This window comes from Chrysoperla carnea, chromosome X (assembly GCF_905475395.1).
Source record: "Chrysoperla carnea chromosome X, inChrCarn1.1, whole genome shotgun sequence".
Lineage (NCBI taxonomy): Eukaryota > Metazoa > Arthropoda > Insecta > Neuroptera > Chrysopidae > Chrysoperla > Chrysoperla carnea.
The window spans coordinates 16,244,663-16,383,147 of NC_058342.1; the positions used below are offsets into that span (position 1 = coordinate 16,244,663).

The 138,485-nt window shown below is 30.5% G+C and overlaps 2 protein-coding genes and 17 non-coding genes across 25 annotated transcripts; 17 read left to right on the plus strand and 2 right to left on the minus strand.

Moving 5' to 3' along the window:
* Positions 1–7,967: 7,967 nt before the first annotated feature.
* LOC123302357 (ceramide synthase 6) lies at positions 7,968–20,620 on the minus strand. Of its 5 annotated transcripts, none has more exons than XM_044885257.1 (5): positions 20,575–20,620; positions 17,395–17,760; positions 15,459–15,567; positions 12,128–12,420; positions 7,968–8,566 (listed from the first exon to the last, which is right to left on the minus strand). In XM_044885257.1, the coding sequence occupies exons 2-5, from the start codon at positions 17,749–17,751 to the stop codon at positions 8,021–8,023; spliced, it is 1,305 nt and encodes a 434-aa protein (XP_044741192.1). In that variant the 5' UTR covers positions 17,752–17,760; positions 20,575–20,620; the 3' UTR covers positions 7,968–8,020. The 5 variants fall into 5 exon arrangements, with proteins under 5 accessions (XP_044741192.1, XP_044741193.1, XP_044741196.1 ...); XM_044885258.1 differs by lacking the exon at positions 20,575–20,620 and adding an exon at positions 20,129–20,146; XM_044885261.1 differs by lacking the exon at positions 20,575–20,620 and adding an exon at positions 19,866–19,882.
* Positions 20,621–27,230: 6,610 nt separating this feature from the next.
* On the minus strand, positions 27,231–27,303 carry Trnaf-gaa. The gene has a single exon. It is a non-coding gene; the product is annotated as a tRNA-Phe (tRNA).
* Positions 27,304–27,838: 535 nt separating this feature from the next.
* On the plus strand, positions 27,839–27,911 carry Trnaf-gaa. Its single transcript has one exon. It is a non-coding gene; the product is annotated as a tRNA-Phe (tRNA).
* Positions 27,912–28,139: 228 nt separating this feature from the next.
* Trnaf-gaa lies at positions 28,140–28,212 on the plus strand. The gene has a single exon. It is a non-coding gene; the product is annotated as a tRNA-Phe (tRNA).
* An 83-nt stretch (positions 28,213–28,295) lies between these two features.
* Trnaf-gaa lies at positions 28,296–28,368 on the plus strand. Its single transcript has one exon. It is a non-coding gene; the product is annotated as a tRNA-Phe (tRNA).
* An 84-nt stretch (positions 28,369–28,452) lies between these two features.
* Positions 28,453–28,525, plus strand: Trnaf-gaa. Its single transcript has one exon. It is a non-coding gene; the product is annotated as a tRNA-Phe (tRNA).
* An 83-nt stretch (positions 28,526–28,608) lies between these two features.
* Trnaf-gaa lies at positions 28,609–28,681 on the plus strand. The gene has a single exon. It is a non-coding gene; the product is annotated as a tRNA-Phe (tRNA).
* Positions 28,682–28,765: 84 nt separating this feature from the next.
* On the plus strand, positions 28,766–28,838 carry Trnaf-gaa. The gene has a single exon. It is a non-coding gene; the product is annotated as a tRNA-Phe (tRNA).
* An 83-nt stretch (positions 28,839–28,921) lies between these two features.
* On the plus strand, positions 28,922–28,994 carry Trnaf-gaa. The gene has a single exon. It is a non-coding gene; the product is annotated as a tRNA-Phe (tRNA).
* Positions 28,995–29,078: 84 nt separating this feature from the next.
* Trnaf-gaa lies at positions 29,079–29,151 on the plus strand. The gene has a single exon. It is a non-coding gene; the product is annotated as a tRNA-Phe (tRNA).
* Positions 29,152–40,675: 11,524 nt separating this feature from the next.
* On the plus strand, positions 40,676–40,748 carry Trnaf-gaa. The gene has a single exon. It is a non-coding gene; the product is annotated as a tRNA-Phe (tRNA).
* Positions 40,749–40,833: 85 nt separating this feature from the next.
* On the plus strand, positions 40,834–40,906 carry Trnaf-gaa. Its single transcript has one exon. It is a non-coding gene; the product is annotated as a tRNA-Phe (tRNA).
* Positions 40,907–40,990: 84 nt separating this feature from the next.
* Positions 40,991–41,063, plus strand: Trnaf-gaa. Its single transcript has one exon. It is a non-coding gene; the product is annotated as a tRNA-Phe (tRNA).
* An 84-nt stretch (positions 41,064–41,147) lies between these two features.
* Positions 41,148–41,220, plus strand: Trnaf-gaa. Its single transcript has one exon. It is a non-coding gene; the product is annotated as a tRNA-Phe (tRNA).
* Positions 41,221–41,303: 83 nt separating this feature from the next.
* On the plus strand, positions 41,304–41,376 carry Trnaf-gaa. Its single transcript has one exon. It is a non-coding gene; the product is annotated as a tRNA-Phe (tRNA).
* Positions 41,377–41,460: 84 nt separating this feature from the next.
* On the plus strand, positions 41,461–41,533 carry Trnaf-gaa. The gene has a single exon. It is a non-coding gene; the product is annotated as a tRNA-Phe (tRNA).
* Positions 41,534–41,617: 84 nt separating this feature from the next.
* Trnaf-gaa lies at positions 41,618–41,690 on the plus strand. The gene has a single exon. It is a non-coding gene; the product is annotated as a tRNA-Phe (tRNA).
* Positions 41,691–48,148: 6,458 nt separating this feature from the next.
* On the plus strand, positions 48,149–87,749 carry LOC123302334 (rho GTPase-activating protein 27-like). Of its 3 annotated transcripts, none has more exons than XM_044885223.1 (9): positions 48,149–48,457; positions 72,863–73,833; positions 77,422–77,564; positions 79,262–79,460; positions 81,307–81,516; positions 83,790–83,958; positions 84,024–84,193; positions 86,640–86,887; positions 87,318–87,748. In XM_044885223.1, exons 2-9 carry the CDS (start codon positions 72,943–72,945, stop codon positions 87,499–87,501), a joined length of 2,214 nt encoding a protein of 737 aa, XP_044741158.1. In that variant the 5' UTR covers positions 48,149–48,457; positions 72,863–72,942; the 3' UTR covers positions 87,502–87,748. The 3 variants fall into 3 exon arrangements, with proteins under 3 accessions (XP_044741158.1, XP_044741159.1, XP_044741157.1); XM_044885224.1 differs by lacking the exon at positions 48,149–48,457 and adding an exon at positions 57,696–57,980 and having other exon boundaries at positions 83,790–83,946; positions 87,318–87,749; XM_044885222.1 differs by lacking the exon at positions 48,149–48,457 and adding an exon at positions 57,697–57,980.
* A 23,072-nt stretch (positions 87,750–110,821) lies between these two features.
* Positions 110,822–111,011, plus strand: LOC123303152. The gene has a single exon (XR_006535582.1). It is a non-coding gene; the product is annotated as a U2 spliceosomal RNA (small nuclear RNA).
* Positions 111,012–138,485: the final 27,474 nt, after the last annotated feature.

Consider the following 138,485-nt stretch of genomic DNA (forward strand, 5'->3'; position numbering starts at 1 on the left):
CATGGTATATGCATGAAGGAGGTGCACTCAGCCTCTGAAATTGAGAAGCTGATATATGAAATTATCAGCGGTGGTAAAACACATATATGGTATCACTATAGGCTCTATAACCTGCCTAAGTGTGTCCGTCGTGGACAGCCAATATAATATAACCTAACCTAACCTAAATGTTTTCACTTGTCATTGGTCCATAATATATAACATTCTATAATAAAATACCAAATTGGCGGCATATTTAAAAATAACATTGAAATGAAAACCCAAAACATTCTTTATTAAAAAATATTCTGTCAACGCTCCGTTATTTTCTAGCCATGTTTTTAAAGCACTAGACACTCCCTTCAATATCTTAAAACAATTCCAAATTAAAATATTTTCAATTATCAATTCTGTCGGGCATTTTATATTTCTTCCCAAAAAAAAATTACATTCTATTTTGAAATATTTCTCGTTTTGCATTAACCATCATTAACCAAATTTTCCATAATCTAAAAGCCTTCAATTTCGAAGTATGATCTTATATTCGTTCACAATCGAAAAGAGAAATCCAACTTGAAAGCCTCGCGTACTAAGCAGCCGAAAAAATTTGGCTTTATATGTCAACCTTGTGTTTTCGTTTGAAATAGATAAAAATATTTTTCATTCCAAAACTAAATAATTTTTTTGCTGCATTGCTATTTACACGGAGACTTTTAAGAGGATTTTCTCATTTAAAATTTTCAAAAAATCGATTTTGGAACATAAATATGTCCTTTCGTAAAAGTGTATGAAGTAATTCGTGATAGAAAAAAAGATTGCTATTGATAAATGGTAAGTAACCTGGTAGTCTAAATTAGAACTACCCAAAACGGGATAGCTTCCAAGTACAAGTATTGTCATCTGATAATCTAAATTGGAACTACTCAATTCGGGTCAGTTTCCTGTTTTATTTAGTACGAATTATTATCGCCAGTTGGCGGGGTTGCAAGTTCCAGTTATCAATAAAAATCGGCGCAACTGGTACGACGTTTTCCTCGTAGTGTACGCAATCGATCTTTAAAAATCGAAAGGCTAACAATAAATTTGTAAAAAGATAAATTCATCCGCAAAGAATGGTTTTTGAAATTATTATAAATATATTAAAAATTAACTTTTTAAAGATTTATTGTCTACTTTTAAATTCCACGAATTTAAAAAAAAATACAGGAGGCTTGCAAAGTGACGCACCAGCTATTAAGGATATTAATAAATATAATAGTTATTTTTAACCCCCGACGCAAAAAGATGGATGTTATAAGTTTGACCGCTATGTGTGTGTCTGTCTTTCTATGGCATTGTAACTCTTTTACGAATGAACCGATTTTGATTTTTGGTTTGTTTGAAAAGTAATTTAACGGAGAGTGTTCTTCAAGAAAATTGCTTCAGTTTAAAGAGAGCTACAATGGAAAAATTGGCTTTTTGTGTTTTTGGCAATTCTAAATGACAAAGTCTCCTTTTTTAAACAAACGATTTACACAGCAATGGCGTATTTAGAGAGGGGTATAAGAGGATTCGTTCTCTGGCTTGAGCTTCATATAATCCAATAATGGCACTACCACTTCACGACTCTAAAAAATTGTTATACAGTGTGTCGCATTTACTTAAATTTATTACAAGTTTACTGAAATATTTGAATACATAACACTATTAAATTATCAATTTGCCCAGTTTTTACATTCCATAGTACACTGGTTATAAAAGTTGATTTTTAATTGTATAACTAGCGCTATGGAATGTAAAAACTGGACAAATTGATAATTTAATAGGTTATGTATACAAATATTTCAATAAACTTATAATTATTTTGAGTAAAGGCCAAAATAAAAAAAACTAAAGATGCGAATTTTGTTATGAAAATAAGCTATCTTTTTCTAATAGTTTTTTTTTTCAATATCTCTGACGCTAGGCAAAATATTCAGAATCGGCCCTATTTGTCAATTTATAGTAGGCTAAGTTTAAAGTTCTGATTTAGATTAAGAATCTTGAAAAATGTGACCCATCGCCCTATATAACTGTACAAAATTTCAAATCGATATTCCTATAAATAACGAAAATATAAGGATGTCTTTATCTTAAATGCGGCATACTGTATATATTTAAGATTTTAGAAATTTGAATTGATTTAAGGAAAGTAAGGAAGAGCATCTTTTTACCCACACTCTGAACACGATAATGGCTTTAAGCATGAATATTGATTTTTTTTAGAGGAATAAGTGGAAGAATATGCCAAGGAAATTAATAATTTTTCACCCGAACAGAGCTGATATTCCCTTAAATAATATATAATTATTCATTATTTAAATCTAAAAATTTTCAACGGCCTAAAAATAATTTTTGTACTATTATAAACAAAAATTTTCACACAAAAATTTTGAATAAAAATCAAATTTTTCTAAAAATGAAAAAAAATTAATTAAAAAAATAAATTTTGGAAAATACTCTTTATTCGAGATAAGATTTATTTACAGTCAAAATCGGTTATAATGACCTAAAGGTATAAACTGAATTCAAATATAAATACATCCGTTATCAGCAACATTGGAAAAAATAGACATATCGGTTATAGTGACCAAACATTCTCTATCTAAAGAAAATCTAAAAATATATTATTGAGATAGGTTATAAATTTATAGAATTTATGGCGCCTATCTGGGCGAAGTCTAATCATCGGTCGTTGCGTACTGTGTACTGCGCATCAGACATTGAAAACAATTGTGTAATTTTTTTTCTCATATGGAAATTGGAAGCCTTCCTTTTCCTTCATTCTTTCTTTAAAATACTTTTTAAATTTAAGTATAATTAATTAATCTAGAATATATTTATTCTATTTCCTGGCAAAAGATTTTGGAAAAATTCAAAATCACCTTTGAAGATGAATTAATGTTATTTTCTCATGGAGTAAATTTTTGAAGCTTTACAAATCGCTTATAACGATCATTAGATATAACAATCATAATTGCTATCTTATGCTATCATAGAGCGCTTCCAATTTGGAGTGCCTCGACTTTTTGGTGTTTCAGTTTATCTTCTGATGATTGAGCTGTCATTTTTCTTCAGACGAGTATAATTTATCGTAGTTTCTAGTGAAATTTCTCTCTTGAAGATAATTATTTTATTCATAATCAAAATAATATAATTTTGTGGTTATGTTTATAAATTTAAACAACAGCTGGTCATTTAATTTGACAATTAAATTTTAGTCAACTCAGTTTTTATAAATTTTTTTATGAATTTTATTTGTTTTTAATGCGTATTAAATTTGATCAATAAAATATTGTGTTATCTTAATTTATTATAAAATTTTTAGTTATAAAAAATTAACTCAAAAATGATTGCTGATTTGAGTAAACTGTATCCCGTCTCGACATAGCTATACTACCTCAAATAAACATATCGCTTATAGGGACTATCGGATATAACGATTAAAATTGTACGATCCCTTCAATGTCATTACAACCAATTTTGATTGTGTTTCAAAAATTTAAATTTCAGGTAAAATAGTTTTTAAGAATTATTTCTTTTCAGCTTATATACTAATACATTTTTTTTTTTCAGAGGCGTGTATTTAAAAATTTTTCTTAAATTGGAAAATCTGCGTTCACAAAAAAAGAAAAACAAAAATGATTTGGAAACAAGATTTTTATATACTTGTTTTCATAAAGCACTTAGCCAAGCATAATTTTTCATTTATGCTAAAAGAGTTTTTTTTAAATATAATTTTAAGGAAAGCAATTTGTAATAATAGGTTTAGGTTCACGCGTGGTATTTGACAATCATTTTAGAATGGTTGGAAATTTGAGAGACTATTTTCAAAATTGTGTCTAATAACTCTTTCCTGTAAAAAAATATCCATAACCGGAAATTTCTTTATTATTATTACACGGATTGCTGATTTTCAGTAATTTTTCTTCAATCAAATTTAATCTTATCGAATAATTAAAAATTTTGCAAGCTTTATGAAAGAGAAGTCCCCAGTTATGAAAATTCTCTTAAAGGGAAAAGGTTCGTAACCTTGAAATAACTTCTCAAATTTCCAGCCATTCTGAAATTACTATCAAATATAACGCCAGATCCTTGACATATTTGTAATAAAAGTTTTTTTTTTTTTTTTTTTTTATAAATTTTGAAATGCAATAGTTTCATAAAATGAAAATTAATTTTTTTTTTATAAATATAATTTTTTGGTATTTTTTGTTGTTGTTTATTTAGAAAAAGAAAATGAAATAAATGCTTTTTAACATAATCGTACAAAACTTAACACTATTTCAAAGCAATTTTCAATTTTCGTACGAGATTTTGATTAAGAGGAAATTATTCTAAAATTACAGAACTTTTAACTTAAATTAAACAATCAGTGTATGAGTTATCATAAAAATTTCATTATTTCTAGAATAATCTGAAATATTCCGAATCGATTTATAAATTTCTAGAATAATTTTGAAAGTTCTAAAATATGTTAAACTGTTTTAAATGAATTGAAAATGTTATGATTGAATTTGGAATATTCTCGATGGTTTTAGAAATTTAAAAATGATTTGGAAAGCTCGAAATTATATTTGTATGTTTTAAATAAATTGAAAATAATTCGAATCGATCTATGATGTTCTGGATTAGTCTAAAAACTTGAAAAGCGCTACAATTATAAAAATATTTTAAATAAAACGATTTTAATCATTGTAGAATGTTCTGAATTGCTTAAAAAATCTATAGAATGATCTGCAACGCCTTGAAATATATTTGAATGTATTGAAAATGTTTATTATCAGTCTAGAACATTCCGAATTTTAATGCCATAGAAAACAATTTTTAAGTCGAACGAAAATAATTGAGAATGTAATTTATTACCGTAACTTTATACATTACAGTCTGCATCAAATCCGGTAGTTCTGATTTTTCGCTAACTTGATTTTTTGCAGACAGATTTTGTCGATTATAGCCTTAAAGGAGTAGTTTTTGAAGTACCTTTTAAGATGTTTTTAAAGAAGACTAAATTTACTAAAATATGAGACTAGAATCGTCTCTATAGATCCAATAGTTTCCGAGAAAAAGCTATTCAACATTCATCATTTATTCTAAATTCGCAATTTTCAGATATCACTCGAACTAATATTTCAAACTCGAATATTTCAGATATCACTCGAACTACTCTAGCTGGTTGTAGTTCCTCTCTGACGGAATGTGCTAGTGTTGTTCTGGGTCAAATTATTTCAAAACGAGATAATATTGCAAAAAATTGCGAGGTTCGAAAAAATTATAAACTTTGAAAGAACTTTTCGAAAACTATTGGGTTTACAGAGACGATTCTAGTCTAACATTATAACAAATTTAGTCTGATTTAAAGAATCTTGAAAAAGTACTTCAAAACTATCCATTTAGGGTTATAATCACCAAAAACTTAATAAAAACTGTAATTTTTTCGTTTTTTGGCAAAGTTGCGTACATCGTTCAAGGCCACAAACTTGGATTAGTCATTGGGACAACATCATAAACAAATCTGCTTAAAATCAGAACTACCGGATTTGACCTAAGCTCTGATGTATCAAGTTACATCGATAAATTTTGAAAGGCTTTATCTCAGTAAGTATTGGGTCCCATTCTCGTGTCATATTTCAGCAAATTTAATCTACTTTAAAAACGTTCTGAAAAGGTTTCACCAAAAAACTAGTCTTTTAGGGTTATAATCGCCAAAATCCAAGATTTTTCGATTTTTGACAAAATTCGAGGTTACAAATTTGGATTATTCATTAGACCAACATTATAAACAAGTCTGCAAAAAATCGGAACTACCGGATTTGATGCAGATTACACTATACTTTCAAATCAATAATTGTATAATTGAAAAAGAAAAAAATTCGATCGAAGCGTTTGCAGCTAGTATCATATAAATTCCCATATAAAATATCCTCCAAATAAAACTAACAAAATTAAATGATTTCTTATAAACAAGTTGTTAAAAATAAGTTCAAAGTTCTATTATTTTAAAAGGAAAATATTTTATATATATTTTAGATAAATTTTCTAGTCGGGATTTAATTTTTTTTAATTCAAGCCATAATCAGAAAATGCACCTAAAGTGAATCCGGTGTCAAATAACGTATCAAATATCTCGTGTGAAAATACAATTTTTCTTACAAAAACATTTTTTTAAAAGAAAAAATTTCCTTGATTTTTTTTTCTATAACCCGTAAGAAATTAAATTAGTGAATGTGTGACTTAGTTTTTATAACAAATAAAAAAAGAGAAAAATTAAAAACAAAAAAGTAGTGGACGGGTCATTTTACCATGCAAATTTGTAAAATTTAAAAAGGATAAAACATAATAAACAATCACCAGGTTAAAAAAAAAACAAAAGAAATCACACAGTAAAGTATCCTGAAATGATGGGACACATCGACAGACACAAATATTTTTAGTTTGAGAAAGAAATCATTAAGAGTGAGACCTTTTGATTCTTTCGTACGAGTTTAATAGGAATCAAACGAAATATTACAGTGAATCACATTTCACATCAATCACAAGATTCAAATAAATCAACTTCTGAAAAATCAAACAACACACGATAACTCATTTATTATGGTTAGCCGATATGACGCGCATCGACCCGTTTGAAGATATTTTGCTGTCGAAGCCAAGTTGGTCAGTTCGTGCCCTCTTCACTAATTTCAACAATTCAATTTCATCAAGACGTTTCTCAATTCAAATACTTTAAATTACATATTTCGATCGAATTGTATCATGATTAGACCTTCTTGTGTCTCTGATTGTTATGATTACGATTAGAAAGAGAAATTTCGTTTCCTTAATTATCGAGAAGTTAAAAATTTTGATTGGTTCAATTTTAAATGACTATATACCCTCCACATCCTTCATAGAAGTTATTTTTCCAATTTTTTCACCTAGCTGGCATTGTTCAAGGGTCATAGTAAACCTTCAAAACAGGAGTGCAACATTTGGAGCTATTTAAAATCTTTAAATAGCCAAGGAAATGATAGCGCTAAGGCGTTTAACGTCTTAGCACTTGGCTGCTTGGCATTGAGAGACCTTAAGTTTAAATTCCAGTAGTGGCAATTCTTTAGCTTAGGCTGTAGTAAGTAGGCTAACAAGTTCGTATTCTATCACATAGATGGTGCCACTAGTATTAAATCCATATAATTTTTAGTTAACCCTCACTTTCAAAAGACATGTGTATAAATTTGACAGCTGTCGTACTATTAGTTTGTCAGATATATCGTTTTGAGTAACTTGCTGTTTTATCAAGACAATGCATCGTGTCACAACTCAATCAAAACGATGGCAAATTGCATGAATTGGGCTTCGAATTGCTTCCGTATCCACCGAATTCGCCAGATCTGACTCCCGGCGACTTTTTCGTGTTCTCAGACCTTAAGAGAATGCTCGCTGGAAAAAGATTTAGCGCCGAAGAAGAGGTAATCGCCAAAACTGAAGTCAATTTGAGGCCAGACAAATCGTACTATGAAAATGGTATCGAAAAATTGTATGAATTGTATTGAATTTTACCAAAAAAAACCTGTTTTAGTCTATGTTAGCCAACGAACCTTTCAGCCCAACTGTTACATGACTAGTTTCGAAATTTAAGCTTGCTTGATTTACAAACAAAAGTCGAAAGTTCGAATTTATTGAGTTATTGCCGATACATCAGTTTAAAGTTATCCAGACAATTGTTCTCGATTTAATTTACTTAAAAAAAGCTCAAGAAAATCTCAATCTATTACACAACCCTTCAGCTAGCGTAAGTTTCGGTATAATACCATCCTTAGACTACTCAAGGAAATTTCCTAAAATTCGATACTTTACTGTGCAAAGTCTTTAAAAATAATACAAAAGTACAGAAAAATGCATTTTTTTTTTTTTTTTGAAAAACGAAAAATAAATTATTTACAGCGATTTTTTTTTAAATTTTCTTTTTACAAATTTTTATCATTGTGCTAATTAAAAAAAAAAAAAAAAGAGAAAAACATAGGAAAATTTATAATAAAGAGATCTAACCTAGAGTTGTGGGATGAATTTGGGACGAAGATGACGACGATGTCGACTCAATAACATTCACTTCACTATTAGCTAAACTATTTTGAGCGACATTAGCCAAGTCTTTACTAATATCACCATTATTCGATATACTCGCTGTATCATTCTCAAATTTGTCACCAGGAGGCACTGTGGTACTATTTCGCTGTGTACTATTTGTTGATGATGTTAACGTTGAATCACCAACGCCAATTGAATCGTCTGTTGAACTCGATGAACTACGTATATCACCTTCCATTTGTCCGGCTCGTAGTGCATGGTATGCGATGCGTAATATTAGCCAGGTCCAAATTATATGTAAGACTAACAGTAATAGGAGTAAAGTGTTGAATATGTAGTAAGCGGGGAACATTGGTAGAATTTTTGGGGCTTCAATTGATGTGGAACGGATAATCCAGAATGGATAGAAGCCAGTTCTTGTGATGATCCATAATAATGTGAAGATACCGAATACGCAATCGCACATACTTTGCCAGCCCATGTATTTTAACATTTTTGCCAACTAAAAATAGAAAATTTTTTTAAAGAATCAAACATTACATAAACAAATGAAAGCAAACAATTGACTGAGTTAATTGTTGAAATACCATATGAAGACAGTGTTGATTACGCAATCGTTTGTTTTTTACGTCATATAAGTAAAGAAAGATAGTCACTCTTAGTCCCATATAATACATAGTGTATAATAGGATACTTTCGGTAGTGAAAAATAAATTATGAAATTTGAATTTATGTAAAAATATCTTAAATATTCTAATTTCGAGTCATAAAAGCACATTTTTCTTTTATAATATTAAAATTAAAAAACGTAATTTTTAAACTGTATATCACATGACCTAAAACGCGGGCAAGCCTTGATGTGATGCCATATCAATATGAACCATAGACCATCAGTTAGTTCAGTGTAGACAGCTGGGTATAATAAATCCATAGATAAGTATTTATATTTATTATAATCAGATGTCTATGAATATATCTGTCAAACTTATTTGTGCTATTTCGTGTAATGATACCGATATTTCGTCATCAAATTGGATGCCCGCGTTTTTGACAGTTTAAAAAAGGTTTAAAATTTTATTTTAGTTTTTGGCAAGAAAGCGTGTGTATTTTTCCGAAATAAATTTTTGGTGGCTTTTTATTAGCAAAATCAACATTTTGAAGTACTTTTTCAAATATAGTAGAATACCCTGTTTGTGCCCTTGCGGGTAAATAGTGATTGATGTTTACGAAAAAATGTTGTTTATTTTTTTTTATAAGGAACATTGTTTACATTTTAACTATTGTTCTATCTCTAACGGTTTACAAGATGGGTCCCACGGTCCCAATTAACCGACCCTATGTTCATCATTTACGAACAGGATCTCACTTTTCACGCCTTGAGCACATGATACAAACTTCAGCTTGATATCTTTTTTCGTTTTTGAGTTATCGTGTTGACAGACAGACAAATGGACTGAAAACCGAAAATGGACTAATTAAGTGATTTCATGAACACCTATACCAAAATTTTGTTCGTAGCATCAATATTTTTAAGCGTTACAAACTTGGGACGAAATTTAGTATACCTTGATATATTTCATATATGGTATAAATATATGCTAGTAATAATTTTTTCTAGTGTCTGACCGAAGGTTCGGTTTCGGCCAGTTTCGGCGAAAAAATTTAGTTTCGGGACACACCGAAACTCTGCGTTCGTGAATTATCGCGCGTCGTTCGGCTAACTTTGAGTGAGTTCGTGTCTGCTGAGTTTGTCGGCCAGTCCTGTGTAATTTTGTTGTGACTTCATGTGTTGTGTTCTGTATGCGTTCTTGGATTTGGTTTATTAATTTTAACCCAAACATTGAAACAACTGCCTGCTATAGCTATAATTTAATTTTGTGTGATCTTCAGATACTTGTTTGTTGATTTTAGCTGCGAGAAAACACAGTTTGTAAACAATATTCATTTAATTAAACTCAATTATTGTTATATCATGTATATATGAAATATACATACTATATTAAGTTTAGTCCCAAGTTTGTAACGCTTAAAAATAATGATGCTAGGAAAAAAATTTTGTCATAGGTGTTCATAAAATCACCTAATTAATCCATTTCCGGTTGTCCGTCCGTTCGTCTGTGGACACGATAACTCAAAAACGAAAAAAAATATCGAGCTGAAATTTTTACAGCGTACTCAGGACGTAAAAAGTGAGGTCAAGTTCGTAAATGAGCATCATAGGTCAATTGGGTCTTGGGTCCGTAGGACCCATCTTGTAAACCGTTAGAGATAGAACAAAAGTTTAAAAGTAAAAAATGATCCTTATCAAAAATTAAACAACTTTTGTTTGAAACATTTTTTCGTAAACCTCACTGTTTACCCGTGAGGGCGCCAATTAGATGGAAATTTTATAATATGTACTATACTTGATTATCAGTTATGTATGTGTCACATGTTTTTATGTGTAATGTGATAAAGAAATCAACACTGACTATGCATGGTATTTCAACAATTAACTCAGTCAATTGTTTGTTTTCACTTGTTTTTTATTTGATTTAACACGTGTTAAATGTCTGTATAAGTGTAAAAAAAATAAGCCAAATTTCAGTAAACAATCAATTTTTAACATGTCTAAAATAGTTTTGAGTTTCGGTTTAGGCCGAAACTGAGACAGATACCGAAGATTCGGTTTCGGTAGGAATTCCAGTTTCGGTCTGACACTATTTTTTTCATATTTCTGAACTTTGTATGTGGGAAATCTATTGAGTTTTACATTGTTCAAATATAAAATTTACTTCCTAACATAATTTTTGGTTTTTAACAGATGACAATAATAAATAAACTGTTAAGTTGTTGTCAAGCATTTTCATGTCAAATTCCATTACAATTCAGATTTCATTAGTTTAAATATTAATAGGGTATTCTAATATTTTTGAAAAAGTACTTCAAAATGTTGATTTTGCTAATAAAAAGCCACCAAAAATTTATTTCGGAAAAATACACACGCTTTCTTGCCAAAAACTAAAATAAAATTTTAAACCTTTTTTAAACTGTCAAAAACGCGGACATCCAATTTGATGACGTAATATCGGTATCATTGCACGAAATAGCACAAATGAATTTGACAGATATATTCATAGACATCTGATTATAATAAATATAAATACTTAGTATCTATAGATATATTATACCCAGCTGTCTACACTGAACTAACTGATGGTCTATGGTTCATACCGATATGACATCACATCGGGCTTGCCTGCGTTTTAATTCACGTGATACATTTTAAAAATCACGATTTTTAATTTTAATATTATAAAAGAAAAATGCGCTTTTATGACTCGAAATCAGAATATTTAAGTAAGTATTGCTGTTGAATTTTTGTGACAATTATATTAAATAAACTCGAATTTAAACTAAAGTATTTACTTTACAAATATCAAATATTTTAAGAAAATGGCCTCTTCGAAATACCTTAAAAACTGTTCATTACACAACATTGACACTTTAAATCAGAAGTTTTCAAAATTATTTCATCTATCACCCACTTTGAGAACTTTTTTTCAGCGCACCCTATATATAATTTTTACCCGATATTTTCATGTTTTAATGTGTACAAAAAAATAAATCTTAAATTACGAATTAACCTTATCGCCCCCTGTAGATCTCTAGCGCCCAAAAAGAGGTTTTATAACACACTTTGAGAAACATTGCTTTAAATCAACAGGTTAAGAAATACTTTCCACCAAGGAACCTCGCACACATAACATTGATTTTTGATTTCAATTAAAAATTTTTGAAAATTATGTATTAAGGTAGTTTTGATCATGCTAATCGAAAGTTCTTATGGACACAACCCTAAAAAAACCCTTCCCTTCTGACCTACGGCCCTTTTAAAAAATTTTAATCGAAACCAAAAGTCAATGTATTGTGTACGGGGTCCTTTGCAAGGAATTTAACAGAAAACTAGTTCTCATAAAAATTCTGCAGTTTCCGTAGCTAGATACTCTGCCAAGAATTTTTTCGAATATTCATAAATTAAATTGTCTGAACTTAGAATCCATGATAAAAATCAAGAACTTACTTCTAATAAAATATCCGCACAATCGTGTACAACTAAAACTAAAGTACCAATCCGGAATAAATTACAAATCCACGATAACGCCATTAATAAAATCGTGGCAATATGATGTATAAACATTTGCCAAAAATCTTTGCGTTTAACATCCCAAAATTGAGAGAAACACAACGACCAATAAAAACTCATCGATATCATGTAATAATACCAGATGTCATCGGTGTAGCCTTGATGTGGGTATCCATACCAACAATAATTGATATCCCATATCCAAGGTTTGTCCCATAATACATATACACCTGAAACAAACACTATTTTTAGTAAGAAAAATTTTAGGGTAAAAACAAAATTTTTGACTGTTTTAAAGTTGAAACAATAATAATTGCTCAGAATAAAATTCTCTTGGCAGAATTGAAAAAAAAGTAAATGAGTTAAAAGGAAATCGAAAAAAATTACCACAACGTCGTTTTGTTTTCGAGATATTAATTTTGACGTAAATTGGTCAAAATTGGGAACTTAAACATTAGTTATTTCGTGTTCTTATTTTAAACGGTAAATATTTTTGAAATTTAAACTGAAAAAAAAAAATTCGTTAAATTCTGTCGAAAAGTCGGTTTTACCGTAGTTCAAGCATAGAAACTGCAAATACCACGTTGGAAATATCTTAACAAAAAGGATTCTGTCCCACGGACTATTTATGACCGAACTGATCTGAAAACCCTGACCAAATTCAGAGTTTTTGTAAATAAAATTGATGCAGAATATTTACTACACTCCAAGATATCGTTGAAGAATCAGGTCTTCAAAATTTAATTCTAGAGATTCATTATTCTTGTATCATTTTCCCCGACTTACACCGAAATTCCCCGACTATTTTCTGATTTTTCATGAATTGCAAAAAGACCTCGCACAAATTATATGTAATCTGTATTTCGGTCAAACTTTTTCAAATCTTGGGGAATGATAGTTTAAGTCATTCTGAATAAAAGTTTCCATGAAGTCATGAAAATGACAGGATTTCAAGTTATCGCAAGAAAATGTACTCATTTATATAAACAAAATTATTGTAATTTAATTGTCAAAAATCATGTACGTATATATGTAGCTGAAAATATAGATCTTAACAATTCATATTATTGTTCCACTAAACATTTAACACTGCTTCTTATTAGAATTTCGTAACATATTCTTCAAAAAGACAAGAAATAAAAAACACACGTATGCATGTAATAATTATACATATCTGTATATGTATTTGCCTATACACATATAGGCATATATTAAACAAATAAGTAAATTTTCCAACTTTCATTTAGCTATTGGATGTTAACGCTAAGACGTCAGCGTCACGACTAAAAAAATGTAAACCATTTTCGTTACAATCAGCCGATTATTTCAATTATTAAAGAGGCAGGATGTATATGCTTTATTATACATTTTAAGGTGCTGTGCTGTATTTGGCGTTCTGACAATGGTTTTTTTTCTATCGCTAGATAGAGTCTTTCTTAGCATTAAAATCCAATAACATGAAATCCTGTCACTTTCATGACTTGTGACCATTAGTGCAATAAATAAGCCGGAAAATACCATCAAAAGTGGTGGAACAGCTGCGATTTTAAAAATTTTTTGTGTACGTGTTACTTAGACCTCTAGGAACATTCAGCCGCACTAACATTGGCATTACAGAAAAAACTGAGGAAATTAGGGTAGTTTTCTCATCCCCAATGCACTCCAAATAGTAACAGTGAAAACAAATCAATATTTCAACTCTAAAATCGTCTCCCGAGGGTTTTTGAGGTCGCTGATCATGAATTCAAGGTTTAAAAGCAACTGAACACAGTTGCAACCCCATTAAAACTACCTCTGGAAGTGATAGACAAAAACTTTATTATATTCAAAATTTTGCTTCAGAAATCGTCTCTTGTGTAGCTTTTAGGTTCGCTGTTCATTAATTCAAGGTCAAAAAGCAATTGAGGAAGGTTTCAACCCCATTGAAACTATCCCTAGAAGTGTCAATGATAAAAAGCATTGAAAATTCTGAATTTCACCTCAGAAATTGTTTCTCTGCGGTTTCCGGAGTCGTTAATCATCAATATGAGTACAAAAAGCTACTGAATGTAGTTCCCAGCCACCCCTTGAAATAACAAAAAATTAAATTTTTTTAAATGTTTATCATTGTCACTTCTAGGGGTAGTTTTTTTGGGTTTCAACCATCTTAAGCTAATTTTTGACCTTAGATTCGTAATCAGCGCTACCAATTACGATATTCCCCGAAAGACGATATTCGAGGAGAAATTTTAAATTTTTTCTGTCACTTCTAGGGGTAGTTTTAAAGGGGATGGTGTGACATTCGATTGATTTTCAATTTCAAATTCATGATCAGTGACTCTGAAAACCGCAGAGACAATTTCTGAGGTGAAATTCCAATTTTTTTTTATTGTCACTTCTAGAGGTAGTTTTAATGGGGATTCAACCATCCAAGTTACTTTTTGATCTTGGATTCGTGATCAGCGACCCCAAAAACCCCACAAGAGACGATATTCGAGGTAAATTTTTTAAATATTTCTCTGCCACTTCTAGGGGTGGCTTGGAGCTACATTGAGTTACATCTTGCCCTCAAATTCATTATCAACGACTTCAAAAATCGCAGAGAGACAATTTCTGAGGCAAAATTTTGAATTAAATAAATTTTTTGTCTCTGTCACTTTAAGGGTAGTTTTCATGCGGTTGCAACCGTATTCAGTTGATTTTTAACCTTGAATTCTTGATCAACGACCTCAAAAACCCTAGGAAGACGATTTTTGAGGTGAAATATTGATTTGTTTGAACTGTTACTATTTGGAAAGTTTTGGGGATGGGAAAACTACCCTAATTTTCTCAGTTTTTTTTTGTAATGCCAAGGTTAGTGCGGCTGAATTTTCCTAGAGGTCTAAGGAACACGTCCACCACTTTTCGGCTTATTTATTGTACTACATGGGAACTTTCCTTTAGAATAATTTAAATTTTCATTTGCAAAATTTGAATAAGTTTGACCGAAATGCAGATTACATCTAATTTGTGCGAGGTCTTTTCCAGGTTTTCAGGTGTCATCCTGTATTTTGGTAGTACGTGTCATATAGGTTTGGTATCGTAGATCTATAACTATGTGCTAATGAATTTTAGTTAGTCAACTGAAAAAAAATTCAACAGATTGTTGCTGAAATTGAGTAAATTTGTAAAGAAAGAATTTGATCAGGCACCGTTTGATCAACTTCTTTTGTTGAATAATGAAACTTTGGCTTGAAGAAATGATCTCTGAAACTTATAATCTGGAACCACTTTACAGTTGAATACTCACCATATATAAAGGAATACGTGTAGTACAAGCATCTCCATGCATTCTCACAAAATTTCGTTAAGGTTGATGGTTTGTCTTGGCTCTTTCGTAAACGTAGCCAACGTTCGATCTACAAAATAAAACCGAATAAATTTTAAATGAACGCTATTTGATTTTCTAAAGATTGTCATTGAGGTTTAATTTTTTTAGTTTTCACGCCAGAATAACCTTAAAAAAAGGAATAGAAATAAAAATTTTGGTGTTATGTATTAGAATATCATGTATTTTGGCATGTGGTAAGTAAAAACGAAAATGGCGAAATATTTGATATTTGAAAGGATTAGTAATCGAATAATCTCTCGTAAAGCAGACGTTATTTGACCAGGTATGGCGAAACAATAGCATGTGACACAATATTTGGGGCATGCCTCCGATCACAAAGTTCATTATGAAGTGAGTGATCTTACGAACGCAAGCTTGTTTGTTATGATTAAATATGTTGGCCAAAATTATTATAATCATGGCAAGTTACTCGGTTGCAAATGCCATGCTCGGCATAGTAAATCTTTTCAAAAGGGAGAGTTTTCGAAGGAAGCCTGGTTAGCATGCGCACTCTTACTTTTTGATAATTTCGATAATAAAGATAAGGTAATTTAGCGCATCAAAGATATTCCTCTATCTAGAAACACAATAAAAGAAATAATCAACATAAGTTTACATTAACGAAGCTCCCTTTATATCGCTATGTCTTGACGAAAGCACTGGCATTACGATATCCGTACGTCTAGCTGTTTTGGCTCGATATTGCGTAGGAAACGTCATTAAAAAAGAATTGCGAATTGCAATAATCACGAAGTCAAAATTATTTGACGACACGTTTAGAAAAAAATGGTACGTTGATATATACGCCCCCCCCCCCCTCTGGCGTAGATCATGCGATTTAATGCCTGTTGATTTTTTTCTTGGGGGATATTTGAAGGACAAATGTTTACGCAAATGATGTTCAAACCATAGATGATTTGACTAAATATTATTGATTCCATTCAAGAGATAAGGGTGGAAATGTATTTATATTCTATCAAAAACTAGCAGCCGAACCCGGCGTTGCTCGGGTTAAAATACATCGCATGTTTAATGGTATAAATAATATTTAAGGATCAATTTTATAATGCAAATATTATAGATTTCTATCTTATCGCTTTTTTCACTTGTCAAAATCACTTGAATTTGTTTCATTTCTGTTCAGACTGACGGAAAGTCAATGGATTTTGGTTTTATATATCGTCGAATATCGAAATTGCTAATACCAGAACACTCTAGAATATTTACGTGTATATCACTTTCAAAGTTAGAAACATTTTCAAAAATTTAATTTGATTAATATACTTTCCATTTATTCTCGCTTTGGTTTCTTTTTAGATCTGAACTCTGTGGTTTCTCAAGAAAGACTGTCTCAAGTCGCCGTGAGAGCCTTCTTTTATAGCCTGAGGTTGTTCTAGAGGATTCTGATTAAAAGAATGTTCGTTCATTTATTTATTTAAATAATCGAGCAACCCCTCTCCCAAATTTTCAGAATTGATTTGGACTTAGTCGTATGCTTCGTATACAAAAAATTTAAACCTTTTTTCCAAAAATACCCTGGAGCTCGTACATCCTTAAAAGATCGAACCAGTTAAATTAAACTGTGTGCTTTAAAAACGGGCTTTGTTTTTTTTCCAAGCTTGGTTTCTGAAAGTTGATTTTTGATGTTTTCGAGAGAATAAAACACAACAAACCGGAATCTCCCGAAAATATTCAATATAAAGAGCTGCCATATTTTATTTGAAGAAACCTATGCACGCGAATCGTGTATTACAAATTTGAACATCGGTATAAATCGGAAATATGCGTCAACACTCCTTTCTCGAAAACATCAAAATGGCGGTACATTTAAAAATAACATCCAATATAAACATACCTGACGTTCGGTTAAATCTAATTGTTTCGCTAAACCAACAATTTGTCGATGACTCGGATGCTTATTTTGATTATACGCTTTTTCTAATATTACATTCGGTGTAGCCTTCTTACTTCGCGTATACTTAATACCAACTCGCCTGCCCACTGGCGCAAACCAATATCGTTCTAATACGTATCGTAATACTAACATAACCGCAGCCATTGGTATTGGATATACTAAATGTCGGTAATCTGTGTAATTAATACCATTTCTACCGGGTGTTAAATCGTTCCATGTTGTATTTGGTGGTAACCAAACGTCTTCGTTCCAAAATTTTGATGCAAAATTCTTATATATTACGTTTAGTGATTCCATTTTGAAATACTGTTAACAAAAAAAATATTTTGGTATATCTATTTGTTCATTTTTTACATCTATTTCAAATTTTTATTAGGGATTCCTTCACAGAGGAAAAAGCGTAGAAAGTAAGGAGCATAGGGAAAATACTTTCTACGTCATCTTATATACTTCTTCTCTAGCTTGCTTTTCCTGCTGACGCGATATCTTCCTTATTCCTTCAGAAAATTCCATGATTTACCCATCATTTTAAAGCTTATCGTACTGGCTAATGATTCATAGCCTAACAATTTTCTGCTTAGAAAAAACAAGATAGAGAAAAAAATCAAGATTTAATTTTGTTCATTATGCAATTTGTATATTATATCCGTAATAAAACTGCCTATATATAAAACGAAAATAAATTACTATTGCTATTTTGTATCACTTCTGTTTTTAGCGGGTATCCCACGGTAGAGTTCGGTACGGATCGGGAATGAAATATATGCAATTATGGTTACATACAAGGTATAACATTTGCATTACGTGACAGTTTTAAGTTTGTGTAAGTTTTTAGCGTATACCGAGAGACGCAAAGCGAATCGATGAATGCATAAGATTTACATTGGTGTAATACATATTACCTATACTATTTGAGAAATATTCACAACAAGCTTGACCCGTGAAAACAGACTAAAGAAATTATATTTGAACAATAAAAAGAAAAAAAATATTACACAGAAGCTGGGACTGGAACTCGGTTCCTCTAAATATCCGGTCTAGGACGTAACCAATTCCATCACTCCTGCTGTGACACATAGAGCAGGAATAAGTTATAATGAATAGTAATTTTTTTTTTCTTATTATTTATAAGCAATTTTATTACAGATATGATATACAAATAAAATAATGAACAAAATTAAATCTCAATATTATTTCTCTAGCCTATTTTTTCCTAAGGGGTACATTTTTATTGAGAGTTTAAGAGTTTATTTTTCGTAAGTAGTTAACACGAGCTTTAAAATGAGGATTAACTCATGGAATTTGATAAAGGCATAAGGAAGATTTGCGTGAACAGGAAAAAGAAATAATGGTTTAGGAAAAAATAGACCGAAAAAAAATTTCTGCAATAGTGTACCATTTTTGAACGCAACGGCTAAAAACTTCAGAACCCAATCAACTCCTTTATAGTCGACAAACTCAACTCAATCAACTTACAATTAAAACAATACTATGGGTATAATACACAAGATAGAAGAAAACTGACACGACTTCGAAATGCAGTCGACATTAAGATTTGAATAATTGAATGTATCCAGTAGCAATTTAAATTTTTTATTTTATAGCTTAAAGTGAAAGGGCTAAGAAGAGATAAGTTTATGGCATCATAATTATTAATGATAAAAATTTCCATTAAAAAAAATCGGCACGACTAAGTTATTCAGAAAATGTTAAACCCTTATATTCTTCTCTACAGAAAACTTTTTATGGTGAATTAAAAATGGAGCAAAAGGTATTAGTAACACTTTTTTGAGATATCGAAGTCTAAAAGTGATGGTAAAAATCACATTCGAATCAATCATCGAAATTTACCATCCAAAATAATTTTTTTTTTTTCAAATAAATACTTATCGCTTTAAATTTATCATAAACATTTTTCTCTAGAATTATAAAAACAGGAAAGCTTTACCACTTAAAGTAGGGGGAAATTTGAAAATATTATTATTATTTCAGAATGCATATTTTCATTTCATTTAAGAAATTATGAATTCTTCATAATTTCAAATTGACGAAAAACAGTTGAATTTCATCCGTACAAGTCATGTTTCCACAAACCCACTTTTCATACTATTCTCCGTATTTGAAGCGCTTCAAAAATCGTTAAACATCAAAATATAAACTTTTATGGATTTAAGACAAAAGGTAAAAAAAAAATTATTTGATTCATTTCTTAAAAAAAAAATTGTTTACTTCAAATGTTTAGAAAAGTATTAAACGGAGGAAATTTCAAAGTAAAATAACTTATATATATGTAAATTTTCATAAATTTATCACAAAAAACCGCATGAAATCAAAATAAAACCGCATTGGAAACCATAATATAACCTTTCATGAATTAAAATCAACCAAAAACAATTGAATTTAATCCTCACAGGTCATGTTTCCATAAAGACATTTTAAATACTTTTCAGTTTTCCCCTAATCCAATTGTATTTGAAACGCTCCAAAAAACCGTAAAACACTACGTCAAAATTTCTTCACATGTAAGTTAATTTCCATATATTTCCCCCCAAAAAATAGATAAATAACACCGCATTAAAAACAAAAATATAATCTTTATTGAATTCAAATAAGACGAAAAACAGTTGAATTTAATCCGTTTCCACATAGACAATTTCAATTTTAAGATATTTACCTCTTAAATAATAGAACGAAAAACAATTATAAATTTTGTTAATCGCCCTCCAAACACATAGATAAATTAAAAACAATAGAAAAATGAAAATCGTACATAGAATTTGTATAAAATTATAAAATTCAATTTTCAATTGTTTAAAAATCAAAAACTTCATTTTTTTTTTTGCACACAATTGAAAAACATTTTTCAATTCTTCCTCATACCTAACTAACAAAAATCGCACACCACGATTATGTAACGTTTGTGATTGTTTAAATTATATAATTTTTAGATTTGTTTTCATGGTCGAATCTCACTAAATCTTTCAATTAGATTTAATTAAGATATAATTTTTATTTTTTGTAGTAATCGTTGTTTGTCAATAGAAAAAAAAAAATTAAGGTTATGTCGTCGTGTAATAAAATATCATACGATTAGAAAAAAATTTTGATTTCAAATTTTACCTTATTTTTTTTTAAAAACTGACACTATTTTAAAACTATATAAAATTGTCCTCGAAAAGAAAATGAACAAAAAATTATTTTTTTATACACTTAAGTATTTTTTTTTATATTAAAATCACCGATTTATTATAAACATTTTATTTTATATGGTTTTTCACCTAATATTTTAGGAAAATTTTATTTGGAAAATGCTTTTATTTTACACATTTAAAATGCAATGTGTACACAAACACACTCCTCCCAAATAAAAATGAAAACAGACACAATTTTTAAAGCAGTGTTTTTTTCTAATACTCAATGAAGAATATGACATGCCGGCTTTAGACTTTATGAATATGGAGACCATAGAGTAAAATATTATGTGTGTTGTAAAATGATTTTACCTTGGTCGTATGATTCATATTTTAGTCTATGATTCTTATCATCAAAATTATAGGGGAGCTCATAAAATTTGTTCTTAAATTTAAAGAAACAAGTAAATTAATTAATTAAAGGTTTATTGTTTCTAATCGTACATCGATTTTAACAATTTATCTTGAAAAATAAAATGAAACAAGTAAATAAAAACAATCAGCAGAGTTAATTATTTAAGTATCCTAAATATTCTTGGACATCAATGCTTGAAATATGATATACAAGAAATACAGTGTAATTTTTAGAACTGCACAAATTGCCAGAATTTTATGCAGATTTTTAAAGTGAGATAAAATTATTATTTAAGGATGTATGACTATGACAACAATGTTTGATTTAAAAGCTTAAAATTTTTTAATAGTTATCATTTTACTCAAAGAATATGTGGTTAAAACTTCAGCTAAGGCATCCGTGCAAATTTTTATGAAAAAAACATATACATTGCTCTTACGGAGAAAGCTTAAAAACGCCATATTTTGAAAATTTTTGATTATTTTCACATTGAAAATAAGTATAAAAAAATACTTTTCAATAGAAAGTTAACACATTAGCAATGACAGAAAAGAAAAAAACCAAGTGTCTCCATCCATATAAGGGATGTACAAGCAGGATAGATTTAGGATTGAAATTATTTTTATCTTATTTTCAACTTTGATAATGAATTTTATTATAACTTCATGAATGTGGACGAAAAATAAGAATAAAATTTTTCGATATCTGCCTTGGTTTTCGAAATATCGAAAGCTGAATAATTAAAGAAAATTTGCAATTTTCAATATTTTGAAAAGTTTGCCAGATATCGTAAAAACTTATTCTTACTTTTCGTCTTATATCGTCAAGTAATAGAAAAAAAAAAATTTTTTTTAAAATTTGTTTACCTGTAATTACTTGATCATACGCACTCATACATTCTTAAGAGAATAGTAAATTTTAAAATTGAGATAAAATTAATATTAGTAAAAAACGTTTTCCATCCTATTTTCTAGTTTCCACAAATAGAAATGTATGTGCTAGTATTACAGTCATGGTCACATTTAGGCGCGTTGTTTATCAGTTGTTTACTTTTTGTTAATTTTGAGGTTATGTTTTAAAAAACCCCTTTTCTTCTATAGCAGCCGCCAAAATATTAATTCCAAATTATCTTGTTGAAAAGTTTAAAATATAATTCCAGCTTGAGTTTACTTACACTTAAAATTAAGTGGGCCTCCACTAAATGTTGGCCCCAAAGCTTCCGAATTCTGAATGCCGCCCCTGATTACAGTGTTAAAAAACTGTCGTTTTTTTACTATGTACACTGACAGTAATAACAAGTTCTGTATATTATTACAGTTAAAATATCCTTATCAATATCCTTAATTATTTTAGAACTGTTTATAGCTAATTCACACTGATAATGACTACTTGGTAGTCAAAATACGTATTTGTAATACAAAAATTGATCTAGGCAACTGGGGCACTCGAAAAAAAATAGTATAACTTCAAAAATACGCAAGAGGTCGAAAACTATGAAAATTATGCGCACTGAAAAACCCAAGAGAATAAATTTTCTAGAATATTTACGCCAAAATAAAGAAATACAGTATTTAAAGGAAATAACTGTTGGAAGTATTATTTACATGTATTTCATTAAAAATGTCATCCTAATCAAGAATCAAATACGCAAACCTCAAAAAATCGGTCTTTGTGGATAATTTTAATAAGAAACAAAGAAAAAAATCGATCAAAAGCAGCTCATTTTCGTTTATTGTATAAAACGACTACTTCACCAAATGGCGAATTTTGATTAAAATTTACTTTTCGGTTGTAAAGAAAGTTGGTCTTTGACTATAAGTGTAAACAAGGCTTTAGCGATTGGTTTCTAATTGTCAACCCTGTATGTATTGTTCTCTACAGTTTAACACCACAATGACGTCATGCGCTTTAATTGTCGCTCAAATCACGTGACGTAATCCCTGAATTAATTTATTTATTTATAAAATTTAATTAAAATAAATTATATTTAATTAAAATTTATAATCGTAGATATTAATTTTTTATCAATAACTTTTGTATAATTAACTTCACTATTTATCTTTTTTTTATTATTATAACTCCTCTATTTACTGAACTGTTTATTTATTTTAAAAATTATATCCAGATGAATTATTTAAAAATTGGAACAACTTAAATTATTTACCTTTTAAAAGTTCTTTTATAAAGCCTAGTCTACAATAGCACGCATGTTGACTGATTTAATGCGTAACGCATCAACACTATCTCTTAGGCGAAAAAATTTTGGACGGGTATTTAGTTTAATTATACAATTATTATACTAGCTGCTACTTGCTGGCTTCGCAAAAAATTTCAGGACTGTTAAGTCTTTTGAAAAATATTCCTCTTTTTATTTACAGAAATTTATTTTCTTCATCTCGGCAGCGCAAGGGCCATAGGCTAGATTTTTAAAGAAAAAACAATATGGGATCCGTATTATGCGATAAAACTGGTCAAAAAAGAAATTGAGCATAATATTTCGTGTTTGGTATCAAATGAAAGGTCTTGAAGAGTACAGTCCAAAGATATATTATATATTTCAAGAAATAAATGGTGTCTGTGTTGCGTTATAAAGTTATGGATTTAAAATAATTCACGATAAGCTATTTGTTTAGTACAAATTGAAGATATTTTAGAGCAATAGGGTGTACATAAAATTCAATTTATCTTCAATTTAATCCAATACTTTTTTCCACTATTCACACCATATTACCCTAAAGTAACTCTTCTTAAATAGCCCTAAATTACTTCAATTTGATACGAAACAGATTTGTTGATGGCACCATTTTTTGATGAAATATACAGAGTGCCTCGTGGCTCGATGGACACACCTTAAGAGCGTATCCTTTGGACAATTTTAAGTCGAAAGTTCCTTATATACTTTTGTTCCATAAGGATTCAAAACCCTATGGTTAAGGAGCTATGGGCACTATTGAATTTAACCAATAAAGACATTGATTAGTAAAGTAGTTTAATGTTTTATTAATAAAAACCTTTTGCATTAGCTTAAGAAAATTACCTTTTTCTGCCAAATGACAATGTATATTTAAGAACAGTTGTTTATTAGGAACTCTGAGGCTGTTGCATTTGCATCACAATATCCGCAAATAAAGTGAATATCAATATATTCTTAATTTGTAAACGTAGCCATTAAATTAATTTTAAAATTACAACTTAAAACATAATATTCACCAGTGTGTTCCGTAATATTCACCAGTATACTGACCGACACCATACTGATGAATCGTTCCGAAATATACTAGCCAGTGCGTGTATATATATTCTTAATTATATATTGTATTGTATTCGTTAATAACGAGTAAGTCTTTTCAGACGCCATTATTCCTTCTTAATGAACAATAAATAAATAAATTTCTTGCACAAACATTCGATGAACACATGTACACTGTCATGCCCGTTTTACCAGTACAATATGGTGTAGTATACCAGTACAATATGGCGTCGATTTCTGACATCACGAGCACTGGCCAGTATACTGGTGAATAATACGAAACACAGCCCAAATGTCATCATAACAACAATATGGCAAAACAATATTATGACTTACCAGCTTATTATACCATGTATATATGTAATGTATATCAAGGTATAATAAGTTTAGTCCAAGTTTGTAACGCTTAAAAATATTGATGCTACCAACAAAATTTTGACACAGATGTTCATAAAATCACCTAATTAGTCCATTAGCGGTTATCTGTCTGTTCGTCTGCCCGTCTGGCAACACGATAACTCAAAAATGAAAAGAGATATCAAGTTGAAATTTTTACAGCGTGCTTAGGGCGTAAAAAGTGATGTTGAGTTCGTATGTGTTATATGGGAATATCAGCTATTTATATGTAACATGTATGTAATTGTAATGTGACAGTGTAATCAACACTGTCTATACATGGTATTTCAACAACTAATTCAGTCAATTGTTTGTTTTCACTTGTTTTACGATTAAGTTTATTCCCCTTGTCTATTATCTTATGGGACATAATAATGCACATAACTCTTTAACCATTGGGTTTTATGTCCATGGACTCTCGGACTCTCGACATCCTGTATAATGTAAAATACTATTGGAATGTACTCTTCAAGACCTTTCATTTGATACCAAACAAAACTTTTTCAGTATATTTATACATGCACTACTTTAGATATCAAATCAGAAAATGCGTTGAAAAATCAATGATACTCTTTTTTGAATCCAAATTTTCCAGAATTTCATTCTAAAAATAAAAATAAATTTTTTGGATTTTTACACGCATTATGTAGATATTAGACTGATTAGAAAAGCGATTAATCTGCATATATTTAACCTTCGACAAATAAGTGTCTTTTAAAATTTAAATATGAATATTTAGTCCAGCAGAGAGCTCCAAGTATTTATGAAATTCTGGCTGTTAACAATAAAAGAATGCAATATGGCTAAGCTTATATAACATCATTTGAATTTTAATATTGGTTAAGATCCTAATGACCTAAGGGACAAAGCCCAGTTTTTTTTTAGCTTCGCACAGTGTCTCCAAATTGAGCTGGGTTTAAAATGTAGTTGAGTTTTAGTTCTTGGAATCGCCACCTCTTCAGATGTGATAAAAAAATTTCAAAACTCGTGTAGTTTCTCCCGACTTCCGAAATCAACATAAATCCTTTAGTGTTCACTAAGTAAAGAAATATTTTGATTATTGGGTTTCATATATAAATATATTAGACAGTTCTGAGCAGCTTTTATTTTTACTAGCTGACCTGGCGAACTTCGTACCGCCTAACAGTCGATTCTTTTTTTAAAATTGTTTTTGAGTAATGTTATAATAGTTTCATTATTGATAAATATTGACATTAATATTTATACAATACTAACGTCACTCAATTGTTTTGCTTTCCCGGAACCCCTCTACTAACACTTAAACTTTACGGTATGGTATTAAAGTTCAAATTGACTTTTAATTATTATTACGAATCTTCTGTATGGGAATATAGAAAAGTGTTGTTTTTAGAATTTTTCAGGAAGTTTTTTAAATTTTCTTCTCTGTAAGAACCATTCTTGTACTTCAAGGAATATTATAAAAAAAAGAATTAGGGAAATCGGTTCATTCATTTTTATATTATAGATTATTTGAAGGATATTTATATAAACTTTTAATTAGGGAAAAACTGGATATTTAAAACATCAAAAATATCCTTTGGTATTATTATTCGGTGATATAATTTCACTATCTCCTGACTTCCCGAAAATTTCAGGTGGAAGCCCCAGGCATAAGAATGATGTAATCGGTAATTTTTCTTCAGGATGTTCAGAGATTAGATATTTTAGGATTTTGAGTAGCTAAAATATTTAATTTTTTAGCTTTGTTATTCAGAATTTCATAGCTTTTCAAAACAAACAAACACTTTTCTTTGACAGCTGTCAAATAAGAAATAGATTTTAAAAAAATTACACCAGTTTTTCGACTTGAAAACGAAGTTTCTCTTAGCGCCTGTTCTATTAGACAAATGGAATACTTTCAGGGATCTAGGGATTCCCAGTTCAATCAGCAAACTTTCATTCTGGGAAAATTTCATCTCTCTGCTGTGCTAAATGTATAACATAATAAGTATGGAAAAATTTAATATGTATAATATTGTTTGCGTTTTCGTCATAAATAACAAATTTTTCTCAAGTTATTTCAATTATTTCAATAGCCGTGAATATACTAATAATAAAAATAACATATTTTATGCTAACTATAACTTTAATAAATACAATAACTTATCTTTAATAAATACAATAACTTGATATATTAAAATTATCTTTGTAATTGTGTAATTATTAAGGTTCTTCGAGAACTATATCAAATCATACGTCAAGTAAATTAAGCAATTTTTGAATGCCATTATTTATTTCATTTCTCTCACTACCGAAATCTGCATTTGATCTTTTTCTTAAGGTTTGTAGAAGAGATTATTCATGAGCTTTGAATTAGGTCACTTTTTATTCATCCAAAATATAGATTAAACCATCGTTTCGAAGGTGAACGAGGGAGGGGGTAAGGGGTTAAGTTATAAAAATCTTGTATAACCGCCGAAACCAAGGACTTTAAGGTTTTAAGTTAAACTTTCTCCTAACTGTTATTCGGTATTTCGGCTGTTGAGATCTTTATGAACACAACTATTTTATTTTACCATCAATATTTTTTGGCTTATATAAAAAATGTTGAAGATAAAAAAGATGCCGAAACCAGGGATCGAACCAGGGACCTTTAGATCTTCAGTCTAACGCTCTCCCAACTGAGCTATTTCGGCTGTTAAAATATTTATGGTCATAACTTTTTTCATCGTCCTTATTCCAAATAAATGCTGAAGCCAGGTATTGAATAGATACAGAGCTCCAATACTAAAGTCATATTTACCGCCAGCGGCATTTTATTCAACTGGGATTTTTATGTCAGAAACATAAAACGTCTTTCAGCAAAAGTGATGAAAAAAATGATTTTCTGTATAACAAGTGAAATTTATAAAAATTTTAAAAAGCCCCGACAAATTGTTCTCGGGGACTCTTAATTCATATTTGAAACATATCTATGAACACTCTCCATTAAATTGCCTTTTTCCAAACTGAGCCGATTTGGAAGATCATCGCTAATTTTTAGTTTTTTTGGGTACGGAACTCTTAATTCGTACTTGAAACATAGATAAAAATACTCTACATTAAATTACCTTTCAAACAAAACCAAAAAAAAATTAAAATTGGTTCATCTATTTTAACTTCAACATTTTTGGTAAAGCTAAGGAATATCGATGGTAAAATAGATAAGTTATGTTTATAAATCGTTCAACAGCCGAAATAGCTCAGTTGGGAGAGCGTTAGACTGAAGATCTAAAGGTCCCTGGTTCGATCCCTGGTTTCGGCATCTTTTTTAACTTCAACATTTTTTTAAAGCTAAGGAAGATCGATGGTAAAATAGAAAAAGTTGTGTTCATAAACAAATCAAAAGCCGAAATAGCTCAGTTGGGAGAGCGTTAGACTGAAGATCTAAAGGTCCCTGGTTTTGGCATCTATTTTAACTTCAACTTTTTTTGTAAAGCTAAGGAATATCGACGATAAAAAAGAAAAAGTTATGTTTATATAGTTATCAACAGCCGAAATAGCCAAGTTGGGAGAGCGTTAGACTGAAGATCTAAAGGTCCCTGGTTCGATCCCTGGTTTCGGCATCTTTTTTAACTTCAACATTTTTTTAAAGCTAAGGTAGATCGATGGTAAAATAGAAAAAGTTGTGTTCATATAGAAATCAAAAGCCGAAATAGCTCAGTTGGGAGAGCGTTAGACTGAAGATCTAAAGGTCCTTGGTTCGATCCCTGGTTTCGGCATCTTTTTTATCTTCAACATTTTATGTAAAGCTAAGCAATATCGATGGTAAAATAGAAATAGTTATGTTTATAAAGCTTTCAACAGCCGAAATAGCTCAGTTGGGAGAGCGTTAGACTGAAGATCTAAAGGTCCCTGGTTCGATCCCTGGTTCCGGCATCTATTTTAACTTCAACATTTTTTTAAAGCTAAGGAAGATCGATGGTAAAATAGAAAAAGTTGTGTTCGTAAAGAAATCAAAAGCCGAAATAGCTCAGTTGGGAGAGCGTTAGACTGAAGATGTAAAGGTCCCTGGTTCGATCCTTGGTTTCGGCATCTTTTTTATCTTCAACATTTTATGTAAAGCTAAGGAATATCGATGGTAAAATAGAAATAGTTATGTTTATAAAGCTTTCAACAGCCGAAATAGCTCAGTTGGGAGAGCGTTAGACTGAAGATCTAAAGGTCCCTGGTTCGATCCCTGGTTCCGGCATCTATTTTAACTTCAACATTTTTTTAAAGCTAAGGAAGATCGATGGTAAAATAGAAAAAGTTGTGTTCATAAAGAAATCAAAAGCCGAAATAGCTCAGTTGGGAGAGCGTTAGACTGAAGATGTAAAGGTCCCTGGTTCGATCCTTGGTTTCGGCATCTTTTTTATCTTCAACATTTTATGTAAAGCTAAGGAATATCGATGGTAAAATAGAAATAGTTATGTTTATATAGTTATCAACAGCCGAAATAGCTCAGTTGGGAGAGCGTTAGACTGAAGATCTAAAGGTCCCTGGTTCGATCCCTGGTTTCGGCATCTTTTTTATTTTCAACATTTTATGTAAAGCTAAGGAATATCGATTCGGAGAACGTTAGACTAAAGATTGTTCATTCGAGTAAAAAATTTAGTTGTGTTTATAAATATTTCACTTACGAATTTTTTTAACTGTAAAAGATGCCTACTTTACATACGATCACTTATATTCATTATCAATATGGTTAAAGAATTTGAAAATTAATTCAGGAAATACCAATTAGGTGAACTTATTTATAAATAACAGACTGCGTTATTGAATTTCAATTGTTACTATTGAAGTGTTTAGACTAGCGTCACACGGTTAATGTTATTGAAGCAATATTGTTGATTTAATCTATTGCAAAATTTGGGTGCCTTCACACTGGCCAATAATATTGATAAAATAAAATCGTGATTTGAGCAGAGACGGAATTTGCTGGAAAAAGACCGAAATATAAGGCAACCATATAATAAATTAAAAATAAAAAATATGCGCTCCAATTTACTTTAAGGCTCAATTTCAAAAAATTTGAAAAAGAAAAACAGTTCAATAGTTTTTATAAATTTTTATTAAAATTTTTTAATTTTATTATGTTTTTATTTTTTATTTTTTATGGTTGTAATAGTTAAGATTATTCTTATTTTTTGTTTAATTTTCAGTCAACATGTATCGTCCTTTTTGATCTAATAATTTGTGCAATTTGTGTAGTTTATTTTGATTTAGGTCAAATAAAGATATATATATATATATATATATATATATATATATATATATATATCTTATCTCGTTGTCGAAATTTAATGGGTAGGAATTCTTATTCTTTCAAAGATTTTTTGAGCGTTATTTGTTCGCGCTCTAACTGTAAAAAATAACTTTGCAAAAAAAAAAAACTATATACAGTGGAACCTGGTTAAGTGAGACATCAAGGGACTTGCAAATTTGTCTCACTTATAGAGGTATTCCACTTACCCAGTGTCTCAGATATGCAGGTATAACTAAATATCTGTCTTATTTACAGAGGGTTCCATTAGTGGAGTTCAGAATACAGGTTATTTCAGATCTAGTGGTGCAATTATTAAATAAAATAACATGTTAGTACCCAGAAGTATGATAACATGCTGTTTGCTAAGTTTTCCGCCATGACAAGGTTCACCATTTAAGGAGAAAGTTTAATCGGGTAGACGATTATAAACCCGATTCACCTGCGTTAAAAATATCATCAACAGAATGATTGCGCAGAAGAACGACAGGTCTTCAATCCATTTTCTACATTAGTTAACATCAATAGCATCACTTTCTCCACAAATTGCTTTGAAATTATACCGTTTCTTTTTTTAAACCCTTCCAACCAACCACTTCGGCTACAAAATTATGAAATCTAAGCCTTCGCGCGAAATCTTGTGCCTTTTTTTTAATCATCGGTTCACTTACCAGAACGTTTTTGATACGAAGTTGCTTAACTTATGTTCGCAAACACCGTTTAAGTTCAGGATATTGTGATAAACGTTTACGTTTTAGTTTTCCTTGTGCTTCAGAAAATTGTGATTGAATTTTATCTTTATTCTGGATTATTCTACAAAGAGTAGATTTTGGCACATTAAATTCGACACAAACTTCATCGCGTGTCTTCACATTTACATAAACAGACATTAACTTCAGTTTTTCACGTACTGATAACGATTTGAGCATTCGTTTCGGCATTCAAATAAGGTCCGTATGATAGCAAAGCAAAACTAAAACTTGAGACTCAAAATTAGTTAAGTTCGTAATTTGCGGGTAGAATAAGAATAAGGAAATAAACAAACAAAACGATGTTATTTCAGTTACAAAGGTTAATGCATATAAAATTCACTCGCTGTGTCAGTTATAGAGGTAACTATGATGATAAAATCGAAAAAACGAATCCCAGATATAGAGCTTTGCTTCGTCTCACTAACAGAGGTAATTCAGTGCCGATGTGTTGGGACCTCAACATCAGTTTCAGTTATGGAGGTTTTTCACTTATCCAGGTCCCACTTATCCAAGTTCCACTGTATTTCCATCAATATTATTGCTTCAATATACTCCTCCGACGATTAATGTATTGTTCAATATCGATATTGGCTCTATAATATTGACCGTGTGAAACTAGCCTTACATATGTGTTGTTTCAGTTTTATTAAAGCTATTAAAAACTTGTTAGAATCAGACACTAATCACTTGTAAAAAATACAAATCAATTGTTAGCACTTTTTATTGTTGTACTTAATACCAGTTGTAACCCGTGGCGTATTTAAAAATATTTTGCAGGGGAGTTAAGAAGGAACAAATGAGTCATCATAAATGACTCATAAATGGCAATTTGTGTAAGAAATGTGAGGACGAAGAAATACTAGCATCTGATGTGTATTTGGTATTAAAAATCAGTGTTCTAAGGAACAATATCTTCTAAAGAGGCTGGAAGAGACGACAAAAAATGAATATCGATAAAATATAGCTACGCTACAAGCTAGAAATGCATCAAGGCGTAAATTTAGTAGAAGTTAATAAATTTTCTAATATAGGGCAACACTGTTCAGCTTTCTCGAGTTTTTTTTTGTGTGCATATTTTAGTTACGAAATTCAGTCTATTATCATGACTACAAAGTCTTTTTGTCTATGTTAAGGTAGTACTATCGGTAATAGATTTTGCATTCAGAATTTAATGAAACTTGGCATAATTGTCCATTATTATATCATAATTAACCAGCTAAATTTTTAGGAGCCTACAAGATCTGAAAATCTGAACGTCCAATATTGTGAAATAAAATAAAATCTGTGATTTCCCATAAGGATCAATGTTAAAATATCCTTAAAATATCATTTTTCAGTTCTCTGAAGGCCCCTAAAAATTTAACTAGTTAATTATGATACAATAATGGACAACTAAGTATGCCAAGTTTCATTAAATGCTGAATGCAAAGTCTATTACCGATAGTACTACCTTAAGTGGAACAGTCAAAATATTTTATAGTTTTAGATTTTGCCAATGCAAAAAACCGCAAGTCAATACATGCAGCAAACAATATTTTCGAAGGAAAAAGTTTCGTTTACTATACTAATTGTATATGTATAATACTTTTCATAAATAGATATATTTATTTTATCAGTAAGAGGATTAATTTACAAAAATTATTTCAAATATTCCTCATCCAGAATTATAATTTATAAATGAAATTTATTGTATTCATAAATATCAGGGTTGCACAAAGTAACTCAACAATTTACGATGCAGAAAAAAATTTAAACAAAAAATACTTTTAAAAGGATATGCTTTCATTGTACTTCAAAGTACTAAATTATTTCTATGAGGCACTCATACATGACTATTTGTAAAACCTTGACGCTCTTAATTTAAAATATCAAGAATGATTCGGAACTCTCAATCTTTTATCAATAGTCGTATGAGTGGTTCATAGAAATAATTATTTTTTAATTTCTAAAGGACAAGTTTTCGTTGTACTAAAAAGTAGAAAACAATTATTTTTATGAGTCATTCATATTTGACTATTCGTAAAAGACCGTTGGCAGCCCTACTTAAAATGTAAAATATTCAATAATAAAACTAATTTTAACGATTCAATTAATTTTCAATTTACTTTTAAAAAATGAATACAACAAAAATATAAAACAAAAAAAAAATCTTAAGCAACAGAACTCCACCACTAAGATCGTATTTCCTTTCATTTAATGTTTCTTATTGAAATGGAATTTTTGTCTTTTTTCAAGATTTTTTAATACGTAAAAAAAAGGATGGAAGAGGGGGCTGGGGAGTTGACACTACCAATAGGCACTTAAACTCCGGGAAAGTTCATGATTTTTCGACATATAAGCGGGGAAGGGGCTGATTAGTCGACACCTTTAAAAGGCCTTGGCACTAACTCAATTTACATAAAGATTTTTAATATTTTAGGTCAATTTGCTGAGGCTTTAGAGGCGAGCAAAGCCACAAAACCCTTAACAATTCATAATATATAACGATATAAAAAAAAAGCTAAGGGGGGCTTAGAAGTTTACAATGCTTACACAGCCCAATGTTTACATCGACTTTCAACCATTTAACGCAATTGAGAGGGGCCATAGATTTAAAGCCATTGAAGACTAGCAAAGTTTTAAAAAAGTTTTCTTTTTAGATTCCCCCAAATTGCTGAAATAAACCACAACTTTTTTACCAACAAGGCGGCCACCTAGTGACCAGCACCAAAAAAATAGCCTCCACAAAAAAAAAAAACAATTAAGCTTGCTTTATTTTCATCCCCAGATAGATTTACGAGGCCTAAAAAAAAGAAGAAGAGGACAAATAGAAAGAAAGTGGAACAAAGTCCTTCCGTTGGTAAAAAAAAGTAATCGTGGGAAATTTTGGTTAGAAAGTTTCTTTGGAGGGCCTCAGGTTGATTTACAAAGACTACAACAGTTGTAAATGAGGCAACCAACTAGAAACTTAGTTAAGGAAGGAGGACACTGGAATAGGGTATTCCACTATTTTTGAAAAAGTACTTCTTATTTCGGAAAAATACACACGCTTTCTTGCCAAAAACTTAAATTAAATTTTAAACCTTTTTTAAACTGTCAAAAACGCGGGCATCCAATTTGATGACGAAATATCGGTATCATTATACGAAATAACACAGATAAGTTTGACAGATACATTCATAGACAACTAATTATAGTAAATATAAATACTTATTATCTATGTATATATACTCAGTTGTCTACACTGAACTAACTGATGGTCTATGGTTCATACCGCTATGACATCATAGCAGGGCTTACCCGCGGCCGCGTTTTAGATCACGTGATATACAGTTTAAAAATTACGATTTTTAATTTTAATATTATAAAAGAAAAATGTGCTTTTAAGACTCGAAATCAAAATATTTAAGTATATTTTTACATAAATTTTAACTTTTTTCAAATTTCATGATTTATTTTTGACTAACGATAATACCCTATTGTCCATAAGTTCAAATAAGCTAATGATATAAATATTTATGTATATCTACACGCCCACCCCATCCTGTTGACCTTCGATAAAATGCATAAGTCTATATTTTCGAGGCAAAATATGACTAAAAAAAAACAGTTGATATCTTGTTAAGAATGTTTAAAACAAATTATTTATTATAATTTTTGAAACTTTGTAATTTTTGTATTAACATATGCCAATCAATTTCATAATTATGTCGATTTAGCTAATTGACGTCCAACCGACATCGATATAGGGGAGATTTGCCTAACTTTGAATCTATACTAAATTTTATTCATAGGCCTTGAAAAAACTAAATGCATTATTAATAATAAAAACTTATAATATTGCTTAATATAACTTATAATTTAGCAAAATTATTGTTTGAATTTAGCAAATTGCAAAATAATAAAAATTAGACATTGAAGGAACGTACAATTATACGGTTAAAAAAAGTGCTACAGTGAAAATCCGTTATACCGACGTTGAAGGGACCAACAATTATAGTTTTTAAGCGATAAGCAATATAAGCGATATCTGCATTTTTATATTAAAGCATATGAAGACGTACACATGTCGGTCATTATTGACTAAGTCCAATGACAATTGGTGGTTAAAGCCGATATATGTGTTCACAAGGTTCAAAAAAAAGTTATTAACGCTTAAAATAAATTTTATAGGATTCAAAATATCTTTACGGTATTGTTTTGTTTATCTAAAATAATATTTTCAGGTTGTATGTACATGCGTCGGCTGTTAGTTGATATATCCTATAATGAAGATTGGTCACTATAGCCGATATTCTGATGATTGCATAACATTAAATATAATAAATATCATTGCAGTGCCCTAGCATTCATGTTTTTCGTAGCGGGCAAAGAAATTGTAGTAAATTAAACGGCTACTTTTTATACCATGTATATATGAAATATACATAGTATATAAAGTTTAGTACCAAGTTTGTAAAAGTGAGGTCGAGTTCGTAAATGAGCAATATAGGTCAATTGAGTCTTGGGTCCGTAGGACCCACGTTGTAAACCGTTAGAGATAGAACTAAAGTTTAAATGTAAAAAATGTTCCATATAAAAAAATAAACAACTATTTTAAAAAACATATTTTTGTAAACATCACTGTTTACCCACGAGAGCGCTAATTATTTGCAAATTTTATAGTATGTATTAGATGGGAATATCAGTTATGTATGTGTGACATGTATGTATGTGTAATGTGATAAAGTAATAAACACTGTTTTTGCAAGGTATTTCAATAATTTACTCAGTCAATTGTTTGATTTCACTTGTTAAATATTAATTTATCATTAAAATTTTGTTATGATATCAAGTCTACTTTTACATTTTTACGAGCAATGTGGTAAATTCGGTATCAATCCAATTGTTTATAAGTGTTTATTGTTGATAAAATTGATTGGCCTAAGTAACCTTTATAAATAAATTGTCAGGATAATAATATTGAAAACAAAATTATGGAAAAATTTTGCAATAGTATGGAGAAAATAGGATGCATGACCTTTTGTTTAATTATTGCAATCTCATTAAAAATAGAATAATTTTTTTTTTATTCTTGAAAAATAATATTGAAATTAATTTGATAAACTTTGAAAAGATTCTATTCAAAACTTAATTTAAAGCCATTCATAAATTTCGTCATAAAAACGGGAGGAAGAGCGTAGGACTATTACTTACCGTGTTCCTACTGTGTTGATCTTTGTAGGGGGTGTTAGGTTAGGTTAGGTTAGAGTCGCTGTTCTGAGGTGGGGTCTACTTAGACCGTAGTGACCGTTGAGATACCGAAAAATGAACCTCCATGAACCATTTCCAGCTGTTTAAGAACAGTAGGTGTGCTTTGACGTCAACGGACTTCAGGTCAGGGTGATCCTCAAATAAAGGGTGGCTCAAGTAAGTTATCTTATGGCAAGAACTAGACAGTGACTGAGCAGGTGAGTAATTGTCTCCTTCTCCTTACCCCTGTGACAGCTCCTGCAGTAGTCGTGATTCACTGCCAGGCCAGCGGGTCTACCGTTCGTTCAGCGTGCCTACCGTCTAGCCAGTGTCCTCTAATAAGCGCAATGATCTTGCTTATAGAGGCCCTTTGAAGTGGTGCTTATAGAGGCTCTATGATTGTACTCAGACCATATTTCTTGTAGTACTACAACTACGTTCCTCTCCCCATTTAAGATTGGACCTTTTTTTAAGATACCCTAATTAAGCAGCAGCTTGCAAAACGCAAACGGAACTTACAGATGTCTATTGATGCTTGTTTCTACTAGCCTTGTGCCGTTTCTAGTAAGCTATTTCTATGTTCCGGTATCCATATCAGGCTTCCAATCATTTGTTCCGCTGGATCATTTAAGGGTATTCGGCAGTCTTGTGCGACTGTCTTGAGGTTAGGTAGACTGAACTAAAGGATTTTAGCGTTGCTTGACTGTTGGGAAAAGTAACCTGTAAGTCGCTGCACATGATGATATATTTCAGTCTTATATATTCAAATACCTCGTAAATAGTCATCACTTACGCTTGTTACACGCTACTGTGATGGCAGCCGGAATGATGGACATAAATCTAGATTTTTAGAGAAAACCACACAATCTACCTTCCTTTCTAACTTAGATCCATCGGTATAGAATACCTCGCGCTTTGGCTTAAACAAGTTCTCATCCCATTCCTGGGTATCCTTACTGAGGATTTGTTTCCAAAGTAAGAAAGAAGTAGAACGTAGCGTCGTAAAAAAAATAATTAAACAAATTTTTATAAAAAACAATTTTTTAGGGGCTTTTATTGTACTAAAAAGTAGAAAATAATTTTGTTATGAGGCACTTCTATATGACTAGTTGTAAAAGCTGAATGCGCTCAGTTAAAAAATCAAGAATGATTGGAAGTGCCTCAAACTTCTACAAATGTAGAACTCAAAAGAAAAATTAATCTGATGCATTTTTTGTGCAATTGAGTATATATCAAATATGGTGGAAGCGATGGGAAAACCACTTGATACTGACCATAAAAATGCATTGTCATCTGATTTACAACTTGTAAGATTTGATTACAAACAACGGGTAGATTAAAATAAGAAAAAGCTTGTAAAAAAAGCATTTTGTTTTGTCACTATGTAGATTCCTTAAGGAAGTAGAAGCCCTTCTTTACTAAATGTCAATGATAAATTAAAAAAGCCTCGTATAAGGCCGAGCTGAGGCTTATCGCACGTGATTTATAATATAGTACAGGAAATGAATGAATTTAAAAATAGTTATTTTTTTATAATGAACCGATTTTGATCTAACACGGCTCATTTTGTTTGTAATTGCATTAAATAAAAGCTCCTAATTAACTTGTGATCCTTCCCTACTCCCTTTTTCAGGAATTTGACTTTTATGCCCTGAGCTGCCGAAACGTATTAAAAATAATAAATGCGGAAATCTCTATTTCGACCCAAGATAATATACAGTTAAACCTGGGTAAGTGAGAAAACTCTATAAGTGAGAATAATAGCCAGGACACGTCATTTTAAGCTTTCAAAACCTCTATTAGCGAGAAACAGAAACCTCTGTAAGAGAGAGTCGTTTTTCTCTCATGGACCTCCGTAAATGAGACTGCTACTTATCTATACCTCTATAAACGACAGTCGAGCTTTATTTATTTATATTATTTAGGAGAAACTATAATTTACTACATTCGTACTTGCTGTGACTTGTTATTGCTGCGTAGGTACCTCTAAAGGAGAGAAACGCTACCCATGTACCTGCAGTAGCGGGAAACTCGGGTTAGTGAGAAACCTCTAAAAGCGAGGATGAGATTGTGCTCCCTTGAACTCTTGTTTATCCAGATTTGACTGTACAACGAAGTTAAAATTAATATTTTAAGAAAAAGATATTGCCCTGGAGTTGACATAATATGCAACTTAATTAATATTATTTTTAGTTTAGACAAAAACTGACAAAAAATTTTTACCCAAAACTGTTATTTCGTATAGTTGTTTCTACGAAATCTAGGCACTCTTCGAATAAATCCAATAAAAGTATTTCATTCTTCTATAAAGACCATTTTAGTTCAAATTAAATGAGCAAACTGAAAAAAGCTGGGTTTTTGCTATCAATTACTGGCTTTAATTACTATTTTTAAAACTATTCGGATTACAAAAAAATATTTGCGTAAAAGATTTGCCGATATAAGATGTGTCCTTTTGAAACTAATATTTTTCGTTTGAAGCATTTTCCTCGATTAAATTTATTTATCGAGTTTCAAGCATATATCGACTTAAAAAAGATACCTTGTAAATGGTATGAGTGTAAAGTGCGGCAAATATTATTTTTTTCCCGGAGCGGCTAAATAGCTACATCGGGCCTTATAGGGCTGTTTCTAACACTAATAGTATTTTTGTATGTAAATAAAAATCTTAGTATTAGATAAAATACTAGAATTTCGTAAAGTTTGATGAAGCGTGGGAAAAAACATTGCATGTATAATTTTTTGTATATTTCTTTTGAACATTCGTGATTCACTATAATTTTATCAATAAATATTAAGTAACATTATAACATTATATAACTAATTTGGAGTAAACTATGAGTATAGTATGGATCCTTAACTTGGTTACAAATATAGTTTAGGGTTTTTAACATTAACCGAGAAGATACCTAATCGGAAAAAATAGTACTGGAAAAAAAAATTCGCAAAAAATAGCCCGAAAAAATAAAATAGACCCAGAAAAAATAGATCCGGAAAAAAAGATCCGAAGATAGAAAAAATATTTATTTTACAAAAAATTTACGAGTTTAACATTACTATCATTCATTCAGTTACTATTTTCATGTGCTTTTTACCGGATTCTTTTTTTTAGAATTTTAAGAATCTATTTCATTTTTGTTGCCTTGAGCATTTTTTTTTTTGATAACTCTGTTTTGTTGTTTGTAATTACGAGTTGGTTGGGTTGAGTTTGTCGACTATAAAGAAGTTGGTTAGGTTCTGAAATGTTTAATCCTTCCGTTCAAAAATGGGACACTATTACAGAAAACCGCAGATATTGTAAATCTTATAAAAACAAGTGAAATCAAACAACTGAGTTAATTATTGGAATACCATGTATAGACAGCGTTGATTTTCGTTGACAGTAAAGTTTTTTTCATGTAAGTAAAGAAAGATAGCCACTCTTATACACAAAGCTAAAAGAGTATCTTTTTTATCACTTCTTCAGTGAATGTTCACGAAAAAATGTTGTTTATTTTTCTATAAAGAGGACCTTTTTTTCCTTTTAAACTTTTGTTCTCTCATTTACGAATGTGACCTCACTTTTTAAGTCCTAAGCACGTTGTAAAAATTTCAGCTTGATCTCTTTTCGTTTTTGAGTTATCGTGTTTACAGACGGACAAACGGACAAACGGACAACCTGAAGTGGATTTTTTAGGTGATTTATGAGTACCTATACCAAAATTTTGTTCGTAGCATCAATATTTTTAGGCGTTACCAACTTGGGACTAAACTTAGTATACCTTGATATATTTCTTATATACATGGTATAATAAAAATTATACAGTTAAGATTAATCAATATTATTGTTTCAGTATACTCCACGGGCGATCAAGATATTGTTCAATACAGGGCCGGATTAACTATAAGGCTAAAACAGCTATAGCCTTAGGCCCTTGATAATTTTCGGTGCTCGATTATGATAATGAATTATATTTTTTATTAGATTTTATTAAAAATATTTTTTTAAGTAAAACATATTAGTGAACTAGAAATTTAAGTGTCGAAGAGATAATTCATGATTTTGCTAGTATCAAAAGCAGAAAAAAAAACTATTTAATTATTATAAGAATGAATTTTTATTGACTTCGAGTTGAGACATACTTATTAAAATAAATACTACGATACTCGAAAAAAATTGTATATAAAGAAATCTATTTAAAAAAATACAATTAAAAATCATACAAGAGACTTACATGTCGCTAAATATCCATATTTCGATTTCGACGCAATCATCGTCAGTTTAATTTTGTGTAAAATGTTTGTAATGTGTTTTATGAATAAATTTAGCTACTGACGTAAGTCTGTTGTATGTTTTCCAATTATATTTTTTAATATATATTTCAATAACTATTTAACTTTTATTGCTAAAATTTTTGTGTATTTATTCATCTGTGTTCAATGACTTAAAAACACAATTTTCTCGGCCTTTCTAGAGGGTTGGTTTAATGCCTAAAATGTTTAAGACGCCCCTGATTCAATACCGATATTGAATCAATATTAACCGTGCGAGGCAAGGGGACAGTCTTGTAGACAATATATAAGTAGAACGAATGGAAATTTAAATAAATTTCTCAAAACATCATCAATAACAACTGTTTTTCAGAAAATTCGAAAGTATAACATGCATTTGCCACAAAAATAGATTTATGACAGACACGTAGCGGTTGCGTTGTGACGCTTTGATATAATATTGTCATACACCCGCCGAAATAGCTCAGTTGATTTCGGCATTTATTTTTTGTAAAGCTAAGGAATATCGACGATGAAATAGAAATAGTTATGTTTATATAGTTATCAACAGCCGAAATAGCTCAGTTGGGAGAGCGTTAGACTGAAGATCTAAAGGTCCCTGGTTCGATCCCTGGTTTCGGCATCTATTTTAACTTCAACTTTTTTTTGTAAAGCTAAGGAATATCGATGGTAAAATAGAAATAGTTGTGTTCATAAAGAAATCAAAAGCCGAAATAGCTCAGTTGGGAGAGCGTTAGACTGAAGATCTAAAGGTCCCTGGTTCGATCCCTGGTTTCGGCATCCTTTTTAACTTCAACATTTTTTGTAAAGCTAAGGAATATCGATGGTAAAATAGAAATAGTTGTGTTCATAAAGAAATCAAAAGCCGAAATAGCTCAGTTGGGAGAGTGTTAGACTGAAGATCTAAAGGTCCCTGGTTCGATTCCTGGTTTCGGCATCTATTTTAACTTCAACTTTTTTTGTAAAGCTAAGGAATATCGACGATAAAAAAGAAAAAGTTATGTTTATATAGTTATCAACAGCCGAAATAGCTCAGTTGGGAGAGCGTTAGACTGAAGATCTAAAGGTTCCTGGTTCGATCCCTGGTTTCGGCATCTTTTTTAACTTCAACATTTTTTTAAAGCTAAGGAAGATCGATGGTAAAATAGAAAAAGTTGTGTTCATAAAGAAATCAAAAGCCGAAATAGCTCAGTTGGGAGAGCGTTAGACTGAAGATCTAAAGGTCCCTGGTTCGATCCCTGGTTTCGGCATCTTTTTTATCTTCAACATTATATGTAAAGCTAAGCAATATCGATGGTAAAATAGAAATAGTTATGTTTATAAAGCTTTCAACAGCCGAAATAGCTCAGTTGGGAGAGCGTTAGACTGAAGATCTAAAGGTCCCTGGTTCGATCCCTGGTTCCGGCATCTATTTTAACTTCAACTTTTTTTGTAAAGCTAAGGAATATCGATCGTAAAATAGAAATAGTTGTGTTCATAAAGAAATAAAAAGCCGAAATAGCTCAGTTGGGAGAGCGTTAGACTGAAGATCTAAAGGTCCTTGGTTCGATCCCTGGTTCCGGCATCTATTTTAACTTCAACTTTTTTTGTAAAGCTAAGGAATATTGATGGTAAAATAGAAATAGTTGTGTTCATAAAGAAATCAAAAGCCGAAATAGCTCAGTTGGGAGAGCGTTAGACTGAAGATCTAAAGGTCCCTGGTTTCGGCATCCTTTTTAACTTCTACATTTTTTGTAAAGCTAAGGAATATCGATAATTCGCCCTCACGGATAAACAGTGATGTTTACGAAAAAATGTTTCAACCCAAGTTGTTTTTTTTTTTACATTTAAACTTTTGCTCTATCTCTAACATTTTACAAGATGGATCCTACTGACCCAATACCCAAATGGCCGATGTTGCTCATTTGCGAACTATATCAAACTGAAATTTTTATAGTGTGTTCAGGACGTAAAAAGTGAGTTCGAGTTAGCAAATAAGCAACATATTTCATATTTGGGTCTTGGTTTCGTAGGACATACTTTGAAAACCGTTAGAGATGGAACAAAAGTTTACATATAAAAATTATTTATTATAAAATTATTGTTTCAAACATTTTTTCGTAAATATCACTGTTTACGCGTGATCTACTGATAAATTCGAAAATCCTGTTAATTTTCTCAATTTAAATTTTTTTACATCCAGGTTTAGTGGAAAAAGAAGAAAAACCTGGGTGTGAACAATGAAAATTGAAAAAATTAACAGGATTCTCGAAAAATAAAAGTAACTAGGGCAGGTAGAATATGAATGCATATAACAAATCCAAATTTCAAATCGATAGAGTAAAGGATATTATAATCGCAGTGCTTGAAGTTAAATTGTAACTTAAACCATTCTTATCTGGAAAACCACTTTTCTATATAAATTTTTATTCCACCTATGAATATTTAAGAGAATTCTTAAAAAGTTTAACGCCAATAAAAGAATGGTTTTTTCGCCAATCAAAAATAAACACAATGTTTCAATTTTAATCTGATTACCGACTGTTATCCATTACTCATTGATTAAATATCAAATTTTTAAATTTCATTTGTGAAAAATTAAATTACACTTTTAGTAAATGCTTTCCTCTTTAATTAACTAAAAACATAGTTTAGTCATATTTCCTCCGAAAATATAGACTTATGCACTGTATTAAAGGACAATGAGGAACACGATTTATGGATTTAGGGATTTTTCGAGATATTTGACATCTTGCCCAGTATACTTAAAGGATCTCTCGATTTTTAACCATCTACGGCAAAAAGATGGTTATGATTTTATCCGGTATGTATGTGGGTATGTATGTTTGTTAACCTGCTCCCTCATAAAGTCTTCTAAACTACTTATAACATTTTTACAAGTGACGTAGCACATTTAATTGAATATGGCGCCCTATAGAGTACATAAATTCCCGTGTTGAGAATCAAATGAAAGTACTTAATTAGCAAATTCAAAAAAATATATTATAAAACTTGATCACGAAATTATAACCTAAAATGAATTTAAATAAAACTCTCGATTTCTGAAAAATCACACTCTAAAAAGTATGAAATAAGAAATAAAATTATCTTTGCAACGGAGGGCCGTTCTGTGGTTTTTAAATCTAAGAGATGCCTCGACTGGAATGACAATTTTATTACATGTTTCATACTTTTTAGAGCGTAATTTTTAAAGGTTGGGGATGCCCAAACGTAGCGAGAAAAATTTTTTTTTTCTAACTGGATATCTCCCGGATCGATTTTATACAACCGACAGTCTAATTTTAGCAATTTTAGGAGGGAGATTGTTAAGGGGGGTCGTTTTGACGTTTTTATGGCTTTGTTTTTTTGCAAAATCGGTAAGTAGATTGAGAAAGTGCTAAGGCTGGGACTTGGGGGGGGGGGGTGTCAACTTTACAGTTCCTTTTCCCGTTTTCATACCATGTTTTTGAAACCATCTTTACGTGGTTTTAAAGATTTGCGTGCCTATACACTCTCTCTAATTAGAATTTGTTTGTTAATTCAGTTCAGGTCAAGGAAGTGCCTTTTGGTTATATCAACTATCCAGCCTCTTTCTCGACCTTTTATATAGACATTTTATTTTTTCCAAAACACGGAAAGACAAATTCCAAAAATTTCACTTCAATAAAAAGCATCTTATAATAGGAAATATATAATAAAGGGGAAATATGACTTTAGTTATGTAGTTGTTCTCGAGTTTTTATATCAAATTTTCCATTGATTTTATCAGTTAAAATTTATTTTAGAGTATAGGCAACAAAAAACACATTTATGTATTAACTATGGCCTATGGTATAAATAAAATAGTTATAAACATAGATAAAATAATAGTATTATAAATAATTATAAAGCTGATGAACTTGAACATAAAATTGGGGAAGGGGAAAGTTTTGTTTAGGTGTATTAACTATTTTTGCTTAAGAATACGTCCATTAATTGCACAGGTCTGCGACTAAAAACTACATAGGATTTTTTACATTTTCTTATAGATTTTGACCTCCCAAAAACAGGAAAACTATTCAAAACATTCTATCACATAGGTTTTCATAGATATTAGTAACAACATAAACTAGTCTTTAAATAGCAATATATAGTATTTTATAGTAATATTATATAAAACTAGTCTTAAAGTAGTATTATATAGTATTTTATAGTAATATTATATAAAACTAGTATTAAAGTAGTATTATTGCACAATAAAAATAAATTAGCTTCGCTTCCAATGAGTTATTCTGTGCATATGGAAGAATACTAACTATAACAATTTGGCCATTATCCTGGAAAGAATCAAGTATCAGGACCATTAAGGGATAGTTTATGGCGACTTCAAAATACTCACGATGCTTTTGGATCAGCAGGCAGGCTATACTAAATACCTATGCTTCTTATGCTTATGGGATAGTAGAGCCAGAAAATAGCACTGGACTAAAAGTAATTGGCCACCCCGAGAAACTTTAAAACCTGCCACCTCTCCATATCAAATTAGGGTTGATGAAACAATTTGTAAAATCACTGCAAAAGGATGGGGACTGTTTTAAATATCTATGTACGAAATTCCCGAAGCTGACAGAAGCAAAGTTGAAAGAGGGAGTTTTCACTGGCCCCGATATAAGAAGGCTTTTAACTGACACCCACTTTATGGAAAGTATGATTGAGATGGAAAAAGAAGCTTGGGTATCCTTCAAGGAAGTAGTGAGAAAGTTTTTGAGAAATACTAAGGATCCTGACTACAAAACCATTGTTCAACTAGCAGCATACGAAGCTCAAGGCTGCAAGATAAGAATGAAGGTCCATTTTTTACACTCCCACATAGAATATTTTCCTGAAACCTGGGAGCTTACAGTGAAGAACAGGGGGAGCAGTTTCACCAGGATGTAAGCGATATCGAGAGACGGTACCAAGATGGGATGTCACTATGCTCGCAGGCTACTGTATAATTTTTAATAAACGAGTGCTTTTACCAATTTTTTGTGTTTGAATTTGCAAAAAAACCTTACGTGATAGAGAAAAATGGCCATCACTTCTGAAATCAGTAAAAATATCTCATACAGTTGACAAAAAATTTTTGTTGCAGACCTGTGTTATAGGACTCATAGGCATCGTTACAGGGGACACGGAAGGGCACGTGTCCCCAATAATTTTCGAATTTTTTTAAAACATAATCAAATTGAAGATAATTTATTTACTTCTTTACTATTCTGGACTTCTTTAAACACGTAATAAAAAATTTGAAATAACTTATTTATTACATATTATGTGAAATTTTACATATTCGTTAACATCATAAAAAACGTCTTAAAATACGTAACATCACGTAAACAAATAGCATACACATTCAAATGAATCATGTTCTTTCTACAAATTAAATGGATACAAAATCTATAGAGCCTTTGTAATTACTAACTTATAAGGTATATAAGGTATTCTCAATATATCATCGAAAAACCGTCACTTTGCAAGGTCTGTTTTTATACCATGCATATATGTAATATGCAAGGTATACTAAGTTTAGTCCCAAGTTTGTAACGCTTAAAAATATTGATGCCATGCACAAAATTTTGCTATAGGTGTTCATAGAATCACCTAATTAGTCCATTTCCGTCTGTGGATACGATGACTCAAAAACGAAAAAAGATGTCAAGCTGAAATTGCACAGCGTACTCAGAACGTATAAAAGTGAGGTCGAGTTCGTAAATGAGCATCATAGGTCAATTGGGTCTTGGGTCCGTAGGACCCATCTTGTAAACCGTTTAAATAGAACAAAAGATATTGAGATAGAACAAAAGTTTAAATGTAAAAAATGTTCCTTATCAAAACATAAACAATTTTTGTATGAATCATTTTTTCGTAAACATCACTGTTTACCCGTGAGGGCGCCAATTAGGCGGAAATTATGTATGTGTGACATGTATGTATGTGTAATGTGATAAAGAAATCAACACTGACTATGCATGGTATTTCAGCAATTAACTCAGTCAATTGTTTCTTTTCACTTGTTAAAATATGAATTAAGTAAAACTCCATGCATACTACTTTTTTTGAGATAAGTCTTTCCTGGCCACTTACCACAGCAACGGTGAAAGGTCATTTTCGTCACAAAGACGTCAGAAAACCTATCTAAGGAGTAAAATGGTAGAGGATAGGCAAGCAGGATTGACTTTGATAGCCATTGAAGCACAAAAGACAGCTGTGCTGATGTCAGATGTAGGACCAATATGTTGGTCGAAAAATTTGCTATGTTAGAAGAATTAATTTACGTTATTTGGGAAGATTTATTATTATTATTATTATTGTTATAATAATTATCTATATAATTTGAACGAAAGACTGATTTTTTAAAGAAAAGACTGTTTTTTTAAAAGAAAAGGCTGTTTGTTATTAATAATTATTATGATTTTTAAGCATGGCAGATTTGTTTAAAAATTTTAATTGGGTTGCAACCATCCTCAGTTGCTTTTTGACCTTGGATTCGTGATCAGCGAACCTAATAGCGCCTCAAGAGACGTTTTCTGAAGTAAAATTTGCTCTGCCACTTCCAAGAGTAGTTTTAATGAGGTTGCAACCGTATTTTGTTGCTTTTTAACCTTCAATTCCTGATCAGCCACCTCAAAGCCCTCAGGAGACGATTTCGACTTGAAATTTTGTTTTGTTTTCACTGATACTATTTGGAGTGCTTTGGGGGCGGTAAAACTATTTTCATTTTCTCAGTTTTCTAACCAATGCCGAGGTTAGTGCTGCTGAATGTAACTAAAGATATAAGGAACACGTGCACAAAAAATTTTGGGAATCGGAGTTGTTCCACCACTTTTCCACATTTTCCGGCTTATTAAATGTACTATTGTTAAGCTTTTTACTTTTTACATGCTATCGCAAACTGTTTAAGAAACTTACTATCAATCGGAATATAAAGTTGTGATTGAATTATAAGTAAGTCAAATATTCGTCGATTTTCGCTATAATTTCGTTAATTTTCCCTAAAAATTCAATAAAAAAAAATGTGTAAAAGCGCCCTCTGGCGACCCTCAAAACTAAAAATAAAAATTTGTCTTTATTCCTTGATCCCAAAAAACCCCGGATACACATTCGGCTAGAGAACAAAATATATTTTTGTCTTTTTCATACAACTGCAACATATGAGTCACTTTTGGAAAGAAACCTACCTCGAAAAATTGGGAAGCTTGAAAGTCATTTTAGAGGTATGGTTTTTTGTGCAAAAATTTTTACAATGATCGAAGGAACACCGTGAGGGGCTACGCAACACCGAATTTTTCGACCCTCTACAAATTGATGGCGCGTACGTAACGAAATGCGCGCTACCTCCTTGAATAATCGCATTAGAAAATTAAACTTATGATATGTAGCTCATCGTAAATCGTTAGGAAACGTAGAAATTTTCATAGAATAAAAGGGCCATAGGAATATTTTGAATTGTCAGAGAATTCATATTCTACCAGAAAAGTCAGGAAAATGTAGGGATGTTGTTGAGTAAGCATTGTACTACAAATAAAAATTTTATTTACATTAAAAATCTTATATTTTCATAGAGTTTTTCAGGGATGAAAATCGAAAAAATCCCGTTTAAACTTTTATATGATAAAATTCAGGAACATTTTTTAAACGGGATCTTGCAAAAAATTTCCATGCAAAAATTAATAATAGTCAATGATGGATTTTGCTGGGACTATTTAACAAACGTCGGCATGGACTTTTATTGCTATTTTACAGGTCTGCATAAGGATATAACATATTACGTTTCTGGGGTACCCAAATACACGAAAATACCTGCAATCTTCTGTTTATTATGATAAGATTAGATAACATATTAAAATATTGTAGTAATAGCGTCACACGATTGATACTAGAGCAACAGTTTTTTTCAAAATGTTTACAAAAATTTCACAATTTATTATAACAACAAAATTAAGGTTCATTATTAAAAAAATTAAGGTTTTTTAATGAATTTCCAAAAAGAAGTCTATAGACAAAAATAATCCAACTAATATGGATTGTTTAAATAATTCTAAACAAGTTCAAAATAAAGTACGAAAATGCTCTAGTTTTCGAAATAGAACGAACAATGAAGAATTAAAACAGGCAAGAAAATCAGTGTCTTTTGACGATTTAACGGTGTTCAGTGATATAAAAGCAGTGAAAACAAATGGATCTTATCCAAAAAGTGTATCCTTACGTAAAATTCAAAATAGTGCATCTTATACAAATTTTGCAACATTAAACCATCGTCAGAATGATCAAAAGAATGGGGCTGATAATTTTCTAGCGGAGTTAAAAGCACGACTTGTAGAAATAAATCAGGTAAGTAAACTTTTTCAATACGTTCAATTCTTATTCGATTGGTGTTTGATATGTTTAAAAAGTGTTCGAAAAATTCTGCAAAACTTTAACCTCAAAAAAATCTAAGGGAAGTCTTAGCGAATTTTCTTAAATAAATTAGAAAGTTGCAATGATAACAATAAAAATCGATGTTGAAATTAGAATGTATTTTTATCCTCTAAAATGAAAAAAATATGAGTGATACTTTTTAAAATGTCAATAAAAAAATATGTGAAAATAAACAATTGAGTTAATTGTTTAAATAACCTACATAAATGGTGTTATAAATAAGTTTCAAAAAACAATGGATATATATGCTACAGCAAAAGGTGATAATAACACCAGTGATTCTAACTTCAGTTAGAGTTGACTTTTCCTAGATAAAGTCGACTGTTACTGGCTTGATATCCCTTTTAACGTAATCGCAGACGGACAGACAGACGGACAACCAAATATTAATATATACCAAAATTTTGTTCGTAGCAGAAATATTTTTAAGCGTTACAAACTCGGAACTAAATTTCGAATACCTACCTTGATATATTTCATGTATACATAGTATAAAAATGTTCCATTTAAAAAAATAAACAACTTTTGTTTGAAATATTTTTTCGTAAACATCACTGTTTACCGGTAAGGATGTAAATTAGGTAAGAACATTATATAGTGTGTATTATATGGAAATATCAGTTGTGTGTGTGATAGCACAGTTGTGTTATCTATACACGACTGTAAATATCTAAGAGCGACTATTCTTTGCTTACATGGCGTAAAAAAACGATTGCGTTTGCAACACTATAAATGGTATTTCAACAATTAACTCAGTCAATTGTTTGTTTTCACTTGTTTTGATTCAAATTTTTAAAAAGTATTATTATCATTCTTATTGAAAACCCATTTTTACATTTTTTTCGAATTGTTTGTACAAACTAATAATTTGCCGAGATTTTCATCAGGAAAATTGTTCACTTTTCTGAGCCAAACCAATTTTGAAATACAGTGGAATCGATAACTCGAACGACAAGTTAAATGCAAAAAATTTCACGTTAATGAGGTTTCAACTTAACAAGTAGTTCGAGACGCAGAGGATTTATTTGTTAAAATTTCAACTTAAAAAGACGTCATTATATTTTACTAACTACGACTTATGGAGTCTACTTTTTGAAATTCGAGTTACTGAGTATAAATATATACTATTCAATTCCTCGGAAGGAAATTACATTTTGTTCGAGCTATAAAGTCTAAATAATTCGATATACCATGGGGGTTCAGCGGAAGAGAATGGTATTTTTTCGGACTTATTGAGGATAACAACTTAACGATGTTCGAGTTATAGATATTACACTGTAACCTCCAGACTAGGGTAAAGGAGCAAACTATCTAATAAGAATTTGGATGCTAAAAAAGTTTCTGTCTTATTTTGAACCAATTGGAACTCTGACATGTTTTGAATTAGGTGTTTGAGATATTCCAAATTTAATTATAAATTAGTTCTCAAAATAATGTAATACATACCAACAATTTGAATTATAAGCTAGGGTTTAATTTGACAACTAAAAATGAGTATAGAAAGAAAAGACGGCTGAATTCCCAATGCTAATTCTTTAAATTTATTTATTCGAATATTATTAACAGGAATTTGAGTGTCCGTCTTCTCAAAACGTTCAGTTTTTGCTTTTGTTAGCAAAACAATGTAAAATAAAGTCAAATTTTAAATGTACAATTAATTTTAAAAGATATGCAACGTTTATTACACATCTGTATTTATATTTGCACATAATACAACTATGCATGGATTGAATAAAACTAGGGATTTCAATAAAACTTTATAAATACATTTTTTGATTAACAAAGTTTCCAAAAATCACAAAAAATTCCTAGGTCATCGGGCTTTTTATTATTATTTTATCATTCAAAGTTGGTTAAAAAGTGATGAATGATATAGTATAGGTTATCCTTTTCAATTGGATATTTCTATATTAAAATATTTAGAGAGTGTGATAAAAAACTAACTAACATATTTAGACAATCTTGTAGTTTATAATAATACCATAAAAATATAAGGTTGTCGATGGTATAAAAACAAAATTTTAATTTAATTATCTTCTTTGAAGATCTATCATTTGATGAACAGTGACGACTATAGTTAGAGTATTGATGATTGAAGAGCGATATCTATATTATGAAATTTACAAGCAGCACTTACACATAAAATTTTATATATTTTTGTAGTTTCGTGGTATTGTAAAGCTAAAAATAACTCATTACTTGACTAAAAAACATTTATTTGGTTTATATGTATGTACTGTGCAATAAACCAAAACTTTTTTACATTACTGTAGGCTTACAATCACCTTAAGGTTGATCGGAGAGTACATTGCAATTTTACAGTATACTCTAAATTTTTTAGATAGCAACATCACTAGTAATCGGAATTATTTAATTTTTTATTAACTAAAATTAATAATTAATAATTGAAAAGTAAGAAAATTTTTTTTCGATATCTGCCTTGGTTTTCGAAATATTGAAAGCTAAATATTTAAACAAAATTTTTAATTTTTGATATTTTGAAATCTACTCCAGATATCAAAAAATTGTATTACTTTTCGTCTTATATTGTCAAGTTAAAACAAAATTTACCATCAAAATTGAAAAAAATAATTTTTTTTAAATTTGTGTCTCCACTACCGTGCTCGTACATACTTAATTAGTCGGGCACAACGGGTTTTTTTTTTTGTTTTCAATAATTTATTAAGGTTTTAACTTTAATTTAAATATGTTTTTTTTTAATTTCCACCGACTAGTTTTGGAGAAATCTATGAAAACATATCCATCTACTGTTTTTCTATAAGACCAATGGCTAACATCACTACTTTTAGTAAAACAAACTTCATGTAAGAACAAAATCTACCCTATTATTAAAAATTGGTCTGACGCTCGTACAACCTTAAATGAATACTATATTTTTGAAACCACTGGAGTTGGAAGGGAATTTAGTATTTAGCAATTCTTAATTCTGTTAAAAAGTGGGTTTACGGACATTCTACTTTAAAAGCAAATTATCGAAATAAGCCGATATTTGCGAACTTTTGTATAAAAGTAAAAAATTTAGGGATTATATATTTCAAACTTCAACATAATACAAGTGAAAACATACAATTGACTGAGTTAATTGTTGAAATACCATGTATAGACAGTGTTAATTACACTGTCACATTACACATACACATACATACATGTCACACATATACATATAACTGATATACCCATAAAATACTATAAAATTTGCGCTATCAAGTTGTTTATTTTTTATAAGGAACATTTTTTCAATTTAAACTTTTCTTCTATTTCTAACTTTTTTTTACGAACTTGACCTCACTTTTTACGTCCTCAGCACGCTGTAATAATTTCAGCTTGATATCTCTTTTCGTTTTTGAGTAATCGTGATGACAGACGGACAGACAGACAACAGCCGACAGACAGACAACCGGAAATGGACTAATTAGGTGATTTTATGAACACCTATACCAAAATTTTGTTCATAGCATCAGTATTTTTAAGCGTTACAAACTTGGGACGAAATTTAGTATACCTTGGTATATTTCATATACATAGTATAAAAAATAAATTGAATACTTTTGTGACTCCCCCTTTTAGAATTTGTTTATATTCATAAAAAATCAAGAAGTTATTGCGCTCGTGTATCATGAACAGTATTAACACCCGGCTAGGTCAATTACACAGTAAAATAATTGAAATAAAAAGTTTGATGAATTTCACCCTGTCCTGCAAGCAATGGCAATATACATGTTATGATATTTATTGTCGAATAAAATTAATTGGAGGATTTTGGAGAGAGGGATTCAATGAAATTGTTCATTAATGACAATTAAATATGATTAGTCATACTGTTTGTTGTTTAAAAAAAAATGAAGCATGTATATTAAAATATATTACATGATCCACTTGAGTTGAGCCCCTATTTTGTGTGAATAGTGGAGCAGCTACGGGTAGGGGAAAGTGGTCTATAATGATCCCTCAGGGTAAAATAATCCCTCGTTATTATTTAAGTAAAACATTAAAGCCTTCTAGTATATTTATCGATAGGTGGTTTTCGCGCGATCAAATTAATCGTTCAACAAAGACTTATGGTGATGTATAAGATAATTTGTGTTTCGTAGTAAAAATATTAATTTTACTGCTTATGATTTATGGTAAGAGAAATTTCAACGTAAAATCTTTTTTTTTTGTATTAGTTTTTGCCGGCTGACTGTTTTTTCTCTTGGCTTTTGTTGACTTATAGTAATATTATAACACAGGCGTATAATAAATTTGAAGGTCAGTTTTTATGACGAAATTCAAATATGTCGTAACGGGTAAAATGATCCTCTTTATATAAGCTAAAATGATCCCTATTTTGTGTGTAAAATGATAATAAATAAAATGATTCCCCATCATGTAACGGATCTTGAATGTGTTGTTTTAGATGAATTTACCAGTTATTTTTGTTTTCATACTAATCGTTGATGCTATGTAAAAGAACATTTAATATTTTATGTGAACTATTTGATAAAAAATGCAATGGGATCATTTTACCTACTATCTTTACAAGGTCGGTCAAAACGATCTCTTTTGAGAAATATTCAGATTAAAAGAAATTTACATACCAATATTGTAACAGTTGAATAAAGAATTCGAAAATATTTCGACGTTGTACACATGTCGAATAGTTTGACTATAAATTACATTTTTTCTTAGGGGGGTCATTTTAGACCACCTTCTCCATTTTTCTAAGTGTTACTGTAATTGTTGGTAATGTCTTAAAATTTAAAATTTCTTAATATACAATTTTATTTCGAGTATTGTGTTATTTATTTCAATAAATACTTACTATAGGTCAAAGGTAAACTGTGAAATTTCAGTACTAGTCTATTTAACAAAAGACTATTAAAGGCAAAACTGTAAGGGGCAGCATAATAACATGTGTTTAGACTCAGACGGTTTGTGGAATTGGTCTACTGAATTTGATCGAGTAATAATATATATTTATCAAGAATTTTTAATTTACAATAAAAAAACTATTTTATTCATTTATGAATGATTGTTATTGTATGGTCAACTTTAATTACTAAAAAATAAAAAAAATAAAATAGAGTAGTCCATTCACTTTCGGGCTAATTTTAGAATGTATTTTATTGAAAATTTTTTTAATGCAATTTCACTTCGTTGCTACTCAAAAGCAGGTCAATTAGATAATACAATTGATAAGATAATTATTTAAGCCAGGTGAAACTCAAAGGCTTTAAATATAGATTTTCTGTAATACGTTTATCTATAATCAGTGCAAATATTCTCAAAAGACATTTTTGATTAAAACTTCGTCACTGTCAAAATTTAAAAAAAAAAAAAAAAACAAAAAATCAACACTTTTGACAAACTGCTGTATCTTCTTCCATTATTTTAGACTCATAGGAAAGAGCAGAAATAGACAAATTATCCAAATATTTATGTTTTGTCCTAATTCTCTCGGTACATATGTAGGTTTGTACGGTTTTTGCAATTTTTTTTTTTAAACGGAAATTGGGCGGGAGAATAAAGAAGGAAAATCTTTTCTTTAGGAAACTGAAAGCAAGAGTCTGGTAGACTTCCATCATTGTTCCAGAAAGTACCTACTGTAATTTGAAGTACAAAATGCCAGTTTTACTTTGACAGTCAAGAAATCGCTCAAAAAGCTTATACACTATGCTGAATAGGGCTTTTCTTCAGAAGAGAATAAGCTTGTCAATGCTTGGCTTTTCTGACTCTTACAATCCTCGGTTGCAAACTCGTAATATATGATAATAACTATTGACTTACATTTTCAAAAAATTAAATATACTTACCGATGAATGGCGGTATGCTTAGGGTAGCGGGTTCGATTCCCGCCGTCACAACCAAAATTAATTTAATGAATATTTGTGATGGGCTGGTGTAGTGCATGGTATATGCATGAAGAGATGCACTCAGACTCTGAAATTGAGGAGCTCATAAATGAAATTATCAGCGGAAAGGTGGTGACACACATATATGGTATCACAATGGGCTCTATAGCTTAAGTGTGTCCTTCCTGGACAGCCAATATAACCTAACCTAACTTACCGACGAATGAGCTGTAAATGGTTAAGATTGGTTCATTTTCGCGAAGATTCTCGTCTCTGAAATTACTTCAATTTTCATAACATGTATATATGAAATATATCAAGGTATACTAATTTTAGCCTCAAGTTTAAAAACACTTGAAAATATTGATGCTCAGAACACAATTTTGGAATAGGTGTTCATAAAATCACTTAATTAGTCTATTTTCGGTTGTCCGCCCGTAAATACGTTAACGTATTTAACGTAGAGTTAATTAACTCTAAAACGAAAAAGGATGTCAAGCTGAAATTTTTATCGCGTGCTAAGACATAAAAAGTGAGATTTAACAATATAAACGTAAAAAATGTTCCTTCACTGTTCCATCACTGTTTACCCGTGAGGGCGCAAATTATATAGTATGTGTGACTGTCTTACAAACATAAGATTGTGTACTGTCTATACATGGTATTTCAACAATTAGCTCAGTCAATTGTTTATTTTCATTTGTTATGTTTATAAGTAGTTTTTGCTACTACGAGAAACAATACACTTTCTATGCCGCCATTATCATCAAAGGACTTCCCTCATTCCAGAAAGTGGTTTGGAGCTCAAGGAGAGCGTAGTTGGATTACTAATTTAGTTTCTGAAGACATGGGCGGAATTTCCATTTAATGTTCTTATTATAAATGAATAACATTACATGGTTTTATCTAGAAAACGTTTTATGAAAAAATTTTCCTGTACCATTTTTCTTTTCAAAGAATTCCACCCACTAAAATTTATCACCGCTTTAACACGTATCATCCTATAAACAATATCTACAGCTTATGTGAAGTATATTAATTATCAATTACTAGTAATTATTCACAAATTATCTAAAACCAAACCTTATAAGAGATAACTTTAAATATGTGTTTTAACTAATAAAACATTGAATATTGAATCATATTTGCTTTTTTTCTCATTTTTGTAAAAGAATAATGGCATGGAAGCTATTGTAATCGAATCAGAGTAACAAAAGCTTACCACCCTCTCAAATTTAGGTTTTCTTAGTATGCAGAGTTCGTAAATGCAAGAAAAATGTTTATGCATCGTATAGAAAAAAATTTCTGTCCAATCTTGAGGTTTTCTCACAATACTATCCATGGCCTGGTCAAGAGGGGGAGGGGAATCGAAAAAGCTAAGTTAGAGTAGGGTGCAAGGGTAAGCTACGTCAAGGGAGGGAGTTTTTTGTAAATCCCCAACCCCCATTTTGGACAATGGAAATATTCAACAAAATGGACCATAAATGTATATTCGGGAGTTTTGGGGTCGCTGATCACAATTCCGTAGTTAGAGTATGAATATAATCCCCTCTTCCTATGTGGATTCATCTCCCGCTGTCCTAACACAGCAATATTCTGTAAATATTCAACAAAACGGACCAAAAATGTATACTCGTGGGTTTTGATGTCGTTAATTTGATGACGATTCCGTAGTTCAATGTGGATATACCTCCCCCCTCCTGAGATATTCGCCCCCCCCCCCTGGCACAACACAGCAATATTCTGTAAGAATTAAAAAAAATGGACCAAAAAAATATACTCAGCGGTATTTAAAAATTCTAACTTCGGAATCGTGATCAGCGACCCCAAAAACCCCTGAGTATACTTTTTTGATTCATTTTGTTGAATATTTACAGAATATTGCTATTTTCGGAATAGTGACCAACGACCTCGAAAATCTTTAAAATTTTTCAAAAATCATCTTAGAAATGGATTATAATAATTGGCCTATTTGGCCCATAGCAATGGCCAAACTAAAATGTAGATTTTAATATATAGACCTTCTTGAACATTAAAAAAACACATGACAACAAACAATTGACTGAGTTCATTGTAGAAATACCATGTATAGATAGTTTTGATTACTCTATCACATTACACATGTTTCTACATGTACCTATCTAATATATGTCACACATAAATAACTGATAATCCCATATTAATACATACTATAAAATTTGCGCTTTCAGGGGTAAACAGTGATGTTTAGGAAACACTGTTTCAAACAAAAGTTGTTTATTATTTTATAAGGAACATTTTTTACATTTGAACTTTTGTTTTATCTCTAACGGCTTACAAGATGGGTCCTACAGACCCAAGACGAAACTTTTTACAACTTTAGCGCGCTATAAAATTTCAGCGTGATATCTCTTTTGGTTTTTGAGTAATCGTGATGACAGGCGGGCAGGCTGACGACAATCAGACGATAGACAGGCCACAGACAGGCGACAGGGAGACGACAGGCAGACGATAGACAAACAGACAGACAACTGGAAATGGACTAATTAGGTGATTTTATGAACACCCATACCAAAATTTTGATCATAGTTTCAATATTTTTAAGCATTACAAACTTGGGACTAAACTTAGTATACCTTAGTTTATATGTTATATTTCATATACATGGTATAAAAATTGCATCTAATTTGCGCCCTCGTGGGTAAACAGTGATGTTAACAAAAAAAAGTTTCAAACAAAAGTTGTTTATTTTTTCATAACATTTAGTATATTTAAACTTTTGTTCTATCTCTAACAGTTTACAAGATTGGTCCTACGGACCCAAAACCCAATTGACCTATGTTGTTCATTTACGAACTTGACCTCACTTTTTACGTCCTCAGCACGCTATAAAAATTGCTTGATATTTATTTTCGTTTTTTTATCGCGATGACAGACGGAGAGACAGACAGACAGACAGACAACCGGAAATGGACTAATTAGGTGATTTTATGAACATCTATACCAAAATTTTTATAGTAGCATCAATATTTTTAAGCGTAACAAACTTGGGACTAAACTTAATGTACTATGTATATTTCTTATATACACGGTATAAAAAAAATTTACCCTATAAATTTAGGTACAAAAAAATTCGTTATTTTACACGTCTAAAAAGCTTTTGTGGAATCATTTGCAATGTTTAATATATATTATTCTAATAAGTGCATATTAATCCAGATACAGAAACACCATGAACACAGTGTATTTTTAATATGAAGTAATTAAACAATTTTACAAGTTGTAATTAAACTATTTTTTTTTTGAAAATTAAATTAAATCGTTTTATATATAGTGTCATCATGTATTGAAACAGTTACCAGTTTTGTTTATAAGTTTTATGTATGAAAGTGTTTTATTCTATTTACTGAAGTCTCGTGGCTTTTGAAAAGTGTTTATTTATATTTTTTAAACAATTCAGTACATTGTTTACTCTAAGTGAATAAGTGGATGCTGCAAGTGATTTGATTTTGTTATCAGAAAATGTTTTGTTTATTTATTATTGACTTACCCGTTTTATTTACGGGTAAACAAGTGTTTCAAGAATTTATTTACCTATAGTAAAAGTGAGTAATTTTTATCTTATATAATTGGAAATTTTAGTTCCGAGGATGGTTAAATATAGTGAAGAGTAACTCTGTAAGGACGTACATTTATAAAACTTGAAAATTATGATAATATAAAAGTTTTAATGATTTTGAATGAATTACGAAAGAAAATATACTGTTATAGAATTAATTTCGTTGAATTTTTAGTTTGAAGGTTTAACATGGAACTAATTAAATAATGGAAAATATAAATCGATATTTCTCAAAAATAATATCGATAACTATTCTTGAAACTTTTACCAGTTGCATAATTATTTAAAATTTTAACAGAATTTCAAAATTTTTTTTTAATTTTGTATTAATTTAAAATTATTTAAAGTTTACATACTGTTTCCCTTTGAACGCACATAGCAAAACAATTTGGTGACTGAACTTCGTTAATTTTAAAAAAACCAGTGCACATTAAGGTAATACGAGCGTCAAGTTTAAACTTGTGGTTGAAATTATTTTTATCTTATTTTCAACTTTGATGATGAATTTTGTTATAACTTCATGAATGTAGAAAAAAAATACGAATAAAATTTTTCGATATTTGCCATGGTTTTCGAAACATCGAAAGCTTAATAATTAAACAAAATTATCGATATTTTGAAAGTTACTCCAGATATTGAAAATTTTTATACCATGTATATATGAAATATACATAGTATATTAAGTTTAGTACCAAGTTTGTAACGCTTAAAAATAATGATGCTAGGAAAAAAATTTAGTCATAGCTGTTCATAAAATCACCTAATTAGTCCATTTCCGGTTGTCCGTCCGTCCATCCGTCCGTCTGTGGACACGATAACTCAAAAACGAAAAAAGATATCGAGCTGAAATTTTTACAGCGTACTCAGGACGTAAAAAGTGAGGTCAAGTTCGTAAATGAGCATCATAGATCAATTGGGTCTTGGGTCCATAGGACCCATCTTGTAAACCGTTAGAGATAGAACAAAAGTTTAAATGTTAAAAATGTTCCTTATCAAAAAATTAAACAACTGTTGTTATCAATGGAATATATCAAACTGGAAATGGTTCTAGAAATCAGGGATATTACAAATTTGTATACTTGTAAGGAAGAGGATTCGAAGACCTTCAAAGCTCTGCTACTGAGCTCAATTCGTCATAATCAAAGAACTCCAAACAAATTAAACGTTTGGGGGCATTTGAGAGTTTCTAAAATTAAAGTTGTAGGTTTTAAAAACTATTTTATAAATAAAAAGAAAAAAAAAACTTTACTCTTCAAGAAAATTTGAATTTCTCGACAAAACTTGTATACGAATGGAAAAAATTGATATCTCATTATTTTCTTAATTCGAAAAACAATCAATCAATTAGCTGGTTGATTATACTTCACTAAATTTAAACTGAAAAATCCTTGAACTTGGACAATAAAAGGGTACTATTCATATTCCTTAATTAACAATTTAGTAAAGTAAAAATAATCAGAAAATTCACCACTGTAAATGTCTAAATTATCCTTTTTGGGCCACAAAAAAAGTGTAAGCTACCCCATTTTAGAAAGTTAAAATTAATCTTATTTTGACCAATATATACTTTTCCATTTCGCAGTATAATGTAAAAAATTATCTAATCTAGGCAAAATTAAGTATGAAATGAAAGTACTCTATAATTCCAGACTATTAATTTACATTTAATTTAACTCTGTTAATTGTTAATTAAAGGTTAATTGACTAATTAACCTTTAATTAAATAAATTGTGTCTATTAAGTTTTTAAAAATTATACTGCGTGTCTCGAAAGATATCATAGTGGAGCACATTCGGCCCATCCGTCGGAAAAAATTTTTCATCGACGATTTCATTGCATATTCTTGTTGGAAAGACGTCCCATAATAAGGATCAAATTTTTTTTAATCAATTTTCTTTTTGGCATCTGTGAAATTTTATTTTTTGAAACAAATAAAGACATTCTAGACTTTTTTGGGTCATTTTACATCAAAAAGGTCAGATTATTTCGTAAATTTTACCGTTACCGAGATATTAACAGTTTAATATGTTTAGAAAAACTCCAATGGCGTCTCTTAAGTATCTCTGTGACGTAAAAAATGCACGGATTAAATATTGTAACACAGAGTATACTTAAGTGTCTAATTTGCTTGGAGTATTTATTTGATTACAAATTTTGCAAACAAAAAAGTATTTTAAAAAATTGAACCAAATTTTCGTCTGGAAAACAGTTGATTCTTTAAAGGACGCATTTCGAACAGAAATATGCATACAAATCGAATCAGAAAATTTTTCCCGACGTATGCACCCGTATAAACTTCACTAAAAATTTGTTTTCTTAAAAAAATAATCAAATTGTTATTTAATATTATTATTAAAAAATATTTTGGAGATAGCTTTTTTATAATGTCGATTCAAAAATGACGGGTTTACATAGAAACTTTGCCTCCGTCATTGCATTAAGCTTACGTCACACAAAGAACACACCCTTCAAGTTTCAGGTCTCTACGATTAGCGGTTTGGGCTGTGCGTTGATCCGTCAGTCAATCAATCATTCAGGACGAAGCATTTTATACGTATTAACTATTATTTTAAAGACTTTTCACCCAAAAGTTTTACAACATGGCTTATTTTGTTCGTAATTGAATTTAGAAAAACTCCTTAAGTTAGTTTGTGATCCTTCCTCACTCTCTTTTTCGGAAATTTCGACATTTATGCTCCAGAGTTCCCGAAACGTATTAAATAAAAAAATGAGGATGAAACCATTCTGGAGGTTTTTGGGTTCACTAAATTTGAATCTGGCCATAAAAATTAAGAAAATTCGAGGTCACTGAATCCAAATCTGGCCATAAAAATAGTGAAAATTCAAAATAGCGGCCGAAAAATTCAATTTTTTGCTATTTCGACTCCGAAGAGAGTAGGGAAGGATCATAAACTAATTTTTCTATATGCAATTATGAACAAAATAATAATAATAATAATGGAGTTTAACCTCCGTTTGTCTGGAATATACGCCTAAAACAGAGGCCACCTACATCATTATTTGTTAAACTTTATTTATTTAACTACATTCATATTTACAATTACATTTGTGATGTGGGTGGAGTCGGTTACTTCATTTTTATCCAAGCGACGACTATGTGATCAATTCTACCGCCCCCATAAATTATAATTGTTCACATTCCCGATGCCTGGAATCGAACTCGCAACCTAATTCTTAGTAATCTCGGCCACTTAGGCTCGGCCACTTAAGATCTTATTCCGAACAAAATGAACCTTGTTAGATCAAAATTGATTCACTCTCAAAAAAAGTTAGTCAGTCCTGATTTTACATTCATTAACTTTAATATTATTAATATTAAGGCTGTTATTTTCAAATTTTAAACAATCTTTGATATTCGTGAAACTTAACAACCAAGGTGTGAAAAATGAAAATTGAGAAAATTAACAGGATTTTCAAAAATTAAAATTAGGGGAAAGTGGTCTATAATGATCCCTCAGAGTAAAATGATCCTTCGTTGTTTTAAGTAAACCATTAAAGCCATCTAGTATATTTATCGATAGACGATTTCCGCGCGAGCAAATTAGGTAATCGTTCAACAAAGACTTATGTATAAGCTAATTTGTGTTTCTTAGCAAAAATATTAATTTTACTGCTTATGATTTGTAGTAAGTCAAATTTCAACGTAAACTCTCTTTTTACGGATTAGTTTTTGCCGGCTGACTGTTTTTACTCTTGGTTTTCGTTGACTTTTAATAATATTATAACACATTTTCATAGACGTATAATAAATTTTAAGATCAGTTTTTATGATTAAATTCAAATATGTCGTTACAGGTAAAATGATCCCCTTTATATAGGCTAAAATGATCCCTATTTGGTGTGTAATATTATAATAGATAAAATGATCCGCCATCATGTAACGGGTCTTGAATGTGTTGATTTAGATGAATTTAGCAGTGATTTTTGTTTTCATACTAATCGTCGATGCAATGTAAAATAACAGTTAATATTTTTTTTGAACTGTTTGATAAAAAATGTAATGGGATCATTTTACCCACTATCCTTACAAGGTAGTTTTTTAGAAATATTCAATATGTCTAAAAATTTTAACAGATCAAAAGAAATTTACATACCAATATTGTAACATTTGAATAAAGAATTCGAAAACATTTCGACGTTGTACATATGTCAAGTAGTTTGGCTATAAATTACATTTTTTCTTAGCGGGGTCATTTTAGACCACCTTCCCCTACTTAGGTCAAGTAGAATATTAATACGTATAACATACCCAATTTTCAAAGCGATAGAATAAAGGGTATAATCGAAGTGCTTATGAAGTTCAATAGTCACTTTAACCATTCTTATCTGGAAAATCGATTTAATTCATAAATTTTTTTTTCCACCAATTTAAGAGGATTCTTAAACAAATTATTAAGTTTCACGCCAATCAAAGACTTTTTAAAATTTGGTATGTACAATTATTTTGTATAAAAATATTTAAAATTGTAGACATTTTATTGAAAATCAATATTGAAGTCCGCATTGTAAGTTTAAGTATGTATTGATAAAATTATATTGAAATATTATCGATTAATATGTATTTATCATGAAAAAAACATATTTTAAAATAAAATTATCGATAATAAATCCATACGTCATCGATTCAATTCTATTTTTAATTAAATATAATATATGTATACTTTTATATTTTATTATAACAAAAACTTTATTTTACAAGAAAAGGGGTTACACGAACGCCACATAACAACCATAAACAAGAACATTGGTTCCAAAAATAAAAACATCCACCAAAATTTTTTTTATTATATCGTCAAGAAAGTCTATACTTCATGGCAATCTAAGTTAAAATAGCTTCGCTTATTATTTTTGGGCCGTTCAAAGTAACTGAAAATAAGCGATTTTATGAATTTATTCAAAGGCAAAAAAAAAAATTAAAAAAAGGAAGGTTTCGGCATCTAGTTTAAGACCCTTCTAACGCGCAATCTCAGAAGTGCTAGGGTTGCGTTAATTAACGCTATGTATACATAAAAAAACGATTTTTGGCCAATATCTTGGAGATCATCAACTTTATGAAAAATAGTTTCATACAAAAATTTTTGGAAATGATTTTCCTTAAAAAAAATGTAGAATCAAAAATTTTGATATCTTCAGCCATTTTCCCAAAAATCGGGAAAAACGGCCAAATATATATTTATATGCTGAATGAAATTCCCAATTAATATGATTTATAGTTTGTATGCAGTCGGGTTTTTTTTTTTTTAGATTATTTTTATCAAGAAACTTTGTATGGAAATGAATGAGAAAAACACGTTGGGATATTTTATAGTTCACAATAGTTCAACATTCATTTGTAAATAAAAATCCATCATTTATCAAAATTCAAAATAAACACAAGGCTTTTCATATGTTTGTTTCTTTTGCATATTAGTGCAATCAAATTAGCATTTATTAACAAGTGAAATTTACAAAATTTAAAAAACCCCGACAAATGCGATTTAATTCTTGTAAACCGCTTTTTTAAAACTTAGCTATAAAATTTTCTTAATCAACACTTTAAACTTATAACACTCCTTCTTAAATCAATATCAAAGTGATGGTCAAAGACATTAGATGAGATGAAAAGGAGACTTAGAGAGCTATCATTTTCTGGGACAAATTTTTGGAAATATTTTAATTGAAATTGATATATTTGAGTTGACTTTGTTCTTTTGAATTATTGTTTTGAATTGCCTAATTATTTTACCATTTCACTTTTCGAAATGAATTGAGCCAAGTTTATTTGACCATTCATTTCCAAAGTAATTATTTATATGTTAAAGTTAAATTACCTTTCCAAAGAAACCAAAAATTTTTAGCCGTTTACATACAGACAGACAAACACACAGACACACACACATAGCGGTCAAACTTATAACACCCTTCTTTTTTTTAATTCGGGGGCTAAAAATAAATTGTGAAGGGGGTTATAAGGAATGTAGTATAAATTTGTTTTCCACCAGCGGAGTTGAAGGGTGTTTTTTTTTGGTGGAGGGGGTGACAAATTGGTGTAAAATTGTATTATTGTGTTTTCTGAATTTAGTTGCGGTCAAAATGAAAAGTATTCAATAGAAAAGTTGTGGGTCCTGCAAAAATCTAGAACTTTATATAAGTCATTAGGGTTGCCAACTTGGTCAGGTCTCTCACCCAGCACATTATGAAGATGATGCTGTGGGGGGGAGGGTTTCGGTGAGAAGCGGAAAATCCAAAAAAGTCCAATTTCGTCATATTTAATTTATTTCAACTACATCAAAAACATAAGTATGAAGTAATATAAATAAGTCAGTTTGTTTTGGCATTAATCCTTAAGTGTCCATCAATACTTAATGGCAAGGTATAGATATAAAAATTTCACACAAGCATGACTCGAACAAAACAAACAAAAATGAAAATTCTGTACGGGCGTGGCTTAAATAGAACGAATATAAAAGTTTTACAATTGACTTCTTACTGTGATACCTACAAAATAAGCAGAAAAGTCTTATAAACACTCAAATCATGAACAAAATCAATTCTCACTACTCTAGTTGTTGTGGTCAAATCCATCGTGGTGACGATTCAGCAATCATAATGCTAATTGTTGCTTTTTCGACGCCGGTCGGCGAGGCTCGAGCAGATGGCAACCCTTTAAGTCATTTTTAACATAACTTCAAAATTTCCGAGAAAATGGCGTCTTTTGTTGTTCTTGTTATTATATTTTCCAAAAAAACTTCAATTTAAATGAAACATTGTGAAAATATTTCTTTTTGTGTCCTTAATAAAATACAAGTTATTATAAGGAAATGAGGGGTAAATCGTGAAGTTTGATAAAGAAATAAGGAAGAAAAGAAATAATAAAAAAAAAATTCCAGGTGGTGCATACGGCTCCCAAAAAACCTTAAGTGAGAAAAAAAAAACCTTAAGTAGAAAATTAAAAACCGACAACTTTACTTTGAAAAACTGTCCGTTTCGGAATTTAAGCAACCAAATGTCTCATTTGTTGGGAGTTACAAGGATTTTCTTGTGTTTGTTTCTTCTGTGTACACTCGGCGTAAGAAAATGATAGCACTATCAGGACATTATCAGACTATTGTTAAAATGAGTGAAAAGTGTGTATTCAAAAATAATAAATAACATATTTTATTTAGATTTTGTACGAATTAAAAAATATTCCAATAAGCGTGTATCATATCTACACATATATGATACTAGCTGATTTCCGCACGCTTCGCCGGGCACACTAACTATTTGGATGTGAATATATTCTTATTTTATTAACGAAATGTTTTATTTCGATTTGATATTTATTGTAAATTTTTCAAAATTGAAATAGGAAAATATAGTGCCAGTCAGTAAATACACAGATTTCCACATCACCCATGAGGTACTGTGTATTGGGATGCGTTCCCGTTATTTATTGTGTTGGCGTCCCTACGTGGTAGACCTACACCACAAAAAGACCTACACCACGATTTAGACCTACACCTAAGAAAAAATTGCCACTATAAATCTAATTACAAATTTTGGAAATTTCTTTTTTAATAAAAAATATTTTTTGCATTTTTTAAATCTATTAAATTAAATTTTGTAATCAATTATATTTTTACGTCTACATTTCCATTTAAAAAAAAATTAATTGGTTTCTCTTAATTTTAACATTTAATAATATTTCATGTACATGAAACTCATAATAATGGATAAAGATCTATAAACCTGTAAAATACTTTACTTACATTTACAAAACTTCTCTGTAAACAACATTCTTCGTACGTTGATTTGGTTGGAGAACAAGGAGATCCTCAGGTGAACTCACTCTTGAACACGCCACATAAAATTTACCATGAGAAAAACAGTCACTTCGTAAGTCTACACCGGCTAATTTAAAACTCTGACCTTGTGCTTTATATTGATAGTCATAGCAAAGCAACATTTTACTGGAAACTACACACGCTTAAATTCAAAATTAAAGTCGGATTGAATGAGAGTGACTCTGGGAATGATTACACTTTCACCCTCATACTTTCCTGTAAAAACTGTTGCTTCGATAACGTTTCTTTGCATCGTTTTTACGTGTAGTCTGGTGCCATTACACAATTTTGGGGGATTTAAATTACGCAACAACATTATTGGTGCACCAATTTTTAGATGAAGAATATGAGGTGGTATTCCCGGTGGATTGAGTGTGTGTAAAAACTCGACAGGATAGTGAACAATATCTTCTACCTCTATGACTGTATCTACAGACTTATAAACTACAGAAAATCCGCTGGGATAGAAATTCCTTAAAATCCGTTCTTAGTGGAAGTCTATGTCACGAAAGAGGTAATTATGCGAAATTTGAAGTTAATCGGACCGATAGTTTCGGAGATTTCGTGATGAGTCAGTCAGTGGTAACGAATCTTCCGAATAATGGGTCCCACTGTCAAAGTCGCTATGTAAAATGCAGGACTTGTTTTTTTTCTTTTGAGTTTATATTTAACTCAGTTGAGTTATTTGATTTTTTAAATAATTTTTTTTATTTTACCCTTTTTAGTTAGGATTTTTAAATACCTATTTAACAATACCCCACTTACCATGGACCAAACGCGTGAACCGATTTTAATGATTGTTACGTTAATCGATTTTTCTATTTAATAGCTATTCAATGGTAGCCCACTTGACATAGTTCGTCGACTTTCATTTTTTTCATCGATTGACGTACGGATCATTAAAATCGGCCGATGGGTTTGGTTTCTAGTGTGTCACAAAGGAACAGACATAGACTGATAAACATATCACCACTCCTTTGCGTTGCTCAGTCGGGTAATTAAATAAAGTACTATTTAGGTGCAACTATTATAAGATTGAGCCCGCCATGATTATAATAACCTTCGGATAAAGTCGGATCGCTGCTCCTATTACCCCCGCCATGCCGCTATCGGTGACACTGGTGACAGCATAATCTTCCTGTTACGAATTTATTTAATATTTCCAAAGATTATCCATGACAATTTCTTAGTAAAACTTAATTGGTTCATGAAAAAATAAAAAAATAATTGACTGAGTTAATTGTTGAAATACCATGTATAAACAGTGTTGATCACGCAATCGTTTGTTTTTTATCGTCATGTAAGAAAAGAAAGATAGTCAAACATACATCACACTTAATTGATATTCTCATATACTACAAACTACATAATGTTTCTAACCTAATTTGCGCTCTCACGGGTAAAAAGTGATGTTTACGAAAAAATGTTTCAAATAAAAGTTTTTTATAAGGAACATTTTTAAGATTTAAACTGTTGTTCTATCTCTAACGGCTTTCAAAATGGGTATTACGGACCCAAAACTCAATTGACCTATGTTGGTCATTTACGAACTCGATCTCACTTTTTACATCCTGAGCACGCTATAAAAATTTCAGCTTGATATTTTTTTTCGTTTTGGAGCTATCGCGGTGACAGACAGACGGATAGACGGATAGACATACAATCGGAAATGGATTAATTAAGTTATTATATGAACACCTATACCAAAATTTTGTTCATAGCATCAATATTTTAAAGTGTTACAAACTTGAGACTAAAATTAGTATACCTTGATATATTTCATGTATACATGGTATAAAAACTTGATCATGATCTTAACTACAATCAGATAGAGTGCTACGATTGTTTTTGTAACGGTGTCCTTTATTTACACATTTTATATTGTTAGTCAGAATTCTGGATAAAGTGTGTTTATGTTTATTACAAATAAACTGGATTGATGACATTATTTTAAATGTGAAACATAAGGGAGATTTTAATTATTTAATTTCTATTTAAAAAAAATAGTTATTAGTCATATGTATAATCATTTTGAAATCAAATGCGGGTAACCACATTTCACACAACACATGCGCAATAATAAAATGATTTTAAGATTTCATAAATTTAATTCATTTAAAAAACTCATTATTTAGTGGGATTTTCCAAATAGAGTATTTTACTATATTTGAAAAAGTACTTCAAAATGTTGATTTTGCTAATAAAAAGCCACAACAAATTTATTTCGAAAAAATACACACGCTTTCTTGCCAAAAACTTAAATTAAATTTTAAACCTTTTTTAAACTGTCAAAAACGCAGGCATCCAATTTGATGACGTAATATGGGTATCACTATACGAAATAACACAAATAAGTTTGACAGATATATTCATAGACATCTGATTATAATAAATATAAATACTTATTATCTATGTATATATTATACCCAGCTGTCTACACTGAACTAAATGATGGTCTATGGTTCATACCGATATACAGTTTACACGTGAAATACAGTTTAAAAATTACGATTTTTAATTTTAATATTATAAAAGAAAACCTCATTTTTTACGCCCTGAGCACGCTATAAAAATTTCAGCTTGATATCTATTTTCGTTTTTGAGTAATCGAGATGACAGACGGATAGACAGGCGACAAACAGACAGACAACCAGAAATGGACTACTTAGGTGATTATATGAACACCTATACCAAAATTTTGTTCATAGCATCAATATTTTTAAGCGTTACAAACTTGGGACTAAACTGAATGTACCTTGGTATATTTCATAAACATGGTATAATAAAAGTCATATAGCATGTAATTTACACTCATTAGGCCTAGTTTTTCGCTGAAATAGTTCTTCTAGCTAGCGAATTTTAAGATCACTTGTTTTATTAGGGAGCCCTTAACAAACAAACAAATTATTAATTAAAATATTATTGTCATTCAAAGAAAATGAATGATATTTCACTACAAGAATATCTACTATCATGGGCGTCGCCAAGGAGGGCAGATAGGGTAGGGCAGGTAAGCTGCTTCTCTCACATAGAGATTCACAAAATGATTCAAAGCACCCACTTGTTTTAAAAAAATAAAATTTTACTGAATTCAAAATTTCAATTATCGGACGGGTTTATTTTGAAATTAGAATCAATGAAGCTACTTACAAATTTTCAGCTAAGTTACTTTTATAGTTTTGAGAAAAAGGGAACTAAATTCTTGCCCTAATTTGTTTATTTTTTTATATGAAACAATTTTTACATTAAACCTTTTGTTCTTCCTCTTGCGGTTAACAGTACCCAATGGACCCATGGTGCCCATTTACGAACGCAAACTCATTTTTGGATCCTAAGCACGATATATAAAAAATGTGGCTGGATAGATATTTCTTTTCGTTTTTGAGTTGCCGCGTTAACGGACTGACAAACGGAAATGGACTAATAATGTAACTTATATGAATACCTATATCAAAATTATATATTTGTAGCTTCAATATTTCAATATCTGGATGACCGATCGGTATTTTTATACCATGTATATATGAAATATACATAGTATATTAAGTTTAGTCCCAAGTTTGTAACGCTAAAAAATAATAATGCTAGGAAAAAAATTTTGTCATAGTAGGTGTTCATAAAATCACCTACTTAGTCCATTTCCGGTTGTCCGTCCGTCCGTCCGTCTGTGGACACGATAACTGAAAAACGAAAAAAGATATCGAGCTGAAATTTTTAAAGCGTACTCAGGACGTAAAAAGTGAGGTCAAGTTCGTAAATGAGCAACATAGGTCCATTGAGTCAAGGATCCGTAGTAAAATAAAAGTTTACGGTTCTCACCACTATAAATCCAAATTTCAGTTTCTATAATCCCCCCCCCCCCAAATTTAACTCAAGATCCACGCCTAGTAATTGGTTAAATAGGTGTAATTTTAAAATAAAAATATATGTTCTCATTTTATCTCCTATATTTTTACTTGAATGTATCTAAAATTCATACTTTTCCCATTCTCCACAAAGCAACTTTCCCCCTCTTTGCAAACGGCTGCTGGTGGCGTCCTTCTGTATCGTGCATGTAGATAATCAAAAAGCTAGGTAAATTGACACATTTATTCGCTTCTTCTTCATTTTAATCATTTAATTTTCGTGAGAGAAGTTATTCTTATTTGAAAGAAGGATACTTACGATCTTATTCCACTTGGTTCCTTAATTTATCATTCAGTAAATATCAACACTCTTGCAAGAGTCTTGCTTAAAAAAAAAGTGTGCAAGACCAAGACCAATACCACTTAAAAACTTTTGAGTTCCTCGTCTGTCTCTCAAAGAGACTTCAACTGGACATTTTTTGTACATTCTAGTTACAAAATTCAGCCTATCATCAAGAATACAACGTCATTTCGTTTAAGTAAAGTTGAACAGTTTAATTTCATTCCATGACGTTTTTTCAGTGTTTTATTTTATTTATAAATTATAATGAATTTTTCCATACAATCCCAGTTTTCGGAATAGCCCAGGAGAAATTCTTCTCTTATTGAGTCCCGATTATCGAGATTACTGAATATATTATTTTAAGGATTTGCCACAGTTTATATGTAATCTCTATGGCGGTACTGAACAATGACGTCATTTTCAAATATTTATCTCTTTGTTTAATTATAGTTTTAAACGTTCATATTTTACGTAATTCCAAAGATTTTCAAAAACCAACTTCACTTTTCTATTCATGTCGTGAGTATTGGAATTTTTTTTGAAAATTTAGTCATGAGGAGCGGACTGATGGGAAGAGACCCACCGGGAATATTTTCTCCCGAATTCCCACAAGGTAGTCTGGCCCTGTTAGTCATCATCCCAATCGACTCAGCTAATCGATAACGTTGTTGGATGTATAGGATACTGAATATTCGCCTACTTTACATTAAATAGGATCCTGATATAAAATCCTAGAAATGAATTCTGGGAAGGGATCTTTTAAAATACTTTTGATTTAATTTACGCCTTTAATGGTGTAATAAGGATGTACGACCCCCAGAAAAATTTTGTATAAAAGGCTTGATTTTTTTGTATGAAGTTGGACTTAATGTAGATCAATTCTGTAAATTTTAGGGGGGGGTTGCACGATTATTTAAATAAATAAATGACTCCAAAATAGGTATATTTAACATTGGTTTTATGGTAAAACGGTAGATGGATGATATGTTTTCATAGACTTTTCCAAAACTAGTCGGAGGAAATTTAAAAAAAAACTATTTAAATTAAAGTTAAAACCTTAATAAATTATTGAATACAAAAAAAATTTGTTGTGCCCCAGTAATTAAGGATGTATGAGCACGGTAATGGGGACACAATTTAAAAAAATATATATTTTCAATTTTGATGGAGAATTATGTTATAACTTGACAATATAACACGAAAAGTAAGAATACAATTTTTAAGATATCTGGAGTAATTTTCAAAATATCGAAAAATCAAGGCAGATATCGAAAAATTTTATTACTATTTTTTGTTTACGTTCATGAAGTTATAACAAAATTCATCATCAAAGTTGAAAATAAGGTAAAAACAAGTGAAAACACACAATTGACTGAGTTAATTGTTGAAATACCATGAATAGACAGTGTTGATTACTCGATCACATTACACATACATACATGTCACACACACTTAACTGATGTACCCATATAATACATACTATACAATTTGCGCATATTATGCGCTCTTACGGATAAACAGTGATGTTTACAAAAAAATTTTTCAGACAAAACAGTGATGTTTATTTTTCTATAAGGAACATTTTTATGTTTAAACTTTTGTTCTATCTCTAACGGTTTACAAGATGGGTACTACGGATCCTAGACTCAATGGACCTATGTTGCTCATTTACGAACTTGATCTCACTTTTTACGTCCTCTTTTCTATTTTGAGTAATCTTGATGACAGACGACAGCCGACAGACAGACAGACAGACAGACAGACAACCGGAAATGGACTAATTAAGTGATTTTATGAAAACGTATGCAAAAATTTTGGTAGGTAGCATCAATATTTTTAAGCGTTACAAACTTGGGACTAAACTTAATATACCTTGATATATTTCATACACATGGTATAATAATTTCGGCCACAAGTCTAAACTTGCCTTGGCGCTCGTACTACCTTAACGTAGTAAATAAATCACATTAAACCTTTGACAAGATTTTGTTCGAGAAATAGGTGAAAATAATCATATGTTACACAAATAGATTAATTTATAACACATTTTCATACCATGCATATATGTAATATGCAAGGTATACTAAGTTTAGTCCCAAGTTTGTAACGCTTAAAAATATTGATGCTACGAACTAATTAGTCCATTTCCGGTTGTCCGTCCGTCCGTCTGTGGACACGATAACTCAAAAACGAAAAGAGATATCAAGCTGAAATTTTTACAGCGTACTCAGGACGTAAAAAGTGATGTCGAGTTCGTAAAGTTTTTTAAACCGTTAGAGATAGAACAAAAGTTTAAAACATTTTTTCGTAAACATCACTGTATACCCGTGAGGGCGCAAATTAGGCGTAAATTGTATAGTATGTATTATATGAATTATGTATGTGCAATGTGATAGAGTAACCAACACTATTTATGCATGGTATTTCAACAATTACCTCAGCCAATTGTTTGCTTTCACTTGTTTATAATATTTTTGCTGAGACTCCGAAAATTATATGTAAATATAATAAAAGATACTATCAAATAAAATAGCTTTAACTCCATAAATAAATGGAATTTTGATTTCTTTTGAAAGATATATTTTTGAAGATATATACTTTGTTACAACAACAAAAATTGATATTTTCAAAATTCTATACTAGATAACCCCTTAAATTCTTTGGAAATGTGAACTATTTTAATCTAATCTTTCCACGAAAAACAGAGGAGCGTACCATTTTTTAGGAGGCCATTCTGTACATCCAATCAATCTGACAACCAACTCTGTATTTAAACAAAACACAATTGCATGAAAAAAAAACCACTCCTTTCCGTAATACAAAAGCGTTATCACAGAACAAATTTTATTTACAGGAAATACAAACACAAAATCCATGACCGTGTAATGATTCATAAATTATTTAAAAAGAGACAATAAAAACAAATCACACACAATGTATAACTCAAATGAAAATAATTTAACTCCGCCACTGCACAAAGATATCGACGCATTATGGTTAGCAAAAGATATGATTTTACCAGAACCAAGATCACCGTCACCAGTAAATTTCGATACACATTCCAGTCCAGATGTATGTTTACGCGAACATACAAATCGATGTTATCGAAAGACCGAACGTCAATGTTTATATTTACCAAATCCACAATATTTAAAACTCGAATCGACAAGTTCCAGTTCGACATCATCATCCGGCAATAGTTTGGAATCAATTATATTCGAATCAATTGAGAATGTGCACAAATTAGACGATGACCCGGAGGACATGTACAATAAATCAAATATAAATGAGATATTTGACACGGAAGATAATGTGGTCCCTCCAATTCCACCAGCACGAAAGAAACGTAAAGAAGTAATCTACGAGAATATCTGGGAATGTCGAAAAACTAGTTCGGAAGATATCAAATATGAACAGTTCGAAAATGATTCCGAAGAATTATCATCGCCATCCAATTACGATGAAGTGCTAACACAAGCGTCATGTAGCAGCGGTGTTGATGACTTTGATTTTTACACATCTGTTTCGTCAATCGATGAAAATATTTACGAGAACATACCAACCCCAAAATATATGTATCCGCAACTTCATTGTCGATTATGGCAGAGTACACCGAATTTGTATTTATGTGCCGCTGAAGAAGTGAATATTGCGTATGAAATTGTTACGCCAATACATAATTCAACATTGTTAACGGTATCCAAATTAGACTTATTATGTGATCGTGTTACAGTGCGTAAAAATAGTGTTACGTCCGATATTTTTGAATGGAATCGCAGTTTGTTACGTTCGTATTCAAGTGAAAGTAGTTTTACTGTAATGGAGGTATTTTAAATTTTCATTTTTTTTTTCAAATTGTTGGTATTACATTATTAAAATAATTTAAGGTGGGGAACGTATGGTTTTCGTAATCACGATACAGTTAAAAATAAGGTTTCAAGCGTAGGAAAAACTATTCATAACATGTATAACATATGTTTTTTCCAACCGAAGTTTACTTAAACGGAATATTATTGCTAAAAAGTACGTTAAAATCATACGTTATTTTTAACGACCGTCTCACTAGAATCCTGGAAAGCTATAAAATTTCGCATATTATTATAAATTTGATTACACAATTTTGGAATACAAATGTTTTGGGTAAATTAAATTTCTAAGATTAGTTCAAATGAAATTTTTTCTTGAGTCGAAAATCAAAGATGGAGACTTTTTTCGTAATTAAACGACTCCATTTTAAATTTTACTCAAAATATTATATTACCATTTCCAACGTTCCAACGAAGGTTAGGATCATACGAACATCCATTTCAACGTACTTTTGATCGAATTACATACAGTGTTAAATACAGTTAAAACGTGCGTTGAAACGTGTACTTTGGGAAAAAACCCATTTCAAATGCTCATTTGACGCATCGTGTGACCTTAAACAGGGCGTGTCTCAAAATGTTGGAGTAACTCGAAAAATTACATTCTGCGGAAATATTTCTTTTCTTCGAAAGTCCTACAAGATGAATTATTTTTGGGAAATATCTAGGCGAATTTTCCTATATACAGGGTGGCCATTTTAATATATACACCTAAATATGTCGTTTCGTAGTTAACCAATAAAAAATAACATACAAAAGTTGCAGAGTTTGATGAGGGACAGCATGTTCTGACAACAGATTAGACCTAGTTCTTCGAGTTTCTTTAATAGCCAATTTAAATTCTAAACGGTAAGTGATAGAATAACACTTTAAATTAGAAAGTTGATCCTCATAAAAAAACCAACAATTTTTCTTCAAAACATTTTTTTCGAAAAACGTTAGCTTTCGGAGGAAATGTGACTTAAAAATATGCCATTATTGATAGAAAATACCCTTAAAATTTATCGATAATTGTAAGTCAAAGTCATGGGCACAGGTGAATGTACTTTATTGCCCTTGAAAACTTTTGGCTAAAGCATTTTTCGGTAATTTCCGTGTTTACCAATTACCGTGTTTCAAAAAAATGTTTTGTGTTTTTATTACAAAAACTGTTAGTTTTTTTATAATTGGCTATTAAAGAAACCCGAAAAACTAGGTCAAGTCTGACGTCAGAACATGATGTCCCCCATCAAACTCTGCAACTTTTGTTTAAGTTATTTTTTGATTGGTTAACTATAAAATGAGATATTTAGGTGTATGAATGAAATGGCCCACTCTGTATATAGGAAAATGCGCTTTTAAATTTATAATGGAGTAGTTTAATTACGAAAAATATCTCCATGTTTGATTTTCGATTCAAAAAAAAAAATTTCATTTGACCTAATCTTGGAAAGGACCTTACACAAATTATATGTAATCTGCATTTCGGTCAAACTTTTTCAAATTTTGGGGAATGATAGTTTAAGTCATTCTGAATAAAAGTTCCCATGGTCACAAGTCATGAAAATGACAGGATTTCAAGTCATCGCTAAATTAAAATTGGAAAATGTACTCATTTATATAAAAAAAATTATTGTAATTTAATTGTCAAAAACAATTCATATTATTGATCCATTGAACATTTAACACTGCTTCTTTTTTGAATTTCGTAGCATTCTTCAAAAAAACAAGAATTAAAAAACAATACCCTTACATTAAAAAACACACGTATGCATGTAGTTTTACATATCTATATATGTATTTGCCTATACACACAGGCATATATTATACATATAAGTACATTTTCCAACTTAAATCTAGCTATAACATGAAATCCAGTCATTTTCATGACTTGTGAAGATGGGAACTTTTTTTAAAATGGCTTAAACTATCATTTACCAAATTTTGAAAAAGTTTGACCGAAATGCAGTTTACATTTAATTTGTGCGAGGTCCAATAATTTATCCAATACATGAAACTTGTATTCCGAAATTGTGTAATCAAATTTAATTATATGTGAAACTTTATAGCTTTCTAAGATTGGAGTGATACGGTCGCTAAAAATAACGTATGATTTTAACGTACTTTTTAGCAATAATCTTCCGTTTAAGTAAACGTCGGTTGGAAAAAACATACATGTTTAAAATTAGTTTCATTGATCCACAAATTGAGTTTGCCCTAATATAGTTGCATTATAGGGCCTCCACACTTTCTAATAAACTGCTAACTAATCAGAAATATTTTGCAGCCAGTTTTAATTAGTCGTAACGTAGCTTGAGTGTGGAAAATTTTAGGACGAAATTTTTTCATTTTGTCATAGTAATACCAAAACTGTACATTCGATATTTCGCTAAGGCTGTGAGCAGTCAGTTTGCACCTGTGCAATTACATTTTAATGGATTTCCGCGTTTTAATGGATATAAAACTAAAAGAGAAATTCGATACTTTTTGTGTCGTTAAAAGTACACAATATTTACAGACGTGTAACTTTGTTATCCTTTTGGGTTCAGAGTTCATTATAATATTATAGAAATGAACTTGAGCTGCTCCAATATACTCTAAGGCTCGCGCTCGAAGTGTTATCATGGAAATCGAAAATTCAAGACAAATTGTAAAAGAAAGAAAAGTTCCAAGGTTTATCCTGACGCATTTTCACTCTCCTAGTAAAAAAACTGTTATGCTTTTCAGAGAGTCCTGTTTTCCCTCTCAAATTTGATGTATCTCACTGTCAGAAAAAATGCTACAGTTAAAACATTCTAAGCGTACTCATCATATGTTATGTTATAATAGTAACACTTAGAATGTTTTAAAACGAGCATTTTTTCTGACATTGAGTATACGACTCGAAATCTAAGCATATTTTTAAGACACAACCGTATAATTTAAGTTAAATCGTATTTAAAAAACTTCTATGTTTAAAAACATTTATAGCTGTTCAATTCCATTTTGCTTGATTCCTGCCAAAAATACAACACATTTGGTAAAAATCTTTTTTTTTTTGAGAATTTTACGTTCTTTAAATGAATATTTTATAATTTTTTTCGTATTTTGCATATTTCGAAGATATCTCGAGGTATTTGAATTTTAGGACATCATTGCTTGCATAATTAAGCGCTCATATAATTTGATTAAAAAAAAAATAAGTACGGCTATGAAACGCACATTAAATTTGAGATGAAAAACAGGACTCTATAAGAGGCATAACAGTTTTCATGAAAGGAGCGTCATACGTGCCATGTGTTAGGAAAAACCTTGAACTTTTGTTTCTTTTAAAAATGGCCTTGGAATTTCAATTCTTATGACAACACTAAAAGTCTTAGAGTAATGAATACTCAGGTTCATTTCTTTATCCAGAGAAAATGAGCCCTGGTAGAGTTCTGGTACATGCCTACCAATTGTTTATTTTAATGAAACAAAAAGTGGCACAACACATTTAACCTCATTTAACCGAGATGTCTAATTTTTTCTGATTTCGCAAAATCTTATCGAGTTTTCAATTTAATTAATTTTTTAATTTTTTTTTACTTAGGAAAAATCGTTGTTAGCAGATAGTAATTTCCATTCGGCGGAATCATCGCCCGTACAATTAAGGAAACGTGATACTTTAAGTCCAACACCTAGCACAAATAACAATTATTTTCGACAAAATTTCCTAACTATTAAGAGTAAATCGTATGTATTAAAATATTTTTTTTAATTAGAAAATTATCTAAAACGGATTATTTGTGATGAAATAATTTATTTTGGCCATCACGAATTGCCGTTTTAAAAAGTATAATCATTTGTTTTTTCATTGGCAAAATATTATTAAACGGAATATTTGTGAAAAAATAATTTATTTTGGCCTTCACGACTAACCGTTTAAAAAAATTGCAGAGCAAATAAGAACTCCACATAGAAAAAATTCAATTGTTTAATTAAAATATGCGATTTTCTATTCTATACCTAAATTTCAGACATCGGACAACTATTTTTATATCATGTATATGAAAAGAGATATCAGGCTGAAATTTTTATTGCTTGCTTAGGACGTAAAAAGTGAGGTCGAGTTCGTAAATGAGCAACATAGGTCAATTGGATCTTGTAAACCGTTACAGACAGAACAAAAGTTTAAATATAAAAAATGTTTCGTATAAAAAAATAAATAACTTTTGTTTGAAACATTTTTTTGCTAACATCACTGTTTACCCACGAAGGCGCAAATTAGATGCAAATTTTATAGTATGTATTATATGAGAATATTCGTGATGAATTTGTGGCTATCTAAAAGTGGATATTTTTCTTTACTTACGTGTCATTAAAAAACAAACGATTGCGTCATCAACACTAAATTTATATGGTATTTCAATAATTAACTCAATTAATTGTTTGTTGCACTTGTTGGCTTTAATTTGCAACAACTAAAATGAAAATGTTTTTAAGACTTTTCTGATAATAATAATAATACCATTTTGATCGTTGGCATTTTCATTTTCGACTAAATTTCGTCTCTTCATTATTTTAATCAAAGCAAAAATCTATTCAGTTATCGGGTTTTTAATATCTTCTTAGAAATATTAATAAGCAGGATCGAAGTCATACATTTGGTCCGAAATAAGGGGGCTTGACATCGAATTTTAGAACTTGTGCAACTTCGGGGGTTGGAGCCTCTCTCAGCGGGGCCTATGGTTAACTATGGCTTTGTTATTGAGTGGTTTTAGCAAATAAAAAACTTCGCCTGCACTCGTTATATTTACAGTAAAGTTTCGATAAATGGAACACTCGATAATCAGAAACGTCCAGTAATCGGAACACTTTTCGTGTGCCCGCACTATTGCACACCATGGTGCAATCTCAACCAATCATTCAAAAATGATATTGTTTGTTTGCATACATAGTATATACATCTGTAATGGCAACAGTATTACAATAACAAGTGTTGAATGCTGTGTGTACAGTTTTTTAAATATATACATTCTAATGTTGTTATTTATAATGAATTTTTCCATAATAAAATATCCCAGTAATCCCAGAACCTCCCTGGTTTGTATTGAGTCCCGATTATCGAAACTCTACTGTTCTTTTTCTGTGTTAAAAAAGAGATTTATAATGTATATGGGATAAGACTCAATTGACTTATGTTGCTCATTTATGAACTCGACCTCACTTTCTATGTCCTGAGCACGCTGTAAGAATTTCAGCTTGATATAATTTTTCGTTTTTGTGTTATCGCGTTAACAGACAAACGGACAGACAAACAGACAACCGAAAATGAACTAATTAAGTGATTTTATAAACACCTATACCAAAATTTTGTTCATAACATCAATATTTTGAAGCGTTACAAACTTGGAAATAAACTTAATGTAATGTACATAATTTTTTTTTAGATTTGTTAGATTCGATAGTCATCGAACGAAACAACTTGTTGATGAAAATACATTAATAATCGTTAAAGAAGGCAAAATCGATCGATCGAAAATTGTCGATTGTAATCGTAAACAAAAAAAATGGATTCAAAATTCATATGGCTGTTTAACCAAAAAATCATTTTATTTATTTGAAAATAAGAAAATTTTCGATACTATGGTAAGTTTTGAAGTAAAAATTTTCAAATTCCAAATTCATATTTCGTTATTTCGTCGGTTAAGCCACGAATTAATAATGAAAGAATTAAATTTTATTAACCTAATCCTACTTATTGTATAAATGTAAAAGTTCGAATGCTTGGACGTTTGTTGCTCAATCATGCAAAAATGGCTAACGGATTTGGATGAATATAATAATCTATTACCTGGATTAACACATTTATATCCCGGCAAATTTTATCAAAAAATCAGTATTGGACGTACGGGAAAGTGGTCTATAATGACCCCTCATGGTAAAATGATCCCTCGTTGTTTTAAGTAAACCATAAAAGCCTTTTAGTGTTTCGTAGTAAAAATATTAATTTTACTGCTTATGATTTATGGTAAGAGAAATTTCAACGTAAAATTCTTTTTTTGTATTAGTTTTTGCCGACTGGCTGTTTTTACTCTTGGCTTTTGTTGACTTTTAATAATATTATAACATATTTTCATAGACGTATAATTGATAAATTTGAAAGTCAGTTTTTATAACGAAATTCGAATATGTCGTTACGGGTAAAATGAGTCCTATTTTGTGTGTAAAATTATAATAGATACAATGATCCTTCATCATGTAACGGGTCTTCAATGTGTTGATTTGTAAAAGAACATTTAATATTTTATGTGAACTGTTTGATAAAAAATGCAATGGGATCATTTTACCTACTATCCTTACAAGGCCGGTCAAAATGATCCCTTTTGAGAAATATTGAATAGTTCTAAAAATTTGAACAGAACAAAAAGAAATTTACAAACCAATATTGTAACATTTGAATAAAGAAATCGAAAATATTTCGACGTTGTACATATGTCGAATAGTTTCTCTATAAATTACATTTTTTCTTAGGGGCTTCATTTTAGACCACCTTCCCTTATTTACTTGAAAGTTGGTAGATGTGTCTTATAAAACGTTACAACATAGGCTACTTTTAGAATTCTAGTTCCTTTGGAAGTTGGTGTTTAACTGATTAATCTAAAATAATGATTCGAGGCACGGATTTTTTGTCATCTAAGCTAAGCAATCTTTTTTTCACTAAGCCATGGACAGTGCTGGATTTAGGATTAGGCCCAAGAGGCCTGAACCTGGGGCGGACCAATTTTAGGGGCGGCAAAATTTTCCGAAAATTTCAAAGGCGAATCAATTCAGGAGCAATCCGAATTTTTTTAATAAAATGTATTGAATAATCTTATGATGGAATTTACTTTTAAATTTGCCGCAATGTTAATTTTTTAATATATAAATTGGATTTTATCAATATTAATCTTTATCGAAAACTACTATGGATTATAAAAAAAAAAAGAAGATGAATTGAACAATTTGAGAACACATTTACGTTCCTCAATGTTTTTTAATTTTTAAACAACTTTTGTTTCAAACATTTTTTCGAATATCATTACTTACCCGTGAGGGAGCAAATTATGACAAAACTTTGGTGTCCATTTTCTCCAAAACTATAAAAGATATGCAATTGAAAATTTGCAAGTAGCTTCAGCTAGTGGTCTTGCGAAAATATGACAGGGAATTCTACTTTCGAAAATTTTGGAAAACCAAATAAATGACGAAAGAAAAGGCAGCATATCAAACCAAGCCTAGGGCGGCATGAAGCCTAAACCCGCCACTGGTCATTTATCAACTTTTTTTACGAACAAATTATCTTTTAGATCTAGCTCAGACAACTAAAGAAGGCTCGCATTTCCGCCTGGTGTATATTTAATCTTGGTATATTAATTTAAGCCCAGTCGAAATAGAGCACATCTATTTTTCGAAAATAACCTTTAAATAATTTTGTTTTTCGTCTATTTTTCAGAAAGCTGGTGTTAAAGATAAACGTAATTACGATATAAAAATTGATTTAAAAGCTTGCAAACTTGATAGAAAATCTGAGTACACAAGTCGTAAAAATGTTTTAGTATTAACTGATACGTTAAATGGATCCGTGATTTTACTACAATTCGAAAATCAATTAGAAAGAGAAGATTGGTATAATTGTTTGTCGAATTCATTAGAAATTGTTCCGGTAAGTATATTATAATACAAACTTTGTAAAGTTTACTACAAGCAGGCAAAAATGTAGGCGAAAATTGTAGATCAGACAATTAAATATAAAAATTCAATCAATACTTTTTTACCTATGAGCCAACATTTCTGAGATACAACGATTAAAAAATTGAAAGAGTTGTAATAGTCATATGATTTTATGGATGGACATATAATTCTATGGCTTACATTGAAAATTTATAATAATTTTATTTTAATTTATAATTTATAATAATAAAATTTAAAGAATTAAATAATATTTTCTAACAAATTTAAATCAGTAATTACGTGAATTTTCATATAAAAAATATTGTTTATACAATTTCGTATCTTATTTTCACAAATTCTAATGCAACAAGTTTAACTAATTGCTATATATCAATAATTTTAACTGGACATTTAGTTTATATATATATATGAGAATCTTTATTGACATGCTCGTAGAGCTAATCAAATTACATAATAGTGTGTAACAATAACAAACTGAACAGAAAAAAAAAACACAAAAATTAAATCTTGGAGAAAAAAAAAAATAAAAAAAAAGCAATGTACAAAAAAAAAAAAAATATAAAGAAATAGCACTCTAAACAATAATAAACATAATATTAAAAAATAACAAGAAAGGTAAAGAAAAAAGAAAAAAAAAATTCGTAATAATAAAAATAGAAAAAATAAAAAATAAAAAAAAATATCAAACACTTATACCAGTCGGTCTTTTGTTCTTTTTAATATGTCATTCATATATCGTCCTACACATTTAGTATTTGATCCGGATTCTTCAACCCAGAATCAAGTATGGTTACCCTCACATTCTCATCTGTACCCTGGCAGTCCATTAATAAATGATGCCCCGATTCGATGCCATGACACAGCACACACACTCTTTCACCATTCACTCTGATTATATTCTCCCAAACATACCTTCCAAGTCGAAAATTGGCAAATACTCTCTTCGCCTCTCTACCAGCAACTGTTAAATAAGGTGCTCCATATTCAAAATGCCCAATAGAGTTGAATAATTCTAGAGAGGGCTTTAACTTAACAGACTCCAGAATTTGTTTTCGAAATGAGTTTAGGAGGCATGCTTTAATGTGATTTTTATTCGTGTTAAATGTGACGATTTCATTATTAATCAATGACATATCAATATCGTACGTTCGTATCCACTTATTCAATTTCTCGTCAATAATAACTTTCATACATTCCTTTTGCAAATGTTTCCCTTCTGCTTCCTTTAATCGAACATAGTACATTATGCATTGCTGCATAATATATACGTCAATAGCATTTCACCAAGTTCGATTAAAGTTGCGTCATTAGGGGCCGATTTACCAATACCTAGCAATTCTTTAAAAATACCACACAGAAACACACGGACACTGTTTTCAATTTTGGCTGTTCCCCACACTTGTGCTCCAAATGAAACAATTGAATTAATCATAGATTTAATCATCTTCATGACTACATCTAACAAAATTCTAATGCAACAAGTTTAACTAATTGCTATATTTCAATAATTTTAACTGGACATGTACTATACCATTTACATGTAAAGAATTGAAAATCAGTCATAACAGCCACTTTTACGCCAAAATTATCCACTGCAAGCGCTGGCGTCGATTTGATTGTCCCTACCATGACTACGCACCCAACGGATATATGTAAGTATAAATTGTATATATGTAAGTTACACGGACAAATAGAAAAAATTTTTACTTGTATTACAGCTTCAGTGATGTACGTGGTGTACTTATAAATATTATGATAATTGCAACTCTTCCAACTTTTTAAATCGATATATCTCAGAAACGATGGCTCTTGGGGGAAAAAGTATTGAGACAGTTTTTATATATTAATTATCTCATCTTTGCGTCTGATCCAATTTTATGATAAAACTTACCGTTTCGCCGAAAATTTAAATTTTAAAATTTTTTCCACGCCTCAGATCCATGAGGACTTTTTAGATTTCATTTATGAAGGTGTTTGCAATACTACCAAAATTCAACCGGGTGCGAATAATAGACGGTCAAAAATTTTCATAACTGTACAAAAAAAAAAAACATTTTTGTAAAGTGCTACCATAAACGTCAAAAGGGCAGATAAAAAATTAAGTTTATTGTTATAATTTGTTACCGGCCCCGCGATTTAATTTGCTACGAACCTCATGCTGGTTTAAGTCGGCACTGCCTGTTTTCGATCAGTCTATTCAAATTTCGAAAAGAAAATTTTTATTTAGTTTTTTATTTGATACAGATAACTCCTATCACATCAACAAGGCCTCAAACATTCATCGAAGGATTACAAACATCGCCAAAAGAACTTAATTTCAAAGATCAAAAACGTATAAAAACAAAATTAAAATTATTCTTCGGTGGACGCAGGCCATCGGTTGATGACTTAATTAAAAACGGTATTTATAAAGGTACAATATTTCGATGAAATTGTTTAAGAAAACCTAATTCGTCATTTTCTTTTTGATTATTAAAGATGAACCAGTGTTTGGTAGTGAATTAAATTTATTATGTGATAAAATGGAACGACCCAAAGTACCAGAGTTTGTTAAGGCATGTGTTAAAGCCATTGAACCACATTTAGAAACAGAAGGGATTTATCGTGCTAGTGGGAATTTATCACAAATACAAAAAATACGATTTGAGGTAAGTATCTATAATTATTGATTAGACGGTCAAGCAGTATTGTTATAGACACATACCGCCTGTAAAAAAAATCGGTCTCCTAAAATAGGGTATTATCGTTAGTCAAAAATAAATCATGAAATTTGAAAAAAGTTAAAATTTATGTAAAAATATACTTAAATATTCTGATTTCGAGTCATAAAAGCACATTTTTCTTTTATAATATTAAAATTAAAAATCGTAATTTTTAAACTGTATATCACGTGACCTAAAACGCGAGCAAGCCTTGCTGTGATGTCTTATCGGTATGATATTTATTATAATCAGATGTCTATGAATATATCTGTCAAACTTATTTGTGTTATTTCGTATAATGATATCGATATTACGTCATCAAATTGGATGCCCGCGTTTTTGACAGTTAAAAAAAGGTTTAAAATTTAATTTAAGTTTTTGGCAAGAAAGCGTGTGTATTTTTCCGAAATAAAATTTTTTGTGGCGTTTTATTAGCAAAATCAACATTTTGAAGTACTTTTTCAAAAATAGTAGAATACCCTATTGAACGATATTCTAAAGCCAACTTATATCTCTACAACAAACCGTTAGATGGAACATTGTGCTAAAAAACCACAAAACTTTATTACATATATTTCGAATATACATGCTGTCTATTTATATATTCGAATCTTCTCGAATATACTTGTCATTTGCAAAAAATATTTGCAAGAAATTTGAAAAAATTTTCAATGATTTCGTATTTAAATAAAAAAATTTCCTAAACAGTGGCGGATCCACCCGTATGAGCATGATGGGCTTGTCCATCACCTAAATAGACTTATGATTTAATAAAATAAAAAAAAAAAAAATTAAAAAAAAAATGAATCGTTTCAAATAGTTAGTCAATTGTTCCTAATTTTATACTAAATCCCCATCTGATAATTTTTGGAAGAATATTTATTTTGTTTAAAATCTTGTAGATTTCAAAAATCGAAAAAAATCATTACGAAGTCGGTTGAAGACTACTTTCGGAAATCAATTTACATACCCCTATTAGATTTCGTTTTCAATGATTTGGGGCAACCATTGTCTCCGGAGCAATGACTTTGGGGCAACTCGGCCAATTTCAGTTGGGAATTTTACTACCAGAACCAAATGTCGGTGTCAAGGGCTTGAATATCGATGTCCGGACGGCGGACAGTGAAAAAAGTGGTTCAGATGAACCGGCGATTCATTAATGAAAGTGAATGAACGGTTCTAAATGAATAATGACTCTGAATGGCCAAATGGAAAACTGAATGTGAAAGAAATGCCACCATACGAGAGTCGGTAGCTCATCTCATTGAAGCATGCAGAGAGATCGTTTTCTATACTTCACGGGACAAAATCTTGGTTGCGTGCCTCAATGGGACACGAAATATTAGTTACGCTAGCTCTCCTAAACACCTGGGTATCGATGACATTATCAACGTTTTCGCGGGAATAAACGAAAGCTTGATTTTGTTATTTAAGTGAGCACCTAAATAAAATTATTTAATGTAAAATGTATACTGGCGTTTAATTTAATTAGCAGTTGTAAAAATTTCATCAAAATTGGTTCAGTAGTTTAGAGTTTAGATGTGACGACACTGTGATGTGTAAACAAATGCACATTTATTTTGTAATTTTTGGGAGCGAACAATCTAGGTTAGGTTAGGTTAGGTTATATTGGCTGTCCACGAAGGAGACACTTAGGCTATAGAGCCCATTGTGATATCATAAATGTGTTTTACCACCTTTCCGCTGATAATTTCATTCATCAGCTCCTCAATTTCAGAGGCTGAGTGCACCTCCGTCACGCATATACCATGCACTACATCAGCCCATCACAATTACTAATTAAATCAATTTGTTGCGACGGAGGGAATCGAACCCGCTACCCTAAGCATACCGCGGACGGAATTGGTTACGCCTTAACCAATTAAGCCAATAGGACGAACAATCTAACATCTTACAGGCTTAATAAATTCTCCACGTGGGCAAATACATTGTTCAAAATATTGGTCAGGGCGTCATATATTTTGTAAGCATTTCCTTTGTAGAAATGAAATATTTCGATCATGAGCGAGTTCATACTCGCATTCGGTCGATTTTCGAGTGGATGTGCCGTTCATCACCTTTTTTGAGGGCTGGATTTGCACCTGCTTCTAAACATATGTCTTTTCAGGGTAGAAACTTCTCAGCCCTTCAACCCCCTTTTTACACCATAAAATAATATTTATAGCAATTTTATTTGAAGACATTTGATGTTATTTGACAAAAAACAAAAATCTTATTTCAATAAAAACTTCTAAGAGTAAAAAAAAAAAACATTAAATGAGGGAGAAATGTGACTCGAGTGAGTGAGGAATTCTGTTGCTCACGAGTTTCTTGTATGTCTATAAACTACTTCGAATAAGCAGAAAATTAATTTCATTTACAAAAATTCTAGGTCGATCAACATCGTTACGAAAATTTGAATGTCGAAAAAAATGATATTCATGTATTAACTGGTGCTTTAAAATTATTCTTTCGTGAGCTTAAAACTTCACTAATTCCACCGAATGAATATGATAGCTGTATGGAAGCCACCGATTGCCATGATATTAATAAAACTGTTAGTCAATTACGGAAAATACTTAAACGATTTCCAGATTCCCATCGGGATACTCTACAATTTTTAATGAAACATCTACTCGAGTAAGTTTGAAAATTGAGTTAATTGTTTTTTTAGAAGGAGTCTCCCAAAAACTGTGTAACGCTTTTGAAAGAGAAAGGTGTGGTTTTGGACCGAACCAATACGGTAATATTACTCATTTGTCTAAAAAAAAGTATTTTTAATAATTTCCTACCGAATTATCCACCGGGTATCTACACTTTTACACGGGATCCTGAAAAAATTTTCCATGCAAAAATTAAGCATGCTCAATGACGAATTTTGCCGGAACTAATACTATTACGTATTGCTGAAGATGACATTGTATGAGTTTCCACCATTATCCATAAACTAAAGCAGGTTTACGAGGTCGATCACCACCCTGAAACGGAACCTTAAAAAGCGTTACCAGGCTTTGAGATGCCTTTGAATTTTAAATATTTAACTATAATTTTAATTTTTTTTTTAATCTAGTGTTTCGAAATACGAAAAGGAAAACCGCATGGATGTGCCAAATTTAGCTACGGTTTGGGCACCAAATTTATTAGAGAAGCATGTGACATCATCATCCAAAGACTTTAGTATGTTTGTGGATTGTACACTTCAAATGAATTTAATTAAGACATTCTTAAATAATTATAACGATATATTTAAATAAAAAAAAAAAAACGTCCAAAACGGTTTTCGGTCCAAATTACATAAAAAAAAAACCTTGATGACTTGCGCATTTAATGAATTACAATTCATTTTAAACGACAACGAAAAATTATTCATCTTATTTCGGCTTGCTGCAGATCGTCAAATAAATAATTGTCAAATAATTTGGTCCAAAAATTTCCAAAAATCATTGTGTATACTCAAAAGTTTATGATAATTTTTATATTTGCATTTATTTTTCAAATTTTATTTAAATTTATTAAAATTAATTTATTATAAAATTATTATGAAATCATAATCCAGGCAAATTAGATATTAAATAAACTAAAAAAAATAAAATAAGCGCGGTCCTTCCCGGTTAAACCAGTCCATCCGGGTCAAAATTTACATTGCAAACAACATATAAAAAAAAAAAAAAAAAAAAAAAATTTGATTTGATGCAAGGTCCAATGTTTAAGCTTATTTAATAAAATGTTTTTATGTGTACAGTGTTAAATAAGGTTTCAAGGAGACCCGAAAAATTTTTCCTTATTATTTTCGTGTCTGTTTTGCCTGGATTTAAATATTTTTATTATGAAATATTGTAAACAAATGTTATTAAAATTATTGCAATTAATGAATTTGAGTGTAAATTTGTGTATAAAGAGAAAATTTTATAAATGTCTGAGAAATTGCAAATCAATATTAATATTTCCTAAACCAATTTATAATTGAAACTTTTCCCTTTTTTATTTTCACTTTTTATACCATGTAAATGAAATATATTAAGGTATACTAAGTTTAGTCCCAAGTTTGTAACGCTTAAAAATATTGATACTATGAACTAAATTTTGGTATAGGTGTTCATAAAATCACCTAATTAGTCCATTTCCGGTTGTCTGTCTGCTTGTCTGTCGTCTGTCATCACGATTACTCAAAAACAAAAAAAGATATCAAGTTGAAATTTTTACAGCGTCTTGAGTCTTGGGTCTGTAGGACGCATCTTGTAAACCGTTGGAGATAGAACAAAAGTTTAAATGTGAAAAATGTTCATGAACATGAACATTTTTTTGTAAACATCACTGTTTACCAACTAGGGCGCAAATTAGATGCAAATTTTATAGTATGTATTTTATGGGAATACTAGTTATGAATGTGTGGCTATCTAAAAGTGGATGTCTTTCTTTACTTACGTGTCGTCAAAAAACAAACGATTGCATCATCAATACTGTCTATACATGATATTTCAATAATTAACTCAGTCAATTGTTTGTTTTCACTTGTTTAAAAGTAGAAATATAACACTTTTCAGAAAAGACGTGTGACCTGTGGCGTGCATTAGCACCAAAACTTTTTCTTTTACAAAGTGTTGAACTTCTAATAACATTGACAACACTTGAAGTTTTAAGAGTATTTTAAGCTCAAAGTAAGAGCTGGTAGATCCCAAAATCGACAAAGGATAAGAAAGTTACATGCCCGCGAACATTGTGTATTTTTAACGAAACAAATAACGAATCAAATCTGTATTTTTACCGAACTTTATGCATTGTATCGTAGGTCTTCGGTAAAAAAAAAACAAACATTTCTAAATAAACTTGCATTGTTTTAATAAATGTTTTTTTTTCTTGTCCGGTACTTTTGAACATCCCCAGAGTCTATGTGAAATTCAGGGTTGTTATCATTAGGCGAATTAATGTTATTAAAGCAGGGGGTAATTTCAGCAATTTGGGAGGGTTCCCATAATGCAGATTTGGTTAGTGTCAAGGATGTTTTTTTTGAGGATGTCAATTTCCTAGTTCGCTTTCTCCCTTTTTTATGCCGAAATATTTTTTTACGGATTTTATAGATCTGAATTTCTGTAAATCCTCTCCAAATTCTTCTAGAGGGTTAAAAATCGGTATTAAAGTTGGGCTTATACCAATGATGAACTTTTTTAGGTGTCAACTTTCCACAACCACCACCCTCCCCCTAATCGCTCTTTTATGTAGAAACTACTATGACCATGATATTTTATGTTTTAAAAAACTGGAATATATATAAATCCCATTTTAATAATGAGCATCTTTTATTAAGAAATATACAAGGAGAGGGAAATATGACTTTATTGATGGATTCTACTGCACACGAGTTTTTTTTCCTTAATGTATAATTGACTTAAGGTAGTATGGGTAAAATATAAAAATAAACTACAGATAGCCCTTTATTATATTAAAGACTAGCTGTGAACTACCCGCTTTGCTGGGCAACATCCCCACTTGCACCCCTCCCTCCACACTTCCTTGCGTGGGATAACAGTTTTGTAATGTACACGTCATGCTCTTTTATTTGATACCCCACTTAGGTATATTTGTAAATATTCGATAATTCCTTCCCTCTTTCTCGCTTCACCTTTCTACCCTCCGAAGGTTAAAAGTAGATAAAAACAATAGATCTTTGATGCTGGTTTTATATCGTGTCAATATTTGAGCTTAATCGATGCACAACTTTTTTAGTTTTTGAAGCATATCCCTTTCAACCCCTTACTCTACTATAATATGGATGTATTACACATAAAAACCTTCCTCTTGAATCACTCTATCTATTAAAAAAAACCGCATCAAAATCCGTTGCGTAGTTTCAAAGATTTAAGCGTAAAAAGGGACATAGTGACATAGGAACATAGGGACATAGGGACATAGGGACAGAAAAAGCGACTTTGTTTTATAATATGTAGTGATAAGCATCTAAATAATGTTTTATTCAAGTTTGAGGATGCCTTATCGACTTTTTAATGAAATATTGAAAATTATAAATGAACCAAAAAAAAGCTTAAAGTTTAAAGAATTTATATATATAAAAAAAATACATGTTATCGATCATTATCAAAAAATATTAACGATTAATCATAATTCACATTGTAATTTCCGTATGTTTCATTATGAGTATGATAACTTTAAAAATCATTAACAGATATCGTTGACATCGGTTGACAAGTTTAATTAATATGTCACAAAAAAATTGTTTTATAAAATAGACAATCGACTTCGAATATTTTAAAGAACCATAACTCAGCGCTTTTAATCGTTGTAACGTTGCCAAATCTATTATTTTCATTATGATACAGAAGATTTCTATAGTATAATATGTCGATAATATAGGAATTATAACTACAATAACTAATCAAATTAATTGTTATAAAATCAGTTTAATTATTATGATAAATTATGGTAATGTGTGTATTAAATTTTGTACGCTATTTAAAATTTCGAAAAAAAAAGATCGTCTGTTCACAATCCATACTACCTTAAGTTAGATACCATCTTTAATAATATTGACACAAAGTGCAATTCTAAGATAAATAAATAAAAGAATTATTTACTTCTACAAATAAATTTTACATTAGTGTAGCAGTGAAATACTTGAATTCAAAAAAAGAGTCATTCAATTGAATGTAAAGGAAGCCTCAGTTTTATACCTAATAAGTAAAAAGCATTTAACAGCTTTCTGAACTTATGGATGCGGCAGGGTCCGATCTAGCTTTTTAGCCGCTCCGGACAAAAATTATATCTACCGCTTCTTACACTCATTATAAAATCACCATGTACAATCTTTTTTTAACCGACTTTAAACAAAAATGGAGGAGGTTATCAATTCGACTGTATTTTTTTATTATTTTTTTTTTTTTTATATTTGTTACCTCAGAACTTTTGACTGGGTGAACCGATTTTGATGATTCTTTATCTGTTTGAAAGCTGGTGCTTCCCGTTTGGTCCCATTTCATTTTGGTACAGTTCTGACAACGGTATCCATGAGAAAACCATAAAAGTCTTAAATTTGCATTATGTATGCACGACAAAAGGACGAATAACTCAATATCACTTCGATGATTCTTTTTTTAGTGACAAGTTAGTGAGTGTACTTTAGATTCACTAAAAATCACAAAATAAAAAAAAACCTTTAACAAAAAGAAAACCAACTTCAAAAGGAAAACTTTTCCAAAATATATTAAAATGCACTAAAAAGTAAAAAAATAACGATAATATAATGTAGTTAAAATTATTGTTATTTTTGGAGTCGGTGTCAGCCAAGGAAACAGCTCTGACAGAACAGTTTTCTACATTAGCTTGGCTGACACCGACTCCAAAAATAACAATAATTTTAACTACATTATATTATCGTTATTTTTTTACTTTTTAGTGCATTTTAACATATTTTGGAAAAAATTTCCTTTTGAAGTCGGTTTTCTTTTTGTTAAAAGTTTTTTTTATAATTTGACATATGCTTGAAACTCGATAAATAAAGTTAATCGAGGGAAATGCTTCAAACGAAAAATATTAGTTTCAAGGGACACATTTTATACCGGCATCGAATTTTATCCGAATTTTCAGGTTCGATTAAAATCTCACACTGATTCATAACTGAAAAACATTAGATGAACGCTTTAAATTAGAAAGTTGTTCATTATGAATACGCAAACATTTTTTGTTTGAAACATTTTTCGTAAACCGAAATGTTTAGACAGTAATTGATAACAAAAATCTAGCTTTTTATGCGTTTGTTAATTCAATTTGAACCAAAATGCTCTTTACAGAAAAATGAACCTCTCTTATTGGATTTATTGGAAAATTTTTTTCGAAGAGTGTCTAGATTTCGCAGAAACAATTTTGGGTAAAACTTTTCAGTCCGTTTTTGCCTAAACTGTACGGTTTGCGGAAAAATGTTTCGAACAAAACTTAAAGTGTTCATCTATCGATTACCTACCAGTTATGGAGTAGAGTGATCTTGAAAACTAAGGTCACATTTTATGCCTGCGTAAGATGTGCGCAGACATTAAATGTGACCTAAGCCAACACTCCCAATATTTTTTGATGAAAGCTTTTTATCGATAAAAGTTATTTTCTAGTTTCAAGTATATGTCAACTTAAAAAAGACACCTTTTATACAAGGTATACTAATCGTTAGTGTCCGACCGAAGGTTCGGTTTCGTTCAGTTTCGGCCAAAAAATCAAGTTTCGACAGAAAATCTGCCGAACTTTCGGCCACACCGAAACTCTGTGTTCGTGAATTATCGCGCGTCGTTCGGCTAACTTTGAGTGAATTCATGTCTGCTGTATTTGCCGGCCAGTCCAGTGTAATTTTGTTGTGATTATGTGTTGTGTGTGCGTTCTTGGATTGGGTTAGTTGGGTAATTAATTTTAACCACTAAAACATTGAAACAACGGACTGCTATCGCTATGATTTAATTGTGTGTGATCTTCAGATACTTGTTTGTTAATTTTAACTGTGAGGACACACGGTATGTAAACAATATTCATTTAATTCAAACTCAATTATTGTTTTTTATTTGATTTAACACGTGTTAACTGTCTGTATAAGTGCAAAAAATAAGCCTAATTTCAGTAAACAATCAATTTTTAGCATATCTAAAAAAGTTTCAGTTTCGGTTTCGGCCGAAGCTGAGGCAGATACCGAAGGTTCGGTTTCAGTTTCGGTAGAAATTCCAGTTTCGGTCGGACACTACCAATCGTTCAGTTTACATCTAGGCATAATAAATTTCGATTTTTGCCACAATTTCCTAGATCAGTTTTTTGTATTTTATAAATACGCATTTCGACTACCAAGTAGTCATCATCAGTAAGAATTAGCTAGTCGTGATTACTCTTGTTATGAATGTTACTCTTTGCTAATTTGGTGGCGGACTGGTGTGCAAAAATCGAAATTTATTTCGAAATATCCTAGAGTTGTCATTTATTATCTTCGATAATATTTATATCTAGGCATAAGCTTACCATGAGTATGACAGAGTACATGCGTTAAGCAATGCATCTAAGTAAGAGATATTATAGAAGCGTCTTACAACTATCTGAACCCATATTGAACCTTCAACACATGTCTATAACACCTCTTTCTTAGATACATGGCTTAACGCATGTACTCTGTCATACTAGTGGTAGGCTTATGCCTAGATGTAATCTGAACCCTAGACCCCAGGTATACATTATATGTACAGTTTCGCTTAAATACATAGATTCCAATGGTGTTTTTTCAGTGTTTTATTTTATTTATAAATTATAATGAATTTTTCCATACAATCTCAGTTTTTGGAATAGCCCTGATCTTATTTCGTCCCGATTATCGAGATTACTGTATATCATAATTTTAACGATTTGTCGCCCCACATTTTCGCCCTGGATCGGGTCATGGGATGCGGATAGTTCTTGATGAGTAGATCAAATATCTTCCTATGGACACAAAGTCATTAGAAGAAAGGCTTTCGAGGTACGGGAGGGGTCAAAGTCAAAACATACGTAATAATACAAACCCTCAAAACCATATATCTGGCGTAATAATCGCCTGAGGAGAAAATTTACTCGCAAAGCGATAGGAATGCTAGCTTCTGAGCCACATTTTAAAAATTTGCAAATGTATGTTTATGAATGTGTTGTATAGTAGCATTTACCATGATCACAAATCGGATCATTTTTCGCGAAGATACAGATATCTGAATTTACAAGAATTTTTTTGATAATTACATTTGGGCGAAAATATGCGCAGGTGAGTGCATATGAGAGCTTTGAATTACGCAAATTGAAGATTAATTTGTCAATTATTAAATAGTTCTATTGCTTTCAATAGAAATCGAATACCTAAACAGTGGAAATTTGAATCAATTTTTGAATCAGAATTACCAAGTAAAATCCAGAAATAAATATTTGAATCGTTATTTGAATGAAATATTTGAACTTCACAGGATTTTTTAGCGCTTCTTGTAAATTTTTACCCACTGAAATTGGGCAACATATAAAAAAACTTCACTTCAGGTTTTCTTGCAAAAATAATTTGAAAAAATAAAATTCGAGGATAATAGGGTGGATGCTGGCTCTAGAGAAAATCACGCAGTCTTTGAAATTGTCAGTTGATCATATCCCAATACCGGTACCTTAGTTTGTGATAACAGCTGCGAGAAACAAAAGATAAAAAGCAATAACTCTTGCTGGAAGAACCACCAAGAAGAAAAAAAAAAAATATTTCCAACACAAAGAAAGTTAAACTGACAATTCAATTTCATTTTAAGTATCATCCCTGGTATCATCAAATTATATTTCAGGGATTAGTCTGATCCCCAATAACCCTTTCTATTAATCCGAATTTTCAATTTTTGGTTTTTTTTAAAATGAGGTTTGCACGAAAATCTGAAGTGACAGAAGATAATGGATATTATTTTTGGGTTTGCACTCTAAAAGACTTGCTAAAAAGTTTTTTCGGTTCATTGCACAATTCTGTCGCTATGAAGTGTCAAGTCAAGTCAATAACATATCAGTTCTCGAAATAGAATTGTGAAGATAGAAATGAATCAATACGTGAATCAGAGTTGTTAAATTCAATACTATCCTGATGTGTTACATAATTATTTGAATAAGAAAAACTTGGTAATTATAATTGACAATATTGATTAGACTTAGTTGTATTTGATACTATTATTGTGGATAATTTTATGAATCCCAAGAGTGCATTGAACTTATGTTACCTGCCCTGATTCAATTAATCCGAATACTATTAGTATACACTTTGGTTCAACAAAAATGTTATTATTTATTATTATTTTCATAAAAACTTTAAAAACATATTATGTATGGTGGTTCCTCAATGGTTCTTCGTTTATGTCGAAGATGGACAAAAATATACAGGAGGAGGTGGTCTAAAATGATCTCCCTAAGAAAAAATGTAATTTATAGCCAAACTATTCGACATATGTACAACGTCGAAATATTTCGTCGAGTTCTTTATTCAAATGTTACAATATTGGTTTGTAAATTTCTTTTAATCTGTTCAAATTTTTAGAACTATTCAATATTTCTCAAAAAGGATCGTTTTGATCGACCTAGTAAGGGTAGTAGGTAAAATGATCCCATTGCATTTTTTATCACACAGTTCACATAAAATATTAACTGTTCTTTTACATTGCATCAACGATTAGTATGAACACAAAAATCACTGGTAAAATATTATAATGTTACACACAAAAAAGGGATCATTTTAGCCCATATAAAGGGGATCATTTTACCTGTAACGACATATTTGAATTTCATCATAAAAACTAATCTTAAAATTTATTATACGAATTTGAAAATATCTTTTACATTACATCAACGATTAGTTTGAAAACAAAAAACACTGGTAAATTCATCTAAATCAACACATTCAAGACCCATTACATGATGGGGGATCATTTTATCTATTATAATTTTACACACAAAAAAAGGAATCATTTTAGCCTATATAAAGGGGATCATTTTACCCGTAACGACATTTTTGAATTTTGTCATAAAAATGACCTTAACGTTTATTATGCCTATGAAAATGTGTTATAATATTATTAAAAGTCAACAAAATCCAAAAGAAAAAACAGACAGCCGACAAAAACTAATACAAAAAAAGAAATTTTACGTTCAAATTTGTCTTACCATAAATCATAAGCAGTAAAATTAATATTTTTACTACAAAACACAAATTAGCTTATATATACATCACTATAAGTCTTTGTTAAAATTACAAAAGAATTTTTTACTCTCAATTTCCTGCCGCTTGATTTATTTTAAATGGTCATAAATCTAAAACTTTAATTATTTTGACTCTTCCACATATCATAGGCTAATAAATGTGGTAATTTTGATAATAGACTGAATTTCGGAATTAGAATATACAAAAAATATCATGCCGAAATCTGATTTAATTTCTTCCTTAGTTTGTAGAACAATAAATATATAATTTTATGCGGAACATTTTTGTAGACCATAAGGTATACGTTTGTTTATGTAGGTATATGTGATTCAATAATACCAAACGATTTAAATAATAGATTATTATAATGTAGGGCAAACATTAATAGTTACATTGGTGTTTTTAGCGAATGTTCTTCAAGAATAATCTTTCGAGGTTACACGAACATTTCATCAAATGTCCATCGATCCTCCTACACACCATCGATATAAGCCTTGTTAAAATCAGTGCTGCATTTAGCATTAGGCCTATGAGTAAAATGTATTGGATAATCTAATGATGGAATTTACATTTAAATTTGCTGCAATGTTAATTTTTTAATGGATCAATTGGATTTTATCAGTATTAATCTTTATTGAAAAATGCTATGGATTATTAAAAAAAAAAAGAATGATGAATTGAATAATTTTGTAAGCACATTTACGTTCCTCAATGTTTTTCAATTTTTCAACAAAAGTATAAATTTTCTGCAAATAAAAATAAACAACTTTTATTTCGAACATTTTTTGGTAAATATCATTGTTTGCTCGTCCAAAACTATAAAAGTTAAACAGTTGAAAATGTGGAAGATGCTTCAACTAATGATCCTGACCGAAAGGGTGGCATATCAAACCGAGCCTAGGGTGGCCTATATCCGCCACTAATTAAAATGTATATGAAAATATATTTAAGATAGCAGGCACTCTACCGTCCACGAATTTCGAGAAAAAATAGGATTAAGTGTTTTATGTAAATCGATTCGAGAACATGTAGGTACGCATGTGCTTAAAACTCATATAAGTAAATCGGCAAAAATAATTAATTGAAAATACCACCAAATTTCCGGACAAAAGTCAGAAAACTTAACTCTTTTGCATTGAAAGTTGTATTTTGGTGTAGTTAGATAACAAACCCATCACAAACAGGTCACTCATGTTTTGTAAGCCGCAATTTACCTGCTCTTACAGATCAATTTACCCTGTCATTCAATTTACGTTTATTGTGTTTGTTAGTGCAATTAAGTAAGGATTTTTTTTATATTGAAGACGGATAGTGATTAAGAGAGCTTAAGACAAAAGTCCAAAAAAGTAGCAAGCAGTTCCCGATGAAACTTTGTAACTTATAATTCCAAAATCACCTTACGTGAAAACAAAAGCAAGCATAGAAGACAAAAAACGGTTCAGAAGTAAAAAAAATTAAAAAAAATTGAAGAAGAAAATGAAATACTTAGGGTTAGAGGACGAATATGACTAATCAATTTTTTCTTATTATTGCCAAATAAAAGGTAATTTGCATCTCTGCAAGTCTTTTGTATCAATTTTAAGCATAAAAATCCCTTCATTTGATATAAATACTCCGCTATATGTGACATTTATTCAAATTTTAAACAATCTATTTCTATATTATCAAAGAAATGGGATAAAGTTCATTTTTCAATTTCTTAAATGACATTAGTACAACCTGGATAACTTTAGATGGCAGTATATTCTATTTAAAATAATATAAATAACCATATAAATAATGTTTTATATAATCCATACGATGTGACGTTACTCAATTTTTTCCAGATGACAGCACGTTCTTAACTTACCACGTGACCTAATTTGAGGCTCAAATACTTTATTTTGATTCAAAAACGAGTTTTCGGGCACATGGTTGCCCCTGAAACATTTCGGGCTGCTAACAACGATTAACTATTAAATTTTTAACTATGCAAATTTTTTTCAGACATCTCACAATGTGCAGTTAACGAATGTTAACAAGTGAAAATAAACAATCGATTTAGTTAATTATTGAATATTTTAAGTTTGTTTCCGAAAATTTCTAGAATTTCAAAAAAATATTTTTAAATCTATATGCTTTGAAACAAATTTTTAAACAAAACACCTATTACAAAAATTGACCCTTTTAATTCGCTGTTTGTTATCGGATGGGTTAAATATGAAAATAAAGTTAATAGAGTCACTATTTGAAACTACCAACAAATTTAAAAGCCGCTATCATTGTTTCGCAGAGAATGGAAATTAAATTTTTCTTTTCTAACTTGGGTCTGAACTTAACCCTGTATATATGAAATATATCAGAGATTAAGTTAAAACGAGAAAGTCTGTCAGGAATGCCGTACCATTTCTTTTCTATAATATTTTAGAAAAAAGTTGTAAGTTTATTAAAGATACTCCGTTGCTTTTGTTAACAGAATAAATTCTTGAAAGAATAAAAAAAGGCACTTTATTATCGTTGTAAACAAGCCAGTCTACTTGTATACAAAGCTGTTTAATACTGACTGTATTGTTCGAAAAAATGATAAGAAAAAAAAATGATGAAAAATAAATCAAGCGAGCATGGTTATTTGGTAAACTGAACTACAAAGATGTAGTAATGACATATTATGAATACCTATCCCTATAAATTATAAATGTGAAAGTAAGGATGTTTGTGTGTTTGTTTGAAACTGTACAGCAATATTCCTCATATAATAAAATAACACATGAGCTATAAATTATAAAGATATAGAATAAAAAAATTTGGAAAACGGTTGACCCTGCAAGTCATCCCTGTAACTTCCCGCTAAGTATTGACTCAACTTTTCATTGTTTAGCGAAAAACAATGAAAAATAAACGGTTGGTGACATTCGACGCAGTTTTTGAAGCTTCATGAAGAATCTTCAAGTTTCAATTGATAGAACAAAAAATTTTGAGGTTATTCCGAAAAAACGCTTTTTTGGGTTTTCTTTCGTCAACGATAACTCACGAACGAATCAACCGATTTTGACCGGACTGGTGGTGATCGACGTGGTTTTTTGATGTTGAGAGCTGATTAGTTTTTGGAATTGATCGATACAGCCGTTTAAAAGTTATTTAAAAAAAACCACTTAAAAAAAATTTTTGTTTGCAGTTTTTTTGAGATTTCTCGAAATCTATCGGTTCAAATAGGCCTCTCAAAATCTAAGTTTGGTCAAGCCCTTTCGAATGGCACCAACCGCGATCAAATCGGACAAGCTGTTCAAAAGTTATGAGAGGTTTACATACATCCACACACACACACACACACACACACACTCATACATACATACAGCCATACAGACACCCTCGCGGAAGTAGTCAAGGAAGCTTCCTGACGCCTTAAAACGTCGAGATCTGATGAAAACTCGATTTTGGCAAAACGGGGTGAAAACAATAACTTCCCTATTTTCTTAGCGGGAAGTTAAAAAAATTAAAAAAACTAATTTAATCTGGCATTTACTATTTTGAATTTTTACAGAAATCTTTTTTTTATTTGGTTCAAAATGATGATCACAGATGGAGCAGAATGATCATCATTTTGAACCATAAATTAAAAATTTCTATAAAAATTAAAAACAGTTAATGTCACATTCATGGCCACCTTTTCTGATATACTGAATGAATTATGACTATTACAATTTAAAAAATTGAAAACTGTGTATATCTTCTGCGTAAAACAATCCCTTCAAGTGTTATTTATCCTTTCATAGTAATTGTAGGTTATGTCACCATCAACTTTATTATACATATAATAATTACATACACGACTGTTGTTTTTACCAATATTACGTCACTAAAATGGTTGACAACGTTTTTACGAAAATAAAAAAAGATTTAAAATTTAATTTAATTTTATGGCTAGAAAGCGTGTTTAATTTGTCGAAATATATTTTTTTGTAGCTTTTTATTACGAAAATCAACATTTTGAAGTACTATTTCATTAATAGTAGAATACCGTATTGTATGAGGATCTTATTTCATGTCTACAGTATCAAACTACTTATGAATATAGTGAAGATATGAATGATATCGTATTTTGTGACAACTCTCATATGCCGGAAATTCTACTTCATTCATCCTTCAACGGCATATAACACAAAAATCAGCACCATCAAAGCTATATCATCCTCTTAAGGTTCTGTAACTCCACAGAAAGAAGGTGAAATCAATATACTATCGCCTACATAGAAAAATTAAAAAAATTGCTGTTATTTCAGATATCTGTATTTCGATGAAAAATTATCCAATCTTGACCCAATACAATCAACTGAAAGTATGGGTTTATTGAAAATTTAGTAAGTAATTGATATGCGCCGAAGGTTGAAAGAAAGAATATAATAAATCAAATAAGGTCATCATTTTAAATATTCAAGAAACGGGACCTTCTACGTGCGAGTCACATTCATACTTGATCGTTTTGCTTGTGTCTAAGGGCAGAATTTCTTTTGGATTAAAAACCTCAGGTTTTAAATTTTTATTAGTTCTTCACAAACACGACCATTCCATGACTTAAAAATCGGTGCTATAGTCCTTAAGAGGTTCAGGTCTAGAAAAATTTAAATATAACAAGTCTATAAAATTTATATAGCCTGCCAAAGAATGAGTAATTATTTTACAGCGATTTGAAAAAAAAAATGGACTGTTCCGTAACCTCTTAAGGCCCACTTAACTTCAAAACTCCATAAATTCTGTAAATTAATTTTTTTTTTTTTCAAATCGCTGTGAGTAAAATAATTACTCATTCTTTGACAGGCTATATAAATTTTATAGACTTGTTATATTTAAATTTTTCTAGACCTGAAAAAAAAAACTTAATTAAAACAAGTGAAAACAAACAATTGACTGAGTTAATTGTTGAAATACCATACATAGTCAGTGTTGATTTCTTTATCACATTACACATACAAACATGTGACACATACATAGCTGATAATCAAGTATAGTACATATTATAAAATTTCCACCTAATTGCCGCCCTCACGGGTAAACAGTGATGTTTACGAAAAAATGTTTCAAACAAAAGTTGTTTAATTTTTAATAAGGAACATTTTTTACATTTAAACTTTTGTTCTATCTCTAACGGTTTACAAGATGGGTCCTACGGACCCAAGACCCAATTGACCTATGATGCTCATTTACGAACTCGACCTCACTTTTTACGTCCTGAGTACGCTGCAAAAATTTCAGTTCGTATCTTTCTTCGTTTTTGAGTTATCGTGTCCACAGACGGACGGACGGACGGACAACCGGAAATGGACTAATTAGGAGATTTTATTAACACCTATACCACAATTTTGTTCATAGCATCATTATTTTTAAGCGTTACAAACTTGGGACTAAACTGAATATACTATGTATATTTCATGTATACATGGTATAATAAACTTAATATACTATGTATATTTCATATATACATGGTATAAAAAGTGTTGATTCATTTTTATTAAGAATTCAATCACTAAAATAAAAAGATTTTGAAAATTGTGAGAAAAAAGTGGGGCCATCACAAGTCAAAATTGCTACAAAACATTTCTTAAATCAAAAATATCACATATGATAAGATTCATATTATATTCATTTATAGCAAAACTAGCTTAATACCCGCCCGCTTCACTGGGCTTAAAAGTAAAAACCACCGTTTTATAGAAGGCACCTATCTTGATCTCACATATTCCCTTTCCATAACGCTCGAAGGAATTGCTTTTCAAAGTTAAAATATTTCCACAATTTTAAATTTTTTTAAGTGTTAAATAGTCATAACTCATTGAGTATATCAGAAAAGAAGGTCATGAATTGTTTGACATTTACGGTTGAAAATTATTATCATAGATGGAGCAGTAAAATGTCAGAATAAATTTAATTTTTTTTTAAATATATCTTTATAAATTATAGCTTATGTGTTATTTGATGTATGAGCTATATTGTAGTTACAGTTTCATTAAAATCCACTCGGAAGTTTTTGCGTGAAAGCGTAACAAACAAACATCCTTGTTTTCACATTTATAATATACTAGCTTGATAAATGCCCGCTTCACTGGGCTTAAAAGTAAAAACGACTGCTTTATAGCCTCCACCTCTTTTGATCTCACTTATCAACGTTCTATAACACTTGAAGGGATTGTTTTGCGCAGCTAAAAGTTATGCAAAGTTTTCAATTTTTTAAATTGTAAAGTAGTCATAATTAAATGAGTATATCAGAAAAGGTAGCCGTGAATTGTGACATTTACTATTTTAAATTTTTACAGAAATCTTTAATTTATGGTTCATAGCTCTGCTCTATCTGTGATCATCATTTTGAACCATAAATTAAAGGTTTCTGTAAAAATTTAAAATAGTAAATGTCAGATTAAATTTATTTAAAACAAGTGAAACAAACAATTGACTGAGTTAATTGTAGAAATACCATGTATAGACAGTGTTGATTACTCTGTCACCTTACACATACATGTCACACGTATATAGCTGACATTCCCTTATAATACATACTATACAATTTGCGCATAATTTGAGCTCTCACGAGTAAACAGTGATGTTTACGAAAAAATGTTTCACACAAAAATTGTTAATTTTTTTATAAGAAGCATGTTTTACATTTAAACTTATGTTCTATCTCTAACGGTTTACAAGAAGGGTCCTACGGACCCAAGACCCAATTGACCTATACCAAAATTTTGTTCATAGTATCAATATTTTTAAGCGTTACAAACTTGGGACTTTTTATATACAGGATATAAAAATACGAGTAAAGTACATTAGTGAAGTTTGGGGTTATTTTGAAATTTATGATACAAAATGATAATGATTTTTTGTCAAAAACGAATGCCAATATTCGCCCCATCACTATTATGAATATATGAACTATAATTGAAGTTTTAGAGTGTTATTTTGCGGTAAAAAAACAGTCGATTCGCCCGATCCTATAATCGGAATACACGGCTATTGAGAGTCGTTTTGCATAAGATAATAAAAAGATATTTAAATAAATGTAAACTTCCTCAAAAATGATTAGGATTGCTTTATTTAAATTCCAAAGAAGTCACATGTGAAAGAAAAGCGCAAAAATTCTGTCTGCTCTTTTTAGCAATTTTAGCAAAATGTCCATATAAAATTGTTTTTCTTATAATTCATATTCTGTATCTTTCTGGTTGCCACTATTGGCTGGTGACGCCCCTGAGCGTTTCTAACAAAAGAATCGATCATTCTCACCGCAAAGTGAGGATGATAATGCGGCCGTGAGTATAATCAATTTTGAAGAAAAATAACTTTAACAGACGGATTTATTATCTTCAAAATATCGTACTTTTTGCATTGCAACGAAAACTGAGCAAAAATAAATCTATTCAAATTTAATAAAGATCTATAGAAAAATGTGTATGTCATTGTTTGAAAATAACAATACACACAGGCAATCCCATATTTTGTATACATTTCACATGGGGTGACCCTGTATCCCAGTAATCAGGTCATTATAAAAGTTAACATTATAACAATGATATTAAAAATATGGTGTCAAATACTCATACGACCTCAATAGATAAAACTAGTCTGTTAGTCTGGACAAAAAGCAAGGAGTGTATAGTAAAAATTATAGAAGAGAGTATAACCTATTGCGTACCGATGCTTCATTCGTACCGGGTGGGTCTTTAAAAACTGATAGTTATTATAAGACGAAACGAAGCAATAAAAATTATCAAAGTTCGAATTTGAGCAGTTCGAAGTCGGATTTGAATATGGTTTTCGGCATTCAATTTGTTAGAGCGTCAAAAAATTTTGTGATCTTATTAAAAATATGCAATTAGCACAATTAATATGGATTTTTTAATTGCATTTCAAACTTGCTACACGGGGGTTTTTGCGAATATTGCTACCTGGTGCCCAGAATGAACGGTCCCTGGGGTAACGAGTTTGGGCCGATTATATAATAATTTCCCAAAAACTCCAGGGGGCGACGGGACACCGTTTACCCTGGACACCTGGTTCCTCTGAAGCCAATTCTGTCGCAATATTCGTGTTCATTGACCCCAAAAACCCACGCGAAACTAGTTTGAAATCACTTTCATCATTATTAACCGATTTGTGAATTTAATATTTACAATCTTTTTATACCATGTATATATGAAATATACATAGTATATTAAGTTTAGTCCTAAGTTTGTAACGCTTAAAAATAATGATGCTGGGAAAAAAATTACTCAGGACGTAAAAAGTGAGGTCAAGTTCGTAAATCAGCATCATAGGTCAATTGGGTCGTGGGTCCGTAGGACCCATCTTGTTAACCGTTAGAGATAGAACAAAAGTTTAAATGTAAAAAATGTTCCTTATCAAAAATTAGACAACTTTTGTTTGAAACATTTTTTTGTAAACATCACTGTTTACCCGTGAGGGCGTCCTTTAGGCGGAAATTTTATAATATGTACTATACTTGATTATCAGTTATGAATGTGTCACATGTTTGTATGTGTTATGTGATAAAGAAATCAACACTGACTATGCATGGTATTTCAACAATTAACTCAGTCAGTTGTTTGTTTTAACTTGTTAAAATGAAATTATAAAATGCATATTAATTATTCAATTTGCATATTTTTAATTGCTTATAAATCAGATTAGATCACAAAATTTCCTGTCGCTCTAACAAATCGAATGCCAAAAACTGCATTCAAATACGACTAAAGGCCCAAATTTTTCGAACTTTATTCCTTCGTTTCTTCGTCTATATCTGTAAAATCAATTTATTAACAAAATACTATATCGGTAAATTATACAAGAAACTTCAGTTTTATATGAAATGTAAAAATTCGTCAAAAAAATCAAAGTTTGATATAACATTTTGACATTTTTTACACCAGCCGATGGCAAAGAGGGGGGCAACTATACGTGAACAAAACTGTAGAATATACGTGATTATGAAACAAAAAACTCAAAAAATCTCTTTACTTAGTTATTGAACTCTGTAGGATTTATTTCCGATATCAAATGTGGGCGAGCGAATGAAGACGCAGTCGCCTTTAACCGTTTCGTTACTGACTCGGAAGCTACGCGTTCGAATCCAGGCAACGGGCAATCTGATCAATTATAATTAATGGGGCAGTAAATTCACCTAACTGTCGTCGCTTGGATAAGAACGAAGTAGCCGATTCCACCCACATTACGAAAATTATATTTTCGGATGTAATTAAAGAAGATTAAAAAGAATGGTTTGGGTGGCCTATGTTATAGCCGTGTACGTTTGAGGAACGGAGGTTTAACCCCATTATTATTATTATTATTATTATTATTATATAATTAATTACCGACTCATTGCTAGGAGCGTTGTCGTTATGTTCATAAAACCAATATTGAATGTATCATAAGATAAGTAGTGTCCGACCGTAGGTCGATTTTTGGCCGAAGCCGAAGCCGATTAATCGGCTATCACCACAACCTTCGGCCGAAGCCGAAGATTTAAAAACATGATTTTAAAACTTTAATATTAAAATTGATCTCTAGAAGTTGATTTAGAGGTTGTGATCTTTAGAAGTTGATCTAGAAGTCAATCTAAAGATGATTAAAAAAATTACCTTGAAATTTATTTCAAAATAATAACATTTAGAACAATTCGTTCTATTCCGACGTTTGCTAAGAACCTTCGGCCAAAGCTTCGGCTTCGTCCTGAATTCAGACCGAAGCCGAATGTTTGACCGAAGGTGGTTTTTTTGGCCGAAGGTGGTCGAAGCCGAAGTCGAAGCTTCGGTCGGACACTAAAGATAAGACACAATAAATACAAACAAATGTAATAGTCGCAAATTACGTCCTTTACATAGAGGTCAAAATAATAATATTGAATAAGATGACCTTGAAAAGAACAAACACGATTCACGGTACAATATCACCTTTTCATAAGTAGAACATTTTAGTTATATAAATATTTTCCAGGCTTAAAATAGTCCGGTTATGATAAGCGAACATTAAAGAAATCGTTATAAAACCAATATTTTGTATTCTTTTAAAAACTTTGATAAAAATATAGAACAAAGGACCTTGCAAATTTCGTTTAAGAAAATTATTTTTCAAACCATGGTTTCAGAGCGTCCTTGAACAATAGACCTATAGAATAGAAGTCTCTTTTCTATTAAGTATCTATGTTTCAAGTTAGTTCTAGATCAATTTTTGTATTACAGTGGAACCTGATTAAGTAACACATCAAGGGACCTGCAAATTTGTCTCAATTAAAGAAGTATTCCACTTACCCAGTGACTCAGATATCCAGGTATAAATAAATATCTGTCATAACTATATAGAGCTTCCATTAATAAAGATCAGAATACAGCTTATTTCAGTTACAGAGGTGCGATTATTAAATAAAATAATGAATTTTAATCTTTATTAGGAATCAAAAGATGTCATCCAAGCTCCTATTATTTTGGTAATTCACAGGCAAAGTTTTAACACCTTTTAAACATCTTGCAGTTTTAGAATTTCCGATCAATAGGATAGGCAGATTTTCTTTTCCTGGCATGTCAGCACCCAGAAGTATTGTAACGCGCTCTTTACTAAGGTTTCCGCCATGACAGGACTCATCTTTTAAGATAAAAGTTTTATTGGGTAGACTTTTATAAAATAAACTCGCTTCGTCTGCGTTAAAAATATCAACAGAATAATTGCGCAGATGAACTGTCAGGTCTTCAATCCATTGGCTACATTTGCTAACATCAACAGCGTTACTCTCTCCACAAATTGCTTTGAAAATTATACCGTTTCTTTTTTTTAAACACTTCCAATCAACCACTGCTGCTACAAAAATTATGAAAACCAAGCCTTCGCGCAAAATCTTGTGCCTTTTCTTTAATAATCGGTCCACTTTTGAGAACGTTTTTGATACGAAGTTGTTTGAACCATGTTTTAGCAAACACTGTTCAAGTTCAAGATTTTCTGATAAACGTACACGTTTTAGTTTTCCTTGTCCTTCAGAACATTGGGATTGAATTTTATCTTTATTCTAAATTATCCTACAAAGAGTAAATTTTGGCTCATTAAATTCGACACAGACTTTATCACGTGTCTTCCTACTTTTTTAAACGGATATTTACTTCAGTTTTGCACGAATTTTTATAACGATTTGGGCCTTCGTTTTGGCATTTTTCAAGTAAACATCCGTATGATAGTAAAGCAACTCTAAAACTTGAGGCTGAAAATTAGTTAAAATCGTGTAAAATCGACGATAAACCGAAAATGGACTAATTAGGTGATTTTATGAACACCTATATCAAAATTTTGTGGGTAGCATCAATATTTTTAAGCGTTCCAAACTTGGGACTAAACTTAGTATACCTTGGTATATTACATATATACATGTATAAAAATGTTCCTTATAAAAACAACTTCTGTTTGAAAAATTTTTTCATAAACATTACTGTTTTACTCGTGAAAGCCAAGTTGGCAACCCCAATGACTTATATAAAGTTCTAGATTTTTGCAGGACCCACAACTTTTCTATAGAATACTTTTCATTTTGACCGCAACTAAATTCAGAAAACACAATAATACAATTTTACACCCGCTTTGTCACCCCCTCCACCAAAAAAAACACCCTTCAACTCCGCTGGTGGAAAAAAAATTTATACTACATTCCTTATAACCCCCCCCCCCTCACAATTTATTTTTAGCCAACGAACTAAAAAAAAAGGGTGTTATAAGTTTGACCGCTATGTGTGTGTGTCTGTGTGTTTGTCTGTCTGTGGCATCGTAGCGCTTAAACGGATAAAAATTATTGGTTTCTTTAGAAAGGTAATTTAACGGAGAGTGTTTTTGGCTATGTTTCAAGAGCGAGCTTACGGTTACATAACCGAAGAAACTAAAAAATTCGCGATGATCTTCAAGTTCGATTCAATTTTGAAAAGGCATGACATATAATTTTAACATATAAGTAATTATTATGGAAATGAATGGTCAAATAAACCTGGCTGAGTTCATTTTGAAAAATGAAATGGTAAAACAATTAGGTAATTCAAAACAATAATTCAAAACAACAAAGTCAGCTCAAATATATCAATTTCAATTAAAAAGTTTCCAAAAATTTGTCCCAAAAATGATAGCTCTCTAAGTCTCCTTTTCATCTCATCTAATGTCCTTGACCATCACTTTGATATTGATTTAAGAAGGAGTGTTATAAGTTTAAAGTGTTTATCTGTGCGTCTGTGTATTTCTCAGTGATATCATAGCCCTTAAACGATCGAACCGCTTTGATTGAGAACATTTTTTGGCTAAGTTTCCAAAAATCGGTTTACAAGGAATAAATCGCATTTATCGGGGGTTTTTAAAATTTTGTAAATTTCATTAAATCATTCAAAAACTTTTATAGCATAATTTTTGTATGTCTCTTCTAATAGGTATCGTCTGTGCATGTACACCCTTAATGGATTCTGGGAAGACCATTAAAGGAAAACCTAGTAAACTATAAACTGATAGCAATGTGTTTACAATCAAAGAGTAAAGTTTATTTATAGTAGGTACTCCATACAAATAATCATTATTGGTTTTGAAAATTTTATTTGAAAATAAAAAAACTTTTAACAAGAAGAAAACCGACTTCAAAAAAAACTATTCCAAATCAAATTAATATGCACTAAAAGTAAAAACTGTGACAGAACATCTCCTTTTTGTTGAATTTGAAGTCGGTTAAAAATTTAATTAATTAACAAATACAATTCTAGGAGGAAGCTTTTAATGGACTAAAAAGTATAATATAATTTTTTTTATATATCACTCATACATGACTATAAAAGCTGAAGGTAAAATAGCAAGCGTGATTCGGTGTGCTTCAAGTTTAAAAAAATAGTCTTGTGTGAGTGACTCATAAGAAAATTTGTTCTCTGCTTTTTAGTACAATAAAAGATTGTCCCCAAAAAAGTCTTTAAATATTTAATTACAGAATGTACGAGCGCCAGGACAATTTTGGATAAAAGACTTGGTTTTTTTTAAATATGAAATTGGACTAAGTCTAAATCAATTCTGAACATTTTAGGGTGGGGAGGGGGATAATGCCCCTTTATTTAAATAAATATATGACTTAAAAAGTAGGCATATTTAATATTGGTTTTATGGCAAAGCTAGTCGGTGAAAATGAAGAAAAAATTATTTAAATTAAAGTTAAAACTTTAATAAATTATTGAAAAAAAAAACCGTTGCAGTTGTGTCCGATTAATTAAAGATGTATGAGCTCGGTATTGGGGACACAAATTAAAAAAATTTATATTTTCAATTTAGACGGTGAATTATATTATAACTTGACAATATATGAAATAATTTTGAAAATTGAAAATTTTTTAAAATTATTTAGCTTTCAATATTTCGAAAACCAAGGCAGATACGATTTGTCTTCATTCATGAAGTTATAACAAAATTCATCATCAAAGTTGAAAATAAGGTACAAATAATTTCAACCACAAGTTCAAACTTTGGCGTTCGTACTACCTTAAAACTAAAAAACGTATTGTTGCCAAATTTCAGCCGGATAGTTTCAGAAGTGAGTGAAAATTAATATAATTTATTTATTTTATTGATTGCATAATTCCGGGATATACATACAAGAAAAGTAAAAAAAAAACGAAGCTTGTAAAAAGTTGACAGCGCTCAGCGAAGCGACCGGTAGTAATATAAATTAGAATAAATTTATTCAGAAACTAGATTAACCCATTTTCTAGAGAATTTTTTTCCAAGTAATGTTTCCGAAGGGTTTTACAACTATCTAATTTGATATAACGATATTGATTGAATTTTTAACAGTAAAGACTTAGCAATCTAATATATATGTTCATACAGAATGGTTCTAGTAATAAACGATCCGAAACATCGGACAAGACTTTATTATATCATGCATATATGTAATATATCAAGGTATATTAAGTTTAGTCCCAAGTTTGTAACGCTTAAAAACATTGATGCTACGAACAAAATTTTGGTATAGGTTTTCATAGAATCACCTTATTAGTCCATTTCCGGTTGTCCGTCCGTCCGTCCGTCTGTGGACACGATAACTCAAAAACGAAAAAAGATATCGAGCTGAAATTTTTATAGTGTTCTCAACCCATGTAGGAACCGCCATAGTTGAACGACGGGGCCTAGCCTGGTCCAGTACTGGGGATCCCAGCTTTGGCGCCCCGATATTGGCCCATGCTTGAGCCAAGATGAAATAATTGGCCTTGGCCGACCCAACGATTGCCCGAGCCTGGGACAAGGCTGGGTTGCCCAGCCTTGGCAAGGCTCGAAAAATATAACCAACTTGCTGCTGAGTTAACCACGAAAGGCTACAGAGTCTCATTGGATGCATTTGTCGTTGGTTCGCTCGGGGCCTGGCTAGCTAATAACTATAGGATTGCGAAGTCTTTGGCACCCAATAGCACCCAAATATACGCAGACCATGGCTCGGTTGATGGTGTCGGACACGATCCGCTGGTCGCGCGACATCTACATCGAACACCTAACCAGACAGAGGCAGTACCATGACCAGCCACCGTGACCAAGCACAAAGGTACTGCATGGCCCGAACATCTGAGCCACCCCCCCCCCACCATACATCAGTGTGAAGTTTTGTGATTGTGAATTTGTTGTGATTATAAATAAATAAAACTGTGATTTATGACACTTACTATGTTCTGTTTTTGCTTTTTAATCTGCTGTTTTAATATTTTATTTTAAAGTGTTTATTTTAAATGTGTAGTCCTACTTATTTATTTTATATTAGTTACTTTTATCAATTTTATTGTAAACTGTTTTTTTTTTTTTAATACTTTACTACACTTGTTCGAGTATATCCTGTTAAATGTTCAAATTTTACATCTGTATCTTTTAAAGATTATTTAAATAAAAAGCTTTAATCTGTTCTTATCAACTTAATATCTGGTACGCCTCCCATTGCGAGACCAGTATATTAAACTATTATTTGGAACACGGTAGATTGTTAGGAGCTTGCTCCACTTCTACCGCGGATTGACTCAGTGTTGCAGTACAGCTGGGATTGGCCCTGTCAAATAAATCACAAAATAGAATTCTTCATAAAATAATCTTAAAACTTAACTATGGCCTAGCCCTGCCAACCAGGCTTGGGCCAGACTTAAAACTTAACTATGGCCCAGCCCTGCCTGCCAGGCATGGGCCAGACCTAAAAATTGACTATGGCCCAGCCCTGCCAACCAGGCGTGGGCCAGTCGGGGTAATCAGTCTTGGGCCAGCATTATCATTCCAGACTTTACCCAAGCCTGGGCCAATTCTGGCTTACAAGTCTGGCCCAGAGTTCTGTATAGTTGGACCAAGCCTGGGCCCGCCATACTTTCCTACATGGGAAGACGTAAAAAGTGAGGTTGAGTTCGTAAATGAGCATCATAGGTCAATTTGGTCTTGGGTCCGTAGGACCCATCCTGTAAACCGTTAGAGATAGAACAAAAGTTTAAGTGTAAAAAATGTTCCTTATAAAAACAGAACAACTTAATACAGAACAACAAAAATATGTCTGTTTTTTATGGTAATATTACTTTGGTGTCAGCACTATAGTACTTTTAACTTTCATCATCTTAAATACCCAAATAAAATTTTTCTAGACTCTAGGATTCTTATTAATTGTACTCAAAAATAGTATTTTAGTACATTTTCATCTTTAAAATGGTTGTGAATTTCTTATCTTGTGTCCTGTAATTTAAGGTTTCTTTTAAGATACAACTATTTTGCAATATAAACTGACGATAGTGTCAGTCACGTTTTGTTCTGTAGTATCAGTCACGATTTATTTTTCTAATAAATTTGATTCAAAAATACTAAGATTCTTTATTTTACTATTAATCCTGAAAAAAGGAAGATATTCGAAGTTTAAAAACACTTTCGAACGCGACTTTCTTTTGCATGTAGTGTCAGTCACATTTATATTTTGCTAAATAAACCATATATTATAAAGTTTTATGAGCAAATTTACTGCAGGAGATAAAATCAACCATAAAACTATACTAAATGTAAAACCTTTAACATAATAGCATTCATAATATGATCAAAAAAAAAAAAAAAAAAAAAAAAAAAACGGACAGTCACACATGAAATCGAAAATTTCATACTCTTGCCTCATATTACGGGTAACCGTGCGCATTTCTGTGGAGTAAGTAAATCCATATTGGATCAGTAAACTAATTCCTAAGTAAAACACACAAACGATAACAAACCATAGTTTTTTGCGGTTACAATATTCTCAGTCTAAGTATGTTTATGCAAAATCTATTCAGATTTGTCTTGTTTCAACCCTATCCCTCCCCGTCTCATTAAAAGATAATAGATTTCTTTAAATCTTCTCATAAAAAGATGGTTTAAAGTAGTTCGGCTGTTTAAGCAAGTACGGTGAATGTTGATAAATGATGGTCCCTTGCTCACAGTTTTGGGGTGTTTTGTGGGGCAAAATTGTGGGGCAAAAAGAAAACATAAAAAAACTTTGGTCAAAAACTAGTCAAATTGACGTATAAATTTTATATTTTAGGATATTCTTAAAGCATTAAAAAAGATTTACGTGATACAAATATTATTTTTATTCATTACATAATTTTTAATCGTAACTTCAATGAATATAAATTAGTTATTAACTTGACTAGTCATGTGACGGTAATCTTTCCTATAATTTTTATTCAACTTTTTTACGGACCACCATGCATTACATTTAATACACAGTGATTCGGAAATCAAGATGCATTTTATATAAAAACACATTATACAGCGGTTATTCAATATACAAAAAGTAAGTTCAATGTATTTTCTATATTGAATCAATTTTCATTTATATAGTTTGAAAATGAAGATGATAACTGCATTAAGTGTAATAGGTATATGTTTCCTGTAGTGCATTTGAATATTGTGTGGTAGCGAATCTTACAAATATAAACTTCCGTCGTACTTTTAAAAGCATATAGGGGAGGATCAATTGTGTATACCGGTGGTTTCCTCAAACCTGTTGATTTTTATGCGAAATCTAGCAATCAATTCATAAATTAAATGATAAGGGAAAGTGGTCTATAATGATCTCTCAGTGTAAAATGATCCCTCGTTGTTTTAAGTAAGCCATTAAAACCATCTAGTATATTTATCGATAGATGGTTTCCACGCGATCAAATTAATCGTTCAACAAAGACTTATAGTGATTTATAAGATAATATGCTTATGATTTATGGTAAGAGAAATTTCAACATAAAATTTCTTTTTATGTATTAGTTTTGCCGGCTGGCTGTTTTTACTCTTGGTTTTTGTTGACTTTAATTAATATTATAACACATTTTCAAATTCGTATAATAAATTTTAAGATTAGTTTTTATGATGAAATTCAAATATGTCGTTACAGGTAAAATGATCCCCTTTATATGGACTAAAATGATCCCTTTTTTGTGTGTAACATTATAATATTTTACCAGTGATTTTTGTGTTCATACTAATCGTTGATGCAATGTAAAAGAACAGTTAATATTTTATGTGAACTGTTTGATAAAAAATGCAATGGGATCATTTTACTCACTATCCATACAAGGTCGGTCAAAACGATCCCTTTTAAGAAATATTGAATAGTTGAAACAAATTTGAACAGATTAATAGAAATTTACATGCCAATATTGTTACAAACATTTGAATAAAGAATTTGAAAATATTTTGTTTGGCTAAAAATTTACGTTGTACATATGTCGAATAGTTTGGCTATAAATTACATTTTTTCTTAGGGGGGTCTTTTTAGACCACAATCCTCTAAAAGTAATAATTTAAGTCAAAAAAATTTCAGGTTTATATAGCAGCTAAATGTGTATAAGTGTGTATATTTCGTTAGGAAAAATATAAATAGATTCTGTTTTTCCTTTCTTGGACCTCCAAAATTACCTTAACTATCTTTTATTGGGTAGACTAGTCTATATGTATTTTAAGGTAAGATTAGGAGCAATAAAATCATAGCCCGCGCTATCATAAATTAAGTACTCCCCATTTATAACATATAATCTTATTACAAGCAATGGCTTTTAAATAAGTTCGCTTGGAATTTTTATTATTCTTGTAAAAGAAAATATTTTGTATTGGATTTACTTTAATTTACTTTTGCGAATAAATTGTATGTTGTTCATTTATCTTTTTTTGTTTCGCTTGATTTTTTTATTTTTTTATTTTAGTTTTAAATATTTAATATTACACAAGAGGATTGCTAAAGCAATCGATCGATCCAGCTTATTAGTTATTTTATAGTGTTAAGTTATTAGCTTAATAGGTACATTTAAATTACAAAATTCAATTAAATTCAAAATAAATATCTAAAGTCATCATTTTATTTAAAATAACCATGTCTTACTTATGTTAGTATGGTTATTTCAAATTCACTTACAATATGTTTTATGACCACTGGATTGTCGTAGGTGGATGTCAAACTAATTATAATTATCATTTTAATAAACATAATAAAATGAATGTCTATTTTTCCATAAATGCAATAAAACTAAGGTTATATCATTTTCGTAAAAATTTTTTATTTTACAAATTATTATTGGTTTAAGGATGATGAATTAATTATTATTGCATATTAAATAAAACCCCCCCACTGAATTTCATTTTTTCCTCCATATCCTGCGTCAAGGACCAACTATTTTTGTAATCCCTTTGATATTGTATCCTATAATAGGTCATTTTAAATACTGTAAATACGAATTTGTTACTTTTAATTCAATGGTTGAATGAATTTGAATTTAATAACAAAACAAACAATTGACTGAGTTAATTGTTGAAATACCATGTATAGACAGTGTTGATTACTCTGTCACATTACACATACATACATGTCACACATACATAACTGATATTCTCATATAATACATACTTTACAATTTGTACATAATTTGCGCTTTCACGGGTAAACAGTGATGTTTACGAAAACATGTTTCAAACAAATGTTGTTTATTTTTTTCTATCTTTAACGGTTTACAAGATGGATCCTACGAGCTCTAGATCCAATTGACCTATGTTGCTCATTTACGAACTCTAACTCACTTCTTACGTCCTAAGCACGCTATAAAAATTTCAGCGTGAGATCTCTTTTCGTTTTTGAGTAATTGTAATGACAGACGGGCAGACAGAGGACAGACAGACAGACAGACAGCCGAAAATGGACTAATATGGTGATTTTATGCACGCTATAAAAAGTTCAGCTTGATATCTCTTTTCGTTTTTGAGTAATCGTGACGACAGACGACAGACGACGGAAGACAGACAACTGGAAATTAACTAATGAGGAGATTTTATGAACATCTATACCAAAATTCTGTTCATAGTATCAATATTTTTAAGCGTTAGAAACTTGGGACTAAACTTAGTATGTATATAAATATCCAGAATTCAGTAATATCAACCTTTTGCATTAAGGGTTTATGTAAATAGAATTTAAAATTATTTTTTGAAACAAACAAAGTGAATAAAAATATTTATATTTACAGGATATATTCGCGTATTTATTTGGAAATTAGGTCCATCTATTCGATATCTATTATCTATCTAATCACTTTTTACAGTGTATTACAGTTATGATGATGACACCCTCATATTTTCGTAGTTTATGGCAATATCGGTTTAAATTTTTTGTTATACAAATTGACCGGTCACATTTTACTGATAACCGAAATCAGTACTTTAAACTCAGCCTACAAAAAATTGACAAATAGGGTTGATTCTTAATATTTTGCCAAGCGTCAGAGGTGGATAGAGATATCAATAACAACTATTAGAAAAAGTTGCTTAGAATATTTTTTGTACCCATATACTGATCCATATACCCATATACTGATTTCATGACAAAATTGGCATTTATAATTTTTTCATTATCTTGATCATCTTTACTCAAAATTATTACAAGTTTATTATATATTCAAATATTCAATAAACTTGTAATCATTTTGATTGTAGGCCAAAATAATGAAAAACTTACGAATTTTACCATGAAAATTGCGAATTTTTTCATGAAAATTCGTACATAGGTATAAAAAAATAATCTAACCAACTTTTTCTAATTTTTCTAAACTTCTCTTCCATGTCTGACGCTTGACAAAATATTAAGAATCGGCCTTATTTGTCAATTGATAGTAGGCTGATAGTTCAGATTTCGATTCAATATTTTAAAAAATGTGTCCCATCATCCTGTATGGCTGTACAAAATTTCAAATCGATATTCCAATAAATAGTCGCCATATTAGCTCATTTGGTTAAGGCGTAACCAATTCCGTCCGTGGTATGCTAAGGGTAGCGGGTTCGATTCCCGCCGTTACAACATAATTAATTTAATAGTTGGGAGAGGCTGGTGTAGTGCATGGTAAATGCATGTAGGAGGTGCACTCAGCCTCTGAAATTGAGGAGCTGATAAATATAATCAGCGGAAAGGTGAAAACACATATATGGTATCACAATGGCATCTATAGAAGAAGTGTGTCCTTCGTGGGCAGCCAATAGAACCTAACCTAACCAGCCTTCCTATAAATAACGAAAATATGAAAGTGTCTTCATCTTAAATGCGTCACACTGTAGTACAAGTAAAAGATTAATTAAACACATTTTAGTTTCTTAAAATCCACTTTATTAAAATTTTGTCTATCAAAATATTTTGTTTATGAACATTTCGACTTGTTAGTCATCTTCAGAACAATAGTCAAAAGTGGATTTTAAACAACTAAAATGTGTTTAATTAATTTTAATAACTTCCACAAATTAACGCTCTCAAACTTAAAAGAGTTTAAAATTTAAAAAAAATTAATCCATTCGGCTTTTAATAGTAGTTTAAAGAAAACATACATTAAAAAATAATCAGGAGTGTAGGAAATTGTTTGGAAACTTTATCCGAGAAAACACTTGTATGACTATTCGTCGAAAAATAATATAAAATTTTCGCACATTTTGCAAAAATGCAAAAATACATGTTTCGGAAAAGACGTGCGCGATCGATAACGAAGCATCCATAGAATATTAAAAAATGAACATTTGCTTCTTTAAGACTTGCTCTAAAACCTCTGCATAATATTTAATCTCGTCATGAAATCGTGATGAAACCGAGAAAAACCAAAGAAAAACGAGAATCATTACGGAAAACTTATCTGATATTTGACATCTTTTTTTTCTTTTTTTTTTTGCCATATAAAACACAGCAATTTCTTTTTAGATTACCGTTTTATCGTTAGGTTTCGCATAAATGCCCCCACTTATAAAAAATAAATTTCCAAAAGTCTGTGCAAACTTATACTAAACTAAATAACAGATGTCTCTGTTAATTTTTAATGAAACATATTACGTATAAATTAATTTAATATATATCACGTAGAAACATGCTTGCTTGCTGTCCATCACCACTCACTAGTTTTTATCTGAAAAAGGAAATGCATTTTTTTTAAACTACAAGCAGTTTAATTTTTCCTAGAATTTTTCTATATACTTCCTCTAGTAAATAATAATAAGCAAAAATCTATTTTTCCTATCATTTGTATACCCTGTACATATGAAATATATATGTCAAAGTACATTAAGTTTAGTCCTGAGTTTATAACGCTTAGAAATTTGACGCTACAAACTATTTTCGTTTGTCGATCCGCCTATCTGCCTCTTCGTCTGCCAACACGACCACTCAAAAACGATATCGATATGAAACGTATAAAGTGAGTTTGAGTTCGTAAATGAGCAACATAGATTAATTAGGTCTTGAGTCCATGGGATCTACCTTCTAACCGTTAGAGATAGAACTAAAGTTTAAATGTAAAAACTGTTTCTTATAAAAAAGTGGACATATTTTGCTTGAAATATTTTTCGTAAACATCATTGTTTACCCACGAGGACGAAAATTAGGACAAAACTTTGGAGTCAATTTTTTCAAAAACTGTAAAAGATAGAGAATTAAACAAATGATTCTCTTAATTATTGAACCATTCTCGAAAAACGAAAAAAAATTATATTATATTCTTTCGAAATTTTCGAAAACAAAATAAATGGAGGCCGAAAGTCTGTGATTAATTGTGTTGGCTTTTTAAACTGTTCTAATTTATAAAAAAACAAGTTAAAACAAACAATTGACTGAGTAAACTGTTGAAATATCAGATTACACGTACATACATGTCACACACAAACAAATATATATATATATATATATATATATATATATATATATATAGGTGTTCATAAAATCACCTAATGAGTTCATTTTCGGTTGTCTGACCGTATGTCCGTCTGTCTGTCTGCTTGTCTATCTGTCAACACGATAACTCAAAAGCAAAAAATGATATCAAGCTGAAATACCTTTTGTTTGAAACATTTTTTCGTAAGCATCACTGTTTACCCATGAGAGCAAATTTTTTACTATGTATTAAGTGGGAATATCAGTTATAGCTGTATAATATATATATATATATATATATATATATATATATATATATATATATATATATATATATATATATATATATATATATATATATGTCGTGACCTCCAATTTCACTTTTAGGAAAACCAATTTGGTCCGAAAATTGTTAGTTGTTCTCCTATGAAATGGATTCGACTGGAAATCCTTCAGTTCAATTTAACGGGATCGCCACTTGATTTTTTCGATAAATTCAAGAAACGGAGCTTTGATCTATTGTTGTGTTAACTTCTCGATGCTTTCAATGTTCACTTTTATTTTTGTTGAATGTTGATTACGTCGTATTTAGGATGTTTTTCAAATTATAACACTTTATTAATTTTTAATTAAATTGAGATATTTTGTATTTAATTAATAAAAATAACTTTACATTACAACAATGATTATAACAATTAATATGATGTAAACTATTTTGAACATAATAACAATTCGAAATTAACTTAAAAATTTTATTTTTTCAAAGATTATCAAAGACTAATTAAAATTAGAAAAATATTTTTATTTATAATGAAAATAATGCAATCCTGCAAAAAAGAAGAAATGAATTTATTATGGGAGTCTGCTTAGTCAGCGATTCTCAAATATTCAGTTTATGGGAATCTGTGTTGGAAATCTGATGCACCACAATCCTCCCCTATTAAAAGAATTTACGCAGTTTCTTGAACGAGGAAATTCTTAAAGTTTTACTTGACGGATTGGACGCCGGCCAGAAATGCTTGATGATTCTGAAGGTGCCCGTCTTCTGTTTTGTAGAAGAACAGTTTCTTGATCTGGTTCGTATATGATTTTGGTTTCGTATGGTTGAACTTGATTGTTCCTGTTTTCTCCGAATAGGCAGTTATAAAAGTTAAACGTATCTCCATTTTTCTTTTTGCATGGTAGTAAGCAGTTGATGGTTTTTGACAAAAGGGTTGCGAGGACTTTGAAGATTCCATATTTGTATGTGTAATAAAGAATAACTATTGATGCCATAGCGCTTCCAATGTAACATAACCATTTATAAATTGTATTTTCGTATTTGATTATGAATGGTTTATTTAATTGTGTTTGCAGGTTTTCATCCATTTTCTTCAGTTGATGTTGTGTGTATTTGATTTCATTTAGATCCAGATTTCTTAATTTTATTGGTTTTAATTGTTCTGGACTAAGTTTTTCTTCTTTAAAAAGATATTTACAACAATCATCTTCTAAAATGTTTACTTGTGGAATTTGTAGGTACGTAGTTACATTTCGAATTGTTATTTCTGGTTGTAGAATAATATTGTTTGTTATAAAGCGACAATCTCCAGTAATTTTTAGTAAACCCATTCCATTTAATGTTGATTCTTGGTCTGCTCCAGTATTGCAAAGTAGAGTTCCTTTTGTTAATTTGGAAAGGATAAACAGCCATTGATTTTTTGATACTTGTTGCCATATTTCAGGTTGGGCAATGATGGTGGTAGTTTTACATGATTTTGGTATAATTTGGTTTTCCAAATCGAACATTTCCAATTCACATATATCGGTTGAACGTCGTTCCATTGTGTCGATGTGCTTACAAATGTACAAGTCATTTAGACGAATGCATTTGTCAAGCTGTTTAAGTAATGCGAATTGAGATTTACTTCTGCTAGATATTAAATATGGATAATCAATTGTGATATAGGAAATTTGACTTGAATTTTTATGTGGAGTTGGTAAAGGAAATACTTGAAATAGGTTAAATTCTGAGATTTGTGCTATTGGAATTTTAATTAATATTACTAATGTAGATTCTTTTATGAAAGCTTTAACATCCATAATTTGATAATAATATTCAATATTTTCTGGTTCTATTTTTATTGGTAATGATAATGAAGTGATTTGTTTTAATTCATTATAAAGTGTGGTAGGATTAATTATATTATAATCTACAATTCCATGACGAATGAGCGTTAGAGTCATGCTATAGGATTGTAGCTGTCTAATATTTATATCGTTTATTTGTTTTATTAATAATAAATGATCTAATATTTCTATTTCTAGAGAGTTTTCGTTAATTGCTGCAGATGATTTATTTATAAATTTGTTGAAAGATTTAATATTCGCGTTTAACTCCTGTTCAGCGTCTTGTATTGTTTCTAAGGTTTTATTTAGTGTATTCATGGTGTCTGAAAGTATTTTTATTTGGTCTTTCATCATTAAGTGGGTGGTTTTCCGATCATCGATAAGAGAATTAATAGAATTTGAGTAGAATTCAGAGTCGTCTGAATCGGGTGTACCTACTAGCCATTTCAGGATTTTAGATCCTGCATTTATGAGACCTCGACGTTTTCTTAAAAGAGTTTTTGTTGTAGTCGGTTTGTCTAATTGTAAATTGTGGGATTGAACGGTATTAATTAATGATTTAATTTCAGTTAATTGTTGCACTAATAATTTTTGTTGAAGTTTACAAGCTGCTGCGTTGGAGTGATTACTTGGTATCAGTGAACATAACGTATAAGATTTATGGTAAAAGCGTGTTGCTGTGTTTAAGTTTTCATTGAAGGTAGTAGTATTTATAAAGTGAAGTAAAGTTAGATGTTGGTTACATATTTTTGCTTCTCCGAGGCGTTTGAAAAATAAACCAGGTGATTTATCAATTTGTTCCACCTGTAGTTCTGTTGTCGCCTGGCGAAGTAATAGCAGTACGAACAATCTGATCATCATCTGAAATATAATGTTTCAGATTATTTTCATGGTACGTTTTGTTTGATTTTTTCATTTTTATAGTGACGGTGTGTGATTCAGGATGGACTGAAATGATTTTGAAAGGACCTCTGAATCGGTTTTTTAGTTTTCCTGGGGCAGCTTGGCCTTCCTTGATTAATACATCGTCTCCTACGTTAAATGTGCGTGGTTTGGTTTGTTTTTTGTCATATTGGGCTTTATTAACTTCTTTACTTTTGGTTAAATTTTCTCTTGCAACTGTCCGAATACGTTTTAATTTGTCCTGGACTTCTTTTGATAGGTTTTGGTACGTTTTTCTTGTTGTGTTTTTCTCGAATGAAGTGGGAATGTGTGGATCTATCCCGAATACCAATGTGTATGGGGTTTCGTTTGTGGAACGATTTTTATGACTGTTGTATGAGAATGTTGCTAGGTAGAGCATTTCATCCCAATTATCCATTTCGGCGTTAATGTATGCTCGAAGATAATTTTCTATATAAGAATGTGTCCTTTCTAAAGATCCATTGGTTTGTGGATGATATGGTGATGTCAATTTTTGTTTTATGTCGAATAATTTGTTTACTTCTTTTATTAGTGCGGTGAAGACCGGATCTTGATCCGTGAGGATGGCCTTAGGAAATCCGAATGTACAAGCATATTTCAAAAAATAGATAGCTGTTGTTTCAGCTTTTCTATCTGACATTGGAAAAGCTTGCAGATGTTTCGTAAGGTGATCTTGTATGGTTAAGATGAATTTATTCCCATTTGATGTGACCGGTAGGGGACCTACAAAGTCCATTGAAATTTCATCGTTGAAGTTTTCCGCAGTGGTGGTGATAACCATGGGCGCTTTATTTAGATTAGAAGATTTTGCTTTTTGACATGTGGGACATTTCTTTATATAGTTTTCAACGTATGTCTTCATTCCCTTCCAAAAGTATTTTTCTCGAAGTTCACTATACGTTCTTGAGACGCCTGGATGTCCTCTAAGTGGGGAATCGTGATATTCTTGTAAAAGTCTCTTCTTTTCTTCGTCTGTACGGATAATGGTAGTGGTTGTTCCTTCCTCAGGTACAGTATTCTCGTTTGGTTCTTCATTATTTGGTTGTGTTTCATTTGGTGGTTCTACCTCGTCTGGTTCTATGTTGTCTGTGTCTATATCATCTGGTATTTCGATGATTTCGTTGTCATTTTCTTTGGAAGTAGATGGAATTTGTTCGGGTTCTTCATTTGATATATTTAGTTCGTTTTGTAATATATTCTGTATTTCATCCTCAGTTAGAAGCGTACTGTAGTTTATATTTTCGACGTTTATTTTTTCGATATTATTGTTAAAATGATATAACAGTAGGTTATTTAGATATTTTGTTTGAATTGATTTATCTATAAATGCTAAGTCGATGAAGGTGTTGAAGTCAGGTGATGTAAGTGCTACTTCGTCCACTACTTCATATAAAAGTTTTGGGTTTATTTTATAATTTTCGTGTTGTTTTAGAATTAGTAAAATTATATTTTGATTAGCATTTTCTTTTCTCAGAACTTGACCAAGATTTGCATTTTTAATTTCATTTAAGGTAAAATTGTTTAGAATAAATGTTTTTAAATTTTCGTTAATATTTAAATTTTTTGCACATGGTATTATTAAATTTTTAATTGTTGCTATATCGCAGCCGGGGTTGAATCTTATTATTGGGTTTGATTTTTTGTTGAATTTTTGAAAATCTTCATAGGATTTTTCTTTGTTTATCATTGCAACAAATATTGGGCGACTTAAAGTGTCTGCAGTATAGTTTGTTTTTCCCGGTGTGTAATTTATCTTGTACTGGTAGTTCATAAGTTTTAGTCTCCAACGTACGAGTCTGCTAGTAGGGTCCTTAACCGAATTCAGCCATACTAATGGGCGGTGATCCGTTTTGACCAAAAACTCGCGGCCATAGAGAAAATGATGGAAATTTTTAATAGTTTTTAAAATAGCAAGGCATTCCTTCTCTATAGTAGAGTAATTTTGTTCGGCTTTGTTTAGTGTGTAAGAGTAGTATGCGATAGGTAAATCTACTCCGTCATACGATTGTGTTAGTACCCCACCTATAGCCAGATTTGAAGCATCTGTAGTGATTGAAAACATTTTATTATCATCGGGGTATTGTAGAATTGGTGCTGAAGTAATTTTTGATTTTAAAGTTTCAAAAGAATTTTTACATTTTTCGTCAAATATGAATTTTTGATTTTTCTTCAATAGTTTGGTTAGAGGCTTGGCTATTTCACCGTAATTTTTTATAAATTTTCGATAGTATCCAGTGATACCTAGGAAACTTTGAATCTGTTTAATATTTTTTGGTTCGTTTAAATTGAGAATTTTTTCAATTTTTTCTTTTTGAGGTTTTATACCAGATAAAGTTATTGTATGGCCTAAATACTTTAATTCTTGTTGAAGAAATTCGCATTTGTCCATGTTTATTTTTAGATTATTGTTTTTTAATATTTGTAAAATTTCTTTTAAGTATGCGATGTGTTCGTCTAGACTTTTTCCAAGAATAATTAAGTCATCTAGATAACACATACATTTTTGTTGTAAAATTTGGTCATGAAATATTTCATTCATAAGGGTTTGGAAAGTCGCTGGAGCGTTTACCAAACCAAATGGCATTCGAAGGAATTCGAAATGACCGTGGCCAACGGTGAAGGCTGTCTTGGGAATATCCTCGGATTTGATCGGAATTTGGTGGAACCCACTCGCCAAATCAAGGGCCGAAAAGTACTTGTTTCCCCCTAAATTTGATAATATTTCATCAATTCGTGGAATTGGGTAATTATTTGGTATGGTTTTTTGGTTGAGCATTCTGTAGTCAATTACCATACGATATTTTTTTATGTTTGAAGCGTCTAGTTTTTTATCTACAATCCAAACAGGAGAATTGTATGGACTTTTACTTTTACGAATAATATTATTTTTAAGTAATTCGTCAATTTGTTTTTGTGCTTCTTCACGCAAGTGCTTGGGTAGAGGATAAATTTTATTTTTAATTGCACAGCTCTCATCAATCAATTTAATTTCATGTTCAATTTTATTTGTACACCCTGGAATATCGTTTTCTAATTTTACAATTTGGTTGTATTCAATAATTACTTTGGTTAACTTAGATTTTTCTTCTTCATTTAATGTGTCCGTACGTAATAGTTTTAAAATTTCATCTTTCCTAGATGGTTCGATTTTTGTATTAAAAATTTTCGCGGGATCTAAAGAAATTGAGTTAGTTTTATAGTTAATTACAGCATTATGTTTCGTTAGAAAATCTGTACCTAAAATTCCGTCATATGGTACAGTGTCACTATCCACTAAATGAAAAAAATGATGAAATTTGTGACCATCTTTAATCATGTAGACTGATACAAGTCCAAATGATGAAATTGTTCCATCAGTTATACCTTTAATTGATATTCTAATGTTACTGTTTATTTCCGTTTTATGATTGGGGTTTAAATTGTTAACTTTTAATAAACTAACACTAGCACCTGTGTCAATTAAAAAATTAAATTGATTGTTTCGAGAGTGTTCGGAATTAAATAAAAGTTTTTTATCATTTATTATTGCATTTGGAAGTTTAGTGAAGCCCACTCTGTTGACTTGCTCGTAGTTGGGGCTTCCGTTAACCCGAGCGATTTGTAGTTTAAATGATTTACATCATTATTGGGATTATTTGATTGCCTTGAAGTACTGGGGTTATTTGAGCCACTATTTGCGTGGGCTACTTTGGGATTTGAATTATTCAAATTTTCGTTAAAACGTTTTTTCCGGCATTCGTCAATAGTATGCCCTTTAAATTTACAATAAGTACATTGTTTAAAATTATAATTTCGATTATCTGAGCGTGATGCCTCTCCAGAATTAGAATTATTAAATTGTGAACTATTATTTTTATTTCGACAGTCTTTAGTATTATGATTATTTTTTCTACAAATTTTACAATACTTTCGCGAATTACTTGAATGAATATTATTTAAGCTTGTATTTCTAAGTTGGTTTTGCATGCTAATGAACGCTTCTTCTTCGCTTGCTATTGATAACGCTTCATTCATTGAGTTGCAATTTTTGTGACGTAGAATATTGGATATTTCCGGTTTACAATGGTGTGTAAACCTTCTAAGTGCCATATCTTCGATTAATGCTAATTTTCCAATTAACATGGATTTCGAAGTAGTTTTTTCTTTTACTTTTTGAATAATGCGAGAATTTAGACGTTCAATGCGAGAGTAAAATTCTTTTATTGATTCATTCGGTTTTTGTTTACATGTTTCCAATTGTTCTTGTAAAAATGTTAAACTTTCCGTAATTTGAAAAATTTGTTCTAATTTTTGTTTTAAATTTGCAAAAGTTGTAATATTTGTAGCGTTTAGTTTATTTTTTACATCGGCAGATACTTTAGAAAATATTAATGCTGTTAAAGCTCTTTTTTGAGAATCTTGTGAAAGACTTAAAGCATTTTCGGCATTTTGTAAAAAATTTTGAAGTTCGGCTGGATTGCCATTATATGGTGTAATCATTTGTGCGAGAAATGATATTGGAATTTTTTCGCTATCGACAAATGAACCCTCATCTTCAGAGATTTCTGGTTCAGGAGAATTATTTCGTGATGGGTGAGAGGACATTGTGAATTATGTATGGGATAAAAATTATTTAAAAATTTAACAGCAGAAGCAAAATAAACAATTCGCTTACCTTGATACAAGCTCGGCTTTGCTGCGTCTAGACCTGCACTGGTTTGGAACTGCTTAGGCTTTTGTTGTTTTTGTTATTGTTGAACCACTATTGAATGTAATTATACAAGCACCGTCTTGACCTGGTATTTTTCCAAGCTGGTAATGTTCGTAAATCACAATTTTTTAAGTTTTTCAACTCTAACTAATACGTAGTAGAATCCTGGCAGGATCGCCAATTTTGTCGTGACCTCCAATTTCACTTTTAGGAAAACCAATTTGGTCCGAAAATTGTTAGTTGTTCTCCTATGAAATGGATTCGACTGGAAATCCTTCAGTTCAATTTAACGGGATCGCCACTTGATTTTTTCGATAAATTCAAGAAACGGAGCTTTGATCTATTGTTGTGTTAACTTCTCGATGCTTTCAATGTTCACTTTTATTTTTGTTGAATGTTGATTACGTCGTATTTAGGATGTTTTTCAAATTATAACACTTTATTAATTTTTAATTAAATTGAGATATTTTGTATTTAATTAATAAAAATAACTTTACATTACAACAATGATTATAACAATTAATATGATGTAAACTATTTTGAACATAATAACAATTCGAAATTAACTTAAAAATTTTATTTTTTCAAAGATTATCAAAGACTAATTAAAATTAGAAAAATATTTTTATTTATAATGAAAATAATGCAATCCTGCAAAAAAGAAGAAATGAATTTATTATGGGAGTCTGCTTAGTCAGCGATTCTCAAATATTCAGTTTATGGGAATCTGTGTTGGAAATCTGATGCACCACATATATATATATACAGGGTCAACCAACATATAGAGTACATTGAGTTGAGCGCCTTAATTTAATTTAATATTTTCATTGGATATACAAATATCCAATAGTAGGAGATTTTTGTAAATAATAAAAAATATCTATTTTCAAATATATTATCTGTCTCATTGTAAAGCAATAAAGCAATAAAGCAATAAATATTTCATGTTAAAACGAATCAATAAAGGTTTTCAATAAAGGTTTCTAAATGGTCAATTACAATTTTGAATGATTCAAAAATATCCTACTATTTAAAAATTTTTGTATAAGGGTAAGCCCTTATGTATGTAAACTCCGCCTCCATGTACTCGTTATACAGATTAACCCGGTAAATATATTGCCACATAATACATAGTCTAAAATTTGCTCTCATGGGTAAACAGTGATGCTTGCGAAAAAATGTTTCAAACAAAAGTTGTTAATTTTTTTATAAAGAACATTTTTTACGTTAAAACTTTTGTTCTATCTCAAACGTTTTACAAAATGGGTCTTACGGACCCAAGACCCACTTGACATATGTTGCCCATTTACGAACTCGACCTCACTCTTTATGTCTTGAGCACGCTGTAAAAATTTCAGCTTGATATCATTTTTTGCTTTTGAGTTATCGTGTTGACAGATAAACAGGCAGACAGGCAGACGGACAGACGGTCAGACAACCGAAAATGAACTCATTAGGTGATTTTATGAACACCTATACCAAAATTTTGTTCATAGCATCAATATTTTTAAGCGTTACAAACTTGGGACTAAACTTAATATACTATGATATATTTCATATATACATGGTATAAAAATGCAAACACTAACATTCATCACGTTCCATACATGGTATTTCAACAATTAACTCAATCAATTGTTTGTTTTCAATTGTTCTTTTATAATTCCATGTAAACAATAAAACATATATTATAATGAGATATTTTCTATATTCGCAAAGCGCAAAATATTCTAAATGGAAAAAAATTTGTATGATCATTATTCACACAGTTTTAGTCACATTGAAAAGGTACATTTTTTCAAACTTTCAAAATGTGATGATTCCCGATTTTATCCAGGAAATTTCATTTAGATTAAAGTTTAAGTTTAGCCACACATGATCAATACTATTGAGGCAATATTATAGACAGTGACTAATATATATATATATATATATATATATATATATATATATATATATATATATATATATATATATATATACATCAACTTCCCGTTGGGGCGGTAAATACCCCTTGGTCTCCAGGCGAAAGAGAGTTTAGTTGCGGTGGGTGGAAGTGGGTGGTTGGGGGTGACAAAAATGTGAAAAATATATGTCTGTCATTTTTTTACTCTTGCAAACTTTCAGAAATTTTCAGAAGAAATTTCTGAAATGATCTAGAAAGTTCCATAATGAGTATAACGGTCAAAATCGATTCGAAATTTTCTAGAAAATTCTAGAAAGTTCTAGAAATGATCTAGAAAGTGTGTTTAAACCGATAACTAATCATGATCAACTTTAATCTGACCGCCGAGAGCTTTTAGCGCACATCTCGGCCACCAGTAGAACCATAAAGCCTGAAACGGACACGAACTTCCGAAATTTAAATCTCTTGATTTCAACCAAGTTTAGTGTTTTTTCAAGTGTTCTATTGTTAAAAGTAAGTTTTTTATATTACAATATTCTATCTGGATATAAATTTTATTAAATTAAACGATTTTCTAACAAGAAAAAGAACAATAGAAGCTAATAGAATGGAATAAAACCCTTCTCTCGAACATTATTTTAACCAGAAGCCTCTAGACCAACCTCAGGGTATAAAAGGAGGCTCTCTCGGCGACTTAAGTCAGTATGTTTAATGGCCGAATAAGTCAATTTCTAAGATGGAAATCTATAATATTTAATTAAAGAGAATTGAAAAAAATTCACTCGAACTAGGACTCGAACTCGGACTTCTTGGATTTATGTCAAACGCCCTACCAATTAGGCTATTCGAGTTCTAGACACAGAGTGCAATTTTTTCAACTCATTGAATTTTTATACTTACTTTGTTTATTCATTTATTTATTATTATTACTTTTTGTTTTTGTTTACTTTTAACAGGGTTCGAGGATATATATCAATGGATATATATCATGATATATATCCGATATATATCACGTGAATTTTTATGATATATATCAATACAAAAATGATTTTAAAAAATTTAATATTATTTAGTAATTTTTGGCGTTTGTTACCGTATTTCTACTTCCCAAATTTTGATGGTATTGGAGTAGAGTTGAAACCTACTAATACTAAGCTCAAATCGTGTCGTGTCAGAAAAAGTTCGTTACTAAAGAGTAAGTTTAAGTAATATTCAAAATCGGAAGATGATCTATCTTTATCTTCCTTGCAGTCAAACCAAGCACAATTATGAAACGACATTTTTTTTTTTTTTTTATTTGATAATTAACAGTTTATTACGAATGACTGATGACTGATTTGATAATTAAAAGATTGATTATACTCTAGAGTTATTATTTGTAATGTTTATTGTTTTGTTGCCTAAGTGTAGGTATGACCATTGACTGATAACAATTTATAAAATTGTATTTTGTTTTAAAATTGATTTTTATTTATAAAAATTTTATGATTTTTAATTGATTTTGCCTGATCTAGAAGAATATTTTTTGTTTTGGTTTCATTTGTCTGATTTGAAGTGCCTAAGTAAATAAAACCTTTAAAACATTTTAATTTTTTTTAAATATCAAAATTTTGATATATATCGGATATATATCAAAAATATCCGATATTTTGATATTTATAATAAATATCGGATATTTTCGAACCCTGACTTTTAATCATGTTTACGATAATCGAGAGACCATGATGTAAATAAATATCGTATAACTGATTATAAAAGTAATATAATATTTACGTTAAAAAATGGATCCTTAAATATTATTTATACCATTAAACACGCGATGTATTTTAACCCGAGCAACGCCGGATTTGGCTGCTAGGTATTCATATAAAATGAAGAGAACAGATTATCGAAGTCCGTCATCCAAAATGTGTTATATCCAAAGTTAGTTAGTAGATTAGTTATTGACTTTTCTTTTTTTCTTTGGTTTTACATAAAATGTGAAAAATTTTATCAGGTTTAATAAAAAGCACATTGAAAAATTCTCTTGAGGGTTCATTAATTATTTGCAACAATAAATTTGGAAAAATCTTGTTATGAGCCTTGGTCTTGCGTAAATAAGTCTTGGTTTTGCAGAGTTGGGTCTTGATCTTAATTCATATAGATTGGGTCTTGGTATTAGTCTAGTCAGAGTAATACATTGGTAATATATTGGTATTGGTCTTGATCTTGAAAAATTTGCAAGACCAAGACCAAGACCAAGACTGTAATACCGAGATTAATTTTGCTCATCACTAAATGTGATCTAAGAATGCGATCGAAGATGATATTTCAATAAATTAGGTATAGTGACACGTACTTACTATAGGCAAAATGATTTACATTCATGTTATTCAATATACTTAAATAAATAACATATATTTATTAATAAATTTTTTATCAGGTATTCTCAGAATTTATTGCAGTTTTTTAATTTAATTATGATTAGCATTAAAAGTTATTTAATTGAGTAATAAGATAACTTTATTCTATTTTTAAAATATTTTGAACGAATTTTCTGAAAGAAAATACAGCTATTGAGGTGATGGAAAGATAACATTTCGACACATTTTCATTAAATGTACATCGGTTTTATCTATTTAATGTCGAAAATGGCCATTGTTGAATGTGTAAAATGTTTTAAGTTGATTAAGGAAGTCTTGGTTAAATAAAAACGAAACAACGCTTTGTAAATAAAAGTTTCATTGTTTTGTGTTTTTTTGTCCGAATTCCTGTTAACCTGAATAATGAATTGTTTGACATTTACTATTTTAAATTTTTACATCTTAAATTGACGGTTTAAAATGATGATCATAGATGGTGCAGTATAATGTCAGATTAAAATTATAGCTCATGTGCTATTCTGATGTATAAGCTATATTATTGTTAAGTTTTATTCAAATGCATTCGGTAGTCTTTGCGTGAAAGTGTAACAAACAAACAAACAAACAAACAAACAAACATCCTTGCTATCACATTTATAATATATAGGGATATCGGATTATTTAACTGTATGTATTTATAATTTACCGTCGTGATTTAGTCTAATTTACAAATTTCTGTTTTTATACCATGTATATAAAATATACACAGTATATTAAGTTTAGTCCCAAGTTTGTAACGCTTAAAAATATTGATGCTACGAAAAAAATTTTGGTTTAGGTGTTCATAGAATCATCTAATTAGTCCATTTCCGTATGTCTTTCTGTCTGTCTGTCGTCTGTCGTCTGTCCGTCTGTCCGTCTGTCATCACGATTACTCAAAAACGAAACGAGATATCAAGCTGAAATTTATAGTGTGCTTCAGATGTAAAAAGTGAGACCGAGTTTGTAAATGAGCAACATAGGTCAATTGGGTCTTAGGTCCGTAGGACCCATTTTGTAAACCGTTAGAGATAGAACAAATATTTAAATGTAAAAAATGTTCCTTATAAAAAAATAAACAACTTTTGTTTGAAACATTTTCTTGTAAACATCACTGTTTACCCACGAGGGCGCTGATTATGTGAAAATTTTGTAGTATTTATTAATATGGGAATATCAGTTATGTGTATGTGGCTATTTAAGAGTGGAAATCTTTATTTACGTGCCGTCAAAAAACAAACGATTGCGTCATCAAAACTGTCTATACATGGTATATCAACAATTAACTCAGTCAATTGTTTGTTTTCTCTTGTTTAAATTAATTAAATTTAATTACACTTATAAATAATGACATTTAATTCTATTGTTTTATAGCACAATCTAGTCAAGTTTTTAGGAGAAGGGTCTCATAAGGCATAAGGGTCTCATCTCAAAAGGATAGATTTACGAAGGCAAAAAAAAATTTAATGGATTTATTAACATGATCTACGAATTTTATGAAATTTTGATTTGTCAACCCAATCTTTTTTTTAAGAGGGTACTTGAAAGTTTAAACGCATTTTTCTCAAAACTGTGTTTTTTAAACTCGTCCATCATAAATCGAAAACGGTTCAACCGGATTCATTTAAATTTGAAATTAGAAATTTATAAAGTTTCATTGAAATTTATAAGGTAGACTCAGCACATGTAAACGCACCGACTTAACTAGAATCATTCAAAAGTACCGGATATTTCTATTTGTTTTATAACGAAAACATAAAATATAAATAATGATATTTGAAATATTTTTCAATAGTCTGCCAAAAAATTTAATTTTCATTATTTTCAACTGATTATAGTTCATTTTATGCATTTCGACTTTTAGATTAAAATGCCGTTTTGTTTTTTTTTTTATTCAGGTAAGCCAATCAGTCGAAACTGTGGAGGAATTTAACGTTCTTTTTTTCGAGGCGGGTGTCGTCAGAGTGGTACAACTTCCGTTCCAATGAATATTTTCTTCGAATTTTTTTTTACATAATCTTAAGATAATAATACTTAAAACAAAATAAATTAAACTAATAAATTAGTTTTCCAGTGATGTTGTGCACATAGTAAAAAGTTTTAATAATATAGGTAGACAATGAACTACAATTTTAAAGAAGTTTCACTGTATAGGAATACTAATAATCATCACTATATGAATCAAAAAGACTATAATGAGCTCGTGCAAGGACGAAATAGGACATGCTCGTGCTAAAATTAGTTCATATCTGGAATCGAATGTTATATATCGTCCAGCAAGGTATCAATCCGCTTGCCATCACTATCTATAGTTTAATAAAAATAGACTGTTGGAGTATCTTAATTTGCAATAATTAGTCCAGATACGGTATCATGCTATTTATACTTTACCAGTTTAGTTAAAATTAAAAAGTGGTACGTAACGCACTTACCAATAATGCCCTCGCATCTACGTTTGTTTTAGTCCAGGAGCCACCAATCCTGAAAGCTCCGTAATCACGGATTCTAATATTTTTAATAAAAAATAAAAGTTAACAGTTACACGAACAAGATTTGCTTGGAAATATTTTAATTAAATTATTTATTATTAAATTTCCATAATTTTTTTCCGTCATCAAAAATCGTCAAAAATTTACCATGAGAAAAACAGTCACTTCGTAAGTCTACACCAGCTAATTTTAAACTCTGACCTTGTGCTTTATTGATAGTCATCGCAAAGCAACATTTTACTGGAAACTGCAAACGCTTAAATTCAGAATGATAGTCCGATGGAATCAAAGGGATTCTCGGAATGAATACACTTTCTCCCTCATACTTTCCTGTAAAAATTGTTGCGTCGATAACGTTTCTTTGCATGGTTTTTACTCGTAATCTAGTGCCATTACACAATTTTGGGGGATTTAAATTACGCAACAAGATTATTGGTTCACTAATTTTTAGATGAAAAATATGAGGTGGTATTCCTGGTGGGTTGAGTGTGTGTAGAAATTCGACAGGATAGTGAACAGTATCTTCTACCTCGATAACTGTATCTACAGACTTATAAACTACAGAAAATCTTTGTGATAGGCATTCTGTAAAATCCGTTCTTAGTGGACGTCTATGTCACAACAGAAGTAAGTATGCGAAATTTAAAGTTAACCGGACCGATAGTTTCGGAGATTTCGTGATGAGTCAATCAGTGGTAAATCGCTTATATATATACAGATTTGCTAATCATTTTCACAAAAATAAATATAGGAAGCTAATCACGAAAGAAAACTGACAATCACGTCTTTTTCTTCTGTAATAATCTTCCAAAAACTTTACACGGCTTGCTTTCGTCTCTGAGAAAGAATCAATTAGATTATCAAAGTTCTCAAAGATCTCAAAGGTAGTGTTATCCATCGTTGAAGGCAGATATGTTTTAATTATTTTCAGCTTGCTGAAGCTCCGTGACAGCTAGCAGATGTCGTTGGTAATGTGTTCTTCATGTACTTCATTTTACATTAATTTCGTTTTCTGACTCTTTAAAAGCTTAAAAGCGTCGAGTTCTTGGCAAAAATTGGCTCCATTCGAATCTTTTGAATATTTTCATGTTAGATCAGCTCCAGTTATTTGCGTTGATAAATCGAATTAGGATGTGTTGGAAAAGCAACTGGTCGTTTTAAATTATATTAATCTGTTGATATAAATATAGACCAACACTGATTAACGCTTATGTACGTTGGTGTACGCTGATGTACCTACATAGATGAACTACTGTACAATAAAAGGATTTTGTCCTAAATTTGAAAAATTGGTTTATACGTTGCATTATTAGTAACTGATTTACACCAAAAAAGAATTATTTATTTAATACTTTTAAGAAGAGAGATGGCTCGAAGACATTGTTCTTAATTATTTAATATTACTTTTATTTGAGAGACCCACGACTCTTCGTTGTTTTTTTTTTGATCAAAAGAAATCATCGGAGATATTCTGATATCATAATCAAGTTTTTCCCTGAATGTGTTTCGAAAGGTGAAAGAAGCGAAAGAAAAGGTGTCGTGTTTTTCATTGTTTCTATTTTCAATTACTTTGTCTTTACCGGAAAATAGAATGATTAGACTTTTGGAACTACAAACATATCCTCTTGGCGAACATTTAAGGGGACGAAAAAAAGAAGGGGATGTTTATTTTTTGTTAATTATTGTTTTAACTCCCTTGTACTGGAAATATTTTTAAAAGGTGATGTTTCACAAAAAAGATTTTTTTGTTAAATTTTTTTACGCGCAGCGACAGAACAGTTTCAAAAAATTTGTCCAAACTATTACACATAATTTGTTCAACACCTTATCAATAAATACGGTCATGTTATAAATTATATCTTGTATCTATCTCTACCCTCCTTACACCGCTTGAGTGCCTATTTTCACTTCCTAGAAAATAATTCTGAGAGCATAAATAATCCAGAGTTATTTTCGAATACTTGAAAGTGTTGTTTCTCTTTACAATGATTGTGCAATATCGTTTTCAAATATTTAGCTATATTCCTCGAAATGTTTTTTGAATGGAACTTCACACTAAATACACTGAATTGTGATCGTGAAACAAAAAAGTCGATACAGTCAAAAACTGTTATAGCGATATTGCTTATAACGACGAATTGGTTATTACGAGTAATTGGAAAGGTCCTAACGATTTATCAATCAAGATATATCTTCCTTTGCATGGAAGCCATCTAAAGAACTAAATAATAATCGGTCTAAATTAGATATCCACACAATAACAAACTGTGAATTTTATAAATAAACAAGTGAAAACAAACAATTGACTGAGTAAATTATTGAAATACCATGTGTAGACAGTATTGATAACGCAATCGTTTATTTTTTGACGACACAACAAATAAATAAAGATATCCTCTCTTAGATAGCCACACATTCATAACTAATATTGTCATATATAATACATACTATAAAATTTGCATGTAATTTACGCCCTCGTGGGTACACAGAGATGTTTACAAAAAAACATTTCAAACAAAAGTTGTTTATTTCTTTATAAGGAACATTTTTTACATTTAATTTTTGGTTCTATTTCTAACGGTTTACAAGGTTTACAATTCCCAAGACTCAATTGACCTATGTTGCTCATTTTCGAACTCGACCTCACTTTTTACATCCTAAGCACGCTATAAAAATTTCAGCTTGATATCTCTTTTCGTTTTTGAGTTAGCGTGATGACAGACAGACAACCGGAAATCAACTAATAAAGTGATTTCATGAACACCTATACCAAAATTTTGTTCGTAGCATCAATAATTTTAAGCGTTACAAACTTGGGACTAAACTTAATATACCTTGATATATTTCATATATACATGGTATAAAACACAACATTTGGACTGACATAAAATATCCATACGACCTTTTCTTGAGCAGAAAAAAAATCAGAAAATTATTTAAGTTTGAAGTTACTGAACTGGTATTTAAAAATGAGTACCTATATCCACAAAATTTTTTATGAATTCCTACCAATAGGAATATAGTAATATAGGTGAAGTCAATATTCCTACTATTAGATATTGAATTGGTAGCAATTTCCTTCTAATTTCCTTCCCACTGGCAATTTTTTAATAATTTTGTTACTATTTTTGGGGAAAAAATTCTGATAATTGTTTAAGCAATGAGAGTTGCAGGAAATTTAAATAGTTTCGCTTGAGTGGGTAGTGGCTCGAATACTCAAGTACTCTGACGTAATAAACATACTCGAGTGATTCGAGTCACAAAATCCTACTCGAATCGCATCATTTTTAATGTCGTTATAATCGTATTTGATTATATTTTCTTTCATAATGGAAATTCTCAACACAATAATTGTTTCATCTAAATGTATAAAACGCAAGCTCTGTACATGAACATACTCAAGGCGCCAGACCACTTTTCACAGCCGATGTGATTTCATCATAGCATAAAAATTAAAAAAATGGCCACTAAAATTGTTTTCAATTTTTTGTCATTGATTTAGAAAGTCTAACCTTCGTGAAAATATAAATTAAAAGTATTTCGCTCGTTATTCTCATTTGAGAATAACGTCATGTTTATTACTGTTTATTACTCGTGGTAAAATTCTCAGCAACTTACACAACTTTCTAAGCGAATTTTGTAGTTTTTTTTTTTCCCCGAAATATGATTTCCGTGTAATTTTTTCATTAAAGACATGTATGTACATGCAAACAACATATTGTTTATGTTTTGGCAGCGGAACCTGGAATTTGTCTCACTTATAGAGGGTTCCATTTGTAGAGGCCACAATACAGGTTATTTCAGGTGTAGAGGTGCGATTATTGGTAATTCACAGGAAAAACTTTAACACCTTTCAAACATCTTGGAGTTTTAGATTTTCCGATTAATAGGATAGACAACTTTTCAGTTCCTGGCATGTTACCACCCAGATGTATTATAACGTACTCTTTATTAAGTTTTCTGCCATGCAACGTTACTTTCTCCATAAATTGATTGAAAATTATATCGTTTCTTTTTTTAAATCCTTCCAATCAACCATTGCTGCTACAAAAGTTATGAAAATAGAGCTCTTGCGCGAAATCTTATGCTTTTTCTTTAATCATCGGTTCACTTACCGGAACGTTTTTGATTTGAAGTTGTTTGAGTCATGTTAGTAGACACTGTTCAAGTTCAGGATATTCTTCAGAACATTGTGATTGAATTTTATATTTATTCTGAATTATTCTACAAAGAGAAGATTTTGGCACATTAAATTCGATACAGACTTTGCGTATCTTCCGACTTTCATTAACGCATAGTAACTTCATTTGTTCACGTTCTGATAACGATTTGAGCCTTCATTTTGGCGTTCTTCAAATAAACATCCGTATGATAGTAAATCAAAACTAAAACTTGAGGCTTGAAATTAGTTAAGTGCGAAATTTGCGGGCAGAACAAGAATAAGTAAGTACACAAGCAAAACGATGTTATCTCAGTTACAGAAGAGGTTAATGCATATAAAATTCAATCGCTGTCTCAGTTATAGAGGTAACTGGCGATAAAATCGAAAGAACGAATCCTAGATATAGAGGTTTGCTTCGGATCTCTAACAGGAGTAATTCAGTGAAAAAGTGTTGGGACCTCAGTATGTGTTCCAGTTATGGAGGTTTGTAACTTATCCAGATCCCACTTATCCAAGTTCCACTGTATAATGTTAATTGAGAATACGACGAATCCGTAACTGTTATTGATGTGAAAATTGGTGTTTGGTAGTGCGGAAGTAAGAAATTCGAGTAAATTCGACTAATTATTTTGAAAATCGAAAGGCGTGGTATCTATTTAAAAATATTTTTCGATGCAGAGCTGTTTGAAATCTTTACTATTGAAGTACTTTAAGGATTCGAAGAGTTCCCAACTAATAAAGCGGTATAACTTTTTTGTAGATGTTCAAAAGTGGTATCACTTTTGTAGCTGGTCTCATTTATTCAGGATCTTGAAAAGTTAATTTTAAAATATTGTTTGGCGCAAAGGTATGGGAAGGTGTCCTATAATGATCTCCCTAAGAAAAAATGTAATTTATTGGAATATTTCGTTGGAATATTTTTGGTTTTTTTTTTCGAATATTCCACTTAACATAGGCTAAAACACGTTGAGTCTTTGATAATAGACTAACTAGAATGTACAAATAATCTCGAACTGAAATCAGACTCATTTACTTCCTTAGTTTGTAGAACTAATGAAATATCCCTTATTTTTATTTACTGTATTTCAAAGAAAACATTTGATTAAAGTCTAAAGAATTGTAAAAATATCAATATTTAAAATTTAAAATGTCGTCATATAACTGATTACGCAGAGTGTTTGAAAAATTTCGTTCATCTAACGATCATTTCAAGTCAGTACATAATATTAAATTCACTATACCATGGTGGCGCTTAGAGTAAACTTCTCAATACAATAGGTTCTCGTCTAAATGTAAAACGCAAGCTCTGTACATGAATGGATTACCCAGCTCCTTTATACAATAAACAGCTGATTGGAAATATATACTAATATGGCGACGCAGTAAAGACGACAGGACTAGCGTTCAGCTAGTTTCTATTGTCCAATGATTGTAAACCGTTCAAAAAAATTCAGCATCTTTTTTCATTTTCAAAACTAAAAACTAATTGTTTCTACTAAAAAACACAAATTTTCTTTTTCTGGTTTCTAAATTTAAAAAAAAACTGTGAATTCTAAAACATACAGTGTAATTCATATTTTACATAAATTACATAATCAAATTGAGTGTGTGTGACGTAATAATAAATATAATTGAAGTTTTTTTAGTCGAAAAGTCTTCGAAATAATTAATTGTGATACCTAAATCCATCAATTTAACATTATTTTAC

Excerpts from the sequence above, each read along its gene's own strand:
- LOC123302357 (XM_044885257.1), bottom strand. The coding sequence starts at position 17,751 with ATGGAATCACTAAACGTAATATATAAGAATTTTGCATCAAAATTTTGG. Across the intron at positions 15,568-17,394 it reads TAGATTTAACCGAACGTCAG|ATCGAACGTTGGCTACGTTT; the intron begins GTATGTTTATAT and ends TTTATTTTGTAG. Across the intron at positions 8,567-12,127 it reads GTGCGGATATTTTATTAGAA|TTGGCAAAAATGTTAAAATA; the intron begins GTAAGTTCTTGA and ends TTCTATTTTTAG.
- LOC123302334 (XM_044885223.1), top strand. The coding sequence starts at position 72,943 with ATGTATAACTCAAATGAAAATAATTTAACTCCGCCACTGCACAAAGAT. Across the intron at positions 77,565-79,261 it reads CTAACTATTAAGAGTAAATC|ATTTGTTAGATTCGATAGTC; the intron begins GTATGTATTAAA and ends ATTTTTTTTTAG. Across the intron at positions 79,461-81,306 it reads AGAAAATTTTCGATACTATG|AAAGCTGGTGTTAAAGATAA; the intron begins GTAAGTTTTGAA and ends TCTATTTTTCAG.